We start from the raw sequence: 134,457 nt of genomic DNA on the forward strand, positions 1-134,457 counted from the left end.
CAGGGAACTGCTTTGCTCTTTTACTATTTGATAATCGGTTGCAGCAAAAATCAGAATGGGGAACGAGCAGCCACAGAAACGTGTGCCTCCTGAGTGCACAATGTGTGCAATAGATACACCTGAAAATCACTTTCAATTCCTATCCTTAGCTAACCCTGCTCTCCTACTAGTTGTACCTGATGATTTATTAATGTGTTCTCACTAATACCCCCCAATCATTTCATGTATCGTGTGGCCTGGAGGGAAGAAGATTCAGTCACACTCTGTCCACCTCTCATACTGTGCCACTGCTCCGGGTCACCGTCAGGTCAGTCCAACAAAACCTGTTCAATAATTCAAGCACTGGACTGGAGGGCTGGGAGCCACATGTCACACCAATGAGAGAGAGCACACGACACTAAACTCCAGCCAGGCAGTCACAGCTCATCATCAGCCGCCGACGGGTAATGAACCAAAATGACCAGACATGAGCAGAGAGAGATAAATGTGGTGGGACTGTGGGCACGCACAGAAGACATTTGGCTTTAAGATGGCACTTTTATCTTTATCTAATGTTTGTATGATGCTCCATCATTTAATGCAGCGGCTGCTTGCTGTTGTTGCATTTGCAGAGATAAGTTTAAGTTTGCAAGCATGATGCCAACCACCCTTAAATTATAAAAAACTGACATGAAGTCAGAATCTTTACTGCCACAGTTACTACGCGTGAGAACAAGAATGCACTAAAAGGTTTTGACAACTTCTGAACATTTTAAATCCCCACAGGAAGCTTAATAATCACTCCCTGAGCTTGAACCAAGAGAGGGGGGAAATGAATAAGCATCAAACTTCTCCATCAGCTGAATTAATCAGGAGCCTGGGAGTGCTCTTCAGAGTGCAGGCCAACATCAGGTCTAATGACTTCAAGTTGGAGCACAATGTGTCCCTAATTGAACTTTAAACACTTGAGAAAGACAAGAGGAGTGAGGAAAAAAATAACACTGTGTACCTATTACTCTTTACATGGCAGAGTGAAAGTTCAAGCTGAATTCTTGGTGGGATGCAAAGAGACGAGCCCCCGCCGGGGATTAACAGTGCAAACACAGATTTCCACTGGAATAAGAGTCACAATGAATGAAAATGGAAATTTATGTCTCTGTTTTTAGAGTAGATGCAAAGTTTTGAGTCTGTTCTTACTGAATGGGCATTTTCAGGGAACCAATACTCAACATGCAATAAGACCTTGCTTTGTTCAATAGGCACATATTCCCAAGTGTGTCATAATACATCATGGAGTTGCATAGCAGGCAAGTCAGTAGTTTCACATTTGCAATTCATAGTAGCTCCTCCCACACGTCTGCTCACTCTCTGGAGTAATAGACTCCTGTCATTGATGAGTCCCTGGGGTATACAGAGTGAATCCTTTCTCACGTCTGTATCGATTGGCCTGAGAGTCTTACCTGATTTACATTGACAACAGCATTGGGGTCCAAATGAAAGTAAGCATGTTTTCCAAATTGGAAACACAAGGGACAGGTCGCTCGGCAAACAAACAGCTGAGAAGGTAAACACTGACGTTTGGATTGAACGCTGTGGTAAAAGGCTGACTTAGCTACTTTTCTGTCTCACTCCTTCAGAGGCTATGTTCACTTTTGAAAGTCTGTTCCCATAGTTTAAAGATAATTCAAAGCTTTTTTCATTTACATTTTACATGGACAAACTCCTTAAATACATGCTATGACATCTATCTATCTATCTATCTATCTATCTATCTATCTATCTATCTATCTATCTATCTATCTATCTATCTATCTATCTATCTATCTATCTATCTATCTATCTATCTATCTATCTATCTATCTATCTATCTATCTATCTACCTATCTATCTATCTATCTATCTATCTATCTATCTATCTATCTATCTATCTATCTATCTATCTATCTATCTATCTATCTATCTATCTATCTATCTATCTATCTATCTATCTATCTATCTATCTATCTATCTATCTATCTATCTATTTTATCTACTTGCACTAACCATGTGCAGAGTATTACCAGGCACCACAGTTGTATAAATTTAGAATTTTACTTTTTTAGTTGTTTATGTTTATATGATTGTATTTTCTTATTTAGCTCTTAATATATTGTTTTGTTTAGCAATTTATGTACAATTTAGCTGTTGTAAAGTTGCAATTTTCCGCTGGGATTAATAATAATAATAATAATTGACTATGGCTATGTATGTATCTACAGTAATAAAGGAACCTCTGTACTATGGTTTAAATAAATCTCATTGTTTCTTCTTGGTCACAGGATTTTCTGTGCTTGTTTTTTCTTTAATTACAAATGTTTTAAGGTTTCTCTTGAAGAACCAGTGTGTCGGATTGAGTTGCATCTAGTAGTAACGTTGCAAATTGCAACCAACTGAATACCCTTCCACTCCCTTCCAAGCATGTAGGGGAACCTACAGTGGCCAGTGTTTGTTTCTCAGCTACCGTAAAAACATGACAGTGCAATATGGCAGACTACGTGGAGGAGGACTTGTGCCCTATGTAAATATAAAGGTTCAAGGGAATTAAAAAATATCCATCCAAAGTCTAATATATCGTATTCTTCTGTGCTTATGTTGTTGTCAAAAAATTAGCCTATTAAAAACATGTTGATGAGTCAAACCACTGCACTGGCTGACTTGTTTGCTTACTTTGGTCCCTAATAGTTTGGGCACATCAGTTTTTTTTTTTTTTTAGAAATGATTCCAAAGACTAATAACAGTGATCATGTTTTCAGTCTATGGAGAGTAGTTCAGTTTTTAGACAACAACTGAGGTCTATGGCATAGGAATACGATATATGAGGTTTTGGATACACACAAAATACGTAGGCTGAGTTCATTGTTACTTTGGCTCTTCACATGAGAGTTATTGACAATAAAAAAATATATAGAAAAAACAACAATATCCATTAAAACACTAAATTACTTGAGAATGATAATGTAAGCAGGATCACTTTTTCTGTGCATTTTGAAGTTTGAATTCCATTTTTTTCATAAAGCACCACTTCTGGATTTATGTTCAAACAGTATAATCATATCCTGAAGTGATTCACTGAATTCGCCAGGTTAATTCACAGTACGGTACTGAGGCCCACAACATATGGGTGGCCATATTGAGAAGCCAAATGAACAGATGGATTAAAACCCACATAGTCATTAAGTGTGAGGGCTCATTTAAGAGTCAGTATCATAGCTTGTGTGTCTGATTTTAAAAAGTCAGAATTGCTTTTTCATTTGAGATGTGGTCAGTGAGATTGGATAAAAAAATTATAAAAAAATAAATATTTGCCATCTAATATGCAGCACATATACTGTAAATTCTGAAATCTATAGAGCTTTGGAAAGTGATTTACAAAGTCATGAGTGGAACATAACCAGGATATCAGTTATTCCACCCACATGGACAGAGCAGGATCGTCAGATGTCCAGATTATGTCACTCAGAGACAGCTGGTGGAACATTTTGTTTTAAAGCAAAAAAAAACGTTAGCTTGGATCGATATTTGACAGGGACCAAATGAGGTAGTAAAGCTGATGTAATTATGTTGTTGATGCCGGTTTTGCATGGTATGAGAGCTGACAGAGCCAGCAGCTCAGGGAGATGTGAGCCTCAAGAATGTCAAGGCTTTTAGTTTCACAGAGGAACACGACAGATCTTGGGAAATGTCAGTGTGTAAACATATTAAAAGGTTACGCTTCATCAGTCACGTGCACGCAGGCAGGTGCACGGACAAACAAATGATCGGCACATGCACACACTGTCACTCTCAGTGTCTCACAGACATGTAAGCAAAAAAAAGAAGCCCAGAAACACACAAAAATACAGGCAGGCACACACACTTAGCGACTGCATCCGTAAATGACCTTTTGTCTAATCATTATTTTTGAGTAAGCTGCACAAATGGCGCTTTCATGAATCTCACAGACACCCAAATTACTTTTTTTTTGCATAGTAATTTCTGTGAGAAATTACATTGTATGTAAAGAAAGACCTGAGAAATGGAGTATGAGCAGAACAGAATAAAAAAGAGCCACAGAGGAAGAAAAAAACAGGCAGGAGAGGACAAGCACTCAAAATTCCCTCAGAGCTGTAATTTAGACACCATTAAAATGCAGTATTTTTTTCCCCAGAGGACCTTGAATAATACTGGCAGCATTTATACCAGGACAAAGCTTATTTAGTTTACATATACACCACTCAGCCACCGGCTTTCACTTCCCTTTCTACACATCCTAAATTGTATTTAATAGCTCCAATCAGTGCGAGGATAGTGAATCCCTGCTGCTAATGCACTATTCGTGTCTGAAAAGGGCATCAGTCCCTTTGCCATTAACGTTGCATTACATGTCCTGTTTCCCACTATAATTACAGCTTTTGCTCTGCCAGAGTGTGGACTTATGACTCGACCTGAGGCTGGGATGAGCTCCAGCCTATCAGGTGTTATGGAGAGGAGACTCAGACCCCCTTCTCCCCCTTCAACAACATATGATCGCCTCCCTTGCCTGGAAGCTGGAAGTGGAAGTGTCATCCAGAGTATCAACTAAGATGAGCTGCATGCCAGACACTGTTGGGCTATCCATGCAGAGCTTGGGATACCAGCCAGAGAATTACCATGTGTATTGGATTAAGGAAGGTGGATAGAGATGAATAGATACCACAATCCTTGGTTACACTGTGCTGGGATGGCATCTGCTCTGTGACTTGAGTGTGACATTGAGCTGAGACCAGTGATTTTATGGTTTTGCCTTTTAGATTTTTAGCGGACATGAAGCTCCACACCACTCTGATGTGTTGCTGTAGGAATAGCGGGCAACATTTTCTCATAACAGGGCTGACGGTGCTACCATGCAGTGTCAGCCCTATTTATTATTATTAACAGCTGAACTGGGTTATATGAAAAGTCCTTCCTAAGTTAGTAAGCAAAGTTTGCAAAACAGTTGCATTAAATAAGGTCAAAACCCAAAGCAGCTTTATCTTATATTTCCATAGTAACAATGGACCAAATGTGAAAGGGGTAACTTGTACTGACAAACCCCACATACAGTATACAGTAATTATTCTTGCAGTTCCCCTCAGCTCTACAAAGCATTTTGGCATCTTTTAACTCATTGCTTTGATTTTCTGGCCTGCAACTTCATCCACTTCTCTCTTAAAATGTTAAAGTATTCATTTTGTCCCTTTAAATGATATGTGTGTAAGCATGTTACTATTGTAGTTGCTGAAGGTGGATCTAGTTTCAATATATACTTACTTATATGTATATACTATACTTTATATACAGTTTAGTCTCATGGTTTCCAACCTACTGTATGGGTCGGGGTCCTGAGATGATTAATGGGAGAGGAAAGGAGAAAATAATAAGTTCTGATACACAAATCTGTTTTCAGCTTTTGGACTGATCTTTAAATTTTTGGCGAAATATTGGATCATTTGAACATTTATTGAAATGAAACCATGTGAGAAGTTTAGATAGAAAACTCAATATATGGCGGAACTGTTAATAATTCATAGACATCTGAAATGCGACCCCGACCACACACTGCTTTTTTTGGGTAAGATGTCAAAAGACAAAAAGTTTAGAATCCACTGGTTTAATACAATGTGTTGTATTTTAAAAGCTTGTTATATTATCCATTGTGTCAGATTTTCATCTTAAAAGTACCTGAAGCTGTCTAATAAATGTCGAACAGAAAGTACAATATTTCCCTCCGAAATGTAGTGGAGTGGAAGTATACAGTATCATAAAATGAAGTACCTCAAAACTGTCAGCAAATTTACTTGATTACTTTCCACCACTGAAGATTTACCAACTCTATGCCATATTAACATATATAGGAAGCTAATTTTAGCTTTGTCAATTGGTTCAGTTATACAACAGTAGCTAACTGAACACCTGCCATTTTGTAGCTGTAAACATTTTGCAACCAGTGTCTAAGAACCTATTTGTGAGTGGTGTAATCCCTCTGAATTCAGTATTGTGTAAATATGCATTTGGTAAACACATATGTTTATTCTAGGCTAATGTGAACAGCTGGCTGCTGGTGATTCAAGGAGTATGCTGTTTGTCTGTACACTGATAAATGACGAGATTTTTGAGCACATCATGAGATTTTATCACCATCCCAAATCACACCACATAAACTCATGGGAACACAAAAACATGTTTGATTAATGCCGCTCCTGTGATGTTTGCCAAAATCTATCAAGCAATTCATCCTTGTAAAAGAAAACAAAGAAGCCTTAGTAGGAAGTGTGCTGCCCTCGCATCTGTCTGTCTCTGCCTATCAGCCCCTTGAGAAGTCATTGATCCATACAGACCCTTTGCTCATATGCCCGGCAGACGCTGCAGCAACAACAAAGACTTCTGTTCGTCCCTGACAGCTTGACCGCTTGTGTTTCCATCAAGAATCGAAGGAACCCCGGAGCTTAACCTTACATAGCAGGATCAAATTAAACATGATGACAAGCCATGCTGGAGTCTAAGATTTCCACACCAAAATACATGGTACCTTTTATGTCCTGGAGTTACCCTAATGTTTTGGAAGATTCTCAATTAGTATTGCCTTTTACTTACTTGTGGGCTGTAGGCAAACTCAGTGCCCAGCATAAACTGTGCCTTAAACTCCTCATTGATTATCAATAGTCTCATAAGACTCAATAGAAACTTGGTTGATTCATCCTTTAAGTAGTTTTTAATGAGAGCACACCCAGAGTTGGAGGCTGTTATATTGATGATGTATGGAAACCTTTTTCAACAATTCAGTGGATAATACTGCCTTCAGCAATGATGATAATTGGCAAAGTGGGCCAAATCTATGTAAATAACATAATGAGCTACATGGAGCAATTTAATGAAGAATGCTGCTGAACTGTGTTGCAACAGGACATTTCAAGACATGTGGTGATGGGTTGCAGGACTTGGATCTAATTTTCTTTGTTTTGGCCATCATTACTCTTTATTGTAACAATGTCATCGCCAAGTTAATTGGGAAGAAAGGAGCATTACAAACAAATAAGTGACAGAGTATGAAACGTGAGCTGATCTTTAAATACACTCCCAACTTATCTGAAAGAGAAAACTGAAGGAAAAGGTAAAATATTTGTCAAACTGTCTCTCAAAACATCCAGCACAGTTTAGAGACCAACTTTCCGGTTCTGCTTTGACTTACTGTACTTACTTTAGTGGCACATTCACAGTTTTCCTACACATTGAAGGATTACTACCAAATTTTGCTTTTTTGATTTCAACTACTATGGTTTAAATGTGTTAATTGTCCCTAAATCTCCAAAAATCTCAGCTATTACTTAAATGAACACAGTGTTATCATAACCAACAGAAATGATGGCCAAAACAACTGGCAATAAATGAAGAAACACCCCCTTTGGAGAGCATAGGTGGATTAACCAGCTTGAGCACCCTGTGGGTAAAAATAAGTCACTGAGCTCCCATTGACCCCCATATTCCAGCCAGTGTGCATTAATATTACATAGCCCAGGCTTTGATGTGTGGTAATGTCACTAAACACTGATTCATTTAATCAAGCAACATGTACTGTCAGCCTGAGTTAACAGAAAATCCTAAAACTAGATTTTGAATCAGCTTCTCCCCGCAGGAGGGCTTAAAGATCAAGTAGTCAAGTCAATTTTATTTGTATAACCCAATATTACACATCAAAAAATTGCCACAGGGGGCTTTACAGTCTGTACAGAAATACAGTATGGTTTATACATAGACCCCTCAATTCAGATAAGTAAAAACTCACATAAAAAACTCTTGAACAGGGGAAAGGATGGAAGAAACCTCCGGAAGAGCAACACAATCATCTTCAAGGATGGACTGACATGTGATAGATGTGTGCACAGAATAGACCAAGATTGCAAAAATACAGCATGGAAAAACAGAATGATCAGATGAAAGATAACATGAAGAATAATTAAAGCAAGACCCGTCCCATTCTCATACTCCTAAACATACAGTTAATCACACTGACACAAAATAATTGCCACACAGTGAACCTGGTGCTTTTGGGGGCCCTCAGGACAGTTTCACACTTTGGTCAACTTGCCTGGATGACCCCCATCTGAGGAAATATCCAAAAACTACATGCCTAGGTGATTAATTGTAATTTAGGTGAACCCCTTTAATTAGAGCAAGATTGTTTTTTTCGTTTTCGTTTTTTTTTTTTTTAGATCAAGAGCCCCAAACAAGTGAAGCATCCCAAACAACGTATCTAAGCAGATGTTATGCCTTTAAACAGAGTTGTAAGGTTGTCTGTGTACCTGCATGACAACACTGTATCAGATTGAATGCATGCATGCACTAAATGCAAACAATAAACCTCACATTGCCACAGGGACCCTCGAGGAACCCCCCGGACCTTATTTTGAGAACCACTAAACTGGAACTGTGCTGAGCATAAAAATCAATAACATTACCAGAAAAGCTCAGATCCATTACAGCACCCAATACCTTCGTGTGCATGAGAGAAAAGCTCGGACTGATTCAAAAACTCTGGCCAATCCTGAGTCACGTGACACAACCACCGGCAGCGATAGAGAGCGCAAAAGGGACGCAGAGCCTCGGTATATACAATCCTGCACACCACCAACCCAGCACCGCTATACGCCCAATTTCTTTTTAATTGAAACCTTTTACTCCCGCTCGGTGAGTACATTTTCCACTGACATTTTCTTACGCATATTTTTATCCTCTTTTTCTTCCTTCCTTGTCTTGGGGTTTTGACATGGGAAAATGTTTTCTCGTTTTCTGCATGCAATGATTTAAATCTTGGTGCTCCGGCGACATCCACTGAGAAATATCCCTACGTGCTTGCGGACGCTCTTGACATTTTTTTCTCCCCCTCTCTTCCTCTCCTCCCGAAGCAGCTTCTTTACGACTTGTTATAATCCCCCACCTTTTGCTTATTTTCTGGCTTTTTCTTTATCATGGCTTGTTTTGGTGTGATTTTGGTTTTGGTGCTTTTCTCTGATCTTGCAGTGTTTCTCTGGTGTTGGAGGCTGTATGTCTCCCAGGGCGCAAAAATAACAGTTTTGATTTTCATCTTTGAGGATTTTGCTTCACTAATAGGTGAGAAATTGAACTTTGCTGGAGTTTGTCTCGACATTTTCTTTGTACTTCTTCATGCAGCACAAACGAGAAAATCGGAACTTTTTTGTTTTTTAAACGCAATGACTCGGACAGAGCTGGATTTGTATTGAATTATCAGATTGTTTGAGATCTTTTAATACAGTAGATCTGTCTTCAAAAGTCAGGAGAAGCTGATATAAAACAACATGCCACAATTAAAGACAATTTTATGTTAAATCCATATTACTGTGGCTTTGGAGGACTCGTGAAAAGTAATATCAACATCACAGAATGCAGGATTTTTTCCCCCTTCAAAGTTGCCTCCCAGTGACCACAATTTGGAACGTTTCAGTCTATGAATGCAAATCACAGCTGAGCAAAAACAAAACAGGAGCAACAACCGATTCCTGCCAATTGAACCAGACACAGCTGTGCTCCTCCGCCCAGTTTCTCCCGCTACACACACAAACCTCATTGCGTTTGGAATTGATAACTGGCGGACACAGTCAGACATCACACACACACAGAAGCTCGAAAGTTGAAACTTGGCTGAATGAGTCAATGGATGTGCGAAGGAGGGGTTGGATAAGAGGAGGAGGGGGCAGAGGGTCCTTTAGGGCCCAGGCAAATTCTGCAGTAGTTCATTATGCAAATCAGGCTGATAGATTTCATTAATAGTTTGACCTTGACATGTAGCCAGGACTCACCCACAAACCTGCAGGCAACAAATTCAGAAACACACACACAAAAAACTCCTGCAATTAACAGACAGACACACAAAAAAAGCTATATTTCAAATGACCGCTGGAATCACCCTTTTTTTCTTTTTTTAAAAAAACATTTAAAAAAAATCCTTCACCAAAGTTTGCTTTTTGTGCTCCATTTTAAAAGATTTGCTTTTTCAAAAACTTTCACAGCTCGAGATAAAAAACCTCCTTTCAATCATCCTAGAAAGATATGGGCGAAGGCATTTGACAGCTATTCCAGCCTTCAGACTTTGCAGGTCAGGGAACAGGTGGGGGAAGCCGAGCATGAAATGTGCTGCTACGCAAACAATACTTATCTCCCACTAGGGATGAGGTGGGAGGCTGGCTCTGGAATAGCCAGCCTATATACGCATGCACTGAATCACTATGAGCCAGAAGGAGAAGGAGGGAATAAAGTTTAGCCAGGCATTTCTGGACCGGTCAGTAATCTGTTTCTGTCCAATGGAGGCCTGTCTTAGGTTTCTGCACCTGTGGGCTGGAATGATCATTGACCCTTAGCATGTGTACGATGTGGGCTGTCTCGAAGCCACGCACCACAGAGTCCATCATCTTCTGTGAGATACGGATGAAAAACATTTTCGAGCTGTTCCAGTTTTTAGACTATAGGTCAAAGAACATATTAGGTGAGCTGCTTCTCTCTGTCTCTTTCCATATCCCTGATTGTGAAAGATAACCAAAGTGAAAAACAGATGAGGGAGTCAGACAAACAAAGAGTAAGATGACGACTTGCCAGAAAGAGTCTGCTGCTATGGTAAAAATGCATCGAACTGTACAACCACAGACATATATGATATCCACCTCACATAGAACAGTTCTGTGTTACATTATGCATGTGGCAATACCCTCTGCTCCCTATCAGATGTCTTATTCTTAGATGTAGTTTCTGTACACTATGTTCCATGCCTGCATTAGTCATTTTCAACACATTTTTCAACACAGGGTCGTCTTATAGCATCTCTTCAGCTTTTTGGAAAGCAGCAGTTTGAATGAACAGCAGCCACTGTATATGCATGCACCTGATGCTCAGTTCTGTTGTGAGATGTGCCATTAGCCCAGCAGCATCAGTATCTCAGCACCACGGCCAGCTCCTTTTATTCTCCATTCAAAGAGATAGCAGTTGATTTTAGCACCATGGACAGCTGCCAACACTTTATTACTCTGGCAGCTGGAGCGAGCTGATTCCTGCCTGGAAGTCTGGAGTGTCTTTACTCACTAACCCCTGCCCTCTCCACCGCACACGTCTTATTCTGAGCTATTTCAAGCTCTGTGCCCTCTATTCAAAAGGCTGCAGAAGAGGTTTCACCCAAGATAAGAAACAAAACGGTAATACTTTCTCAGAATGGGTTCTTATGTATGTCAGAATTACTGAAAAAATTTATTTTTTAAAGAGAAACTGGGATATATGTTTAGGTATTTTCAATGGTATATTGTTTTGTCAGTGAAATAACACAACATCCTATGTGATACAGATCCAACACAATCTCTATATGCATTAGAAATGTAGCGTTAATATTGCATTGCATTGTGTTTTATTGTCAGATATACCTGTTATGAAATTATCCCATTCAAAAAAAAAATATCAGCACAAAATTATGATACTTACTCATAATGGTTTCCTGTATATTTCAAACTTGTTAAAAAACTAGACTCTATCTTTAAAACCAAATCTGCAGTATTTCAGATATACAACAGGTAATTGTATTGTTCTGTCAACAAAATAACAGGAACACTAACAATGTAAATACAAACTGTGGTCCCAAATTCATCATGAGAGTCAAATCAACACCTATCTGAAATGGCCCAAGTGAAAATTAAACAAATGTAGCTGTTATTGCATTAATATTGTATTGCATTATATTGTATGGTATGGTATTGTATTGCATGTGTTGTGAAATGCTTGATCAAACTTGATCAAACTTACTGAAAAAAGTGACCAAACCTAAACATCAATGATTGTAAGATTGTTATATGTGGTATGAAGACATTACAGTAGCGGTAACCACTTTATATAATTAATAGTGTTAAAAAAAAAACCATCCAGTTTCAAATCTCTTCATAAAAACAGATTTGGTGGTGTTGATGAAGGCGTAGTGGAACATGGGGGTCTGTCAGAGGTAAAAGCTTTTGAACCACAGTGATGGAGCTCCACTATTGTCGAAGAATGATTAAAAACACATCAAATGCCACAAATTGGCAGCTGATAATAGTCCCCCACAAATCCACTATTTACACAAGTTTGAGTAACATTTGCTTAAAATTATAACACCCAGCTGTTTTAGGGAATTGTTTTGCCTTAATATAAAATAAGTTTTACGTCTTTAGCAGGAAACAACAGGCTCGGAGCTGAGAGCCATTTAGACAGGCTGTGGATGTCTGAAAGTATTAAAATATGTTGTAATTCATATTCACAATGTGGAAACTCCATGTCATACATATTTCTTATCATTTGATCAAACCTGCAGATTGCTTGAGTGTTCCTTCACATGTCTTGAGCATGTTGCCCACTTTGACCTTTGACCTTTGACCCTACCAGTTGATCCTGCCCTGAATCATTACCTCAGTATGACTTTCCACCTTAATCTGCAGCCTTCTGGTGCCATAAAGCAGAAACATATTTTGTTATTAGCTAATTACTCACAGCTCTAGTGACCCAGTTACTTTAGCGTAGTGGAGCGGAAGCTATATTTGGCATTCACACAAGAGGAGAATTAAGAAAATGGAGAAATATGTCCGTGCCAAGAGATATGGGAAAGCATGGCATGTGTTCATATGCCCTCGAGTGGAGCTGTGGACTCCTCTGCTACAACAGCAGGTGGAGTCTTTTTCTCCCTCCTTCTTTCAAATACACACAGTGATGTAGAGTGAGGAGTAATCCTTCCTGAAGTGTTTTCCACAGTGTGAAAATACAAAAGTCTAGCTATTCTGAAGGATGAACAAATGAAATAAAAGAATATACTTTTAAGAACACTCGGAAGGCAACAGCATGATACATGGTGATGCAGTAGAGCATTTGTGAAGCTAAATAGTTGGCAAAGGCTGCTGGTAAAAGGAAAAACAGGGTTAAAATCTTTCTTGGATACAAGGTGTCCCTGTGGAATCGGTGAAGCAACATCTTACTCACCCAAAAAGTTTCTCTGTGTCACTTCCAAAAGTGTTTACAAAGGCTAACAGTGCAAACAGCTAGAAGCTGTCCAAATGATACACGCTGACCTTACAGATCGGGTGTTTGATATGTAATAAAAGCGCACACAAATCCCAACAAAATACCGTGATTTTGGAGATAATCAGCTCTGCTATTATTGAGAGATACAAGATGAAATGTCTTCCAGATATATGGCTTCATTCCATCGCACTGTATAGGTCACATTGTGTTTTTATCTCCCTGCTGTCATCGCCGGTTGAGGCTATAGGTTGCTCAAATCAGATTATGGTACAACTCATTTTAGGCGCATGAGCATCTGCCCTCAGTCGCCATGCTTCACAGAACCCCCATAAATTCATATTGGGGGGAAAAGGAGAGATAAAGCTGATTGAAATTGGAATGTATTTCCTTTACAGAGGTTTTGTATAGCCATATAGCTGAGGGCCCTCACACAGTGAGGCATAACGTACAGCCTTACAGTTCAAAAAGTCAGTTCATTAAAGGTATGAAAAATATGTAAATGATAAAAGGCTGATAGAATTGGTAATATAAAAGGAAAGAGTCACAGTAATAATTTATAAGCTAGCTCTACCTACCGCATGATGTATGCCTGCATTTTCCGTCTTTGATATTCTGGTCCTAGGCCCAGTTCTAAGCGTCTTGAAGATGATTGGCATTGCAAATGCCTTTTCCCCTCTCTTTTTTAACTTTTCTCATTCCTTCCTTCCATCTAACCTCCTTTCATTTCCCTCTCACTCCCTCTCTCTGCTTCTATATCTATTTCTCCCGCCTTTTGTTGCCATTTTCCCCTTTCCTTCTTCAATTCAAACTCAAGACAGGTATTATGCAGAAGGTAATGGGGTGTAGCTACGGAGGAAAAAAATAAGAATAGTGCTTGACAGTCATCCTTCCTTGTTAAGATCCACAGCAAAACTGTCTCAAAGAATTTCCAGGTACATATAAACGGAGCTCAAAACTGCAAGGCTGCTCATTATGTGTAGGCAATAACAAGCAATTCTCTATCTGTTAGCCAGTATTTACTGTAAAGTCCTGCAGGAGAGATTAGAATCCGCTGGGTTCCTCTGGGCTGGGAGCAGAATGGCCCAGCAAGGACCTCTATTCATTAAGCCCTTAATTGCTAATTGAGGTCTTTGAATGATTCAGCAATAGCTGCTGCTGTTGAGGCATTAGCTGAGTAATGTATGGCTGCAAGGGAGCAGGAAAAAAAAATTAACGAGGGTGAGAAAGTGTTATTAAAAAGGACATCGGTGCCCACAAAGTGTTGTTATTACAAAACCATCTCATTTTAACTCTCAAAACTCTGTATAATGCTCTGTTAGCTGATTCTCTCAATGTGTCTGAGCTTGATTCATTATGTTCTGTGGTTAATTTTACTCTCTACTCCTCATGCAATTTCAATTTAATATTTTTTGATTAAGCACATTATTTTGTCTTTGTGGAAGTTATACATTTGTAATGGTGTTTCTTTCTTTGTCAACAATTGGGAAGATTGTAGTCTGGTCAGCTATAATCAGCTATAATCATTATCCTTGCTATAAAATTATAAGTGTCTCTGAATTTAGTACTTCAGCATTCAGTTTCAGGATTATATGATGCATAATATTCTCACATAAAAGCAGAAAGAGGAAAATAACCCATACAAGCTCTGCAGTGTAGTCTGTAAATTAGATCACAGTTCATATTTATTCCCTTGTAATGTGTTTGGCTGTCATTCAAAAGAATGAGGCAAATTGAAAAGAAAAAAAAGGTGTATTATCTGTTAAATATGACACTGCCGCTGGGGATAGTTAGCTTAGCTTATCTTTAAGCTAGAAAGCAGTGGGAAACAGCTAGCTGGACTGTTCATGTAAAACAAGTGTGTCATTTTGACATTATTATTATTATTGATTAAACAAACAGAATATACGGGATACAGGATAGACATGCTGGTAAGTGCATGTTGTACCTTTGGACTGATCAGGCTAGCTCTTTCCCCTTATGCTCTTGCTGGGGAAACTGATACTTCCGTCATATTTTTTCTGTTAAATATGAAGCCACAGCCAGCAGAAAAGTTTCGCTTAGCATAAAGAGCTGGGGAGAACAGCTAACTTGGCTTTGTCCAACACAGTCTTTCAACCAGTACCTCTAAAGCTCACTAATTAAAGTAAATCTTGCATCTTAATTGGTGAGGTTTAGAAGTGAGGATAGGTCAGTTTTAGCTATGGACAGAGCCAAGCTAGTTATTTCCCCCTGTTTCTAGTCTTTAAACTAAGCTAAGCCAAGCTAATGTTCTGTTTCATTACTTAACAGACAACAGGTGGCAAAAATGACCTGGATTAACACCTGAGTTACAGACGCCACCTATCGGCTGTAGTAATTATGACCAAGAGATGTAATGCAGTTTAGATGACACCAATATAAGGTGAAGCATTTCCATAATCACCCATTTTACTGCATGACACACCCAGTTGGTTAGGTTAAGGCGTGAGCAGTGAGATAGTTAGAGTAAGGGCGGGGTCAGTTGAATGGGCCGTGTAGCATACCGATACAGTGACAGCATTGGGGGGATGTCATGTAGTAAAGTGGGTGTCATGTAGGTCTGCAAGACTGCATAAGACTTCTCTAATTGGAGGTCAGAGAAGTCCTAACTAGAAGGATATATGGCAAAGAGTAGATTTAGCTGCAGGAGACTGCTGTTCGCTCCAACCACACATTTGGGTAATTAAAAAAAAAAAACAAAACCCTGTAACTGCAATTGTTGTGTTGTTTATTGTTGCTAAGGTGATGAAGGCTGCAGTAAGAACTTTAACCCATACCACGTTTCAAGTGATCATTTTAACCCAAACTATGATCCTAACCAAGTGGTGTTTGTGCCTAAACATAACCAGCGTTAACCACAGCATTGTCACACCATAACACATCATTGTTTTTTACTGGTGAAGGTTTGACAGTTTTGGAAATTACTGATAACGATGGCTTTTTAGAAAAATGCTCCTATGGGTCGTACTGCAGTGCATGGGACAATCAGCGTATGTGGTGTTTCAATTATGCACACAGAGTGGTATCAATCTACTTGTGTAAGAAAGCAAATTATAACACAACCTCCTCTTGTTAATTCCTTATGCAATTTAAATGTTTTCATATTTTTTGATTAAGTGGCAGTCAGGTCAGTTACAATCATTATACTCTAAAATCTCCCAGTAATAAAAGTCACTAGGTGATTTTAGGACTATTTTCAGCTTTTAGATTACTCACAGCAGCATTTTGATAAATCCTCACATTTCATGCTGGGTATGTTCTCACATGAAAGCAGATAGAGGAAAAATAACTGATACCTGCACTGCAGTGTAGTTCGTAAATTTAGACTGTATAAAAATGTAATTAGATTTCAGTCCACATTTACCCCCTTGTAATGTGTTTGGCTGTCATTCAAAAGAATAAGGAAAAAAAAAACCTGGCTTATTACAGAGCCATACTTGCTTATGCAGACATGTTTTTTCCAGGGAGGCACCAAAAGTCGACACTTAGTTCCAGAAATGTCTATCTCCGGATTCTGATAAGGAAGAAGTTGAGATGTGTCGATGTCTCACTGCAAACAGGCTATGAAGACATCTACAAATTAAACTCAGTCTTATTTTCCTCTGTTGACGACAGTTGAGGTTAGACACTCTCAGTGGTACACTGTCAACCCGCTAAAGATAAAATGCTGCAATGCAACATTCAAGCTGCGGAGAGTGAGTGTGGCCTGAATGCTTCCTTCACAACCACTGTGTATTTTGTCATATCGGTTGAGGAGTGTTCATCTTTCTCCTCAGACGGGAGAGAGACGTGAGAGTAAGTGAGGAGATCAGGGGGAGAGGAAGTGCTAAAATGATTACTTTCACCAGTTCCTCGCTTCTTTATCTCCAAGGAATTCAAACTCTGAAGGCCCTGACAGTCGGTGTGAAAGGACCAAAGAGGATCCATGAAATACTTACACTTGAAACCTCGGCTACATGGGAGGATGCTGTACAACTCCCCGAAGAAAAAACATCACTGTCAAGCACTTGCTTCTCTGTTAGAAAGACTCCTGCCAGTGAGGACTTTTAGGCAACAAAACAAAAAGTCTTTGCATGGAGAAATCATGCCAGTGATGAGTTGGGATGCGTTCACAGCTTCCCTGATGCGTGAAGATGTTATTTAGCATTAATTTCTGGAGCATTAAGCGTACCAGGATGAATCCAACCCATCCCTCTCCTCCTGTCGTGCCTATCAGCTTTGAATTCACTGTGAGAGTGTTTTCTGGCCTGGGACGTTTCCACCATCGTTTGCCAGCAGTTATGCCACACGCTTCTTCTTAAAAGGCTTTGAGGATCTTACAGACTCATGAATATTGTAAAAGATTTGCCTTTGAAGTCTCTTTTTTTCCATTTTGAATGAGCTAGAAGAATAATGTAAAACTTTTTTCCTGTGATCATTTTCATTAAAAACATGTAATTGAGGGCAATTGACAAAATAATTCTCAAGCATCTCTGGGGTGATAATCTAAGGTAATGCATGTGGAGAAAAAGAGGCTTAAAGCTTATAAATGCCTCTACTTATCAGATGACAGATTGCCAGTAGTTATATTTTCCTTCCAGATACAAGCTGCAGTTACTTTAGTCCAGTGACAATTTGATGCTGTCAGCTGCTGATAGAAGTTTGACAAGTTTACAGACTTTGTAGAAAACTTCTAACCATTAGCTGTGTTTAAGAAACTTGACATCAAGCTTGAAACTCAGAAACAGACATTTAGAAGCAGATTGCTGTTTCTTTTTGGTCCATGGCTGCTTTTGCTTGCTATGATATGTGCCCCCAGGGTTTGGAGTAGGTTGTTGTTTTTTTTGCTTGATCACTACTATGAATGTGTGCCAATATGTAAAACTGCCTAAAGGGATTTTTTTTTATTTAAAGGGGGAAAAAAAGTAACAAGGGTCTACACACATGCTAATGGTTCTGTGAGGATACACTCCTCTTAGCTAAAGCTTTTAATATGACGTTAGTTAGTTATGCGGTGAGAATAACACAAAATAAAAATAACTGGGTTATAGTTTTGCTCAGTTTGGGTCAATATAGCACCAACACAATATTGGGTAAGAGGGGTTAGGGTTAGTTATTTTTTTAACTTTACTGTTGAGTTATTTACCCAAACTGTAGCTTGTTAAAATCTACTCCACTCTTTTTAAACTGACAAATCACTAACCCTTTGTTAATGATTGTTAATGTGTTACGTTTTGTTTGAATGTCATGCACATTATTTTATACAAGAAAAAATACATTTGTGACAGTTTTTATCTTAAGATGATTATGTGTAACACTGGATCAACACAGTGGATTGGTTGATTTGACCTAATATTGTATATTTATCATGTTTTGGTTTAACCCAGTGATTAGAAGTGTGCATGCTGTTTAGCAGGTGTTTACCATGTTCACTTTCTTAATTTGGCATGTTAGCATGCTAACATTAGCTAATTAGCAATAAAGACAAAGTGCCGCTGAGGCTGATCTGAATTTCACTAGTTTTGCAGGCATTGACCAAAATATTAGATTCATTTTTGTTATGACCTGATGATGGCACTAGTGGAAAACTTAAAGAATCATCCTCAGGAGGACATGCATGTTTGCACCAAATGTCATGGTAATCCAATCCAATCCAATCCAATCCAATAATGTAGGAGACATTTCAGTCAGGGGATCACCAACAAATTTCATCCTGCAAGAACTGTGAACGTCTGTACAAAATTTCATAGCAATCCATCTAGTACTTATGAAAATATTTCAGTCAGGACTAAAGCGATGGACAGACTGAATGATCAACAGACAGCTATCAGATAACGGACAGCCATCCCTGGACCCTGCTAATGATTAAAGCCACATACGTTTTGAAAAAGAATAATGTACAGTATATGTACAACAATGGGGCTCATGTAAGGTAAACTGCTCTGTTTATTCATGTGATTAATCATGTTGCTGCTCTTAAAGGTTACACTTATTTTACACTTTTTCTTTAAGTGGGAGTGAGTCACTTTAAAAAAAAACTAAAACTTTTAGCTCTTTAGAGCAGTCTCAAGTGCAGTTCTTTAAAGTTTTATAAATACAGTCTGGGATTGGTAACCTGCTGAGTGGGGCTTTTGAGATGGTGTGCTTTCTTTGACGCCCGCAAAGACATGGACTTAAAAAACAGTTGACCCTACCTTTACATGTGTGCCACAAGTCTTGGCTTTCAACTCTATGCAGCAAATAGTGAATATACATATGAAAAACTCTTAACTTTTTTCTTTTATTCACTTTTTCCTGACTCTTTGTAACCACACACTGTTCATTCAAATATTTCAACCAGTATTTAATGAGGAAAGGCCAAAGCTTTCATTTGGCACTAAATTCCAGCTCAGCATGGCTTTAAATTAGGGAACTCACATTTTCGCCTATTAAATCTGCTTAAAAACCTTCTCTTGCTTGCTTAATCAACCATCTAATGGCCTCACCTCTGTACATTTGCCTTAAAGAGGCCATTCAATGCACCTCACATCCATCAGTCACTTAGTGGGTTGGGTTCGGTGCCGGAGCTGTGAGGCTGTTCAAAGGTAGAGACGGAGTGAATGGGATTAGATTTGATTGGATTGACTGGTGGGCTTTTTAGTCCGCTACTCTGTTGATAATTAAGTGAATCAAATCCAAGAAAACTCAATGACAGCATCGCCACATTACGGGACTCAAAGCTGTGTTAAATTATCTTCCATTCTGTGTCGTGCAAAAAGGAGATTTTTTTTTAAAAAAGAGTAGAGGAGATTTAGAATGGATTATGTGTGGGTAGAGTCAAAAGATGCAAGTAAAGAGGAGGTAGGATGGGGAAAAACTATGATGTGAAGTGTGTCTGAGAAGAGATCTACTGCAGAGAGTACTGGTGTATGTCTGTGTGTGTATGTCTGTGTGTGTGTGTGTGTGTGTGACTTGTGTGTGTGACTTGTGTGCGTGCGCATTGTGTGTGAGGTTTCCATTCGGCATGCCTGCTCCCCCATCTTTCACAGGGAAAATGTAAAGTATAGTATAGGAATGTGTTTTTGGAGAATATCTACAGATGTTATCACATCATTCCTACCTCTTCTATACACACTTATTCCTATTCAGTCCTATTCTGTTGTGTTGTTGTCATCCATTAATGAAGGCAGTAATGTAATGGATATGTGTCATTTACTGGTGCATAGCTCACATAGAAATACAATACAGTACATCAAAGAACATTTAGTGGACATAAAAGGACAACATAGTACATGTAGTAAAATCTAATGCAGTTAAATAGTCGACAAGTGGCAGTTAAAAATTAAATACTAACTATAAAGTGTTGTATGCCAGCTCAGCTCAGTAAGTGTAGATTATTCTCCCTGTAAGTGATTTTGCTGCCCAAAAATATGACATATATCTGTATTTATCAAACTGTAAAGAATTACACTTGAGAATTGTCTAAAGAGCAAAGACTCAGGAGCAAAATACTTAAAAAAAAAAAAAGAATAAGACTCATTTATCAAGCAGCTTAGTCAAACTCATACTGAAGTGTAAGAGTAACTTTTAAGAGTTTTAATCACCCAACATCTGCCCCACTGTTTATTCTTTTCATTAAAAGCATTATATTTTAATCAGTGGTATGTCACTCTGCAAAAACATGGTTCTAAAAACAGATCTCTTATATGTCTTATATGTAATAGCATTTCACACATGAAAATAATAACAACCTAATTTATTTTTGATATGCTATATAAATAGGGATAAAAGATTAGGTATTTGGCTGAAATGAAACCAACTATCTGGAGCCAAAGGGGAAATTGTGCTGCTGGTGGAGAAGGTATATCAGAGAAAACATATAATATATAGAGAAGGAGAATATAGTACCATGACAAAAGGCAGCTGCTGCAAAAAGAAGCCAAAATTAGTAGCCCTATTCTGAATTTAGCATCCTGCCTCATAAGATATTATTTATCACGACCAGTTATATTTTGTACATCAATGTCATCCTTAAACATGTTTCAGTTTGATGTGTGCTCACATCTGTCTCTGCGCTGCAGCTACCTCAGATCTGCAGTACCCTCGCCATAACCATATTAAATCTAAGAGCAATTTTAAGTAAAATTAAAAGTTGATAGATTTATTAATAAATCTTCACAGACATTCAGTTTACAGTCACGTAAGGCAGCACATCCTCATAATTGAGAAGCTCAAAAAGGTACATTTAATCAATCATCAAAATATTTTCTGATTAATTTTAATTTGATCAACTAATAGTTCAAGCTCAAGCAAACACAGCCTTCTTGCTGTGGAGATTACAGTACTACACACAAGACACTGCAGCCCAAAATTAATTTGGGGCAGAGTTCTGAAGTTGAGCTTGTACTGGCTGATTAGCATCAGCCGTTTCTAATATGCTTCACAATCATTGGCTCATTTTAAGCTGTGTGGCAAGTAACATCCAATCATACGCATGCAGGTGTACACTTCAGACATTATAACCTGTTGTGTCTGTTAATTCGCTCATCTCAACTCCATTAGCTGCTGCAGCTCCCTCCACCTCCCCAACCCCCTCTTTATGTGGGATTTCATTTTGTTGATTAATGTTCCTTTATATTAATTATTGGAATTAGCTCTCCCAAGAGAATCCTCTTTGCAGCTCGGGTTCTTTGAGAGCTAACTCAAAGAGCAGAGGCTTTTCTGCCAAATCTAATTGTGTAACCATTTGCTATAAATGCTCAATTCCTCGATGCAGATCTCTCTTATAGTTTTGCTCTGCTCTTACAGCCTCATAAGAGCTTCATCTGTGATAAAAATGAACTACAGTTTCTGGAATCTGTGTTAAAAAAAATTGTCTATTACAGTAGTGTACACAAAAAGAAACACACACACACACACACACACACACACACACAGACACACACACACACACACACACACACACACACACACACACACACACACACACACACACACACACACACACACACACACACACACACACACACACACACACACACACACACACACACACAAAAATCACCAACAGGGAATTGCTAGAAGCCACAACCTGAGAGATACTTCCTTCATCTTTGAGTGCAAGTGCCACGATCCACCCCGTGAATTGCTATGGAGACACTTCCACTTCCTGAGCCCCCCAGAGGACTGCAGCATAATGGGGACAAACAGTGCAGGCTGCAGGGGGGTGTAAAAACCTCATGAATGGATGGTAATGTTTAGAGTGTGATTGCTACAGGGCTCAGATGAGATGATTTGTCAGCCTCATGCCTGGGTGAAAATTCATTTAAAGTGTCCGATAAAATCATTATTTTGACCTGGTTTCTGTTTGAAAGTAATAAAGAGGTGTAATTATCATGTGTATGATCCGTGCTGTTAATACTTGGAATACCTGGAGGATGACTAACCAGCATGTAAAGGCATTGCACATGGAGAAGACTAAAAAAAAATAAGGAGCCAAAGCAACGTGTGAAGATGCTTGTGACTTCGGTGTGATGTGCTATTTTCAAACGTGGGAACACAGTTCTCGTATATAGTGAGATTTGTCAGATTCACACATTAGAATCCTATGTCAGGGTACCTCTCACCTCATGCAGTCAGCAGTCTGCCTCAGCCTGCATGGTCTTTAGACTTCAGTAGTTAACATACAGGCATGGAGAGAGGAGAGATTAGATAACTAAAAATGTGCAATACTCCAATGAGAGAGCTGAAAAAATTAGTAAATCAACTGTTTTGATCATTTATGTCATTTTTAAGCTTTTTGACTGACTATTTTCTGACTTACTTAGTCCTCTTTGCTAAACTGTTTTTTGGGGTGCTTTGGACTGATGGTTGAAAAAAGAGCAGTTGGAAGACATCATGCTGGACATTTTTCACTATTTTCTGACAGTTTATGGACAAGACAATCAATTAATCAAGAAAATCATTGGCACATTAATCAATGTTAAAAATAATATGATTTGTAGCCTTGAATGATTCACTGAAATTGCAGCTTTCCAGTATTTAGTTTTCAGTTATGAAATCTCATGAAGAAATAATGATGAAATAAATAAATCAACCTTTTTCAATGACCAGTGCATTGGCCCTGCCAGGGGAAGACAATCTTATATCTGCTTTAAGAAAGTGTTTTTCTTAATTTTGACCATCCGGTGGGGTTTAAAAAGGATTTATAAAAACAAAAAAGAAATTGCATTAATCTACAACATATGCTCTCAGCTCTGGCCAGTTTACATCCCACTGGTGCCTGTATCTGTTTGGATTTTTGTGTGTAACTTCTACAATCTAACCTTCCTGGCTTTCTGAGCAGTGTGCTCTGTGTCTCCCAGCAGGCCGTGCTGCAGGTCTAGGATGACTGGGAAGACCCAGACAAGCAACGTGACTAACAAGAATGACCCACGCTCCCTCAACTCCCGCGTCTTCATTGGCAACCTCAACACGGCCGTGGTAACAAAGGCTGACATCGAGGCCATCTTTGCCAAGTACGGCAAGATTGTGGGTTGCTCTGTGCATAAAGGCTACGCCTTCGTTCAGTATGCCAGCGAGAGGAACGCCAGGGCGGCCGTGGCCGGAGAGAACGCCAGGGTCATTGCTGGACAATCACTAGGTAATGCATTTTTTTCTGATTTATACAGTGCTAATGCTTTAGATTACAGTGTGAATATTTTGTATGTATTGGACACCAATATTAGCTGTGAAAGCAGTCAATAAGAATTCATCCTCTTCTGTTCCCAGTGGTTGCCCCCTCTTTAGGCTCACTCAATAAATCTGCTAGATGTGTAAAATGATAAATGGAACAGGAAAGAAATAGAAAACTGGTCTGCTTCACAAATGTATATTTGTCTTTTGTATTTGTATTAAATTGCTGAGAGTTTTGTCGAGTTTTCTGTGGAAAAAACTAACAATCACAAACTTGTGAAACGTGAAAAAGGGGCCCAAATAGACTCTTTTGCAAGAGCACACAAGTCAAAACATGTGGGAACCATTGCTTTCATCTATAACAATGCCTTATTATAGATCATTTTACACACTTTTGAAATTTGAAAAGAAACAAGTAAAAAAAAGTAAGCAAAAGCTTAAGTAAAAAAGTAGTATCAAATGTAACTATATTAATGAACACTCAAGTACAAGTACCTCAAAAAAGTACAGCTGTTGAGTAAATGTATTTAGTTATATTCCAAGTGCTCCACACAGTATTTAAAATTGTAATTTCCCGAACTCTATATTTTGTAACTATATCATGATTTTGAAAGAGATTTAATAACTCATTTCAATACACTATCAACACCGAGAAGCTCGGTGAGAAGCTCGGGAGAAGCTCGGTGAGAAAGTTACTTTTAATGAAGTTTTGGGACGCATTTTTGGGACACACTGAGCCAACAATAACAGGCTTCATGGGTCCGAAGAAGACCATAGCGGCTGAGGAAGTCGAGGACATAAGGAAGTCGCTCGATTTCCTCGCGGAGGAGATTTCTGCTGTCAGACTGCAGCAGAAAAGTATTCTGGACCTGGTCGAGGAGGTGAAGGCTTTACGCATCCAAAATGCGGAAAAGGACAAGCGGCTTGCCTACTTGGAGAGCAGAGTTGAGGACCTGGAGCAGTACACCCGGATGAATGATGTGATTATTACTGGGCTCCACGTGAAACCCCGGTCATACGCGAGGGCGGTGACCGCTGACAACGGGGGGGAGCCCGGGGAACTGGACATCAGTTCAACGGAGCAGCAAGTGGCTGCTTTCATGCAGTCCAAGGGGATAACAGTGGTCAGTGATGACATCGAGGCATGCCACCCTCTGCACAGAAGAAACGCTACCGACAAACCAGCCATCATCATCAAGTTTGTCAACAGGAAAAGCAAAACTGCACTTCTAAACAGGGAAGGAAGCTTAAGGGAACCAATGTAGGCTATTCTTGAATGAGCACCTGACCAAAAAAATGCCAACATAGCCAGGAAGGCACGCAACCTAAGAAAGCAGGGAAAAATCCAAAACACTTGGTCTACTAACTGTAAAATCTTCATTAAGCTGAACGGAACACCGGAGGAGGCCAAAGTTATAGTTGTCAGAAATATGGAGGAGCTGGAAAAATACCAATGATCAACAGGATCTGGATAATAAGGTAACAAGCAACTGGTTTACACACAACCATGACATACACTGAAAGAAATCGTCTTTCTGCATCTGGATCCCTTAACCACATGACACAGAGAATTAGTGAACAAGATCATCTGGAAATGAACACTTTTGAATACACTGATCATAATACATGGGATTTGGAATATGATATTGACCCGGATAACAATTTCTTCTCTTCCATCAACAATAACTGTGACTATTATACTGATGAACAGTTCAACAGGAGAATTAAGACAGATAGCAAACTTTCCATCATCCACTTCAATAGTAGAAGTCTTTATGCAAATTTCATTCAAATCAAGGAGTATCTGTATCAGTTCACAAAACCCTTCAGCATCATTGCCATATCTGAGACATGGATTACAGCAAATAAAGGCTTCGACTTTGAGCTTGAAGGCTATGAATTTAGATATATAAACAGACAAACTAAAGGGGGAGGAGGAGTTGCTATGTATGTGGACATAACTCTGAAATTCAAGGTGTTGGACAATATGTCTGCAGCAGTGGATAATATTTTGGAATGCATAACAGTTGAAATTTATAAGGAAAAAAATAAAAATGTAATCATTAGCTGTATATACAGAGCACCAGGCTCTAGTATTGATATGTTTAAAAACTGGGTGGAGGAAACCTTTGCTAAAATGAGTCACAAAACAATTTTCATTTGTGGAGATTTCTATATCGACCTGTTCAATCAAAAAAAACATACAATGACAGATGAATTTATCAACACTATGTTTAGTATGAGCTTATTCCCGAAAATTACCAGACCCAGCAGAATCACATCTCATTGTGCCACTCTCATAGACAATATATTTACCAATGACATAGAAAATAATACAGTTAGTGGGCTATTAATAAATGATATTAGTGATCACTTACCAGTTTTTACAGTATATGACAGAAACTATAGGATTAATAAGTTGGATGGGAAAAAAGAATACAGGAGACTGAGAACAGAGGAAACAATGAATGCTTTTAAAAATGACTTACTGGCGCAGAACTGGGATGATGTATATCGAAATAAAGATGTTGATAGTGCTTATGAGGAATTTCTTAGAATATTTACCATACTATATAATAAAAACTGTCCCATAATGCAATATAGCAGGAAACTAAAATATGCCGAGTGTCCATGGATAATAAAGGGTTTACAAAATGCCTGCAAAAAGAAAAATACGCTGTACAGAGACTTTTTACGACAGAAAACTAAAGAATCAGAGAATAAATATAAAAAATACAAAAATAAGCTAACTAATGTTATAAGGAATAGCAAGAAAGATTACTACAGGAAAATATTGGACAATAATAAAAATAATATTAAAGGAATGTGGAGCATACTGAACAATATTATAAAAAATGGATCTCAACAAATTAATTTCCCAGAGTATTTTATTGTGAAGGATCAAGAAGAATGTAATATGGATATTGTGGCAAATAGCTTTAATAAATTCTTTGTAAATGTTGGACCTGATCTGGCAGAAAAAATCCCTGATAATGGGACAGCTGAATTAGATCCAGATAAGTTAATAAATAAAAATCCTTACTCCATGTTCCTCCAAGCAGTAGATGAAAGGGAAATTACTAATATTGTCATGAACTGCAAGAACAAAAAGTCTGTGGATTGCAATGATATAGATATGAGTATAATAAAAAAGGTAATTGAGGGGATTTCTAAACCATTAACATACATCTGTAACTTATCATTCCAAACAGGCACATTCCCTAATAAAATGAAAACTGCAAAAGTCATACCACTATACAAAACTGGCAGCAAACACCACTTCACAAACTACAGACCCGTTTTTATTTACTTCCACAGTTCTCTAAAATTCTTGAAAAACTTTTCAACAATCAGCTGGAAAAATTCATAGAAAAAAACCAACTCCTCACTGACAGCCAATACGGATTCCGGGCAAACAGATCAACATCACTGGCATTAATAGACTTAATTGAAGATATCACAAACTCTATAGACCATAAAAAACATGCAGTTGGGTTATTCATTGATCTTAAGAAAGCATTTGACACAGTAAATCATGACATATTAATAAAAAAACTGGAACGTTATGGTATCAGGGGGGTAGTTCTTAATTGGGTCGAGAGTTACTTAAGTAACAGGCAACAGTTTGTGAAGTTGGGTGACAGTTGCTCCGCATGTCTGGATATTTCTTGTGGCGTCCCCCAGGGGTCAGTGCTGGGCCCCAAATTTTCATTATGTATATCAATGATATAAGCAATATATCTAAGATATTGAAGCTTATTTTGTTTGCAGATGACACAAATATCTTCTGTAGTGGTGATGACTCTCAGCTGTTATTGGACGAGATGTCTTCTGAATTATGCAAACTAAAGATGTGGTTTGACATAAACAAGTTATCACTGAACTTGAACAAAACTAAAATAATGATATTTGGCAATTGCAGAATGAATTCACAAGCTAAGATACAGATTGATGGGGTTATTATTGAAAGAGTTGCCGTAAATACATTTCTTGGGGTTATAATAGACGAAACACTCAGCTGGAAACCACATATAAAACATATACATTCTAAAGTTTCAAGAAGCATTGCAGTATTAAATAAAGCAAAGCAGTTCCTAGATAATAAATCACTCCGCATTCTCTACGGTTCATTAGTCTCTCCTTATTTAAGTTACTGTGCAGAGGTTTGGGGTAATAACTTCAAAAGTACATTACATCCATTATTTATTCTACAGAATAGAGCAATTAGAATAATTCACAACGCTGGTTTTCAGGATCATACAAACACACTATTCTTACAGTCGAATATACTAAAACTTGCAGACCAGGTAGAATTACAAACTGCACAAATTATGTTTCGGGCAAAAAATATTCAACTACCAGGAAATATTCAAAGATTGTTTACTGAAAGAGATGGTTGCTATAACTTAAGGGGATTGTTTAAATTCAATTGTGTTAGGGTGCGTACGACAAGGAGAAGTTTTTGTATTTCTGTCTGTGGGGTGAGATTATGGAACAGTCTGAATCTAAAGCTCAAGGAATGTCCAAACAAAATATAGTTTAAAAAGAGGTATAAAGAAATTATTTTTATGAGGTACAGGGATGGAGGGGTTTAACTGACTTAGGTGCATGTTGTTTGTATGTGTGGGTATGTAAGTATATCTATCTACGTATGGATGTGTACATATGTGGATGTGGATGTATATATGGGGATGTGTATATATGAATATATGTATGTATGTATATATGTATATGTGTATGTATGTATATAGCTATTTTTTTGGAAAAATGTAGCAATGATTTATATATTGATAAGAGTAAATATAGATGTATATATTGATATTACATATAATATATATTAGTAAGATATTGTATGATGTTTTGACTTCTTCCCACTCCCTTTCGGATGTGGTTGAAAGTGCATTGCATCATGTTTTCCGTTTTCTGTTAGGTGTAAGTTCACTGTTTTCAGTGAGACCATTGTGCTTTCTTTTTTTATATATGTTGTTTTGTTTTTGTTTTGTTTTTTTCTTGTTTTACACATTTGAAATAAAAATTATCTAATCTAATCTAATCTAAAACACTGTAACCATGTCTTCTCAGTTTTTCCTGTCTCAGTAACAATTCCCTCTCTAACAATAAGCTGTTACTCCCTTATTCCCTAAACTCTCATTTTCTTCCCTTGTACTTACAAATGTGTCCACGTGTGACTACCCAGTAAATATTTTATTTACACCCTGTATATAATAAATAGCCACACTGTAAGCTTTTTCTAAACTTTGTAACAAAAACACAAACCTGACTGCAAAAGCAATAAAAAATGATCAAGAAGTAGTGTAGAAGCGTTATAAAGGAGGTCAATACCAATACAAATAATATAATTCCATAAAAGCGAGTCCATAACAAAATAATTTTAAGATTAAACTTTTGGACATCAAATGGCTTAAAATGATCAACTCTTTTTTGTCAATATTGCCAATATTACTTCAAGTTACCATCTGGCTCCTACAATACCATTTATGGTCAAAGGTTATGTGATTTATCTGTTTGCAAGCTTAAATTTGACCAGTAAAACCTTAAAGATAGTTGTGAGATTGAGAGGTATAGCCAGTGTGACGATACTAAGATACAGAATCTATTTTTAGAAGTTAAATACACTGAGACATCAGTGAGGACATGAGGCAAGCTTGAATAAAAAGATAAGACTGAGAATATGAGGAGAAAGAGCAGCAGAGACGGACCAAAAGACAGCAACAAGGAGGAAACATTCAGAGCCCCAGTTCTCATGGGTGCTCAGTGGATCCCTGTAAATCTTCCTTATATTACTTATTGATTAGTTCTTGGCCTCCTCCATGGAAAATAAAAGTCCTCCCCAAGCTCTGCTCTCTCATTAAATATGAATAAGAGCACTATAGGGTCACATCTGTAATTCTAGCCTACGTTTGCCCAGTTTCATGCATTTCTGGCTGTAAAGTCACTCACACAGCGGTGCTAAAACTGTAAGGTTTAGCTGTGCTCACAGTGATTTGCAGTATGATTATGTGAATTCAGAACTTTTTTTGTTGTATTATTATTATTGTAGAACTTTATCGCTGATACTCTGGAGTTGGACTCTCAGTTTGTTACAGTTTTGGTTAGTTTTACCATTATGGTTACCATTACTACAATAACATGGTACTCACTCAGTTAATTGTGGAGATCTGAGAACATGACACTAAAAGTCACTAAATAAGTCAAGCAATCATGAATAAATAAATAAATAAATAGAATTAAAATAAACTCACATGTTTGTTTACTATGCGATGCAGCTGGATTTGCAAGATCATGCAAGAATCCATCTTGTCAGGTTACAAGTTATGCGCATATGTCTCAATCACCAGTGGTCCAGACCAGTCAGCGTCGCAAAATCCTCTACCTAGCAAGTTAAGACTCTGATAGACAGATGGTTCATCCAATCACCTGACAAGAATTTGAACATGTTCCACAAACGACTTCTCAGATGATTCTGTCTGGCGCATCAGGTTAGAGGTTTGTCCAACTGGATAAAGAAAACAAAGGAAAAGGGGATTAACAATAATTCAAATTGTTGTAAACATCCATCATAGTTTCCAGCACGACTTCCTGCTTAAACTTTGACCTGTCATACTTATTCTAGTAGTACTTTTGGCTTAATCACATGTTTTTTTTGCCCTGTTTAACAACACTATCTTCCCTGGTTTCATGATGAGTACAGCGATCATAGCTGATAGAAATAACAGCTCAAATTTAAAAAAAGAAAGAAAAAAAAGATCCAAGTTGGAATAAACAGGAAGGATACTTACACTCTGATAACAGTGGTGTCTTTGTCACAATCCTTTCTGTGAGGGGTACATTGGATTGCATACTTTTTATGAGGGTAACGTGAGGCCAGGTACGCCTGAGGCAGCCCGCTGTACATCAGTGAACAGATACACTGAATTTTATAATGCTATTGACAAAAAAAACTGTATTCAGTGTAGCTCGGTCTCTTTACCCAAACCTCTTGATAGTCAGTACCAGCGCTGGTACTAATCTGGCAGATTGGATCAGTGTGTCCGTACTTCATTCTGCTTCAGTCAGTGTTGGTCTTATATTTTCTTGGGAATTATTTTAAAGATGTATTTCAGGTCTTGTACCCAACATTAATCAAGTATGTTGCTATAAACTTGGGTAGGACTGCACTGAGCTGTATGTTATTAAGACATTAGGCTCATAGAACCTAAATAACGTGAAGAACAATGAATCACATTCATCACTACATTTTTGTTGGCACACCACAGAAATATTCACACTGCTCTCAACACAAATTCACATTTCCCTTCTGTCTTGTCCTATCTGTGTCACTGCATCCACTTAAAGGATGTATCATCACATGTCCAGATCTATAGTTATATTCTGGGGCATCTTTGCATTTACAGCTCAAATAACTCCTGATTTATCTTAGACTGGCTCTTTATGCAGCCCCTCAGTTCAGCCTTTATCTGAAACAGGCCGTTTTAGCTCCTGTCTCTTTGAGGCCTCCCAATGAGCCCATTCTGTTCTGACTGGCCATCCAGGCTACATTAACGAACAGTACTAGCAAGATTTCAATACTTTTCTCGTTCTTTACCCAAAATGAAAACTTCTCAAAAACATCTCAATATGTGAGTGTACAAAGTGTACAACCTGTGGAACAACCTTAGCAACAAAGACTACAGAACAGATGGTCGTTTGTGGGCATGCATGAATAATCTGATGTCAGCTTGATAGGAAAGTAGAAGTAACTAACTGTGCTTTTGACTGGCAGGTATTCAGCTGAAGTTTTTGACCATGTTTAACATGGGCATCCGACATCATAACAGTATAAGAATATCAGAAAAGCATGATATATCCCTTTAAAGCTGCTTCTCTCATTGTTATGTACACTGACAAACCACAACACTGTTATATTTCCTGAGAAATACAACTGTCACGCTGTGTTTCCCCAGAGAGCGGAAGTTACATTAAGGGCACAAAAGCATATCTAGCTGAGAAGCTCTCAGGTGAACGTGTCTTTTGAACAAAAGCGGTGAGAGCTAAAATCCCACAGAGCTTCATTCAGCAACCAAAGTAAACTATTCCTTCCATAGCACGTCGTATTGCGGCTCCACTGGCTGCACTTTATAGTTACCCTGTAAACACAGAGCATCTGTGGACACACACAGTTCCCCCATACACATATACACACACTCAATAAATTCAGGATATTAACAATGCAACCTAAGTGTCAGGGGTATACTGTAGGTACCTACAGTAACGGCATTTATTCTGCTGCCCCTGTGAAATTTAACCCTTACACACCTTGTCTTTTAAACATGAACTTTATATTTGATTAGGCTTTGGATCTATATTGCCAGAGGTCGGTGCACTCTGCACAAGATATGAATTCTTGATATTTTCTTGAAAACATTCCTTTTTTTTATGAAATTACAGACATTGAGGATTGACAGCAGAGGCAGCTGTGTAAAGGTATGAATTAAGTAAGTAAGTGACATTTAAATAGCACCTTTCACAAGATGTCACAATGTGCTTCACTGACGAGATAAAGCGTATACATACGGACATAAAACAGAATTAAAAAAACAAATAGAAAATAGACAAATTACACAGAGGCAAGTCTACACAAATGGGTCTTGAACTGCTTTTTAAAGGCGTCCACAGTCTCCACAGATCTTAAATCCAAAGGTGACATATAGTCTCCTGCAGGCTACAGTAGACATGTAACAGGAAGGTCACAAGGTAAAACCTGTAATGCTGTGAGTATGCTGTGGCCCACATACTGTCCCATGCTTGAGTAAATTTAATACCTGCGAGATACTGAAGCTCCAGCGATTGCTTTACTCAATTAAATTCCTGTGGACATGACCGAATAGCAGACACAATGACTGTAAGTAGTTCATGCAAGTAAAAGTGACATTCAATCACACTGCTGGTTGGCCTGAGACAGCAGCTACTTAGATCCAGATGAAGATGTCTGCTGGTGATGAACAGCACAGCACTGTTTCACCAACTCAGCATTTCTTCTTTTAGTGTCAGCTTCTGTGGATAAAATCTGGACAAAGATGTACTGATACTTACAGCTTCATTTTTTAAAAGCAGTGCTCGCTGTGATCATATCTGCTTTCCTATCATCTCTGGTTTATCATGTGTGAGAGCATTAATGCATGACTGCTGACGAGTAGTCTTTGAGCGCCTCGCTGTGGTTAAAATACTCACTGCAGAACACTGCAAATCCAAGGTGGTGTAGTTGCATAAAGCTGATCTTTTTTTACAGAGTATGATTTGGTAAAGCTCAAAAATTGTATTGCAACTTTATTTACAAGTTTCAGACAGTTGTCACTGGTAAAGGTATCCTTCTGAAATTCTGGGAAAAACCTCCCACCACATTCAAAAACAAGTAATGTCACCTCTTGCTACTTAATTTAATGGACAATATTAATTTAAATGTAATATATGAAACATTACAATTTAATTAAAAAGCTACCATGTTTGTAATCTGGATTTGTGCTCTCTCTATCAGGCAGTGGTTTTCCTGTTTCACTTCATGAATGTTCTATGTGCATGAACACTAGATGGCACTGAGAGACTAGCAGTGACAGTGATGCCACCAAAACTAGGACATCTTCTATTGTCCCACAGCATCCATGATTTATTTGAAACCTCGGTAGTAAAACTCCTGCACAGATTATTCATATTATGCCTTGAAAATTGACATTTTTCCATGACAAGCTCCATGTTTTTTGCAGCAGATTTACACAACCTGGAAACTGATTACACATTGATAGTTTTGCACTTAGAGATGATAATGGATGGTGGTGGTAAAGGTGAGAATAAAGACAAAAATATCATATAACTAAAAAGCAGTATCTTTTATTGAATCTATTTTGCCATTTTTCACTTGTCACATCAGATAATTGTCTTATTAATGTTTCTCCAAAAAGCTGGGAGACTATTAAGATGTCAGGCTGCGTGCGAGACAGCTGCAAACCCCATGTCAGTGTAATTAGATATTACAATTACAGGGCTTCATCTCTACAACAGAGCCAAATGCTTGAACAGCTGGGGAATCAGTAGGCTGCTTTCCACATGGGCGCTCTGCTTTTCAATCTGTCTCCTAAGTCCACAGCCCATACACTTTTTTTTAAAGAGTGAGAGTTGAATGGGAGACGGTCGCAACAGCAAACTGATTTACCACTCCAATACATGAAAGGGTGCCGTTTGACTACTAAGGTCAAACAGGATTTTACTGCAGGTTTAAAGTGTAGAAAAAGCAATATATACTTTCTAAGATAAACCTTGAGTATCAAATAAGGTTGCTCTTGATTGCATTTTTGTTGTTAATTTGCTACAAAAGAAGCTGAATTGTGTGTGTGTGTGTGTGTGTGTGTGTGTGTGTGTGTGTGTGTGTATATGTGTATGTGTATGTGAGTGTGTGTGTGTGTGTGTGTGTGTGTGTGTGTGTGTATATGTGTATGTGTATGTGTGTGTGTGTGTGTGTGTGTGTGTGTGTGTGTGTGTGTGTGTGTGTGACAGTGAGAGAGAGACAGAGAGACATAAAGGAAGGAATTTTTCGTGAGTTTTATATCATTTAAACACATAATTCCTTCTTTATTATTATTATTATTATTATTATTATTATTATTATTATTATTATTATTATTATTATTATTATTATTATTATTATTATTATTATATTTACTGTACATGCCTTGGCAACTGGATTAAGAGAAAGGAGCTAATTTGGGCTAATTTGCAGGTGCTGTTCCTCAAACAACTAAATGACAAATGGCAAATGACATTAGGATAGAAAACAACAAGATAATCATGGTCAGAAAACCCCGTGAGCATGTAAATGTACAGTGTTGTACAATAAGGATGCATGCATGATCGTGAGCAGTCCCTCGTAGTGATGAACCCACAAAAAGAGATCAGCTGACTCTGCAACTCCTCTCAGCTCCACGGCACATGTTAACGTCTTTCAGCTCATTGTTTTAGTTTTACTTTAATGTTTTGCTTCAGTCTCAGGTGCAACAAGCAGCTGTGAAAATTGACTGACCAACACATAAATTAGGGAGGGGAGGCATAATTTAAAAATGTACACATTGTTAAAGCTGAAATAATCCATTGGTTTCAGCTTTTTTTTTAAAGAATAGTTTCAGTCTTTTTAGTCATCTACAGTAAATCAATAACAAGACATTTGAAGACCTTTCTTTGGGCTCGAGTAACTAACAGCTTACATTTTTATAGACCAAACTATTAAACAAGAAAATAATTAGCAGATAAATCAATAGTGAAAATGATTGTTTATTACTTGCCCACATTTTACTGGTATTTTACAGGCTGTTTTTACAGGATTCATTATTTCTGCACCAAAACTTTGTAGCAGGCAGTCCTCCAAAAAAATAAATAAATAAATATATATATATATATGTGAATAACTGACAAATATTATGTTGGTAATTACAAAAAGAGCTTCTGTTTGATGTTTCTGGGGCGATTTGGGGGGGACTTTGACTCTAAAATCCTGGTTATTGCCCTGCCAACATGTACATTAGTTTCATGCCTCTCTATTCATTTAAAGTTTGCCTCTTGTCTTGCCTCATTTTAATTGCCATTGCTAGATTTTATTCTCTGTGACAGCAAAAAGAGAGAAAGAGAGAAGCCAGTTTCCCTGACTAATTTATAAAGGATTATAATTAAACTTCTTGTAATTTCTCACCACCTAATCTGTGCGACACAGAGGCAAAAAGGGGGATCTTTAGTTCAATTTGTGCTGCTGCGTTTGGAGCATGACTGGAGCATTTGAGGCGAGACTTCCCCCTGGGATAGTTTGACAAATGGTACAGTCTGAAGCGGCTCAGCTGGAGCTGGAAGTACACCGGCCGTCTGTCTATTTTTGGGAGAGAGAGAAAGAGAGAAAGACAGCGAAGCAAAGTCGGCTCAGCCACAGCACAGCTTCACCCATCTTTTCCCACTCGACATGACCATGTACAAAGGCAGGCGCCGCAACCAGAGATGTGAGTATAAGATGTCAATCACTGATAACGGAGTTTATTTACTGTTGCTGAAGTTAACGATGCAAGTTTTGACATACGGCTTAATATTGTGTGTAAGACAAAAGCTGTAAGGCATGTCTAACCCTCTCTCAGGGTTGAGTAATTAATTAAAAGTTTATAATTCAGGTGCTTTAGTTGTTGCCAGCAACCTTTTACTTAATGTTAATGAGATTGTTTTCATGAACTTGTTAATTTTTGTGTTGTATACATGTATTTGGGCTACTTTGCAGTAATAATGGCGATCTGTTTGTCATTTGGCTTCTTTTTCTGCTGCTTTGTTAGTCTCAGCATTTGCATGCAAATTAGAAATGTCTAAAAAGAAAACAAAAGTAATCCTCATTTTATCTTACATGCATTGTGAATCATTGCATTGCAGCTTTTATTATGTATGGAAATTAGATTGTGGACACTGATGCCAATCATACAGCATAATAATTTAGAGCTGCAGTGATTAATTGATTAATTGATAAGGTGTCAACTAATAAGTTAATCACAAAATGTTCTAATTGATTACATTTGAACATTTCTGATTCCACCTTCTAAAATGTGAATATTTTCTGTTTTTTACTTTTGACTATTTTTATTGTAGTCTTATGTGACATGTAATCTGTATATCTTTGGCTTGTGGACTTTGATATCTTGGGCTTTGGGAAACACTGATTGACATTTTTCACTCTTTTCAGACATTTTATAGACCATACAACTAATCAATTCATAAGAAATAAGAAAATAAACAGATTAATCGTTAATGAAGATCATTAGTTGCAGCCCTGTAATAATTTATATGCACAGGCTTATATGATAATAGGTTACCAGTTCACACAACATAAATCCATCACCCTGTTTCTGTAGATTTCAGAGGATGTATTGGAATTTTTTCTCAGTGACTTGATCACAGAGGTTTCAGTGTGCTGTGCTGACAGCAGTCTTAAAATACAGAACAGTGGTCTTGTGAGTGGAATGTTATGCGTTCAGCAAGTACTGCAGAGGTGTCTATTAGCAGTGTACTTCTCTCCTGATTGCTTTTAGAGGAGCTGTTCACTGGCTGGTTGCACATGGCGACTTGCAGGTGTGGCATGTGGTGTACCTGTGTGTGTGTGTGGAGCAAAGTGCTGCTGATTAAGATTTCCATTATGGTTGGCAAATCTTTAAGTAAATCAATAATTCACATTTAAATATATTATATTAACATCTATCTGTATTGATTTATCATTAAACTTAATTATTTATAAATCCAGTTTTGCATTTTATGCCTTTTTATTTACATTTATAAAACTGTGTGACTGTGACTTACAATGTAATTATCATTAAGGCTGCAACTGATGATTATTTTCATTTAATCTGTGACTATATTCTTGATTAGTGGTTTTTGTATATAAAATGTCAGATTTTTATGATTTCATAGAGTTAAAGGTGATGTGTTGTCACCTGTCAGATGTCTTTTTTTGTCCAATTAACAGACCAGAACCCAAAGATATTCTGTTTAGTATCATGCATGAAAAGCTTCAAATCCTCAAATATGATGAGATGAAACAGCAAATGTTTGATATTTATTTATTTTCCACAGCCACCTCATGAATGAGGAAGCCAAGTCTTGGAGCAGATGTACAAGTAGTTTCAGCAGGTGGCAGCTGCTGGTTTGTTTTCCAGCTGCTTGCACAGATTAACGAGCATGTGGTTAGATGGAAGAGACGGACCGGCTCTGGGAGTTAAACGTTTCAAAGAGTTGCACTTAAAGGTGCAGTGCGTAGAATTTAGTGGCATCTAGTGGAACAGACTTAGTAGGAATGTAATAGAATATTTGTGAGTAAGTTTTAATTAGTGTATAAACACCCGAAAATAAGAATTGCTGTCTTTTTATTATATATTCAGTTGGTTGCAATCTGAAACCTCACCACTAGATGCCACTAAATCCTGCACACTGCACCTTTAAGATCCAAACAAATACATCATAAGAAAGAATATGGCAAAATAGAGAGGAGGAAAGTGCATGAACAGCTCCGGAGAGATGAAAGCCTAAATTAACTTCACCTCAGGCTACGACAATTTGCTCATTATGAATTAATTCAAAAATCAAAATGTAGCAATGTTCAAATGTACCAAAGCTTCATCAAACCTTTTTGCAGTACTTTCTGCACTGCTGATTTGTGTCTTTGTGTTGCACATAAAGATTATCAACATTTTTCACATTTCCTTTTTTTTTCTTTTTTCATTCGATTATTTTTGGATGAATCGACTAGAACTACAACAAGTAGTGGATCAGTTGATGAACAGAAGATGAATCTGCAACTATTTTGATAATAGATTAATTGTCATTTTCAAGCAAAAGTTTGGCTACGTTTCCTTGTCTTACATTGTAGTAAGTTTTATGTGCTGGGATTTTGAACTGCTATAAAAAAAAAAAGACAAACATTGTTTTGCCATTTTTGTTTGATTAAACAACCTTGACAATGACGTGATTTTTAAAATTGTTGCTGATTAATGTTCTGTCAGTCAACTAACTGTTTGACCTTTAGTATGGCACTATGCTGATATAACAGCGTTTCTCTGCTACTTGTTGTTTTATCCCTAATGGGATCTATTGAGCACAACCAATCTGAAAATTTTGCAATTTCACATCACATTCTCCCTAATGGACCACAGTTTAGCAGGTCTAATGAATTTAATTTTATTAGTTGCTCAGGAGCGAGGGGAATGGCTGCCAAATTTATGTGCTGCCAAGTAACCATTTTCCTTAAGAGGGCGAAAGAGCAAAGTACAAGGAAGTCATTAAGGAAGGACAGGCTGTTGAGCAATTAATCCACGTGTCCCCTTCCAACCATAACAAAAACTATTACAGCCTTGAGGTTCTCGTCCTAATTGGAATCAGTCGGGATGTAATACGCTCTAGATGAGTGCATGTTGCTCAGACAGAGTTGACAGAGTAATTTCATGTATATTATGGGGTGAAAGTCTCCTCTCTTGTGTATATGGCAAAAAGAGTAACAGAATTCATGTTAAAGATATATACTATCCATTTATTACAAAACTTTGACTCTATAGTCAAGTTAAAATCTAATTAGATATATCTACAGTTCAGTTTTCATTATTAGATATATTCCACATATCTCCAATGAGAATGCAACAGGAACTATTTTCATTATTGATTGATCTGCAAAGTATTTTACTCAATTAATGAATTAATTGTTTGAACCCTAAAATGTCAGAAAATATTGAAACATGTTGATCACAGTTTTCCCTAACAAGGTGACATCTATCCTCAGATGGTTTCTGCAATTAATTTTCTGTCAATCAACAAATTGATTATTTAGCTATTCGTTTCAGCTTTAAATGAAAATGTTAAAGATCTTGATAACTGCGCTGATATCAAAGTTTTATTTTTCCAAGTGTAGATATTTTGAATTGTAATTACTAGTAACAGTTTCTTTTCATATGGCTTTCCTGAAAATGTTATTTAGGGAGGCCGTCAGCTTTCAGTATGTGTGTAGGTGCACAGCGAAGCAACAAACTAAACATATGTCCTATAAACACAGAGGACAGCAGTTGACCTGTTTTTACTAGAAGGAACTGTGAAAACAAAAGAACACACATATAGCCAAATAGTTAGATCCTGTTCATAACAGGAACACAAGTAGAGAAGAGTCATAAGCTATGACTTGCATGCTTATGCTATTTGCTAACTCAGTAATGACAATTATATAGCAATATCTATGTATATTTTATATGCGGTTGGTCAAACTAGACTAGGTTTTCAACTAACAATTATTTTCATTATTGATTAATCTGAATCTATTGTCTCAATTAATCAACTAGTTGCTTGTTCCATAAAATGACAGAAAATAGTTAAAAATGTCAAACCCTGTTCCCAGAGCCCAAAGATATTCAGTTTACTATTAGAGGACTAAAGAAACCAGAAAATATTCACATTTGAATAGCTGGAACCAGAGTTTTTTTAACATTTATTTATTCATTTATTTTTTATATTTTTTCATATAGATGACTCAAAAAGATGAATCTATAATGAAAATACATAGCGATTCATTTAATAGTTGGCAACTAATTAATTATTTGACTTATTATTGCAGCCCTAAACCAGACCATGTGAGGCTGTAGCTGCAAAACCCCTGAACTTTTCATTTGTAAGAGGAAGACGTGTTATTGCCTCCTTCAAAATGCATCTAAAATGCATTTAGATTAGTTATAATTACAACCGGACCATTCAAAAATTATAATTCAATCTGCGACTTGCAGTTTGTGAACCAGAGGTCATCATGTCCACATGCATCAATGGATAAATATACATATACCCAGACTCACGCACTCAGTGTCTGCTCTCTCAACCTGTCATTCACCCTGCCCTGCATGTGGAAAAACACTCTCAGGTGTAATAAAAAGTGGACGCTGTCTGTGCCCTTGAACCGAGATCAGAGATTATTCAAGTCTTCACTGACAGATTTACAGGGTGTGAGAATGCAGTGTAGATTGAATCTGCGACTGCTGTCATGCAGAGTGCCTCTTAGTCGCACATTTGTATTCACACAGATGCTTTGATGATCTCTTAATCAAATACTGCTCACCTGCTTTCGGGATGTGTGTAACACCAGAGATAAGAGTTTTATTCAGAGCCAGAAGCGACAAAAGATTAAATTCAGGCATTAGTTCAGGGAGGAAATGCATTCTCTAATTTCCTTTTTCAGGCTACATTAACGTAGTATTACATTACTGCATCACATACCTCTTCTGTCGTCATTGAAAAGAGAGCACTAGTTTAAACATGGACAACCATTTACTACCAACCTATTCCCATTACACATTCGCCACGAGCCATAGATCAAGAAAGACAGTGTTAAAAGGCCCAGTTGCTTTGTGAAGTCTCTTCAAATGTATTGTTATCTGGTAGAATAACTCAAGTGAAGAGGAAAATTGCTGGCACATAATACTGCTAGTGCTTAGCTAAATAGGAGCAGCACAAGGGCTACACGCCTATTTAGCGGCTTTTTCCTTTTTAAACGGAGCTCATCCCAGTAGACCAATTTAAATCTGTGTGTGTGTGCGTGCATGTGTGTGTGTGTGCGTGTGTGTGTGTGTGTGTGTGTGTGTCCGTAAGTATGTCTGTGTATGTGTGCTCTGAGTCTCATTGTCTATGCTCGGTTCAGCTATAATGACTTGTCCACACCTCCAGAGACAAAGAGCTCAAACGCGTGCTGAGCTTAGGGGTCTATATCTTGAAATAGACACACACACACACACACACACACACACACACACACACACACACACACACAATAAAACAGCAATGCACTCACAGGCAAATTTACCGTTGCTTCATTAATATGAATGAACCCAAACTGAGTCAGAGGGCCCAAAGGTGCTGATGATTGTATTCTTGAAGGATCCAACGTGGATGGATAAAACTGTCATTGAACTCAACCACATCCTTGCCATAGGAGACGCTTAATTAAAATGAGGTCCCGTAAAGCCCACGATTGATGGTTTGACTCTGAATGTATTCGGAAAATGTTTCATGTGCATGTGTGCCCTGTAGGAACGTTATAACAATCACAGTATTGATCATTTTTTCAGCATATATTACAACGTGGCAATTAGAATATTTATTTATGCTTAAAGCTGTTAAATCAATATATTTATATTAACAACAGATCAAATGACTTGTTGCAAATGACAAGGAATACACTTTTTATTCTGCATCCTATACACTATGAACAGTCACAGTCAATTGTGGCCATCTGTAATGCTCAGGGTAAACACATACATGTATATGACAACAAGCTCATAAAAGACACCTTTAAGGTATATTTTACAGCAGGTTTTATACACCTGAACAGTCAAGTCATTTCAGGGAAGATTTTTGTGACTATATCATCAGAGCAGCAATCCCATCTTAACAGCCCCATTTCAAGGGAGGAAGTATTGAATGCTAAAAGAACTTTACAGAATGGAAAAGCACCCAGACGTGATGGACTATAAAGAATTTTGTCACTATTTGACATGTTCAACCAGTCATTCTTGCATGATTTGTTAGGCCAGACCTTAAGAAAAGCAAATGTGTCTCTCATTGTCTTTTTCATTGCCTAGAGTCTAGACCAATAGCCCTTCTTAATACGGATCACAAAGTACTTCAGAAAATTCTATCTACTCGATTTTGCCTAAAATTATAAAAGAAGGTTTCATAAAATGGCGAAGCTCATGTAACATCGGGAGAAGCTCTCTCAGTGTCTTTCAGGCTTTCAAGCAAAGACAGGCTGATGGTCTAGTGCAGGGGTACTCAGTTAATATTTAAAGAGGTCCAGTTAGAGAAAATGTCCTCAAGCAAAGGTTGGAACATCATAGTGTCGTATTTGATTTATGATTCAGTGCCATATATATTGAAGTAGCCTAGGAGTTGTATCAACATCTATAGGTAATCAACAACTGATTGAATCACATCAAATAAGAAAATAAACTTCAATGATATTTCAACAATATTTTGCTGTCATTTTTCACATTGAACTGGAGGTATTATTAATAATAAGTAGCCTAATAATAATAATTGTTCTTTTTTCATTTCAAATAAAGTAAGTCTGCATTTAAAACTAAAACAATAACAGAGAGCTTTTGAAAAAGGGGTGCCCAATAAAGAAATGTAGCTTGAGTTTCTCTTTTTTTTGTAAACTCTATTTAACAGACCTCAACACACCTTAACAACTGAACAGCTTTAACACCTCCTTTTCTCATTCTCTCCTTGTTATATTTCACTCTCCACTTTCTCTTGTTCAGTGAGAGAAGTTAGTGATTTTAAATCTGAAATGTATTAGGATTCTGGTGGATAGATCATACTGAGCTCTTAAATCATTGATTTTCTGTGCCCTCAGTTCAGAATTGAGTAGGTACGTTTGTTCAAAAGATTTGTGCTCTTTCTCATACATTCGCCACAGCCACAGAACATGTGAGACATACTTGTTTTGAACTGTCTTTGGGAAGAGTGAACATGTGAGAGTCTGTCCACTTTTGATTAAAAACTCTGTTTTTGCTGTCCACTGTTCTCTTTTTAGAGCAATTCATGTGAAATTAGTTTTCTCTGACTCGTTTATTTCTCCAACTACTGCCTCATGTCTCCCCTTTGTGTGTGCATCTCACTTGAGTCATAATGCAGTGCAGATTTGATTGGCTGGGTGGCATCACGTGAGATGATTTACAAGAGTTTACAAGGTAAACCAATGCCATAAAAGCTACAAAAAAGAAACCCCTTATAAAAATGTAATAATTCTCTATAATTTATAACTCCAGGTCTGGATAGGACAGAGTGTGGAACTGGACCTGGACCATGTTCCGACTATTAGTGACCTCAGGTGTAGTACTTTCACTTAATGTTGAGGAAGCCTTTTACAGCCTTTAGAGAATGGGCCTATTCATGTTATGCTTTAAACAAATGTGATCCTTGGGAAAGTTTCATTTGATTGATCATGGTTCTGTGCGACAATCCCCAGTCAGCCATTTTGACTAATGGGCTTAGATTGAAGAGTTTCCTAACATATAGGGGAACAAGGCAAGGTTGCCCCTTGTTGTCCCTCTTATTGTCAAGTAGTGGCAGGTGGACCCAAATGCAGAGAATGCAACAGGGCAGAGCGAAACTTTATTATAATAGAACTAAACCACACAAAATCAGGCTAGACACTAAACAAGATAAGAATTAGCATGAAAACCAAAACCTATATAGACAAGGGGTGATTAAAAAATAGGACACAGGTGAGTGAAAAAGACACAGGTGAAACATATAAGGAAATCAACTAAGGTGGGAAAACACAGAAAGTAAAAATAACCACACACACATACAAGGAGAAAATCTTCCAAAATAAGACACAAACTAAAACACAACAGAAACGATAGACAGGATGTGACACTTATATGCCATCACCATTAATTATTAAAAGTCCATAAGGATGATACCCTCTATACAGGCTTTAAACTTGATGTTTTAATATTTATTTATAATCTACTGATGCCAGTACAAACTATAATTAATGTTATTGATCTATCTAACAAGTTTTCTAGTTAGAAAAGTAACCTTGACCAAATCTGAAGCCATGCTGCTAGGGAACCTTAACTTAATACCCGCTGTTTTGCCTTCCTTTGGTCTACGGTATGACGCATATCTCTGATCAAATTGAACATGTTATTTCGATTATTGTATTCAAATATTTCCTGTTGTATTCTAAAATAAGGTGATAACAGACCTAAATGGCTGGCTATGTTCCTTTTTATTGAGTAAGCTCAGAAAGTTGAGTAGATGACTACACTACAGCTACCAGGCTCTGTGGGGGATCTAGACTTATCAAACATCAGAACATATCAGCTGTGGGCTCATATGGGATGTGTTTGTGACTGGGTCTTATATTTCCTAATTCTATGTATCTATAGAAATGAAACATTATTAGATCGTGCTGTGACAACCCTATTACACTTAATACCCTTAAGGTGTGGCGATTAGTGTGCTGACTTGAGGGAAGGTAAAAACTGACTTCCATTTTTACCCCTATTGTGAATAACCCTGATTTCCAGCATGAGTTATCCGATGTTTGTTTTAGACAGTAAGGTAATAGACACATCAGTAGGCTGAAAGACTTATTTTCCAATAATACGGTAGTGACCTTTCAACAAACGAATGAGAAATATGGTATTCCAATGCAAGACTTTTGTTGCCTGCAGAAAAAGCACGATATAATGCATAGCATGACGTTAATGAAAAATCCTGAATGATCTCCTGTTGAGAAACTTTTATTTCTATCAGCTGCAAGGATGTCTGTCAATTTGTTTTATGAAGTGATGCATTTTAGGGCATGTCACTTTAAACAGGCTTGGGGGCACATGGGATAAAGAGCTATCTGTCACAACTGATGATGAAGAGTGGAAAGATATCTGAAGACACGCTAAATGAATTTCAGTTTGCAATCGTGTCAAAGCAATACAGTTTAAGATTATACACTGTCTATGTCCTCCATTCATAGACTTAATCTGAACACTACTCTCTCACCCATTTACCTTAAATGCAAGACAGTAATTGGTGCTCTGACTCACTGTCTCAAATAGAGAAAAAGGTTTGGAACTGGAGATGCAGCCACTGTCCTTCATCCTGAGCCTTTCAATCAGATATGTAATGTCAAAAAAATACTGTATTACATATGCTGCACAGAAAATCATTTTATTGCAGTGGATTAATGAAAAAGCAACAACTTTATAAAGGCTGCCAATGAGCACTGTTTGATTTATGCCATTAGATTACCTTACATGTACTATATACTGCTTTCAAAAACAGATTCTATAAAATGTGTAGACCCTGTATGAACTATGTAGAGCTTGGAGTCTCTGCCATCATAATGCAGGGCTTTTCTTGGTTGCCCTTTCTGCACATTATCACATTCTTTGTTTGTTTTTATTTTTATTATTACAGTATTTAGTATTTAGTGTTAATTAATTTTTTCCCCCTGTGGATTTCATAATGTAACTGTCTTTTACTAGTTATTAAAGTGAAAATCAATACATATTTTGTTAAAAACAATTGACTCTGTGAAATTCAAATGGGTTCCATTAACCCATTTAAGATTTGTTACCTGATTCTGCATTGTCACCCAGCTATGGTGAGTTTTTAGCCTCTTTTAGCTCATCGTTTTGCTTTTTTTTTTGCACTGCCCCCATGTAGCCAAATAAAAAAAGCATCTTTAAGATTTGCATCATGCTTTATCAAGCTCTATTTTTTATGTTATTTATGGTTTCAGCCATAGCCATTGAATATATTTGCATTCTTTGTGAATCTTTATTTATTCATTTATGGTCACACTGTTTTATATTGCCTTGCTTATGCACACGGCATTCACAAGAAACAAGGCTTGCACTGACTGGACGTGATGCGTAAGACAAAAAGCCTGTGCTTTGCGACACTGTTGACTTTTTGTCTTTAGTCCTCCTTATGAATACAATGTAATACAAAGCCCAGTTTGTTTGGCTGTGCTGAAAACAGATACACAAGCTGCTTTTTTTATTTTTAGTTACTTTAAAAACGAATCTTGTTGTTTTGTTGTTGTTTGATTGTTATAATCATATACAACAATCATAAATTCTGTGTGGATTTGCCCTAATAAGGACTTTTACCTTTTACTGATACCAAATAGTCAATTGTTAAGTGCCTTGCTTGAGGACACCTTGTCAACATTGACTGATAACACCACATTGATCTGCTGATCTCTTTAATCAACATTGAACAAGAATATCCACTCATGAGTAAAGGGGATTGCCAGTGGTTTTACAGTATCTGCCATTTTACATCTGGGTGCTATTCTGCTGCGTCCAACTTGCTCATAATGACTCTCAATGCGTTGCTGCATGCAGTTTACTGTATCAATCAAGTCCTAAGTGGCTATTGCTTAGCAACCCAGCCTCTATCTCCATCTTCAACTTTTTATGGGTACACGCACAAATAAGTCAGTCTGCGAATGCACACACATACACACACGCATTCCATTTTTGTATATGATTAGTATAATGACTGTTATTAATCAGAGGCTCAGTGTGTGTCTGTCGGGTGTGTTGTGAGGTGGCAGTGTTCGTTTTAGAGTGCTTTTCAGTGCTCCACTCTCTCTTTAATGATCCTAGCAGGGGACTAGAGAGCACGCTTTACAATGTGAAACATTCCTCACGTCTTTCTGGAGCCTAATAATAATGATACAGCTGTCCCTGTGCACCTGAGAGCTACCAATACATCCCCCCATCCATTAGGGAGAGTGAGCAGGTAAAGAAGGGAATAAGACCGAGGAAGAGAAAGTCTAAGGTCCAAACATATCACCACGGATAATGCTTAATCTGCAGACAATGTGTTGGAAGATCCAGACACAGGTGCAGCTTGTGGAGTGTGTGTGTGTGTGTGTGTGTGTGTGTGTGTGTGTTTGTGTGTGTGTGTGTGTGTGTGTGTGTGTGTGTGTGTGTGTGTGTGTGTTTGTGTGTGTGTGTGTATATGTAAGGAAGAGGAAAATAGATACAAAGAGGCAGAGATATTGTGTACCGCAGTCTGAGTTATCTTGCGTTCTTTAATTCATAAGCTCAGTGCATTAACATTGCAGCTCAGATTTCATTATCAACTCTCCAAGTGTGTAAAAAAAAAAAGAAAAAGTGTATCAGTCTTTGCTGTGAAGAAACTGCAATGCTTTTGGCTAAATGACATTTGCTACCACATGATCCCCAAGGCAGTTAATGTCTGTTATCTGTGCAACATTTTAAAGCTGTCAAGGGTGACTCATCCATCAGACAGAGAACACTCCTGCTTTGTCTGTGTGGGCATATGTGCACACGTGTGTGGAAAGCGGGTGTTTGATATATGTTTGTGTTTTTAATATGACCTTGAGCAGCACTCGCGGTTGTTTTAACAGAGTTTGAGCAGGAGCAGCGACAATGTGCCAACTAAACACATTGATACCAATGCAGTTACGGTGGTAGAGAACTCATGGCAGGTATGAATAGAGCCACAAGCTGTGTACAAATGAGTCACAGTAGCTTGCTAATGCACATGAGGGGGATTTTTTCAGTCGTCTCACTGAGTAAACAAAAAGAATGATGAACACTTTCCTAACATTGGCCCCGTAGTCCTATTTTGCACTATCAATGCCTCAGTTGTCTCAAGGCCCTTCTAACCTTTTCAGCTAATCTTCTCACTTTTATCAGCTACAGTGGATTGAAATTAAATCATTAAATGACTCAATGCTTGCTACCTAATAACAATGGCACTCGTCCTCTCGCTGAGAATAAGCAACCTTTTTACTGACAAACTCACAACTACCTTCATCACAGTATCTTTTTGGTTATATATCCATCATAAACACATATACAGATAATAGGCCCACCACTATGTAATGTAAATGGTAGTTTGACTAATGCCTCCCTATCTAATAATAGAATAATAGTAGAAAGCCATCTCCCCCTACCTCACTTCACATAATCGTGTTGATGCAGCAATACTAGTCATTATTACCCTTGGGTTATCATTTACAAAATGCAAAACAAAAGCTGCCAATGTTAGCATTTTAACTACAGTTCCTCTGCAGCCCTTTATCATAAATCAAACATCCGGTCCACATACCACCAGGCTACATTCAAGATGTGCCATTTTAATGTGAGATCACTTAACAACAAAACTTTAATCCTGAATATTTTCATCACTTCCAGAGTTTGTTCTTTTTGCTGAGTTATGTTTGAAGCTAAAATAATTACAGCCAGCTTGCTTAACTGTGAATGTGAACATTTTTGTGTGCTTAGAGTCAGTGGCCGTGGTGGTGGACTTAAATAAAAAGCTCGGTATATAAAAAGCTCTGTAAACGTATTGAGCTTTCAATCTTTCAATAATTTAAAAGCTTTGGGGTGCATTTATTCAATGTTTTTCAGCACAGATCCTGTCCTCTCTTATTATTTACCATCAACCCAAGGTCAATCTTTGTTTCTTGTCTGAATTCTTTGAATTTTCATCTTACATCATACTGAGCCATGACAGGATTGTTATTACTGGTAATTTTAATATACACGGTCGCCCATAAAGTTGGAATAATTTTGTTTTCAGACACATTCCTCTTTTTATTTTCTATTTATACACATCAGTAATCCCCTTTGACCAGGTATAATGAGATTGATCAATACAATTTTGAGAATATATACACTTTATCTACCAAGAATACATCACATTGTCACAATCATTTCATGGAAAGAGGTAAAAAATATTATATTCCAACTTTATTGGCGGCCGTGTAGATTTTTTAATGATCTCACACATGGTAACTCATTGACACTTGAGTTGAAAACCATACTTGAGAATCGAGTCTTCACCCAGCATGACACCGAGTCCACCCACTCTTTTGGGAATACACTTCTACTAATGTCAAAATGATTATGATTATGAATTAGTAATATTTCTGTGATCAACTTCTTGTTGCCTAATCATTCCTGTGTATTTTTTGATGCCATTTTAGCAGCACACAAACACAAAAGAAGTTACAGCTCACAAAAGGTCGCTAGATGCCAAAACCCAGTGTAAATTCTCTGAGTTGGATATATAAACAGCTCAGTAAATCAAAATCGATTAGCAACCTGACTTATTTTTTAAATACGGTTTCGCCAGTCAGATAATCAATAGATCATTTGATAAATTATCACCATGTTTTTTTTACGACAAATTGTGAAGGAATACAAAGTGGTCAACTCTCCCTCTGAAAGTATTTTCCTCACTCACTCAACACAAAAACATGAAAGCGTCCCTCCTCAACAGTATTCTAAATGATTTTTAAGGTCATTGCTCATTACTATGGAAACAAAGACAGTCCACTTTGCGTTATGCTACAAAACTTTGACTTACTATTATATCCGCTGTTTACTTTCAATCACTGAATTTATTCCTACCTGATTTTTCGTGTAGCTGGTTCATTTAGGTCAGAAATTCAAAGATAGAAAGACACACACACACACACACACACACACACACACACACACACACACACACACACACACACACACACACACACACACACACACACACACACACACACACACACACACAAGATGATTTCATTTTAAACTAAATATAAAATTAAACTGAGAAACTGACAGACTTCCATGTTCCTAGAGCTAGATGCTAATACATATTTTTTTTTAACTTATTCATAATTATAATAACTTATTGACTATATGACTAATTATTTCAGCTTTAGTGTGGAATATTACCCAGACACCCCAGATTTATTTGGGAAACTGTTAACACATAAAGATATTTAGTCATATTTACACAAAATGATACAGGTTGGTGTTTTCTTGCAAACTCAATTTTTGTTGCTGCAATGGTTTTAAAAAAAATTAATATCTATTCAAAAGATTGCTGTTTGTTATAAGCTAATACTGTATCACATCACATCATTACTTTCATTTTCATTTTCAGATATCAACATGGCAGGAGAGCCCAAACCATACAGACCAAAGATGGTTTCCAAGAGGCCTCTCTCATCCCTCTACAGGTTGGCCTTCTTTTACTGCTAGTCAGATATTGCTTTGCTGACTTATTTTTTTCTGCTATACTTTCTTCCTGCTGTCTGTTAAATATGTGCTTCAGATCCTCACCAGCTGGCTGGGTACTTATGGAGGACAGCCAATTCCCTACCTGTGCTATCAGTGCCACTTTCCGTCTTGTTGCTATTACACATTCACTCATTCTTGACATTTTTGACAGTCTTGTTAGAGATGACAAAAACCCAGTGGACAGAAAGACATAGCTGATACCTGAACAGGCTTAAAAAAATACTAAGTAGCTGTTTATTTAAAGGAACAGTTTGACATTTTAAAAAACATGCTTATTTGCTTTTTGGCTGAGAGTTTGATGAGAAGATCAATCGCAGTCATGTCTGTAAATATGAATATATGGAGGGAGGACATAATTAGCTTAGCCTAACACAAAGATTGGATATGGGGAAATATACAGCATGGCTCTGTCCGAAGCTAACAAAATCTGCCTTAATAGTTTTTGTCTTGGACTTTATGACTCAGCAACGACTTGCTAATACGTATGTTTTGTTAGGATTCATATATTATGATGTCGTTTTTGAGAAACTTCAATTTTTGTTTCATATCTCACTGCCCAATTTTATGCTATGTATACAGTACCTACCTAGTACCTATCTCACAAATATATTGTATCTTGTTTGTTAAATCTGTACAAAAAAAGAAGAATGTAAATGTATTTTAATTAAAATTTGTTTTATAAGTGATTATGTGCTGAACTATTTCTTGGCTGGGGGAAGTAACTTCCTGGAGTCTCTACTGTTGCCTGGCAGAGTGGTATCGAGTTTCTCATCAAATTCCTAGCAAGAAAGAGAAATAGTGTATTTCCCAAAATGTCATTTCATGTTTTAATTTCCAACTTATATCCTTGCATGATTTTGTTCTTCCCTTGCTACATCTGCCAAAAAAAACGCAACAAAAAAAGCATGCTATTATAGTAATATGAAAATAAAATTCTCTTCTGTCTTCACAGTGGCTACGAGTTCGACTATGACTACTACAGAGACGATTTCTACAGCAGGTATATAAAAATATCATGTGTCTCTTGTAGCTAAATAAAAGTCAGTGTACTTCCTAATGTTTTTCATTTTTCAAATCCCTTTTTCCTGATATTTGCCCTTCAGCAACACCCTCCCTTCTCCCCATTTCTCTGAATCAGCTACTTAGATAAAGATGAGTTTTTTGTTGAATAGCCCCATTTCCATCTGAGGCAAAGTAACTACATTATCACAGGCATAATGAATGTCATATTGGAGAGGTTTTTATTCCTTTCTTACTAATGATGCTTTTATCCGTATAGGCAAGTAGTGAATGTCAGACAGTCCCCCGGCTGGTCATTTGCACTGGCAAAGCAGAAAATGTATCTTACTTCTGACATTTTCATTGGCTTGTTTGCTTCCTCTACTTTGCAATTTCCCTGAGAGTTGAATCCTTTATCTTTGAGTCTTTATTGCTACTTTGGCAGTTTGATATGTATAGGCAATGGGGAACAGGTTTAGACTGAATGGCTGTGGCATTGTGCAGTATGTACCACAATCTTTCAGACATCTTTTTCAGCATGTCTATTAGGTGCAGTGTAAGCACTTGTTGTTGCTTGAACAACATCAAGTAGGAGTGAATAGCAGCAGTGACTTGATGACACACTTTGGTGTTCAGTGGCCTTTATAAATCCAGAGACACATTTCCCTCCCTATTTAAAAATGTGTTTGTCTGCACTGTAAAAACTTTAATGGTATCTCTGTTATTGAAAAGATTGCTGCAACATGATTTTTTTATGTGTCTTCAGACTCTTTGAGTACCACGGTCGTGTCATGCCCCCGACCCGGGCTGTGATCCCGATCAAACGTTCGCGGGTAGTTGTCCCGTCCACACGCAGAACCAAATCCTCCTTTCCAGTCAGGGCCTGTTCTTCCTCTTCCTCTTCTTCCTCCTCCCGAGCGCTCAATGTTGGCTCATCCATCACAGGCCCAAAACGTATGTTCCCTTTTCCAACTTTTTGCTCATCTCATTCATTAAAGTTGGTGACTACAGTGTTATTATTACTGAAAAGAATGAAAAAACAAAAATAAGATTCAGGTTGTATGAAACTGCCTCTGCATTGCTCGCACTCTCACAGATACTAATCAGTATTTTCCTCATAATGCAATACACTTAAATATCATGAACTGTAACTTATATCCCCGTCCTCTTGATGCAGGTTCACTGATTTGGCTTAAGCCTAAATTCTGGCAATGAATTAGCTGTGTGGAGACGTGTCAGAGCAGAGTAGTCGCTGTTGCGGTTTTTACTGTGTCTTCTCTTCAAACATCACATTAATTATGCTTTTCAACTTCATCAATCTATGCTCACAGTGAAGACAGACCAGCTTGTAACAATCAAAAAGGAGCTGTCACAGATCAAGACCAAGATCGACTCACTGCTGGGAAGGCTGGAGAAGATTGAGAGGCAACATCGCTCTGATGCCGGTAAGATTTGAAAGAGTGGGATGGGGTGACCTGTCTGCTGGAAGAGTATGCATATATACATGGGAAAGAAACAGACTTGCTGGTTTTTTAAATGAAAGACACACACAGTCCTTGAGGAGAGAGGGCATAGTGATACGGAGAGTATCAAAGGTTGATTGAGTGGCACTTCTGAAAGAAAGATTGTTCTATTAGGAAAAATAACATATCAGTTCAATACATCTATTATATTTTCTGGAATATTGAGGTCAGTATGGTCTGAAGTTAACCACAAGCCTCTCTTGCTGTCTCTTGCCAGATATGCAGAGGAAACACAAGGAGATATGTGAGTGTCTCCATGGTGATGCAGCAGACCGATCTGGTGGAGAGGAAGCCGAGGGGACAGCTGAGGTGGAGGCGGGGGAGATGACGGACGGCGGTGAAGACGACTTTGAGGATGAAGGCACCGGCGACATGGTGAGCGGTCCAAATAGCCATTTACAGTCTCAACAAGGCAGAGTGGGGTAACTGAGTTCTGCCGTCTCTCATGTAAATGCAAGCATAATGATTTCAGTCAGGTTACTGCATTTGTGTGAGTGTGTATATGAGTCTACAATACATTTTTTCCCTTACTGCATGTGCTGATTTTTCTACCTAATATACATTTTGTACAATCACTTGGCGATGTGTGTTTTTTGTGTGTGCATTAGCTATACATCTTACTGCATGTACTCATTTTAAGAGATTAAAGTCAGTCTCATGTGTTAATGGATAAATTGTGCAATGCTTCAGCACTTTTAGCAAACATCACTCAAACAGGAGGAAATTGTGCTTATGTTGGGACTATATTCATAACTGGATTAAGACACATTTGCTGCCTTAGTGATTATTTCCGGCAGTAGGATGGTATAAAAAAAATTGCAGTGTCCATGTTTATGGTAATACCGGAACCTGTCATCCAGTGCACCTGTGTGGCTTAACATTACTTATTAGTAGAATCTATTCATAGTTGTTTCTGACATTTTAATATAAACATTTAATAGGATTTGTCAACAATACAATATACATATATATATATATAGAGCAGATCAGCATTCAATACCAACCTTTGATACTTCACCATTCCGGATGCTTAATGCTATGAGCAACTTTTGGTCGATACTAAGTATTAAGGTTTGATACCTGGCCCTACTTGTTACAATTCATAGTAGTTGGACACACACTGGCATACATATGTTTGTGTGTGTGTGTCCATGTGTATGCGTGTGTGTTTGCACTGGTACCAGAAAAATCCATATATTTTGTAAATGCATGCAAATTTAAATAAATGTACATTTGACAGACACAAATTAATTGTTTATTTTATACAGAAACAGTATGTCTTGTATGTCTTTTTCTCTGATATCTGTCATTACTGTCCAGTGATGTGTAGCCATGTATATCCTGATTTGGGGATTTTGCGTTAGAGTTACACACAGCAGCTTCAAAAACCCATTGTATTATCTTTTTTTTTTAACTAGTTTTTCTCAGCTCATTATTGGTTGACATGTAGGAGATAAATGGTTTTCTCAGTACAGCAATACTATATTGATGTCATGGCTTTAAAAAAAACTTTTGTAATTGCAGATAGAGAACCACATATCGGATATTGACAACTGAGTAAGGTCAGTATTCAATCTCTGCTGGTGCTTTGTATGAAAACAAACCAATTACTGAACAATATGTCCTATTTGACATTTCATTTGGTATATAGAAATGTAATGGTGCACAGTACCCCTTTCAGTGCCCAACAGCTTATAGTCAGAAGTATCATCACCTCCAAATATCTGAGGCTTATTTTCCACTTTTAAGCAGTGTTAGAGTGAGAAACACCTTCCAGTTTAATCCCCCACTCTGTTCCTCTAAATGGCCTGTCATTCTCTCAGTCTCGGAGCGTAAGGAAAGGCAGCCTCTCTGCAGTTATCACTGATGTCTGTCTGAACAGCCACAGAGGTCGGACTCCATCTCATCCGCACTTTCCATCAAATGACATTTAAATCTTCCCTGATTTTCGTGGTATGAACAAACAGCGATGAGATTTAATTTGCCTCTTGGCTGACATTTCCTGCCTGCTGTCCTCGAGGGCCTGATAACGGAAATCTCTTTTAGCTGCTCTGAACATGATAGATCGTTAAAATGGTGGCATAATGAACTGTTTTGTCCTCAGGTGGATATCTCGATGGCTGCAGGTGATATTAGAGGCTTATAGCAGTTTAGTTTGTTTCAACGTTGGTCACAGCCCACACACCTCCTCTGTGTTTCTTGAATCTTGAAAATATAGCCACATTTTCTACATGGGGGTACTGTGACAGACACTCTGGCAATAATAATGAATTTTCACCGCAGCCTTTCTGTTTTTCATCTTTTTACAAGTTGGGGAAAAAGGAAGCCTACAGTGCACAAAGTTGGGAGAGCAGATACCAGCAAAACCTTCGTGATCAAGAAGGTGTATTTTAACTGAAGGAGAGCAATGAAGGGAGTGACTGAGAGCAGAGGAGGAGTTTTTCAAACTTGTTTGTTGCTTGTTTGCCTCATTAGAACATGACACTCCTGATGTGTACTTTATCAAAATGCTGGTTATGAATATTCTCCAGACTACTGCAAGATCAACTGCAAAGAGCAATTAATGATTTTCCTTCAAACTGATTGCCTCTCTGAAAAATAAGGACAATATATTGTGTGCTTAATATATTATGGTCTGTATTGTGCATAAAAATACAGTTACGTGATCAATCAGATGAACCATAAAATGCCCTCTTTTGTTTTAAAGAAAATGTATGTTTGTTCTGTTTCTGTGCATTGAAAACTGTGACGAGCCAGGCCGCTGGCAGAGAGATAAATATGAATGTATGAGGAACATGTTTTCTTTGACAATTGATAATTATGTGATTTGTGTTATTCGAACATTTTGCTGAAATGTACAGTATGTATTTTAGTCCCAGGCAGATCCACAATGACTCCACACAGTATTGTATGCATATCATGTTTGCCATTTGTTATACATGACAAGATGCATTTTGAATTCTGTTTGCATTCTGTTTATGGTAATCAAAAGATGACTATTTTTTACAATCAGCATGTTAAAAATGTGGCTACTATGGATCATTTGTATTCATTGCATCTGTTGTACAGCTATGGATGATAATAGTTTTTGAAATAAACCCGTTCCTCCCAAAAAAAATGCCTGCCTGTGTGTTGTTGCTTTCATTTTCACAAACATCTGCAGAAAAAAAGGAACATGCACACGGTGTTTCCGCAGGGTTCTTCTCCTCAGTACAAAGACTTTACTTTACCTGAGACTTGCAAACCAACTTCACCAATCTTTTTTTATTAACCTGGCATGGTACAATGAGTTGCTCTGCAAACTTATTGCCTGACTTAACTTAGAGCTATACTTCTGTGTAACTTGTTCCTCAACCTGCAAACCATTTTCATATCAAATGGAAGTAGTGAGGTGAAGATAAAGGCAGAGAATGCTGCCAAATGTACAAAGTTTAATTATAGCATTACTATACATCAGTCCTAGTCTCTAATTGGCTATGAGAATAATCATTCAATTTCTTAAAATACAGTGCCCTTGAAAATTACATCCTATGAGAGGTAAGTGGTGGTTAGGCAGCAACAGGTGGCATTTCTAATTCACTCACTTCATTAGCCCTGTTTCATCATTTCCACAGGTTAAGGAGGGCCACTGGCAGGGTTGCAGGTATAATTGGTTCTATCATTGCTGGCTACCTGCCAGTGAGTACTATAATCAGTCATGCAGCTCCTTTAATATGTACAATGTTCAATGTGTGATGAACTTAATCAATCACTGTAGCTGCTAGAGAAATTATAGGTATAATAGGGGTCAGGATCTTTATTATAAATCTCTGATTAGTTGCCATAGTTGAGCAGGGATACACAACTCGCATGAAGCATTGCTTCATAGGCCTATACATCAAAGACAGGGCCAATTGAAAAGGTTTTATAAATGATATCTTAAGGAAAGAAAGATCTACAGTGTGTCCAAACACAAGTGTGTCCAAACTTTTGACTGGTACTGTTTATTTGATATTTTAATTCCCACACTGAAAGACTGCCTTCAGCTGTATATTCTTCTCATTTTTTCCTTCATGGTTCAAGTTGATATTTTTCACTTTTTTACTGATTTGTCACAAAAAATTCTGTGGACACAATCTGTCACATATTTGCTAATTTGCATGTGTTTAAAAATATTTGTTATACAGTATATTAAATGTATCTCCTGCAGGTAATGTCCACATACAAAGGTGATGACAACTCTGTTGTAGAAGGAAAGCTGATTCTTTTTAAGGGCTATTCTTAAAATTCAATCTTTAATTCAGATTTAGCTATGCGCATTCCTATTGTGTGTATTTGGGCACTGGTTCCCAACCTTTTGATTTTGTGCCCCCTAATATGCAACAAGGTTTACTTTTAGCCTCTCATCATGAACAGTTCAACCAAAAAATTATCTCCCCAACCCCCTTACTTTATATAACTAATTTTCCTCCAGAGTCTTAAAGAAAGCAAACCTATCCAAGAAAAACAAAGATTAGAGGAAAGTCTGAAAAATACTTTGTGCAGCAGAGTGCTTTTTTATGTTGTCCTCTTCAGTTATTTGTTTTATAATCCCTTAAATTAATCTTGTGACCCTCGTGGGGGTACTGAACCCCAGATTGGAAACCATGGTGTACGAGATGTACTATACTCTTTATGAAGATAAACATAATTTCAAGGCATCAATAAGAAGATTACAGTCTATTGTGTGCATGTGAAAATATTTGTTGACTAAGAAAGATCAGAGTTAATTTTCTTTCTTGGTCTTGTATTTGCAGATGTAAAAAGCAAAAAATATTATAGTGAGATCTTGCATTCCCTCAAACAAAAATGGCAAAAGAAGAAAGAAATTAAATCAAAGACAGAGTTTGTGCTTGTTTTGTAATAAATAAATGTGTTTTCAATCATGTTTTGGTGGGCAACATGTTGTTTGTGTTCCTTTTTTTGTACTTTAGCCAACAACTCCTGCATTCACCACATTCTCCAACTGTGAAATTGATGCAAAAGGGCGCAGGTGGCACAAAATCTGAGCTGAGCAGCTGGGACTTAAAATAATCAAATATATAATGATGTGAACAACAGAAATACTGGATTTTAGCCAGAAGGCCTATGTGCTTTAGCTTGAAGATCAAGGAGCAAACAAACAGGATGAATCAACATCAATTAAATATATGGATTGACAGATGCAGGCATGTCAATTAACACCATGGGGCCAGTGAGGTAAACAAGAGTCGTAGATGTTGCAAAACGTGTCTTTTGTACATATCATAAATGAACGTAGAATGCTTTTGTCCTCTGTGTGGCATTAATTTAGCCTCCTTCAAAGCGGTTTGCTACAGCATGTATGTTTTTTATTGTATTGTCATTAGATGACTAGAGTGCCTCTGGGTAAAAATGAACTTTGGGCCCCAGGTGATGCCTTGTTTGTGGTCATTTGGTTGAATAGCCAATACAGACAACGTAAATCAGTGAAAACTAAACCACATTAACAGAGGAATAACAACAATGGCAATCAATTTAAATGTAAGCTACCAAAAACACTTAAGACTAATAGCAGTAATATCAAGCAGAATATGTAATAGCAAGCAGATTTTAGGACAGGACTTAACATGAATATGCAAAATAACATCAAGTGGAGGTTGTGCAAATAGCCATAAAACAAGACAAGTAATAATACAGTTAATTAAATTGCATTGAATATGGGGCTTCTGGGACCCCTGTGGATAGAGGAATAATTGCTTTGGCCATTTAGTAAAATTAGTTGCTAATATCTTCCTCTGAACAATATAACCCACAAAACAGGCTATGAATGCCTAGTCATTTATGAAAACGGTCATTATACCGTAACAGAAAAGAAATGTGTTCATATGCTATGTATAGTTAAACATACTATATACACTCAATACATTTTCAGTTTTTGTTTTTGTTGTCAGGAAGGTGAAAATTCTACTGTATGTTTAATATTGAGAGCGTCGTGGGTGATGGTGGTGCACCAGGATGCATTATATTGAATGGTGTTCTTAATATTTTGCCCCTTTAAAGTATGTTAATGGTGTCGACAAAATATTAGGAACACCATTCAGTATAACTCATTCCCGGGTCCATACGCCGCCACCACTTAGTACGACCTCAGTAATAAACATAAAGTAGAATTATCATATTTTTTGACAATGTCAACAAAAACTGAAAATGTATACACTTTTTTTTTTTAAGTAGCCTTTATGGCAGAGCTGTTGTATTGGATTGAATTAGATTAGAGGCTACCTACACCTGGGCTGGTGGCTATAAGTAGATATCTAACCTATTAACTGTCAGTGAATAAAATAAGCTTAGGTCTTCTGAGTGGTAGCTTCAGACTGGGAACATACGAGTGGCGGTTTTAGACCCTTTTTAAGGGTCCCCAAACCCCCCCTAAATTTGATCTCAGCACCCCTAAAATAAACAAATAATTATTGTATTCTTTTTCCTAAAAATTATTTTATACAGCTTTAATTATTTTGTGAGCCTGTCTGTTAGAGATGGGACAAACAATTATGCTACAGGTTCAAATGGTTTTATTTTAACAGCTTTAATGTACTTTGGATAGTTCTGTTATTGTCTTTCCCTCAGGGTTCACTGCGATTGTTTATTCTGAACCATTATTATTATACATTATAGTAGACCACTCTACTATGTGTTAATATTTCTTGTTGTAATTTACGTTATCCAGTGAAATGAGTAATTTAGCCCCCCTAAAGGTCTGATGCTAGAATCAGCCCTGGAACATACTGTGTTAAATAGGCTACCTTACAATTAGTGACTACATTGATCACATTGGCAATATCTCCATTTTACAGTTTATATTTATTTAACTCCTCTGTTGACCTAAAATATAAAATATAATATGAATTTACATAATATGAATGCAACTATAACTAAAAGGTCAGCATGGCTTTCGGTCCATGGGCGGGACTAACAGTTCCCGGATGTCACCGTTACTACGTCATGTAAACAGGAAGTGCGACGCCAGACGCGCCGAGTTCAACTCTCACAACATGATAAACAAACATCAAAATGTTGTTAAGAGCTCACGATGTGTAACTTTGGACTGTTTTATAAACCATAACAGGACTCTTGTTAGCCTCTCCAGCTGTTGTAACTGTAGCTTGTAGACGGTTCGTATGAGTTTTCTTCCTCTGAGCTCGATCGCTAGTAAAACTTCTTGCTAGGCAGCTCGGTAACTTATGTAAAGATTTGGATGATTGTTTGCTATTTTCCAGCCGATTTTACATTCATGTAGCCCGATAAGACAGCAGTGGTAGGGTTATTTTGTTCTGTTACTTTTGTTGACTTCTATAGTTGCACAGCTAACACCAAACAGAGAGTGTTAAACATCAGCAGCTGCATATTATCGTTATGGAGGACAAGGAGCTGAGTCTTATTAACAAGAACATAACAAGGTAACTAATCACACATCCTTTATTTTTTTCGATAGTTTACTTACAGCTTGTATTGCTTAAGTTAAAGGATTGGCTCACATTTGTCAAGTCTGTCTAAAAACAATATGCACAAGCCTCCTTCTTTACAAAATATATTTAAACGTGTATTAATAATAGGAAGCTTCAGCCGTCCAAATTAGTCAAATTAAGAAGATATCTTTCAACGTTACAGTCTTTTTTGTTACTATTCTTCCACTGCAATTCAACAGGGAGACTTAAAAAGGGAATTCCTTGCCAAAAAGATTAAATGTGGCAGATATCCACTTGATATGACTAACTCAGACTGCTGAATCCTCATATAAGCTTCAGATAAACTTACATACATCCATCTGTCAGACACAATTTTATATTTTAAGACGTAATCTTGAGCTCTTTTTAATTTATTGTTATTTTTTTTTCATTTTAAAGAGTTTTCATGGACTAAAAAAAATCAATCGCCTAATAAAAATTTTAAAAATCACCAGGTTTTTTGAGAGTAAAAAGGATTAGTAGTGACTGCCCTACAATGTTTAGACAAATTGTCCTGGATGTGATCAAAGTCTTATCCTCCAAAATGACTATGTTGTTTCACCTCATTACCTTCTGTCTAGTTTGTTGGATGTCCCTCTGCGTCCCACTGTAACATCACTCAATCTACACTGCAATCAAATCCCAAGGATCGAGGGTCTGACCTCAGCTTGGCACCTGAGGCACTTGGACCTTTCTTCCAATTGCATTTCTAAGATTGAGGGTCTAAGTTCCCTCACATCCCTGAGGACTTTAAATTTGTCTTGCAACACAATCACGGAGGTTGAAGGTGAGTCTTTAGTCACCATTTTACAGTAATTGTTTCAGCACAGTGGGTGTTCCCCAGATGATAATTCTTCATTACTGTGTCTTGTGTTTACTCTGATGGTACTGTCACTGCTCTATGATCTGTACAATCACTCAGTTTTTAATTTCCCCTCCCTGTACCCCAGGACTGAATGGCCTTGTGAACTTAACTAGATTAAACTTGTCCTACAATCAGATAAATAACCTTACTGGTGAGTTGCATACTAACTGAGCAGAATTATCTTTTTCTGCACTCAAATGAAAGGACTAACGAGTGATTCTCATGTGCTCATTAGGCTTGTTGTATCTCCATGGCCCCTACAAGCTGAAACACCTAAGTCTCCATAGCAACCACCTGCACCGTATTGATCATGTCCTGCAGTGCCTGTTGGGATTGCAAGGTTTAAGCGAGATCACTTTGAGCCAGAATGGCAGCGAAAATCCTGTCTGTAGGTCGCCAGGTAAGACACAAAATTGTGTATAAAAGTGTATAGAATCCTCTGTTTGTATACGTTACTTAAATGATGATACATTAAGTTTTGTGGAATTTACAAACCAAAGTTATATTTAAATTCAAAATGAATGTAACATAGTCCTCCCCAGTAATTTACAACATCGCCCACAAGGGTCTAATACACCCATAGATATTAAAGGTGGAGCTACCACATTTTTAACAGCAATCTCTAATGGTAGTCTCACAGTTTGTAACGTCATGCAGCCTGTGTTACCGGTAGATGTTGGCATATCACTGATATATCTGTATTCGTTACCAGATGTTCAAAAAATAATAATGATATAAGTGATAAGTGAAATGATGGCGTCATGAACATGAGGCGATAAAAACCATAGGAGATTCTGTTTATATTGTGGTAGATATCCCTTTAGTATTTCTGGGAGGACTGGACAATTATGGGTAATTTTGCAGGTCAATGAGTAGGATAATGTTATAAAATACTATGGCTTATCATTTATTTACTTTGCTTCCAGATTACTGACATTACTGATAGACTTTCTGGTTTATTCATTAAAAGTTTCTTAATTGATTTTCCAGAAAATGTACTACATTATGGCAAACATAATATTTGAAATGTATTAACAGATAAACTGTGTGTGCTGTAACTGAGAGATTTTTAATTCCCTCTTTATTTATTTATTTTGGATGAATCACTCACTAAATCTAGAGGATAATTATTGGATTTTGCAAAATAAGTGATTCATTAACCTCCCCAGTATTTTCCATAATGAAAGCACTATGAAAATCAATGGTAGTCAAACTGAGAGCCTCTGATAATGATCACTGTGGTCTATTTATCTTCCTGTTTCTGTTCATAATTGGATTGACAGCAGTTATATGAATGTACAAATCCTTTCAGTGTTTCCCTTTAGTTGATGCTCTGCACCCAATTCCTACATCTTCCTGTACATGATATATTTGCAGCAAGATGTGTTGAAAGCATGTGTTTAAAGCCACGAGGACACACATAAGCATTCTTACAACTCTTGCTGTCAATACAAGTTTATATTAGCGTTGCCCAGCTCTCATTAATTAAGCCACATCAATAGTGCATATTTGGATAGCATACACGGTAGATAGAGGTTATTCATTTATTTATAGATTATTTGATTTCGTGCATCAATAACCACCATAACACATTATGTTTTAGGTAGGTCGTATATACCAGTGATTTTACATACAGTACAGCACTTTGAATAATGTAATAACAATGTATTTGTGAACAGACACACAGTTCCAGCCAGGTCAGGTTTTCTTAATATGTGTGTGTTAATGTCCTGCTTCAGGTTACAGGGAGATTGTTATGCAGTCGTTGCCACAGATCACTGTTCTGGATGGTGTGGACCGACTGGGAAATCCATTGCATTCTGGCATAAATAGTCCCCTGGATATCCCTGGTCTTGAGGACTACGTGGACCTCCTGCTCTCCTCTGATGCTAGTCGTAATGAAGCGGTACAATTAATTTATTCAACTGTAATTCTTTTATTATATGTTGCCCTAAAATGGCCATATTCCAGTGAATAGTATTAGTAATAAGTATTACATCATGGGAAAATATTATAATTACACAGTAATTCAGTATCCACACTTGGATTATGGTTAATTATTTCTGTGCCATCAAATTCATGAATATGGCATTGATGGTGGCATAACTTGATTTCACCTCTTAATACTTTAAAAAAGTTCAGACACACTTGCACAGTAAGAAGAAAAAATCCTTTGTGTGAATACCCCCTGCAGTCCCTGACAACTCGCTTTTAAAATGCAAGAAAAGCCACTGAAGAGCGACCGTTATATATTCCTAAAGTATAAAGTTAGAAGGACTTGCTTACTCAGGACAATGTTGCTGTGTGGCAGCAGTGCTGATCACTGAGCCGCAGTACTTTCCTATATTCCGGTCTGTTGTTGTAAATGACCAAATTCCCACTAGTCACTGATTAACTGGAATACTGTGCAGTGAAGGAATATGTGGATTCATACCAGTGTAGTGACAGTGATGGATTGTGATCACGTCACCAATACTTGCAGTACTTTTCACATTCATTGCACCATATGGTAATTTCCATCTGTTTTCTCTTCCACCAACTACAGTGGAACCAACACTGTTTTCCCCTTCACAACTGTTTTAAACTGAGAAAAGAACATTTCCTGACTCCAGGAAAGTCATGTAATTCTATGTCTCAGTCGCAGTGGGAACCTTAAAATAAGACTGACTATATCCTCAGTCAAATGAAAAAAACAAACAAAAACAATTTAAGTTTCCCGGCAGGTTGTAGGCGATGTCTCCATCACCACACCCCGCATTGATGAGATTCTGACCCAGTTTCGTCAGCGGAGTGCCTCTGAAACAATCGCAGATCCAGTCGCACAACCAGATAGGCAGCGATGCCAGCGGGTTCACTCCACTGTGGCTGATCCAGCAGACCCCGTTAATGAAGAACGCATCAGGAAACTGGAGCACCAGGTGTCCCAGCTTGTCCAGCAGGTGCTTATTTATAACAGCTGAAAGCCAACAAGTTCTTTAAGTATTTGTGTGAGGTGTACATTAAATGAGATAATCGGTAACCCAGTTTAACTCATTGTTAGATTTTATTTTCAATAAAAAAAACTCTAATACTTAACCTGCATTACAATAACAGGTTATGGCCGTATTTTAGCATTTTCACATTTAAGAAATTATTCTTTTTCAAACATACATTTTGTGATTGCTTCATTTGTCACTTCTTGACTAAGTACTTGTAGTATACAGATAATAATCTTCACATCTTTTAAGTGAAGTCCTTGTACTTTAATTAGATAAACATGTTTTTTTTTAAAGAGTTCCAATACATGTTGCTGCTATTGCATATTCATTCACTGTATCGTCTTTTGAATCTATTGCTACGTTTTTATTTATCCTAACATCATTGTATTCCCTTACATATTATGAGCATTTTTGCCATATTTACACAGGCCCCTGTGGGTGACAAATCCAGTTACTCTACCAATTCTGTGGTGACGGCACGCAAAGCCAAGAAGGACACAGACCGCACGTCAGAGAGTGAGTGCGACAGTGGGAAAGAAAACCGGAGGCGCACCAGGATCCCAAAACATCGTAACACTGTAACCACGAGGACGACCACGAAGGAGACCAAGGGCAGGAGATCAGACAGGTGATTGCTGTGCCTGCATACCTTCAGTACTTAAGTTAACTGCTAGGTGTTGAAATAATATGTTTACAGGTGTCTCTCTGATTGCCTTACTGACTCACCTGTGTTACCATAAGGTCAAGGAATTTGAGTGCTATTCGGCACTTTCACAAAATTATAGAGTTTATCTTTGAGTGATGATATTCACATTCACATACTTGCCCATTTTTTGGCTGAGGCAAAAGTGTTTATGATGAAGTAATTGTCTGCAATGTCTGCATTCATTACAGCCAAACATAATATGCAGCAATGGATATTTCCATTTTCTTTAGCTTGCATCAACTTAATATCATCAGGTATCTTGATAATAGAGTAAATCCTTTTCCCTCTCAGTTGAAAGGAGATGATGAATTTTCTTCTCTGAGCAACGTTGTGAACTTTCCTCCCCTCTGTTAGAAATTACAACTGTCATCTCTCTCCCATGATTAACGACTGTGCCTCTATGGTCTACCCCCTCATTTTACTTCATCATCCACTGATGACATGTGCTTAAGATTCAGTAATTTAACTTACGTAACCTCCCAACTGTCCTCATAAAAAGCAAGGTGATTTTTAAATATTAGCGCAAACTTCAATTCAAAGTGTACTTACCTGTAAAAGTAGGTAAGTCATCTGCTTTGACCTTTTATAGAGACTGACATTAGCTTGAGGGCTGTTTATAGTCAATTTACTGCTGGTTCAATACCTGTGATTTGTTTTATGTGCAGCGATCAGGAGAATCATAAACAGAGGAGTTCAAAGTCTGCTGTTGGGCCCAGGGGGAAGTCTGGCGTCGCAAAGGGTGCAGACGCAGTGGGGCCAGCAAGGAGGGGACCACCGAGAGCTGCTATGGCCTCAGGCGACGTGAAAACCAAGTCCACTCAGGAGGAGGAAACTTACAGGGTACGGGATAGTTAGGTCCCCTGTGGACTGAATGGCAGCTTCTATTTTCATTGAATGAATGTGTTATGTAAGTGAAAAAAATGTTATTCCCCTATAAGAGGACATTAAAAATCCGCTGTGTTCCTCTGTAAAAATATATATTTGGTTGTTTTCCTTTCTGTTTTACTCAATGTATATGTGCATGCATGCAGACTATTGTGGAGGAGCGTGACCAGGAAAGGGAAAGGCGTTGGAAGGCCGAGCAGGCTGTGAGGAAACTAACAGAGGAGCTAAAGTGCCTGCAGACAAAGGTCAGCGAGGAAAAAGACCTGCAGAGCATGGCTCTGCACACCACAGACAGGTTAGAGGAAAAATGGTAGAATGCATTTATACACACACGCACACGCACGTATACAATACATGCTCACATGCACAGATGCACACAAACTTACACATGAATAGGTTCAGCAGCTCTAAAGCAGATATCATGATGAAAGGGATAATTGAACTTGTCTCTGTGGATTTCAGTTGTCAACTGCATAATGGATTCTCATCCATTTCTACCCTCTTCATTTTTCGTATTGGCTCTCTTGAGACCAGGGCTTGCTGCTTGTCTCATTCTTGAACAATGAGTATCCATCCCGCCATTAAAATTTCTCACTATCATTGTCCCATAGAAATCAAGCACACATTACCCCAAAACCTTAAATTATGCCTGCAGTTGTGTGTGATAACAAAGCTATTTAATATTAGGATCATTAACCTATACACCCATCATGCTTTTTACAAGTTATATTTAAATTCCAGAGGCTATAATTATCTATAATTAAATATTCATCTCTCTATCCTTACACGTGTGGCTGAGAGCGTCCGCGCTTCTGCACTGCACAGATAGTGCCAGATAGCCAGGAGCTATATGTAGCTTTGTTGTGTGCTGTCCTAACTTGCATCACACCCTGGTTAGATAAATCTGCATTATGGTTGTAATTAGAGGCACAGTGACAAGCATATGTCAGCAGTATTACATGAATCCATCTTAACTGTCACTTTCTAATGATACTGAACACAGCTGTTACTGTTGACTCCCTTGGTCATCAGGAGACAGAATTGGCTCATCATGGCAAATCTAAAGAGGGAGGGACTATATATGAAGCGGTCTATCAGTTTCTTAGTTGTGCTGTGTGCAAGCTTGTTTTTTCTCTTGTCTTTTTCTTTTCACCAAAGTTCCTTTTTGTATAATCATTCCCCAGTTTTTATTTTCACTATATTTACGTTTTCTCTCCCTTGAGATTAGACTTTATTATGTTACAATGTTTCTCCAATTTCACAGGCTATCACATTCGTAACTCAGATAAAACACAGACCACATACAAGGCCATCAGAAAACTGTTGATGGTTTCCTATTATATACATTTCTCCATCCAGACTGAAAGAAATCTTGCTAAAGGAGCGATCAGGGCGCTCTGGGCTGCAGACTTGTGTTGAGGAACTGGAGGGGAGGTGTCAGTCCCTAATCCAGCAGCTGGAGCAGGCCCGCAGCAGTGAAGAACAACATAAGACTGCACTGCGCAGACTGGAGGAAAGCATTTCCCATGGCGAGACGCTCAGGGCTCGCCAGCAGGCTGAAGAGGTGCAGTAGTATTAGTATACCTGGGAACACATGTATTACTGTTTTATTTCATTCATTTTAATTCTCAATTCTGTTTCTATTACACCCTGATACCTACTGTGCCACTGAACACCCTATGTCACTATCACTTCTGATTATACCAGTGCAGTAGTTCAGTCATCCAGCATGCAGAGTGAATGAACTGCAGACAGATAAAATGATTCTGCAAAGACGGTCATTCAGTGTGACCGGTTTGGATAAATCATGTGCTGACACTTCCTCAGATGAAGCGGCACCAGGAGCTGGAAAATAAGGCAGCAGCTCTGAAGAGGGAGTTGGATATCCAGAGAGTTTCAGTACGCCATCACAAAGACAAACTACAGCAGCTGCATGAACTGTTGGCAGCCAGGGAACAAGAGCACAGGTACATCTGAAGTATTTTATTCTGAATCACTGGAAGAAGGGCATACTCTATATCTACTTTATCCCCTTTTAAATACAATATTATTTTATATTAATATTTCAAAAACATAAAAAGACGGATGACAGTCTGTGGGTTATTTGTTTCTGTTGGCTGCACTGTCAAATCAAATCTGATCAAACCATATATGTACAGTCCTGATGAAGCAGACCAGATTTCAAGTTTTGAAACCAAGTTTTCTGTTGTTTTAATATTTAATGGTTGCAACATGAATTTTTAATAGTAGCAAAATTCCTTTATAAATGTTCTGTATCCAAATGAACGATTTCAGTGGAAACCCAAATCCACAACAGCCTTCTAACTATGTAATTTACACTCTTGTGCGAATAATAGTAAGCATCTAAAAAGTATTAGAAATTAGTTTTCATCCAGTTTTGAAATATCGTCCAGTGCATTTATCAATCAAAACATGATCTGCCACGCCTACACGGTCTTGAGAAATGACTATTTTTCAACTAGGTTTTCTAATAGTAATGAACATTTATTTTCACTCAGATTTCTGGATGATTAATGAGACATTCAACATATTGCATTTTCACTATTTCAAGCCAAATTTCCAGAGGTTTTAAACTTTTTGTTCACACTCCTGTTAAGTAACATACGGGTAGAGTTTCATATTATTTCACTTTTAAATTATTATAGCATAAAGACCATGAACCAGTAACCTGTTAAATAAGGCAACGTCCTATTCTTACTTGTTTGCATTCTTTCTACAGAAAACAGCTGGAGCTGCGTTTGCAGCCGGGAGGGGCGGATTTCCGTGAGGCAGTGGTGAAAGAAGTAGCATTAGCGGAGCAGAGACATGCCCACAGGGAGGCGGAGCTGGAGGAGAAACTGGCGGAGGGCAGGAAAGAATACGCTGCTCTGGAGGATGAGTTCCGCATGGCACTAACCATCGAGGCTGCTCGCTTCTATGAGGTCTGCAGAAAGATGGACACCAGCCATACAGATGGCCTTAATTTTTCTCCACATTCCCTGTAAAGTCCAGCTGAAACGATTTCTGTGGCCAGTAAGAAGGGAAATGATTGATTGGGAATTGACCTCAATATAGATAGACTTAGTGGAATTTTTTCACCCTGATGGCCAAAGCTGAGATTGAATTAGGCTCATTTTACTCCGGACAAGTAGTGTGTGATTGCTAGAGGAAGAGAGCTATATGAGAGCTGTACAAAGGGATTGAATTTGAATCAGTCTGTACTTACTTGATATGGTTAGAGATTTCATATAGCCTTTGCACAAAATGTAATCTTATTCTTGATTGCTACTGCTTGCACAATTTGCTAGTTTAAGTCTTCAACCTTTTGACCTTTTGAAAATTCTGAACGAGATATAGATTGCCAACCAAATCCTTACTTGTGGAAACTTTTGAAAGATTGCTTTCTGTTAATCCTTGACCCTTAAAACCTGTTCTGCCAGACCTCAAATGACATTGATTGATGGAATTGTCAATTTACTTTGTAATAGTTGGACCAAAGTCCCCTAAATGTCTAGATTCACATTCACGTCCATATCCTCACTCTACTTCTGCAGGTAAAAGAGGCTTGTGATCAAATGACTGCAGAGCTGTTGGAGCTCAAAGGGACCCTAAGCCAGTCACAACAGAGAGAGAAGAAATCTGGCGCTCTGGTGCAGGAGCTCACAGCCATGGTCAAGGAACAGAAGAAACGAATTTCTGACCTCATCAAAGCCAAGAAAGATGCTGTCACTGAACTAAAGGTACACCACCACATTCAAAGATCTGTCAGAATTTTCGATTCACACTTAAATTAAGAGAAAAAGTCACATTTTGTCTAAGATAGCGTAAAGATGGTCAGTTCTGGATATCTGTTAATATTGCTCAGCCTGAGCCTACAGGAGTATACGTTGAAACACGATGGAATACTAAATGGTCCAGCTGCCTTTCCATCTGTCTGCCATGACAGATGGCTGTTGATTATTAATACTGTCTCTCTGCCAGAGCCGTATGCATTCCTTGGAAACAGAGGCAGAGCAGGACCGGCGACTCAGCCTGCAACTTGAGTTGCTTAAGAAAGACAAGGGTCGACTGTTGTCTCAGCTCACAGCTCAGGAGTCGGTGATAGACGGCCTTAGGGCAGAGAGAAGGATCTGGGGCCAGGAGCTCGCTCAGCAAGGTGGGAGACATTCACGAGGGCACTTTCTGGTCACTGTTGCTGCTCTCAATGATTCTTAAAGTGTATGGCATACACTGACAGCTAGTTGTGTATTGAGACACCGTAGTGCGGGTCTTCTCTGAGTCTGTCCTACTCTATAATGTATTTGCCAGGTGGATACTCCATATTTGCCCTGGGTAAAGTGAGTCACTGTTAACATATTGGAGGTTTTACTACAAAAAAAGTATATGAAGTATGAAGATGGCAGCAACTGTTAGGTTTAATACTCTGTGTGCTGATGTTTTATTTCATCTGTTTCAAGTAAAGCCTGCCATCTAGTGGTTATTTGGGAGACACATGCTCTTATTTGTACACAGTTGCACCTTTCAAACACAGAGAAAATTCGAATGATTCCCATCCGGCAATAAAATCCATTAAAACAACATAATTGACATAACTGAAATATTTTAATATCGAATAAAGTGTATAAACCTAGATAAAAGAATAATAGGCAAAGGAATTAAGTTAAGTACAGTTTTTATATAATTGCTCCCATGAGAGATAAAATGTAATTTACATTTTTTTGTGTTTTTTTTTTTTTTTTTACCAGGAGTGTCTCTAGCTCAGGATCGTGGACGCCTGGAGGCGAGGATAGAGGTGCTGGACACTGAGCTGGAGACACAGAAGAAACAGAATGAAAGGGACAGCGATGCCCTCAAAATTAAAACCAGAATCATTGATGACCAGACAGAAACCATCCGCAAACTCAAAGAGGTAGCAGGATACTGTCACCTTTTATATTTGTGTATTTTACCACGGACATTGGTGTATGTGTATGTATTTATCCTATCCTATTTTTATCTCAAGATATGCTGAAGCAGTTTCTATGTTTCCTCTGGCTTCCTGCTGAATAGGCCTCGCAGGAGCGTGACGAACAGATACGTAGGCTGCGTGAGGAGGCGGTCCAGGTCCAGAAGAAGTTCCAGCAGCAGCTTGAAGAGGAAACGACTCGGCTGGCAGAGCTCAGGGAACGGCTGGAGCATCTCAGCCTGCGCAAGGAGGAGCTGAAACAGCAGTTGGAGGACAAGGAGGCAGAGCTCGAGGAGGTTAAAACTGTTTACAGGCAAGTTTCCCATCGCAATCATGCATACACATATTAAGCATGTAAAAATTCAGCTCTTAAAAGTTAAAACTGAAATTTTAATAAGTTGATTTAAATGTTTTTCCTTAGGGATTCCAGTAAGAAATGGCAGGAGAAGGCAGAACTGCTCACTCGACTAGAGAGCCAGGTGAAGCGCATGAAGGAGAACTTTGATTCTAAGGAACGCTTGCTGCTGGAAGAAAGAGATAAAGCAACAGAAGCTCACAAGTATGTAAAAATATCGAGACAATAAGAGCAAAACTGAATTCATGAATTCCTTTTCTTTCGTATTCTGGACCTGTATTTGTCAAGCATTTCAGGATCATTCCTAAGAATCTGCTGAAACTGTTCGATGTAAATGTCTGTGTATTTTTATGTATTGGCTTGTTTGTAATTAAGGACATGATTAACAGGCACAGTTTTATAGATGGAGCAATTATTCTGGACAGAATCCGGCACAAGATATTCAAATGCATTCAAAACCTTAAAGGATACTTGTCACTTTGAATTGAAAGTGTTTTTCCATATCTACCAGAATGTGCAAACATGTTTGCTATCATTGTTCAACTGCTGGGAGCTGGTAAGAGCAGCTGTGCAGCTCTTAAATCCTGAAGGACAGGGGAATTATTTTCTAGGTCAAGGAGGCTGATAAAATGATGTTACTCTTAAGCTTGAAAGTAAAAACCAAATATGCCTGATCCTGACAAGTTTTGTGTTTGTTTAATACATGCCCTGGCCAAAATTTACAAACACAAACATTTCTCTTCCAAAGCCAAAAAACTGAGAACTGAGACTTGTAATTCTAATCTCATATGACTGATGAAGTCTCAGCCAAAACGTGATTAGGTCGTTTTAGAGATGTTGCCCTTGAAACAGGAGCAGATGGGTGATATGATTTTATTTTAAATAAAGTTCATGTCTCCATCTGCCCTAAAAACTATCTTAATGTACCCAGAGCAGTTTGATTTACATCCACCAAGTGCCATACATTACCTCATGTAACATTATGTCTTATTTGTGGTTGTCTGTCCTACAGAGATGCAGTCGAGAAGTTGCACTGTGTGGACGATGCATTTCGTCGGCAGCTAGAGTCTATCCAGGCTGCCCATCAAGCTGAGCAGCTTCGATTGGCTAATGAAAAGCAGAAACAGATAGAGCAGGCCAATCAGAGGGTAAGATGGAAACACATTTTTGCTGTAGAAAAATGTACATTCTTGGTCTAGCAGATCATTGTCTCCATGCAGTCCAGCAAACAAAAGAAAACCGTTTTGAAAATCATCAATAGAGAAAAGTATGCAACACCTTTTATTCTGATATGCATTTACAGAATTCACCAGACTAACAATATCGTCAATAAAACTGGCCTTTATGGGTTTCAGCCTGTTTCTTATCTCTAATCATGCCTATTTTAATTATTTGCATTTCACCCAACAAGGTATTGTAAATCTCTTGAATCTCTCTTGAATGTGATGACTACGACCACATGTTTTCTGCAGCTGAGGTTGTCTGTATTTTAGGTATTTGATGTGGAGGAGGAGATGCGTCAACTCCTAGAGGAGATGGAAACTAACAAGAGAATCATGGAAGAAAAAATGAAACGTCTCACCAGTGTACTGAAAGACTTTTAACACATGAAGTATGACTCCAGCTATGGCAATGTATGAATATAAACACAATGCATTTTTTAAATATGTCAATTAACGTGTTATTTTTTTATGTTAAGTTATTGCTGTTTTTAGTATAATTTATTTTCCATTAAATTCTCTGAGAATATTTCGTTGTCTCTTTTCTTACCAATAACAACATTTTATTCAATCAAATTCCAGATGTGAAGTAAACTGGGTGAATGCATTTTCTGTTAAAGAACTTTATACAATTAATCTTCAAAGAGTAATCTTAATACTGGAAAATGAGCATAGGAAAGACAACAGTATTTTTACATTTTGGCTTGGAATTTGACCATTTTGCTTTGTGAGTGTTACATTTTCCAAGTAAAATGATCATCTAAATGATTGATAACATCCTATTATCTTTCATGCTTAAATTGGGCGGTTCATGGTTAGCACCATTTACCCAAAAACCTGAAAACAAAACCAACAGAAAATAGATTAAAAGATATACTTGATCAAACTAAAATACTTATGACAGGTCAAAATTTCTGGACGAGTCAAATGTATGAGATATTAAGTCATAATTGTAACACAGTACAGTAAGTACAAATAATGAGATGATGATTTACTAATATAAAATCCTTAGATAACAAGTCAAACGATATGTCAAAATTTGGAAATAAGACATCAAGAGTAGATGTTTTTGTCATTACACATTACACACAAATCTTCATAAGATTTTTACATAATTAAAAAAATCACGATTTATTGTTCACATGGCTTAATTTAGAATATGAAAGTTTCCCCTCCTCCCATGAAATGGTCTCACCCACTTCTCTACTTAAAAAAATGCATGTGTACAGCATATTGAGACAATATTGATTTAATGTTGGCTTTTCAATCATGACCATCATACAATGTTGATTCAATGACATTTTTTCAACATTTAAACTATCAAAAGGTTGAGCCGACATTGATTAACCTTATCAAAAAATCAACCCTAGTATTGACCATGATTAAACGTTGAAATAACAACTTTTATTATCTAGATAATAATGTTAAGTAACACATTTTCATTCAAAATGAAGTAAAGCATTTACCTCCGGGGCAAAATTATGACAGTAGACTTTCAGTAGTTACTCATAAATCTGGTGTTCATTCTTTCTTTAAAAAAAAAAAAAAAAAAATCATGCTTATTTAATTTTTCACTCGTTTCTTTCTTTTTTCTCATCTTTTCTTCTTTTTGCTGAAATGGGCTCCAATACTTATTATCGATTGATCAGTACGCTGATAGCGCTGGCCCTGATCATGTGGTCTCCATGGTGACAGAAGGGGGGGGGGGGCGGAGTCATATTTCGGGTGACAGAGAGAGGGCACGAGCTGGACAAGTGTTGCCGTGGCAACTGTAACCCAACGTAACGTCTGTTCATTTAAACAGGTACTGCCGACGTCCCGTTGAGGTAACAGAGACGACGCGTCTGAATGAAAAGAAATGTACGTAATTTGTAGTTTAATTCAGGTGCGGCTCACTAAAAACAAGTAAAAGTTTCTTTTTATAGAGAGAAGATGGAGTTTGAGACGACGGAGACGGCACGCTCGACACCGAGTCGTCACGAAAAAAGTTTGGGGCTCCTTACAAGGAAGTTTGTCAGTCTGCTGCAAGAGGCGAAGGATGGCGTCCTTGATTTGAAAGTGGTCAGTGAAACGGCGAGGGCAAGCTCACTGTTGTTGGTTTTTTTGGGGGGAGTTTAATCGTTGTTTTTTTCTGGTGGCACCATTCAGCAGCAGATGTGAACAAAGGACTGTCCGTCACAAATGGGGCCAGTCAGGTGCATTGATTTGTTTTCCCAGGTGGTCTTAGCTGGCCGCCATTAGCCAGGCCTCGTCGTTTGTTTGTTCAACAACACAAACTCACAAGCAGTAAAAAGCTGTATTTAATTTTGGATGAACTCAGAAGCAGTAAAAAGCTGCATTTAATTTTGGATTAAGTCACAAGCAGTAAAAAGCTGCATTTAATTTTGGATTAACTCACAAGCAGTACATTTTTTTATTTGTCTTTGGATTAAGTCACAAGCAGTAAAAAGCTGCATTTAATTTTGGATAAACTCACAAGCAGTAAAACGTTGTATTTGTCTTTGGATGAACTCACAAGCAGTAAAAAGCTGCATTTGTTTTTGGATGGTGTGGGTAGTTGCTAGTCTTCTGTAAAATAAGCTATAAATCAGCTTTTTCCTGTTCATTATAGGTCAACTGGAAATCCCAAAATGTTATTTTCTTGCTTCTTAACCTGCCCATTTTAATTAAGATTCCCATGAACCTCCTTTTAATTAACCTGTGGTGGTCTTCAAAGACCATCTTTGCTACATCACTGCTAGTAAGTAGTTGGACAGTCTGACACTCCTACTCCGTATTTTAATGTGCAAATGTAATGGCAGGCAAATATAATACAAAAAAAACAAATAGTTTTTGATATTATGGAAAAGAAAGTCATTAAATTAAGGCACAACCCCATAATGCCAAGAATGACACAATAGGTCTGAGACTTTTGGAGACGAGCTTATCCAAAGGCTCATAAAAGCGAGGCAAGACAATCAAGGGTTAGATGACAGTGAGTTTTCTCAGAAGTGGTCGTTTGCTATCTTTATATCAAGGATCACAATCTTGAAATCTATTTTGCCATCCTTGACATTTTTGTACTTGTGTGTACATTACGCATATTCCTTTTCAAAATGTCAAACAAATGTAAAAAAAAACTTGATGTGCTAACCAGCGCTTGTTCTTTTTGAAGGTTACTTCCTGCCATCTCTCAAATTATTATTATTTATGGCTGTCAGCTGTAACTACTACAAAGCTCCATAAATTGTGAGTTTACTATCTGCTCTTAGTGTTTTGACGTGTGGCCAGAAACTACTTCAGTTTATTTTTCTTCCTACAAATCCATCTTCTTCTTCTTTTTTTATCACAGTGATTGAGGAGTTTTCCCTCTCTACTTGCGCGCCAAAGCTAGCTAATGTTTACACTGCAGGCTCCTCAGACCCTTCCCCTCCTCCTTCCTCCTCTGCTATTGTATAACTGTCCTCTTATGCCAAGGGGTTTGATTTGCTGTTTGTGCAGCTTAATTTGCCAAATCCTCCACTTGTTGGCTTTGCTCTAGTGTCTCTTTTTTTTCCTTTTTTTTTTCTTCATGATGTACCTTGTCAAAGAAAGTCCTTCCACTCACCAAGACTTTTTTGGGAACGTGTTTCCAAATTAACAGGCTGCAGACAGCTTGGCAGTGAAACAGAAGAGGAGGATATATGACATCACCAATGTGCTGGAAGGTGTGGGGCTGATAGAGAAGAAAAACAAGAATATAATCCAGTGGAGGTTTGAAAAAAACAAGTTTTCACTGTTTTTCATATTTTAGAATCAGTTAAATGTTAATTTGTTACTGACATTTTTGATCACCTTCACTGTTTTGAAACCTTTTGAAAATCTCTACAGTATTGTATGTAAATTAGCATCTTCCTCACCTCCATTCATTTTTTTTCTAGTGAAATTTGTTCCTTTTATAATGTCAAAACAGTACCAGCATTTTGACTGTTGTTCTCATCTCTCATTAATCTTCGTGTCCAGGGGGGAAAACAAGGGAAGCCAAACCCAGGAGGTGCAGGAGCAGGTGAACGTTCTGAAGGCCCATCTCTCTGAGCTAGACGCTCAAGAGAAAGAGCTGGACAACCAGAAGGCATGGCTGGAGGAGAACATTAAACACCTCAACCATGACCCCGTCACTAACATATATCCTTTTGCGTGTTTGAGGTTCAATTCTTATTCAATTCAGGTCTCCGTTTTTGTGCGATGTCTCTTTTCTTCACTTCACAATCATGAGTGTACAAACTGTAATTTTGTGCCTTAACAATTCATGTTAAGTCAAGCTAAAACCAAAAACACCCCATCCTCACATTGTAGACTATTCAAAAGAAACTTCCTGTTTCACTGAACCCATTCAGTGTTTAAAACATCTACTACTGAGCCTCTTTCATTTGATGCCATTCCAGTGAAATGGTGCTTGGTGTTTTTTGTGCTCTTGATTCTTTGTATATCTCTCTCTCTCTCTCTCTGCAGTTTGTAATTCTGCAAACTCCCTCTACAATTTGTAATTCAAGGCCTTCAAAAATCCCCATTTGATCCTTTTACCTCTGTTTGCTTATTGGACAGAGAAAATACTACAAAGAGAGGATTATAAATATAATTGCTATTGTCAGTCTCTTGTGGAATCAGAGCCAGGCTAATCCCGACTTGCACAATGCTCACGGTCTTGTTTTTCCAGTTTATTGCCTCCATTTTCCTCATATGTAATCCTGTTCCCATTTCCTTGACACTTCCTCACTTATACGTTTGTGACACATGAAGACATCTGCAATGCCTTCAGTGGGGACACTCTTCTGGCTGTGGTGGCTCCTGCTGGGACTCAACTAGAGGTGCCAATACCTGAAATGGTTGGTCAAAAGCATGCTTTATTGAGTTTAATACATTAGGTTTTGTTCTGATTATTATAATAGTCAGCTAATATGGCAGACCATATGTATTCTGTAATAAGCTGGCTAATGCCATGTTAAGTGTAATTTGGGTGCTATACTTTAGCTCCTACTTTAAAACATGCAGGTCAAGAATTAATGACTGTAAGCTGATCTCCATGTTGCTGTGTTTCAGGGGCAGAGTGGTCAGAAGAAGTACCAGGTGAACCTACGCAGCCAGTCTGCCCCCATCCAGGTCATGCTCATCAACAGGGATTCAGACTCCACAATACCCGTGGTGTTCCCCGTGCCGCCCACCGACGACATCTGCCCAATGCCAACGCCACCTAGCACCCCCGCCAGCCTCCAGAGGTTCCCTCTCTCAACGTCTGCGTACTCCACTTCCAACACCACCACCTCCTACTGCAGCCAGGATTCTCTCTACTCAGACCAGCAGATGGTGCTGCCAGAACATGATGAAATGCTGACGCCCTCGTCCACCCCTCCCGACGTGCAGATGGGTAAGGACAGGGACTTTGAGATTTGAGAATGAGTGGGTGAAAAATTGGCTTGTTATGGGGAAAAATATATGTCATAAGTTCCTCATGAAAACCACAAGTCATGCACTCTTTTTGTGCAGAATCTCTTATTTGACACATGCAGTACGAAGGAAAGGATTAAATAAATATAGCCAGCCAAACTTTCGTTGGATTACACTATTAATAAAAAAATAGGGGAATAAAAAGCACAGAATAAACACTTCCCCATAATAAGAAGGTGGCGTAACTCTAACCTGAAACCCAAAAGTACTGTCACACTGGAGCAGTTTAATTTTTCTTTCTCAAATCTTCCACTACAAGTCAGAGGATGTTAAATTAAGTCTGTCCTTGTTGTAGCTGCTATAACATTTTGTCAATTTCAGTGTCCTGTGTAGCATCTTGACCAAATGTTGGATGTCCTCAGTGATATTGGCTGAATACAGCTGGAGTTTCAAAGTTCATCATCCATCCATCTGTCCATCATCAGGTCGAAGTGTGAAGCTGCAGTCAGACTATTCATTTCTGTGTGGAGACGCATTTTGATTCAGTTTGTGAACTGTGCTTCGTGCAGAGTTCATTTGATTGAACTTTGTGAAATCGCAGAGCTCTTGTGATGTCCTTCCAGACTTGGGGTGAGATGGATTGGGAAATAGAGAGAAACACTCTGCAGTTGTGGTTGCATCATGATGTATTAGACTTTCATCATGCTCATGTGGTAGATTTAAGTGAACTGTTATGGACCCACCTGTATGTGAAAACTTATCAGAACTATATATTAAAAACCTGAATAGCACAGATACCGTACAGTCGAGAATGGTAAAATAAATTCCAGGATTATCCTTCCAGTAACTACGATGTTAAATAAACACATCTCTAAAACAGTTTCAACACAAACTGAACTTTATAAACTTGACGCGCTGTTGTATAAGCCTGCATTACTTTTAGCCAGGTGTCCCTAATAAACTTGCAGTTTTTTCCTGCTGTTGTACATTTTTTTTAGTCCGGTAATACAGTTTCAAGCTGACAGTTTTCCATTCAGTGAAACTCCAAAAAATCGAAAGCAATTAACTGCTGACCTGAGTTGTCAGGAAATCAAATCCTGAAGAACAACAGAAAGGAAATACTGGCCTTGAGAAATAAATCATGAAAATCTGGGCGATTATTGTTCTTAAAAGGTTGCTCTTTAGCAACTGACTCATACTCAAATATCAAATGTCAGCATGTGTCAGCATGTAGGAACAGTATTTAAAAAAAAAGACTTGCTCTCATCACAATGTAATGTAACTTAAAGCATATTAATGTCATTCTTAGTGGCTTCCTTGTCTCAAGCAAGTTTCAAGTCTCAGCAAGTTGTGAAAGTGTTTGTGTTTCAGTGATTCGAAACCTGCATTGAGAATTCAACTTTTTTACTGTTTTAGGACGGTAACATTTCAACAGCTTGTAAGAAATTGGCTTAAACGTGCAAAACTTCTTCAAAAGTGATTTTGAATTTTGGTTTATATGACATATGCTAAAATATAAAACAGTGTGTAAACTTTCAATACCCAATATTTGTAATGCCTAAAATGTTCCTTGCCATGAAACCTGTATACTTACAATTTGACGGCAGGAAAAGTGTCTGCATTTGTTCTTCTGGGAAGAGACTAAATATAGAATGTTACAGGAAGACTTCATTAACTGAATGTAGTTTTATAAAAGATGAGTCAGTGTTCTCTTCTAGGAAACAGTCAGGGCCCCTGAACTGTCAAAGTGAAACCCAGTCAGGAACGTCTGTCATCAAAAATGAGGAATAACTGCAACAGCAACTCAACATTTACTGAACTGTCTTTACTCTTATACTCTGCTGTAGTCGCTCTCCCTGTGCTTCACCATACAACTCTTCCTCTTCTTATAATACCAGGTCCAGACAATTGAACTCCACAACACTGGATGTGTAATAATCCATGAAAGGCCCTGTGTTGCTAATTATTCTTGTCACACCTCCTCCCATCCCCCTCTGCAGTATGTCACGCTCAGCCTGCGCCAGTGTTGGAGCAGCAGCAGATGCACCTGGCGGGCCACGAGTTCCAGTCTGTACTGGACATGAGCACCCTGTTGAAGCTCAACGCTCCCGGAGACCACATGAAGGATGACAGAGAGGGTAAGGCGCAGCGATATGAATAAATACAGTTAACACCGAGCAGCTTGCATACAGCTGTGTGATGTGGGGAAAATGTAATGTTTGTTTACAGTAGAGGCTTTGAGGGGGTCATATGCTTTTTAGGTCCCTCTGTTATTTATATACAGTGCTGCTGTGGGATATCCAAGTAAACACAAAGTTCAAGAACATATTGGCCAAATGCCAGTGAATTTATTAGGTGACTGGTGAATTTGAAAAGGCACAGTAGGTTTCCTCCTGCCTGCATCTCGAGTCACGACCATTCAAAGCGGTTTGGGCCACCAACCGCAAATTTGATTGGATGTGAAATTCACATTCAAATCAGCGTGTCTGCCAATTTGCATCAGAAGAAGAAGAATTAAAAAAAGAAATCTGACAAACTATCCAAACAACAACTAGTGTGGCATTTTGTTCTGGGTGGCTGATTTTAAGTTCACATTACGTTAGACGAGGGGAGACAACAACTGATGAACCAAAAGTCCAAAAGCATTTATGCAAGCTAACTCCGTTGACGATAACCACTAAACACAGTGAAAGCATTACTTTCTTACAAAGCCGTTCATAATCACTGAACAGCCTCCCTATGACCATTTGTTGTTTGGATATTTGAAAACTGGTGAAATCTTTACTACTATGGTTTGTTGAGGTGGCCTCTGCAGGCAGCTATTGTCTGCTGAGAGGTGGCTTCCAAGAGCTGGCCAATCAGAACAGAGAGGGCTCATCGGGCTGGCGGCCTTAAAGAGATTGGAACTAAGTTGGCTGAACTGAGGAGCTTTTTAACTAATCATGCAAAGATATTCCAGTAGAGCACCAGATTAGAAAATACAGACCTGTAATGTGGATAAAATGTCCCCTTTGAGATCACTTTTTATTGATTGTATTGATTCCAATATGACTTGGACTCATGAGAGACATACCTGAGTGATACCTTGTTGCTTATAAATTGACATTAAACTGTCAAATACGCTCTGGAGTAGAAGCTGTAAAAAAAAAAAAAAACAGTGCTTTTCATGCTGTTGCAGGATCTGTTGACCTCATTGATGAGCTGATGTCTACTGATGGTAAGCATCTCACAGCCTGTTTTGACAGTTATAGATTACTTAGACTGCATATATAATTTTGATTATATGTCTCTCTCTGTCCTACTTGTGTTTTACAGTACTCTCGTTGATGCCATTCTCTCTACATGCAGGCATAGACTACAGCTTCAACCTGGACGACAATGAGGGAGTGTGTGACCTGTTTGACGTGCAGATCCTTAATTACTGATGGCTGACGGGGGGCTCTGCTATATGCTTATACAACCTCAGGAAGCACTTTTTGCATCCCTCTAAAGACGCTTCAAAGATACTTTCTCCTATTTTTGTTACAATTGCACAGCTGATAACTTTAACACGCCATTGTCATCTATCTTAAAAACCCTTTACACATGTAAGATTTCACCGCTTTGCACCAGACAGCTTCTTTTTACTAAGCTGGGCTTTTTTGCCCTCAGCCAACACAAAACATAGTGCCTGAGGATGAGGATAATAAGATATTTATGTAGCTACAAGTCATTATGTCTCCACTGGATTTTTAATGATTTACAGGGTAAATATTCACAACATTCCAGAGAAATGAAGTGCCTTAGTGGAAGTAAGTCAGGATGAATCCTTGAGCCTCCTACTGCACTTTTGCACGTATATATATATATATTTGTAGTTTTCCACATCTGGTGGAAAGCCTGAGACTTGAAGAAAACTGCTTTACTTTCTGTTGTTTTCTCAACATTTGGGACTGTGACAGTGTTTTGCTTTAGCTGATATTTACAGTAACTTGTACTGATTCAGTGTTGGCTTTTAAAAAAAAACCTTATTGATACAGGGTTGATAATCTGGTTCAGGGTACATAAGCAGACTGGGTAACACTGGTATAGTACCTTTCCATAGTTATATTTGTTGAAATGGCATATTGTATTTAATGAGTGAGTGTTTTTGTTACATTTTGTAACCTTGTTCTCATGTGAAAATGCCAAGAAGTTTTCTTTTCTAAATTATTGTGACACTGCCATTTTAAGGCCTCTGAGTTTTTGTTTTATACATTTTTCTCATTATCACAGTTATATATTTGAATAACTAATATTTTTTACTTAATTTAAGAGAAACAATCCTTGGTTGTAGTTTTGTTAAAACTGAAGCTGGTTGACTGCCTTAATTGTAATTTAATAATTGAATTAGCCATATTTCTGATCTGAAATATCAGAGCTTAAGAGCCTCGGTCGGCATTTTTCTATGTTACTTTCCTTTGATTGCAAGAAGTAATGTTTTTATTACATTTAGTTGTTTATTTGCACGTTTTTGAAATTTCTTTCAATAAAGGATTTAATCTCAATTTACAAAATTTTCTTTACTGAGAAATAATGATTATAGTCTTAGTTACAGATGTGAAAAGAGAGCAAAAGAAGAGCACGGATCATTACAATAGTAGCCTCTGAGTAACTGTTTGTCAGGGTTGTCTAAATTCTCACAGCAGGCTTTTCTTCATCAAACTGTATCTACATATTTTGTCTTCAGGCTGAAACATAAGACTTCTCTTTGTCTTTAATGGCTGAATGAAATGTTTTGCTGAATCTCCAGATGGCAAACCATGTTTTCCACATGAAACAATGTCAGCATGACATGCAGCATCACTTTAATAGACCATCACTTGATTTGTACCATCTGGGATAGAGAAAGAAAACAAACAAACAAACAGGATATATAATGTAAACGTTTAATCAGTGGAGTATTTCTGAGATTCTAACATGTAGTGAGCACTGAGTGTGTTTACATTTTAACTAGGAGATAAAGGTAACAAATCATCAAGAGGAAAACAGACTTGATGTAACAAAAACCCAAACATTTAAACTGTAGTGCTACATTTATGTATAGTTTACAATTGGAGAGAATGCAATTTCAAAAAGGGGCGCTTACAATAGTTTGCAAAGGGCAAGCAAAGGCGACATTTAACTTTATTTATTTCAATAGGTCCCGGGGTACGTTAGTGCTAGACTTATTTACACATTTTTCATCTTGCTGGGTTAAATCCATGTCACAGAAAAATATGTGTAATAATTAAATAAGAATTTTCCATTATCAAGGGAATGAAAGTCTTTCCAGCAGTTACACCTTGTGAGATCACTCAAAGTTGTTTTCAATCTGTTAAGCAGACTTGGCTGCCTGTTTGGAGAAAAGCTGTGAGGTGCGCCGAAAATGTGGGCTTCAGATGTCCCAAGGAATGCAGGGCACAGGCAAGCTGCGGTTTCCTCACATCAAAGCGAATCAAATCCCCACTGGACATAGACTTGGCTCAAGACTGTTTTTTGCAATCTACACCATCAGTCAAGAAACTCCCTGTTGGATGCTTTGACGTGCTATCATTTTAGTTTTCTGGAAATCAATGGTTCATTTGGTTTATTGCCTGCGCAGATGTGTAACATCATGTGGGTCGGTACTGTTAGTATTACTTAAATTGATTACAGTTAAAATAAACTGGGCACTGTTTAAAACTATTACTAGGTCAATTCCCAAAAGAGCAAAATTCCAGCTAATTCAGTGCTTGTTTTTTCTTCTTTTGTCCTGTTTAAAGTTTATTCATTTTATTGATAAATTCTTCTTAGTATTATTATCATTTTAAAGCAGAATATTAGGTTCAGGTTTTTGTACTTTTTATGGTGTAGATAGTTGGATACGTTTTCTAAAGTAGAAGCTAATGTTTCATGGATTAAAATAAACAAGCAGCCAAATTTAAGCTTATCAGAAATACAGAATTGAGCATTTTGAAGCTATTTTATTGTTTATTGTTAACTTTGAGTAAAAATTCAAAAAGTCTGTCATGCCACTATGAAAAAAACATTTAATATCGAATATAATTTATTGAGGATCAGGCTGTAAAAACTGACAGAACATTACAAAAAAAATAAAAGACTAAGTGAACAGCTGGAAACTAGTTGTTAGCTAAACTACATGAACAAAAGGGTAAATAGTGAATTTGTTGTGTAACACATTAGGTTCTCTAGCGAGTATATACAGTAATAGGACAATGTATGTGAGTCTAACTCAAAATAAACTATGTTGGAGCTCCCTGGAAACTCCACACATACTTATACATTCTTCTACTCTACTAATAAGTGATGTGGTTTTGATATATGTCTATATGTCCTACACCATGAAGTATTAGTGGTAACTCATACTGAGAATGTGTTAGTCTCTTGGGATGCACTGTGGGAGCTGAATGACATCTCCATCCCTTCTTGCTCTGCAGGAGTTCTTCTCTGCCCCCTCGTTCGTCTCTTCTCCCCGAACTTCTTGGCCACTTTCATCATGTGCTGCCGGAAGGAGGACCCTACAAAGGCGTAGAGGATCGGGTTGAGGCAACAGTGTGTGAGAGCCAGACTCTCTGTCACCTGAGCAGCCTGGTCCAACGCTTTGCTTGTCCCACAGTGCGTCACTAAAACGTAGACGAAGTCCATCGCCCTATAGACCTTCAAAACGTTATAGGGCAGCTGAGTGACCACAAACACCCCCACTACTATAAGGAGGACACGCAGGGCTTTCCACTTCTTGCCTCTGCTTTCGATAGGGAGGCTCTTAAGTGCCCGACCCACGTTCCAGTAACACATCAACATAACCAGGAGAGGAACCACAAATCCCAGCAGCACCTCTGCTATCTCCAGGGAAGCTTTAGCCTCTCCAGCTATAGACGAAGGATAGATAGCCATACAGATGTTCCTACTGGATGCCCTCCTCACTTCGGAGAGTATCAAATCAGGCAGGCCCAGGATGAACGCTGTCCCCCAAACAATCACACACATCTTCCAGCAGTGTCTCCTGTTGAATATCCTCTGCAGCCGCCCTCCTTGCTCTCTGCCCTGCGCCCTGGCCACCGCTAAGTACCGATCCAGGCTGATGCAGGCCAGCAGCAGCATACAGCAGGTGAAGTTGATCGTGTAGCAGGCTGACACGATCTTGCAGACGACCTCCCCAAGTTCCCAACCCCTTGCCGCATCAGCAGCCCAGAAAGGCAGCGTGAAGAGCAGGAGCAGGTCCGCCACAGCCAGGTGAGTGAGGAAAGTGTCCGTCATGGTTTTCAGGCGTTTGTGGTAGGCGTATACAGCGACTACTAAGGCGTTTCCAGCCAGCCCCACCACCACACACACCGTGTATGCGACAGGGAGGAAGATGGCTGCGAAAGAGCGGATGTCACCCTTCTCACAGATGAGGGAGTAGTCATCATAGCTGAAGTTGAAAGTGAAGTTTTCATGGTAATAGTAGTTGTCTTCCTCCAAAGAGACTTCCATTCTAATCAGATCAATCTGTGAATGAGGACATTTTGGATTTAACATTTACAATCCTGCTTGAGCAACAATGAAAACACCACAATTCAGTAAATATCTTAAATCAAAAAGGAAAAAAAATGTAAAAGCTGCCAACATAGATAGTTAATTATACATGCATAAAAGTCATGATAATTTAGTACAATGACATCCTTAAAGCCACAAGCACATGTACAATATCTGAAATAAATGTTCTCAGTACAGCAAAGCTTTCAGAAAATTGCTTCTTGTGAGAAAATATGTGGAAACAAAAACTCCCCTGGTTTGGGAAAATTAATTTAAAGAAGAAACTATGCAATCTGTTGTGTGGTAAAAGGCTAATTATTTTACTGTGATAACATCAGTATCAACATTCCCATGCTGACATGTTGGACTGGGGTATTGTGTCCTGACTTGAACTGTTCCTCCTGCTGTTTCTACAAGTGCAGATAGTATAAACTTATCTTATTCCCATGCAGATCCCCCCAACCAGATGTCTTCAGTGCATTAATTATATCCAGCAGGATAGAAATGTTGCATTAAAGGATAACAGTGATCACTCAGAACAACTTTGTATTGATTTGCAGTGACCCTTCCCTCTAAGATGACAAGTGGACCTAAACCATGCTGGAAAAAAGCCACCAGATTCCCTCACTGTAGGGGTCAAGCATTCAGGTCTGTACAGTTCTCTTGGTGTACCACACACATACACTCGCCCACTTGTTGTGAATATAGTGAAGGATTTATATCTTATCTTCACTTTTTTACACATATCTGTCCACCAGTGCCTATGGTTTTTGCACCATTAAACTCTCAAAGTGCATTCATCTTTGTAATGAGGGGCTTATGCACAGAAAACCTATAATAATTGTCAATGGACTGTTGTTGCCTACAGTCTGATCACGTCCTGAATTGACATTGTCACCTGAGGAAGAGTTGCTCTTGTTTTTTTAATGTATGAGCATCACGGTCATCAAATGTGTGCCGTCGATCACAATTTCCTAACCATTTACTGATTACTGATGCTCCTGCCATCCGTGCCCCAACAATCAACCCTCTTTCAAAGCCTCGAAGATCTTTTCCTCTTGCCATTTTGTTACAAAATCAGTATCAACTGCGAATGCTCAACACTTTTATACGGGTCTCCACTCATTTGCTTCAGTTTTTTCTTTAATTTATCTGCCATCTTTACTTGATTTGAGTGAAGTTTCATATTAGCCTCAGATTAGTCTTGCAATAGCAGGGTATTTCTAAATGCAAGGTAGTTGCTTTAATAGTGGCAAGAACGGCTGGTAACACACCTACCTTACATTTTGTCAGGGACACGATTTACCAGAAATGATGCTCTACCCCCATTCTCCTCCATACTGAACTATATGTCACTGCCCCCAAAAGCCCAACCATAAAGAGTTTTTTTTTTGTTTTTTTTTTAACTCTAATTGTTTCCACCCAGTTTTAACCATGAAACCTGGGAGATTGTTCTCAGCCTCTATGAGCGAAGTGTTTTTAGAAACTGTCCTGTGAGTCTAGCTTCAGATAAACATTTAAATATATTTTTGGACAGAAGGAAGACTGTGGATTTTGGCTCCCATCATTTAAATTGTAAACTCATTAATAATCTGATGTAATGAGGAATTATTACAGTAAGAACTTATTTCAGCATTCATTTGGTCACCAGACTGTTGTTTTAACAGACATGGACAATTGTGCACCCTTCCTTTAATATAATACTGCATTTAATAACATAATATTTTGAAAGGGACATTCTTCACTACTATTACTTAAGCCTAAGTACATTTTTGAATGCTGGTGTTTCTACTTGAGTAGCTTACATGATCACAAAATGTCTTTAAATCTGACAATTTACAGTTGTTGTTTTTTTAAAGACTGGGAGACTTGTGATTGTAGTGTTACAGTTGTGTTTGTAGTTGGGAAAGCGCATCAAAGCCACAAGAAATGTTACTCACGAAGTTCACAAAGCTACAAAGCTGATTTTAAAAAAAGAGTTACATTACAGTCAAGAAAAAATGTAGCTGCGCATAATATTTGATAGATACTTACGGTATTTTATACAAACATGCTCCGTGTGTTTAGATAGTCTGTCCCGTTAAAGAGCAAATTAAAGTGTTTTGTTTACTCCAACGACGCTGCAGAGCAAGGTCGTGTGGATTTCATACCCGGACAGCACGAGTGGGCGGGGCGCTACAAAGTGCTCTTTGCCGTAGTGCAGGACAAATCCCCAAATTTATAAGCAATATTAATCCTTTGTCATTGTGTATCAATTGTACGAGTGCACCATGGGATTCACATTAAACAGTATTAGAGATTATAAACCTCAATGAGAAACTACTGGTTAAATTATCTCCTCCTGATTGCAGCAGATGTGATGATGGCCATTCATTCAGTTTACTCTGATTCTGCAGATGTAATATGGTGTCCCTGATGATTTAATTTACTTTTTCTAATCTCAACAAAAACATGAATTGGAGCTGTCTTCTTGGTCTTCTATACCACATCATAGTTATTGAATTACTGCTACTGATACATAACACTGTTTACAACACAGCAGAATACTAAACAAAATATAGCTAGATATATTGAAAAATACTCAGACATATAAAGTAGGCTTGAATTTTCCCCTCATTATTTAAAATGGTAAATTTTGGAATAGCAGATTAGTGAGCTTCCTAAATGCACATAAATCAAATGCGATGCAATACAATATACAAAATTTAAAATTAAACATATTGAAGGTCTGAAATGTGGAAACACCCAATCAGAAATGTAGTCATCTTACCGTTAGTCACTGCTTTATTTTCTCGGGCCAAAGAAAAAGGGAATCCTTCTAGTTTCAAGTCCAGCAGAGTCTTGTAGCTCCACATACTAAAAACGCCCATCTGAGAGGGTGACTCAGAGAGAGAGAGAGGGAGAGGCAAGAAGTCAAGTGACAAGAGATAGAAACCAAGTCACAACCTTTTGTTCGGGGTGCTTACTAAGGAAACCAATTCGTTTTATGAGCATGAATGAACATGTTTACTCTCAAACAAATGCAAAACAACATTTCATGCAAGAGGTAAAACAAAAACTGTAATTAATTAAACCCAATATTAGAGGGGAAGTGAAAGAGACACATTTTCCCATCCCTCATTTCCAAGTGCTCTTGAGTGAGACACTTACTGTAAAGCCTGCCCCAGTGCAACTGCTTATTAGCCAGTAAATCAGACTGTGGCTGTATTGGAGCACACTGAGCATTCCTGCATATCTTGGGTCAAATATAATAAAATCACAAAATTAGAAATTAAATAATACCAATGTAGACTTGTGCAAAATGTGCAAAAGTAAATGATGCATCTTAAATATGCAATATTTCAGTGACTAATGTCCTTCTGCCTTCAAAAAAGCACCTGTATTGAGTTAACTGTATTCAATGTTACATGCACACCCACGGTTTTAATAACAACCCTGCAGCTAAAACCATGAAGAATGTGGTGTTTTACCTTTTGGTTTTAATCTGCCCACATTTGTTTCTTTTTATAGAGAAATGCTTTCCACTTTCGTTCAGTACCACCCAATTAAAAGCAAACACTGGCTTCATGTTCAAAATATAAAATGGTGTTGTTGGCTACAAATGTATAACTTTATTCGGAGAAAAAAAAATCACATCCACATGTGAAGGAAAAAAAAACATGGGATGTACATCACTTTGAACTACCTTTTATTGTCAGCATGCCTCAGTGATTGTACTCGCTGTTTGAATTCACAGGCCAGCTGGCAAAATATCAAGTTAAGATAAATTAGTTTACCATGAGTGAAAAGAAACAGTGAACAATACATAAATACAATATAAAAATACATTTGATAGACAAAATGTTTTATTACAATATTTCTTTGTCAAGGGAACCCTGACCAAGATAGCAGCAATATAGACAATGAAAAACACATAAAACAAAACATACAGTATCAACTCACAAAATCGTGCACCTAAAAAGACAGACAGGAGAAAATGGATCTAGCTAAGGAAGCAATTACAGATTCCAATTGAATTAGCCTCTAAACTGTTCACTGCGTTTTTGAATGCCCTCATCTGGATGAGCTTATCTAGCTGCAATTCTGTCTGCAAGTGGTTCCTGGTGTGCACAAGGCCAACGGAGGCCACTGAACTCTGGTGTACAGGGTGCAATGGTGAGTGAGAGCTTTGCAGTCTCTGAACCTGAATGTTCAGGATAGTACAGTCTCTCAGTGGCTAGTATTGTTCCAAGTACCAAGAAGCATTTCTGGGTGGAGTTAATTTAATCTAACACAGTTTCCCGACAATCCAAAGAGATGAAAGTTGAGTGAACTGGTATATTCGAGGTGTGGATATGAGTACATTTTTTTTTTTTAAATTTTATTTGTGTAAAAACTGCCATGGAGCACATTTGTAAGACAATATCAGTGTTTAGACAATATGAACAGAACTTCACCACCATACAGAATAAAACAAAAGTCTCACTGCTGGACACAAGATGTCGCCCATACTTCACTGAACAGTCCATTCTCAGTGTAGATGACTGTAGGGTTCAAGTTTCCATATCACACTTCTGTAAGCTTTATACTTCACCGTGATTGGCTCCAGACTAGAAAAATCTACTAGGACAATCATGCTCATACATTCATGTTTTAAACTCAGATTTAAGATGAGCACAGAGCAACTTCCCCTTTCTGTAGGTTCATGTAAAAACAGCCCTTGAGTGTCAAACTTCATCATCCTGTATGTTGCATGTACATCATCCTGCACAGCGAAGCTAAAACACTCGAGTAACGTTAAGCTAAACACATTTTTGAGTGGACTGGCACTTCAGCATATGTCTTTGACCCTTGAATCGTATGTATCTCTATCTTAAATGTATTTGTTAGAAGTCATATGCATATTTTGCATCACAGTGACAGTTTATGCAATGATTGATTATTATCACTAACATCCCAAATAGCAACACAGAGTGTCTTTGACAAGAAGTTGATTCATGTCTTGTTTCTTCCACTGTCTTCAGATCAGTGACTCGAATGAACACAGATGGAAACATATCAGTGTGTCATGGAGCATCAAACATGGTTTCTGTGAAGGTCAGTCTATCAATCAGTGGTTAAAAATTAACTGCTTGAGTACACAGGAGAACTTTCTTTTTGTTTAGTTCACAAAAGATGTAATCTCAATCTACTGTATAAAGGTTTAAAATCTGCTATGAAATATAAAGCAGATTTTCATTTTTTAATTATATGTTGAAAGGCGGCTGATGGAAGAGTTTGATACAGCTACTAAACAGACAGGTCTCTAAATACTCACGGACAAACAAACATTTCCATGTAGAGAAAGAGGGAGGAATCAAGTGGGTGTATGCAGCTAAAAAAATAATCCATCCACACAAACACAGGCTAGTTGTAATGGTTTATTTAACCACAAGTCCAATTTAATCAAAATAGCAACTCTTGATGTATTTGAGTGATATACCTCCTTTAACATTCCTGCTCTTGTTAAAAATAATAGCTATGAATATAATGCCGGCAGCTTGTTAGATAAGAAAATATATTGACCCCTTCCTCCTGTTTATGATTAAAACCAGGACAAGTCATAGCAGGGACACAAATGTGCATGTAAAGGTGCTAATTAGCAGACTGTGTTGATCATGACGTGACACAGCAAAAGCTGAATTAAACTAATATATCACTCAATTATGTGTCTATAAAACTATATCCTAGTGCACCAAGATGTACAGAAATGACCTTGTTTACAGGGAATGTAATGTTATTTAACTCATGTGCCTGGAGAACTTTACAGCATACAACAACTTTTTAGTCCAAGATTATTGTATTGAACTCTCCGACAAATCCCAGGCCCAGCAATGATAAAATTTACTAAATGCCAGTTAAAACAAGCACTCACTGATGACTGACCTTTTGTGTATTTTCACCCCAACCACTTTATGTTGTTTGCAGCAAAGTACACAAAGTGAAAAATTAAGGTAGATTGACTCCATCTTGTGGTCATATTTTGTAACATTTTGGATAAAAAGTATTACATTCATTTATATATCTTATTTATCTACATTAAACTACAGTATATAACATATGTGTCCACTTTCTTTGACTGATAACTGATTTACAAAACAAAAAATAGTGTCAGATGCTTATTAAATACATTTTCATAGTGGTTTCTGTCATATCGACGTGCTCCTCATTCTCTTGAAGAGGTGTGATCTGCTCCTGTGTTGATGATGAGAAACGGTGAGCAGAGCACTCAGTTCCTCCAGCAAGTGGTCACGTTCAGATCCTTTTGTGTAAGGTTAGTTCTTGATAAAAGCACAAAAGAGGTTATTCTTAATGATCATATGATAAATAGTGATATTATCATTATTTTCTTGTTCTTTACACAATTCAAGTATCAGCATTTTAAATGACAAGAGAAAATGCAATCTGTCACTGTTGTTTTCTCGAAATGGAGAAGACAGAAAAGTCTTATCATGAGGATGACACTATGACATCCTAATCTTTTACCGCAGCTGGATTTTCCTCTGCCTTTTTTCCCTTTTCATGTGGTCCACAGGCTTTCCCATCAACAAAATAAGAACACGTTAATACGTCTGCAAATAATAATTAGTTTCATTATTGATTAATCTGCAAATTATTCTGTCTGACATTTACAGTTATGTTAACATGCTGATTAATGCACAGCAACTGAGCAGCTATATAATTATCTATATATATAATTATCTAGCCTGCTAACTGACTTTGAATTTTTGTTTAGTTAACTGAGGAGCAGGACAAGATATATGTTCATGTTTGTGAATTATACAAGAACTATCACCAAAAATGCCTTCCTTTGTGTTTGGTTTTGTTTCACTCACATAATAAATGTGATCTCAATCTACTGTATGTTAATATTCTTGTTCAAAATATCAAGCTTTACTTTTTTTAATGGTGTGTCCGACAGGGTCTGTGCAATTGGAATTTGTAAATAGAGAGAGATAAAAAGAGCTACTAAATTCAGTAACTTCAAGTTTGCAGTACATATAGTGAGCCTTTGTAAATACATTTGTTCAAGTGTTCAACATACCGTTGTGGTTTCAAAGTGTGTTCCAGTCCTAACTTTGCGCTGTGATTGGACAAACAGTAATAATTCATTGGTATGCAGCAACTACTATGATTAACACAAAACAAATAACTGTATTAAACCTACTAGCATCTCTCTTTTCTCACTGATGAGTAAAATAAAATGTTGAAATGAGACAGTAATGATGTTAAGTAAATATTTTTTCGAGAAGGAGATGTTTGGTGGATAGATTTATTTTTTCTGTGAATTAAAACAACTCAAAATGTGTTCTTACCCACTGCAAGTATCGTCGTTTTCTTTGTCTTTTTTGTTCTCTGTACTGCACACTTATTTCATCAGCCTATAACAAAATCAGGTGAAATTATGCATTATTCTACACGGAAAACCATTTTGATCCACTGTTTTACTACACTTGTATTTAAACAAAATCTTTTTGCATCACAGTTTTCTCACAGCCACATGTTTGACATTTATACACACTCCTTTAGACCTTAGCAGGAAAGTTAATGTTGGTTGTTGTTCAGAGTGTGTGGCTTTTGTGATGTGTAGCAGGATGCAATCAGTCTGCCCTGCCGATGATAGAACCAACATTTACTAAAGATTTGTTGTATTGAAATATTGAGTCCAGCTATGATGGATGACGAGACCTTAAAATATAAGTATGTTCCTTTTGCTGTCAAGTTTTGGGCTCACAGGAGAACAAGTGATTTATAGAGCAGATATGTATTTTGATTCTGTAGTAGACAAAAAAAAGTACTTTAATTTAAGATGTACTTTAAAATACCGTGTCACCATGCATAATTTGTCATAATTTGATTAAGCTGTGAACAGCAACTCTAGAGCTGCAACAATAAGTTGATTAATAAATGAATGACCAACTATTAAATTAATCCGTATCTATTTTGATGATCGATTAATTGTTTTGAGTCATTTTGTAAAAAGACATTTCAAAGTCCAGTTTCTTAAATTTTGATATTTTCTAGTTTCTTTAGTCCTCTATGATAATAAAAATGAATATATTTCAATTGTAGACTATTGGTCAGGATAAAAGGAGGTTTTCTTGGGCTTTTGGAAACAGTTTTTTCACTATTTACATATTTTATGGATCAAACAACCAATCCATTAATTGAGAAAATAGTCATCTGATCAATCAATAATAAAAATAATCATTAGCTGCAGTCCTACATAACTCTCTTTCTGCAATATGTTTGATATTTTGACCTAAACAGTCTAATTAGAAAAACACTGTTCAGGTCAAGAACCTCCTCTTTGCAGTCTGTTGCCAGCACTGGATCTTCTTACCTGATCAGGAGATGGTTGATGATCATTTCTCACCAGAGCAACGGCATCTGTATCTGCAGAGGTGAAGGCTGTGGTGAGCAGGAAAGCCTGCAGACACAACAGGACCAGGAGCACACTTTTGTCCATGGTTGAAGAACTGAAGAGTCTGATACAGCTGTGAAACACACAGGTCTTAATATACTTACTGCCAAACAACCACTTCCAAGGAAGAGTGATTAAAAGCGTGTACACAGATGAAAAATAATCCACTCACACGCATCCACATGGACGACTTGAAATTGTTTGTTAAACACTAGTCACTGACTCCCTGATTTGACTGATATTTCCGCTCCTCTCCTTCATTGGCCATTTCCTGCTCATTAGTTAAAGTATACAGTATCAACCAAAACAGAGGTCAAAGCAGACCTCACACTTTTACTGCAACCAAACACGTCTGGATTTTTATTTCAAAGAAAACTGTAAAATATCAATACCATATTCACCAAATACCAGACGTACAGAACAGAAAACTCTGGTGTTAGACCATATGGAAATCTTATGTCCTGTTGGTGTGCTCTTGAGCAAAGCAGCAAACCCCAGCTCAAGCTTAAGTGAAGCTTCTCATCAACTGTGAATAACAGACTGTGGTCACCAGAGGTGGCAAAAGTAGCCTACTCACATTCTGTACTTAAGTAGAAGTACAGATACTTGTGTAGAAAAAGACTCTGGTAAAAGTAGAAGTACTGATTAAACTCCTTTATTCAAGTAAAAGTAAGAAAGTACAGGCTCTGAAATGTACTTTTTACTTACAAAAGTAAAAACGTAAAACTGAATTTTTACCATCAATGATTCACAATACCTCTTTTGAAAACTCGACCAAATGAAAAAAGTTCTCAGCACACAAAACAGGATAGTTTTCCTCTTTTGTTAACAATCTGCAAAGGGGGCTTCTTTGGCTAGGGCCCCCCAGACCCTAGGATTGCCACTTCCGAGCATAACGCATTAATGTTTTTTACTCACGTTAATCTCTCCTCACTGACTCACTCACTGTCACAGACTGCTGTTATAATCAACCTCATTAAACTGTCGCTTATTTGCACGTCATGTCTTCTTTTTATAATGTCATAGAGGTTGAAAGTAACAAGCCTGTTTTGACAATGTAAGGAGTAGAAAGTACAGATATTTGTGTTCAAATGTACGGAGTAAAAGTAAAAAGTTATCAGAAAAATAAATACTCAAGTAAAGTACAGATACCTGGAAAATCTACTTAAGTACAGTAACAAAGTACAGTACAAATACTTTGTTACTTCCCACCACTGGTGGTCATACAACAAAAGTTGAACTGCTGGGCAAAAGTTGCCTGGTACAATATCGTAAAGTGTCCTTCGGCAGATAAATGTGCAAACTCTGCACATGCGTCATTCTGTACAAGTGAGGTTCAAGTATCCAAGTGAAGGAACTAAAAGTACAACATATTTGAGTTGAGTTAATATCATTTACAAGAGAAAAGCTGTGTTTTAGTGTTTGGACATTCTTACATACAACTAACATCATGTAAAGAGCAACAATGGAAGCTTATGTATGTGGATTTTTGTTAAAGCCCTTTATTTTTTGCAACATAGTAGAACCAAAAAAAGAAAACATAAAGCTCACTGACTCCATCTTGTGGTCACATAATAGAATGTTTGTGGTAAATTTAATACATGTTATCATAGTTTCTCTTAAGACCAATTTGTTTTGTTTTAACTAATACATTCATTTAACAGATATTAGAAAGTTTTGTATTTGTCATTGAAAAACACATTGGAACTAGACAGCATATGCAACATGTCTGTGAAAAATTCTTTGTTTTGCAGATGGAAATATCTTTAATGTGGCAATCTCAACATTTTTGGGATCTGCTTCTTTCATTGATAACTGATTTAGAAACAAACAACTTGTAGCCTGTGCCACACACACACACACACACACACACACACACACACACACACACACACACACACACACACACACACACACACACACACACACACACACACACACACACACACACACACACACACACACACACACACACACTCATGAGCAGTACAATATAAGTTTATATTGAAAACTGAATATTTTTTGCAGATGAGATTTTTTCTTGGGTTGATGATTTATGAGAAACTGAGACGGACGGCTCATCTTTTAGCTGTTTAAAAAGACCAACGCCTCCAGTTCGATGGCAGCGTTGTTCATGGCCACCAAGAAACTACTGGACCTAGGCAAAGAGAGAAAAATATAAAAATATAAGAAAAAATACTGTAATTTACATGAGAAGAAACGTCTTACCAGGGAGCCACATCCTCCGGGCCTCATCCTACATCCTCTTTTTGTAATCTCCTGTTTAATAAAAGATAGAAATCGATGCAAATGAAAAAAACAAAAACCAACAACTTTTTGTTTTGTATTTCTCTGTGGCAATATGTTGGACAAACCTAAACAGACCAACCTAAAGGATCTTACAAGTATAGAAAAGCTCCTTGCAGTCATTGACCAACAATGAATCTTCTTACCACAATACTAGACTGTTGTTGTTGTCGATCATCTCTCAGTGGACCATCAGTGGATCTTCTCACCTGTCCAGGAAATGTAAGCTGTTGATCATCTGTCACCAGAGTGGCTGCATCTGTAGAAGTGAAGGCCGTGATGAGTAGGAAAGCCTGCAGACAGAACAGGACCAGCAGCACACTTTTGTCCATGGCTGATGGACGGCCGACCAAACGAAGCCCACATTTATATGCACGCTAAGACAAAGAGGAAACAAAACAGGATGTAATCGATAACTATCAGCAAAGTCATTATGAGCTAGACATTTGCACATTAACAGTTGGGCTTTATAAAAGTGAAGAGTAGATTGCCTTCACTACTATTCTCAATTTGAAACAAAACTATCAAAAATGCTTGTATCATAAAGCAAAGAAATTAACCTTTAGTTGATAGAAGAAAAACTCTCAATACACACACACACACACACACACACACACACACACACACACACACACACACACACACACACACACACACACACACACACACACACACACACACATAAATTTGTGCAGTTATTCTTGTTAGGACATTGCATTGACTTCCATTCATTGTGGACAGCCTTACCCAAAGCAACCCTAACTCTAATCTTAACCTAACAGGTGTGTTAGAATTTTTTTCTAACAGGTGTGTTAGAATTTTTTTTACACCTAGCCTTAACCAGGACCTCAGAAATAACGGTTTGCCTCATTAGGACCAGGCTTTTTTCCCCATGAGGAAGAGCGATCCCAACTAGGTCAGTGTTCATACCCAAAACGGTCCCCAAAAAATGCAGGCACACACACAAACAACTGCACCAAACAGAAATTGGGCTGACTCATTGGCTGATCAGGAAAACAAAAACATACAACTGCTCTGCAATTGAATTGATCGCTCTGACTAATTTAAATGTTGGAGGATTGGTTGTCACTGCACATTGAAGGGGGTCACAGCACCAGATTGAAGGGGGTTGAAGGGGGTCACAGCACCTGATTAATTAAACAATCAACTGGCTGCCTTGCAGTTTGAGTAGTTAGGGTTAGGGGTTAGGGGTTAGGGTTAGGTTAGGGTAGGGTTAGGTTTAGGGTTAGGTTTAGGGTTAGGTTTAGGGTTAGGTTTTTTGATAGCCCACATAGATGCTATCAAAAGAAGCTCTTTAAAACCACCCTGAGCTTGTTTTAATATTATTGGAGTAGTATGTAACATGTTGTGGCTGAAAGTGTAGTCTATACTGCTTCGATAGAAAACTGTACTTTGCTGTAGAACAGACAGATAATACTGTCTGTCTCTTCCAGCCATTTTATTGTTTGTAAGTAAACAGGGAGGATAAAAAGCACAATAACTTTTACATTTCTCAACTGATTTTTATATTCAGTGTTTTATGATATAAATGGGGTAGAAAAAATCTACAACATCTACTCGATGTGCATCATAAACCCTTCAATATAGAAACAACTCATTGAAATTGGTAGTTAGTGTTTCTGAGTTTTAGAGTTTAACATTTTGGACAGAGCCAAGTGTCATGGTGCCTGAATCACTTTATGTTGAATGTAACATTAGTGATGTTTTTCAATAGTTGTTTTGGAGAAGTTCAGGTCATGAACTAAAATTTGTAACATCATCTTATTTAACTGAACAATAATGAGGAAGCATCACTTATTGCCATCTCTCGCTCTCTCAAACACCACACACACACACACACACACACACACACACACACACACACACACACACACACACACACACACACACACACACACACACACACACACACACACACACACACACACACACACACACAGTTTTGCAATATATATTGCAAAACAATATAATTGCCTTCTTTTGATTATTTTGCAACTTCAGGACTGCTTTGAGCGTACCCAGTGGGAACTTTTTGCAAATCAGGATATAACAGACTACACTTCCACAGTCATGTTCTACATACAGAACTGTATTAATAATGTCACTGTTGACAGTGAGATCAGATGTTATCTAAACAACAAACCTTGGATGGCCAGTGATGTTAAACAGCTGCTCAGGGAACGCAATATAGCCTTTAGATCTGGCAATGAGAAGCTGTACAGCATTGCCAGATCCAATCTTGAGCGAGCCATGAAAGAGGCCAATGCAGACTATGGGAAAAAATATAGGGCCTTTTTATAGAGAGGGATTCACTAGCATTCACTGTGAGCACAGAGATTCTAAAGATGCTCGGGTGAAAGTATCCTCTCTTATAGCATCCTGGTGTGGTTTGCTAGCTGCACTGTAGCTAACAAGAAATCATTACAGAGAGTCGTAGAGATTTAAACTGTGCAGGCATCACAAGCGCAAAACTACCCTCCCTTAAAGACATTTACAGTACCTGATGGTAACGTCAGGTCAAAAATATAATACAGGACTCATCTCATCCTGCCATTCACCTCTTCACTCTGCTGCTGTCTGGGAGGCGTTACAGGTCTATGAAGACCCATACTTGAGACTAATATAATCATTTACTCGTGCAATTAAGGAACTAAACTCTATCAAATAACACTATGCAATAATTCATGCTTCATGTAATAACCAACAATCTCCTGCTTGAGTGTGCAATATATTATTGTGTATGTATTTTTTAATTTATTCTACATTGAGTAAAGGTTGATTGTGTTCTTTTTTAAAATCTTTTTATCCTACACTTTTATTTGTTTGTTTGTTCTTTTATATGCCACTGAAAATGAGAAGCACTGACACTTTGTTGTACAGTTGCTTTTCAATGACAATAAACCTATTCTATTCTATTGTGTAAATTCAGTTTTCTGTTCAGTCTTTGTTGAATAATCTAAGTCTGATTTATTCTTGTCTGCTCCACCTTGTTCCTGTGTTTCAGCTCTTTTTTGTTTTGCCTACACAATTAGTAAAGAGTGTGAAATATAATACAATATGAAACACATATGTCAACTAACACTCCCTTTCTCATCCTGACTATTGTAAGTCAGTGCAGCTGGATGAGCCTTCTGACACATGACCCCATTCCTGCCACAGTTTCTTCTGGATCTCATGGTATTATTTTCTCTATATATACATTCAAGTACAATAACACAAAGAAAAATAATGTTATTGACTATCTTCTGTTGCAGTTGACATACAGAGGTTGTTTTGTATTTTTTTGTCAGGACCACACCTTCATATAGGTGTGATTGTGGTTTTGTTTAAAAATTGATATTTACACAGTGTCTGGCAGGTGAATTTTGCAGTTTTTAAAAGTATGTTTTAAATATACTTAACAAACATAACAACGAATATAAAGTAAAACACAGCACAACCCAAACCACAGTATGTATTTCCCAACCATACCCATGGTGTTGTGTTTTGCACTTCAGGGCCACTGTACACACAGTCTGTTGATAATAAGTATTCATATTACGTCAAGATGACAGTTCATACAGGCAAGTGGTCAACTAACACAGCAACAAAAGCTAAAATAAGAAGAAAAAAGATGAATGAACAGAGAAACAAAATATATCAAATTGTGAGTTGATAAGGAATGCATTTATTTAAAATATGTTAAACAATTCAATGAAGATTACACTGAAACAAATGACATACAACGACAGAGATGCATCCTTACTCTAACAGTGTGTACATTTCCCTTAACAGAGACAAAAAGCTAAATGATGAATATAGCAAAAATACATTTTAAAGCAATCAGTATATTGTCAGTGTCTCAGTCAGTCAATCAATCAGTCATTTTGTGTCACATGTAACATCAACAATAAGCCACAGCTATGTTCAACATTGCATTCACACAAACAAACACTGTACCATGAACATTACATATGAATAAATATGGCAAATTCACAAGCGGCACAACAGGCATGTTCTTATTTCCTGTCCTCAATGTAGTGGGTGTATCTAAAAATGAATTGACAGTTTCTGTCCAAATGCTGTTTATTTCCTTCGAGAGATGAAGTGATGAGATGTTCAGTTTTACGAGTGGGTGAGGGCAAGGCTCACATCACCAAATTAAAGGCTCTTTTTAGAAAAAGAGAAAAGAGAAAGAGTTAAACCCAACCCTTTTAATGATGAACAAAATTGAGATGCAGACATTTCTATATTTTCATTTTTACCAAGGGATTTTAAGATGCAGCTTTTGGGAGTTCAGTTCAGTCTTACCTGCATGCGCCTGGCCGCCTTCTACAAAGAGCAGATCTCTTTATTTGTTCTTTGAATATCGTATTTTTTGCAGGAAAAGATTCTCCCTCCACCTATAAAAAAAGATAAAAGATCTAATTTCATTTTCAATACATTGGCATGACTACAAATCCAACATTTTGTTTTGTTGTTCTATTTAAGATTCACACTTAAACAGTCAAATGAGAAAACAGCATTTGAGTCAGAAAAGCTCCTTGCTGTCAGTGACCATCAGTGGATCTTCTTACCTGACCAGGAAATGTAAGCTGTTGATCATCTGTCACCAGAGCGGCTGCATCTGTAGAAGTGAAGGCCATGATGAGCAGAAAAGCCTGCAGACTCAACAGGACCAGCAGTATACTTTTGTCCATGGCTGATGAAGTGTTTGATACAGCTGTGAAACACAGTCTTTATATACTCACTGACAAACATTTCCATGTTAACAAAGAGGAAGCAGCTCACATCAGCAAACTCCCACAGTTTTACCAGAGAATTTAATGAGCCAACCTTCACAGAAATGTATTAATCAGGCATAAATCACTGGTGGGAAGCCAAATGTGGGAGACAAACAACAGTAGTCATTGAGTTGGGTGGAGGTGACGGTAATAGCAGAGTGTGGCTGGCATGAGCAGGCTGGATGGCAGACAGGCTGAACAGTAGAGTGGGTGGAGTGGCAGGTGTATGAGGTGTTGGCACAATACCCTCCATCTCATGACCATCAGACTACACTTACAGTCAACAGCTGTCAGTCACATTTCTCACATTTCAACAACGAAGAAACTTATGGTGGTAGATCACAATGCAGACAGAACTCTCTTTAATGTCTCTTACTATCTAAACTGGGCAATAAAGCTTGGGCAAATAACAAAATGATTTGGGAGCTGACCAGTATAACCATGGTCTGTTACTGACCATTGTTGACCACTGAGATGCTCCAATGCAGAAGCCCTGGGTTTGGTACCTTGCTAAAGGGAACATACACACAGGAGAACCTCAAAAGGCATATTGTTTTATAGATTTTCTCAAATGACTGTGCACATAAATCAACATTTTATGGTCTTGGCAAAACATATCTTCACTGTTTTCTGCATATTCAACTTTTACGTGTCATTTAAAGCAAAGCAAACAGCATTAGCACTGAGTGGGACATTTTAGTTGAAAAATAACCTAAAAGAAAATATGCCTGTAAATAAAATAATTGAAACAAAAAATATGTTTTTCTGTGTGACATATTGCATCATTGGTGGGTTTGATAAAGTACATTTTGCAATCATTTTCTGAGAATTATTCAGTGAAACTGCTATGGTGAGGCAGTTACTCTGATTATTTTTCTGTAAAATGAGCTCAGATGATTTAACTAGTAAGACTTATTCAGCAACTCCAGATACCTCAGTCCACTTCACGCTACACATACTAGCATGCAAATTCACTGTTACAACAGCATTATTTCTCTATCAGCCAACCAAGAATTATAGATCTTAATATGATCTTCAAAAACAACATTTTAATGTTCATTAAATCAATTATGTCAAATAACTGATGTAGAGCTACTTAACCCAAAATTAAGAACTTGTCAGGAGTTTTTCTGTAGAAGTTATGACATGTTATTGTCCCTAAAGTTTTCCAAGTAAACAGTTTCACACAGTCACATGAAGGATTCCCCAATGTTGTGTCATCCTCATCTCTGTGCAGTGTTCATTATTCAAAATCATAATGATTCATTCATTCATTTTTCCATTTCATCATCTGTCCTGTGTTTTCAGTGATTACAGATTGTGTAATCAGGTCAGGCTTTAACACACAAAAATAAAAAAACTAAATACAGTGAATAAGTCACTATATGGTTCTTAGACAATTAAGTGTCTTATTATTAATTTATGTTCTTGCCAAGACAATGTGCTGTAGCAGTGCATGGCTTGAGTGGCATAGTAGTAAATAAAATGTAAAAGGATTTAATATCCAACTGGCTCATATACTGTAGGTGATGAGGCTATGTGACAGAAGCAGATAACATATGATAAAACTAAATATGATAAGAATAGCATAATTTTTAGTCGTTTGGGGGACTACACTAAACTTTTTTATTTATATAACACTATGAAAACTTCATATTATCTCCCCCAAAGTTTGTAGGCTACAATCTCAACAACATGTTTAACATTTAATAGATTTAATACATGCTATGCTGGCAGAGACCCAAGTCATGCAACAGATATAACAGGCTTGCACGGTCGCTGATCAGAGCACACACACCCTCCAAAAACTAATAAATGGTCTATTCATTTTATGTTATTCAAAAAGCATCCAACAAGACTCGTGCTGTTCAAAATCCTTAACGATGTCCTTTAAATCCAACTCTCTAGCTCTGGTGTACTCAAACTGACAGACTATCTAGTGTTCGTACTAGTGACTGCGATAACTGGTCAATTTGTGCTGAATGCATAAACACGTAGATGTTATCTTAAAGGCCTAATATATATTCATTTGATTCTTTTTGTCTTACTAGCTTTGTAAATGAAAAGGTGTTGCTAGTAAGATGTATTCACCTTCGTTGGCCCAAATTTCTCAGAATCAAAAGTGAAATAATCAAAGCTAATGGCCATGCCCATCATTTACTTGAATTTTAAGAAGAATCTTAAGAAGTTTTGTGTTGAGAAATGGATACCATTAAAATCGACAGTGAATAAAAGTACTATACAATGTTATACGGCTTTTGGTGATGTGTTCACCATAGTAACAGACGCTGAGGAACATGGGTAGGCTAATGTAGCCACTTCCACTATTGTTCGAAACTGTCAAAAAAAGAAACTGTTATAAAAATTAGGATTATGATGTAATTCAGATGTCTTGAAACATGCAGTGTGTGTTCCTATTTATATATGACTGTTCTTGACATTTGATACTTCTTGTTTTACCTAAAAACTGAAATTACTGTAGCAAAAAGGAGAAGGTGCGAAGAGGTCAAGAGGCAGGGGGATTTTGGCCTAAACCCTTTCTGATCACGCTCCACGAGGAGCCTTTTCTTCTGTAACTCTTGTCTGTTGCACTGGTAAACGCTCCGCTTGTACAAGCTAAATAAATTCAACTTAAACTTTGTTATTTCGAATCCAGTCTCCTTTATTAAGGGTAATCAAATTAATTCTTATAACAGAAACGATTTCTCACAATCGAAGGTGAAAGAATTAAATCCAATGGCCATAACATTCAACCATTTCATTGAGTTATCAAGAACACTTTTGTGTGTTTGTGTTAAGAAATGTTGAGAATATAAATAAAATTCCCAAGGGACTGATAAAGGCACATTAGGGATAAAATCTCCTGGTTAAATGCTGAGTAATATAGTGGTTATATTTTCAAAATGAAGATGAAATGGAGTAAAAAAACAATATAGCTTCTGTGTTCGCGGTCATACAAAATGTGTGCTGTATGCACTAATTATACTTCCTATTGAAATACATTAGTTTGAAAATGGTGCTGTGTGTGGATGTGACTGTTTTACGAACTACGGTGAGGCTGGGTTGGGTATCAACATTGTTAATAATGCGCACTTTGCAATATCACATTTTTTTAAAAAGCAGCTTTTGTATACACAAAACAGACAGAAGATACACATCCTCCTGGCCTTCTCCTGCAGCTTCTACTGGTCGCATCATTAACTTTCCAATTTGCTTTTCTACAGAAAATGGAAAGAACAAATTATGACAGACAACCTTCTTCCACTGTTTCACCATACTACTTACATTATATATGCAATGACAACAAACCACTTTCATTTGAACTGGAAGCGGTTGTTGCTTCCTCTTTATCGTTGTCCAAACAGAGACAAAACATTAACTGAGACTTCACAGTATTGGAGTTTTACAAATGGGTCAAACTGTGTCTATTACATTATCTCTCAAAGTAAACATGGTCACATTACTCAAGAGCTGAAAGCTGTGATGTCAAAGAGCACCTTACATTCATCAGTGAAGAAAATTACACATTATTATCAAAGCTTTAAAGTGAAAGTCTGAAAAAATGTGGATTTTTATTTATCTTTATTATATTATTGCAATGAAAAAAAGATAGAGGTACAAATTACAAATGACAGTGGAATAATTAAATGATGATAAATTGAACAAAATGAATCATTATTAACTAAACCAATAAAAACTGCACAGATACGAGGATGACACGAAGATAGAAACTGGGCAGCTATTAGTATGAATATGTGAGGCTGTTTGATTGCAAACAAGTAAAATAACCTGAAAAGAAAGTAGCACTTTTACATTACTTCATGAGCAGATGTTTCAGTAAAAAATAGTTTCCTTTAGAGCTTAAAGGGAAAACATGACAACATCCTCTTTACAGATTCCAGTGACACCAAATGCATGAAATCTTCTGCATAAAGTAGATAGTCTGAACTCCCCCACTATCAGGTAAAAACTGGACGTGAAGAAAAGTTCAACTGCATTAGAGCAAAAATGTTAATGTGCTAAGCCCGTCCTTTTTAGTTAATGCTGCTACCTGTTCTGTTCTAACACCGCTAATAATGCAGTTTTTTTTTTTTTTAAATCAAGCATGTGGGGTATATTTGTGTTCACATGTCATATAATCTTAATGAGAAAAACAACCAAATCTCATCATATGGTTTCCTCTAATGTTAAAGATTATATTCATCATCCAGTCATACAAAACACATAATATCTGATTATAAGTCTTTATTTTTTAAATAAACAGTTTGCACAGAAAGTCCAATAAAAACATTCAGTATATTCATTTCCACTCCTCAACATAGCACGGCAGTTCCTGAAAAGCTTGTTTTGAACTTTTGTTGTTCAAGTGCACAAGTGAAATCAAGTTGTTTCCTTCATATTAAATCACTCTTTGGAGGTGTGACGGTCATCAGAGGAAACGGGGTGGCTATCAGTGGGAGAGAAACAGAAAGAGAGAGAGTACTGATGTTATTTAAGTAACAATAAACTTTAAACAAGCATCCACTTTTCAATGCTGCAACAAATTAGCTTTTGAATATATTGCCAGACAGAAGAGAAACACACTCAAAGAAGAGCAAGTTTATTCTTATACTTACACCTTTACATCCTCCTGGTCTTCTCCTACAGTCTCTCCTGGTCCGAATTAACTTTCCATTTCCCTTTTCAGGAGTTTCATCCTTTAACAAAATGAGAATCATACATTATTTCAGGCAACCTTCTTACACTGTTTTACCACACTTGTTACATTTGTAATCTCCTAATTAATCATAGAATTACTGCAAATTTAAACAAATACCTTTTCTTTTGCAGCAACATGTTTGACATTTGCAACTAAACAGTAAAATAAGAAAACACTGTGTGAATTAAGGATCGGTCCGTGACCACAGGTGGATCTTCTCACCAGATCAAGAGACTGTTGTCCATCATCCATCACCAGAGCTGCTTCATCTGTAGAAGTGAAGGCTGTGATGAGCAGGAAAGCCTGCAGACACAACAGGACCAGCAGCAACTTTTTGTCCATAGCTGATTGACTGAAGAGTTTGATACAGCTGTGAAATACAGATCTTTATATACTCACTGACAAATCTTATATTGTGAAAGATTGTGGTTCCTTCCTCTTTATCTTTGCCTAATATTGAAAGTTTTCACATGACTGGACTTTTACATATGAGGAAATCACTTAAGAGTTCAAAGCTGTGATGTCAAAGAGTACCTTACATTTTTTACTGAAGAAAATTACATGAATATATATATATATATATATATATAGTAGGTAACTAACAAGTATAATGTGGAAGGAAAGCAGAAACATTTTATAATTACTTACTACCTACAACATGAGATGTTTCAGTAAAAATAAGAATTTTGATTTTTTAGATTTTTATTATTATCAATAAATCTCAGGTGCAGAGTCAAGCCAATAATGAATTGATCCTACCTAAAAGCATTGTACATGTAACCAAAGACTCATATATCATACTAATCTGTGCTGAAGATCTTTGTTGTTGATGAGCCACACCTCTGCACTGGGGGAAATGTTCCTTTGCACTAAGACAATGGTTACATTAGTTCATTTAGAGACATTTCCAAACACTGATAACAGCAATTGTGTTTTCAGAATCGATAGAACAGTTCCTTGAGTGGTGCATGGTTCAGTTTATAGAGCTTTGCTAGCTTGTTGTGTTTCTTATCACAAACTCTTGACATTATACTGAATTTTTTTAGAAACTTACATTGTAATTCAAAGTCAAGAGGTTGTGATATGTTGCACAATAAACTAGCAAAGCTTTTTAAACTGAACTATACTCCCACATGGTGGCAGCTGCCTTAGACAGAATTACTCTCCAAAGACTGAAAACATGATCGCTGTTATTTATGTTTGGAGCCATTTCTAAATGAACTAAAATGACCATTGTCTTTGTGGTGAGGGAACATGTCACCTAGTGCAGTGGTATTTGTACAACAATAGAGATTTGTAGCACAGAGGAATACGATATACCAGACATTGGATACACGCACAGTACATGTAAATAGTTGGTTTTGCTTGGCACATGAGATTTGTTTACAATAAGAAAAATGTATAAAGAAAATTACCAGATATATTCATTAATATGTACAGTATCAATCATTAATCAATAAATCAACCGATACATCCATCTGATGTTCTTTCAAATCTTTATTTTGAGTTTCCCAGACAAACACTGATGCAGCCCCTGAGGACGTCCTGTTGAGAGGTGTGAATTAAGAATCGGTCAGTGACCAGCAGTGGATCTTCTTACGGGATTAAGAGGCAGTTGTCGTTGAGTGGCTGCCTCTGTAGAAGTGAAGGCTGTGATGAGCAGGAAAGCCTGCAGACACAACAGGACCAGCAGCAACTTTTTGTCCATGGCTGATGAAGTGAAGAGTTTGATACAGCTGTGAAACACACAGGTCTTTATATACACACTGACAACAAACCATTTCAATGTGAACAAAAAGGAAGCAACAACAATTTCCTTTTTTTTCTGAACAGAGAAATCTACCGTGCCAAACATTTACTGAGATTTCACATTATTGGAATTTTACAAAAGAGGAAACAGTATCTGTTACATTATCTCTGAAAGTAAAAAAAAGTCTATGTTTCTCTGACGCTTGTTGGTGGACACAGAATGTCTGAAGGTGCTGCCAGACGCTGTAATACTGCTGTAATACTGTTGTAATACTGCTGTAATAGTGAACTTATGATAGTATGTGTTGCATAAGGTGAACTGTGGTAACTGAAGTTACTTAATTTATCATCACGTGTTCATTGATCATAGCACCTTTTAGGGTGATGGAATCAAAGCTCAAAAACACCCACCAAGAATGAAATGAGACACAATGAGTCAAGGAGTTCCCCTACTTGTTCAATGATCAGTGACCATGGTGCATGGTTCAGTTTATAGAGCTTTGCTAGCTTGTTGTTCTTCATATGACAAACTCTTGACATTATACTGAATTTTTTTGTGTGAAATATACAGTGTAGTACAAAGTCAAAAGGTCGCACAATAAACTGGCAAAGCTTTATAAACTGAACTATACTCCTACATGGTGGCAGCTGCCTTAGACAAGAAATACGATATACCAGACTTTTGATACACACACACAGTGCTTGTAAATAGGATCAATTTATTGTTGGTTTTGCTCGGTACATGAGATTTGTTTACAATAGGAAAAATGTAAAAAGAAAAAATTACCAGTCATATTCATTAATATGTACAGTATCAATCATTAATCAATAAATCACCCGATCCATGCATCTGACATTCTTTGATTCTTTATTTTGTAACAAACAATTTTTACTGTGAGCCCAATAAATCATTGCACATTGCATAAGCAAAACAACATAAAGTAGATTCATTTCCACTCCTCAACATGGCACGGCAGCTCCTTAAAAGCTTGTTTCAAACTTCTGTCGTTCGAGTGCACAAGTGGAATCAACTTGTTTTCTTCATTAATAATTGGTATTTGTTTTCGGATTAGGAGGGGGGCGCTAATTAGTGGGAGAGAAACAGAGAGACAGAGAATACTGATGTTATTTAAGTAAAAACAAACACAAGCATCTATTTTTCAATGCTCAGCAATTGCCAAATTTTTTTGCTTTTGAATGTATTGCAAGACAGACAAAAGAGAAATACTCAAAGTAAAGCAAATATATTCATATACTTACAGGTCTACATGCATCTGGTCTTCTCCTGCAGTATCCCCATCTCCGAATCCTTAACTTTCCATTTCCTTTTTCTGCAGTTTTTTCCTGTAACAAAATGAGAAGACGCATTATTTCAGACAAACTTCTTTCACTGTTTCACTGTAATTGTTACACTAATTAAAGCTGCAATATGTAACTTTTCTGCATTTAAATGTCTAAAAAAGAACTAGACATATGTTATACATTTTGTCAAGTTGTGAACTGACCCAAATATATCCCAAATGTTTTCAACCATGTTCAATCCAAGAGTAATTCAAGGTAATGGTCCATTTTAAATTAGTGACATGTGATCATATCCCCATTACACATGAGTAAGCATTGTGGTTGTTGCCAGAAGCTGTCATAAATGGATGTTAAAGATCAGAATGTCTCTGACGCTGTTCGGCAGAAACAAGACGTTCGGAGGGGCTGCAAGTCGTGCAAGTCTGTTGCTAAAATTTGTTCAGTTTGCTTCTCAAGATAAGCAAACGTTTTAAAGAATTAAGAATCGGTCAGTGACCAGCAGTGGATCTTCTTACCGGATTAAGAGACAGTTGTCGTTGAGTGGCTGCCTCTGTAGAAGTGAAGGCTGTGATGAGCAGGAAAGCCTGCAGACACAACAGGACCAGCAGCAAATTTTTGTCCATGGCTGATGAAGTGAAGAGTTTGATACAGCTGTGAAACACACAGGTCTTTATATACACACTGACAACAAACCATTTCAATGTGAACAAAAAGGAAGCAACAACAGTTTCCTTTTTTCTGAACAGAGAAATCTACCGTGCCAAACATTCACTGAGATTTCACATTATTGGAATTTTACAAAAGAGGAAACAGTATTTGTTACATTATCTCTCAAAGTAAAAAAAAAAAGGCAGTATAATTCCACATTAATTTACAACTTAAAGCTGTGATTTTAAAGAGCACCTTAAATTCATAATTGAAGATTGAAGATCCAGAAAATTACACATTATTATCCACCATGTGTTTTCTTTAAAGATTAAAGGAAAATACAGGAAAACATTCTCTTTATAGCTTCCAGGGTAACCAAATGTATGAAATCTTATGTACGAAGTATATAGTCAATTACAACTCCCCTTATTGTCAGGTGAAAGTTGAATATGCAGAAAAGCCAAAAAAACAAAGAAAGAAAAAAAAAGAAGAACAGAATAAGGTTCACCTGAGATTTGAGAGTAAATACTTGTAAAAAATGAAGTACATACTGTTTATTCTCTGTAAATGTACACAACTATAATGGACTCTTTACTTGGAACTATCAAATTGAATTAATAAATGTTGACTGAAAATTACTATGTTGTTTTTAAAGGCACAATATGTAATTTATGCCACAAGGGGTCCCTCAATCAAAACAATGACAGAGTTCAATGATGTTGTGAAGTAGTGTGGGATCATGAGAGTAGTTGTTTTCAATGTCAAACAACCAGTTTCTCCCAGTTAGGATTCCTTCAGTAAATTTGTTCAGGAGGTTTTTACCAGGAGCTGAATCATCCTCGGATGTTTTCTTTTCCCCAAAACAAACATACAAATGCATTTATCTGGTAAAAATAATCAAGTTTGACGTTTAAAAAAAACGTCTGTGTTTCTCTGACGCTTGTTGGTGGACACAGAATGTCTGAAGATGCTGCCAGACGAGCAGCTGCTAATGTTAGCTCAGCTTGTTTTCCTGACAACTCAATTCATACGTTTAAGAGGTTTTTACCGGTAGCTGAATTATCCACAAAAGTCTCCTCCTCTCCAAAGCAAATGAACACAGGGATTAAAAATAGTAAAACCACTGAATAAAGCAGTTTTACATTAAAAATCAGTGTTTGCTGGACAGAGCTGAGCTGCTACCAACATTTGATCAGCTTGTCTCTCTGACACCTTAAGATCCAGACTTCCAATGACAAAAATCCTCCCTCAAGTTAAAAGATAAACTTAACAATGACCAAGACCTAAACAAGTTTATGACAGTTTCTAGCAGACAAATATCTGCTGTAATAGTGAACTTGCATGATAGTATGCGTTGCATAAGGTGAAGTGTGGTAACTGAAGTTACTTAATTCAACATCGCATGGTAAGTGATCTGAGCACACTTTAGGGTGATGGAATCAAAGCATCACAAAAAGCTCAAAAACACCCACCAATAACGAAATAAGACACAATGAGACAAGGAGTACAATGTAGTACAAAGTCAAGAGGTCGCACAATAAACTAGCAAAGCTTTATAAACTGAACTATACTCCTACATGGTGGCAGCTGCCTTAGACAGAATTACTTTCCAAAGACTGAAAACTCTAAACAAACTAAAATGACCATTGTCTTTGTGGTGAAGGAACATGTCACCTAGTGCAGCGGTGTGGATCATTGACGTGTTTTTTGTGATAGTTTTTGAACATTATAGGTTTGCAGCACAGAGGAATACAATATACCAGGCTTTTGATACACACACAGTACTTGTAAATAGGATCAATTTATTATTGGTTTTGCTCGGCACATGATATTTGTTTACAATAGGAAAAATGTAAAAAGAAAATTACCAGTCATATTCATTAATATGTGCAGTATCAATCATTAATCAATAAATCACTCGATCCATGCATCTGACATTCTTTGATTCTTTATTTTGTAAAAAACAATATTTACTGTGAGCCCAATAAATCATTGCACATTGCATAAGCAAAACAACATAAAGTAGATTCATTTCCACTCCTCAACATGGCAGACAGCTCCTGAAAAGCTTGTTTCAAACTTCTGTCGTTCGAGTGCACAAGTGGAATCAACTTGTTTTCTTCAATATTAAATTGATATTTGTTTTCGGATTTGGAGGGTGGCGCTAATTAGTGGGAGAGAAACAGAGAGACAGAGAATACTGATGTTATTTAAGTAAAAAAAAACACAAGCATCTATGTTTCAATGCTCAGCAATTGCCAAAAAATGTTGCTTTGGAATGTATTGCAAGACAGACAAAAGAGAAATACTCAAAGTAGAGCAAGTTTATTCTTATACTTACACCTCTACATCCTCCTGGTTTTCTCCTACAGTCTCTCCTGGTACGAATTAACTTTCCATTTCCTTTTTCTGCAGTTTCATCCTTTAACAAAATGAGAATCATTCATTATTTCAGGCAACCTTCTTACACTGTTTTACCACACTTGTTAGGGCCCGAGCACTGACCAGTGCGAGGCCCTATTGTAATTGTCTTCATCCTTACATCCATAAAGGATGTAAGGATGAAGACGTCTACATCTGCGCGCCCTCCGACGGCAACACAGCCCGACGTGCGTGGGGGGCGTGGGCCCGTTCATCGCTGCTTGCAGCTTTAATTACATTTGTAATCTCCTAATTAATCAATTACTGCAAATTTAAACAAATACCTTTTCTTTTGCAGCAACATGTTTGACATTTGCAACTAAACAGTAAAATAAGAAAACACTGTGTGAATTAAGGATCGGTCCGTGACCACAGGTGGATCTTCTCACCAGATCAAGAGACTGTTGTCCATCATCCATCACCAGAGCTGCTTCATCTGTGGAAGTGAAGGCTGTGATGAGCAGGAAAGCCTGCAGACACAACAGGACCAGCAGCAACTTTTTGTCCATAGCTGATTGACTGAAGACTTTGATACAGCTGTGAAATACAGATCTTTATATACTCGCTTACAAAAACATTTTTATGTTAACAGGAAGCAACAACAGGTGCAATATTTCTTCTGAAGTGTGCCTTAATAAATTTCTCTGTTAAAAATCTTGACGTCTCGCTGATGTGAACACATGTGGACCAAGAGGAAGCAACCGCAGCTTCCTCTATGACATCAAAGTGTGTTATCGGAGCAGAAACCATATATTACCTCAATAACATTAACTCTAAAGCCAAATGCAATATCTTACACAATAGGTACAGCATTTAATTGTATTTATACTTAATGTATTTTATAATTAAAATTAAAAATGGAAGGGAGAAAAAAGTTTTAAAAAAGACTCACATATCTTTCTAAAAAAAAGTTATAAACAACACATTTACATTGCGGTGTGAACTGAAATGTTGATTGATGTGTTCTGTCCTAGCCAAATAAATTTTAAATAAATCAATAAAACTTACCACATAACAGTAACACCTCCTCTCTTCTGCGTTGATTTTCAGATCAACAGTAACAAATGAACTACAGATTTTGGGGTTCATGGAAATGTAAGACAACAAACAGTAAAATGGAAATGTAAGAAACTCCTGTACAGGTTGCACAACCTGTAAATCTATAAAACTATATGTCTTTACTTAGTAGCTCCTTACCAGTTGCAAAGTAGTGATTTACTAAATTATGTTGTATCAATACTTTAGCTGGTGAAGACTTAAATCTGCAGATAAAAATCTGTCCACTTGGTGGGAGTGGAAACAAGCTGTGACAAAACATTGACACACCATCACATTTTAAGATGAAATGGAAAACTTAAATAGTTGCTTATTTAAACAACCAGCAGTTACAGACATTTATTGAGTCCATCATTCCCTCTCTTTTAGCCCTTTTTCTCTTTCTTCCTTGCTCTTTAGCTGTTAAATGTTCCACTATGTTCACCTGAAGGTCACTAGCTGTGTCTGTTTGCGGTGTGGTACTCAGTACAGTGGGTTTTTAGAGCTTTTTTCTTAGAAAACAGACACTATACGATCAGTGAGAATGAACCAAAACAGTAAAGTTACAGTCGGAAAGCTTAACAATGAGCTGAAACTCACAACAAAGTTCCATAAAGCTGCAGAGTTGGGGGATAATTCTCTGTAGATTCATAACTACAAGTGATGCCTTTAGCATTACACATTGTCACATTTGATACATTGTTATTATTAAAGTATAGATTATAGCTGCTTTAAATTATGTGTGGCTCAGGGACATCATTTGTAGTAGTTTCCAATCAAAAGCAATCAACTGTTTACACAGGAAGTCATCATATGTTTTTAACATAACCTAAACATAAAATAAAATACAGTTTTATGGTCAACGAGATATTAAACTGCCAGTTCATGATAGATTAAAGAATGACTGTTTTTATTTTTATATATGAATATATGGAGAATAAGTGTTTCAGTATTCATTTGTACTATTATTAGTTTGTAGTATTTATGCAATTTAGAATAAAACCAATCATGCTCATGTGCCCAATGTCATTTGGTCATTTGTTATAACATTGTTGGCATAATGTTTTATAATTTGAGTAATTGCGCTGTTACTTTTGTGACATGCTAATCAAAATCTTCACAGTTTCACCTATGAACTAGTGCTACTGGCTCTGCGGGCCTGGTCTTTGTCTGTGTTGTCTTTAATAATTAGAACACCAGTGCAGTGATGAAGAGTGAGTAAAAGCATATCTTGTTCAGTCTCGAGCAGAAAAAGTGATGACATCAACCAAATGTGTAAACAGTGGCAAAAAGCTCAAACACAGTGGTATAATATTACTAATATACTACATAATATTACTAGTGAAAGTGTAAATCCTATTAATCAAAATGTATCAATAGGTACATTGTTACTATAACAACCAAGTTATTACAACATTTCATCAAAACATCACATTTATTCTTTCTTCAAAAAACATAATGAGGACTTCCCAACTTGAAAATCTTCCTACCACATTTTATTTTTTACTTTTATTGAACTGCATACTGCAAATATAATGTCTTATACAATAGGTACAGCATTGAATCTTATTTATATTTAATGTATTTTGTAATGCAATGTGATTTGTCTTGTTTTTTTTGTGACCATCAGTGTTTTCTGGGGGTTTTTTTGGGTTGTGGCAGCCATGTGTGGATTTATGATGAATTTATAATTTATCATAAGTACATTTGTGATGATTTATATCTTTGGGTTATTTTTGTTCATTTTTTATTGCACAGTCAGAGTGATTCATAATCAGGTCAGGTCATTCTCCACCTGTCCACCAGTTGTCCTCAGTGAGTCACCTGCATGCTTCACACACCTGCTCCTCATTATCCCAGCTATGTTCCATGTTGATTCCACTCTCTTCTGGACTGCCAGTAGCTCTCCAGGCTACATCCTGTTTTACCTGCTTACTTTGGATTTCACAATCTCCTGCCAACCCGCCTTTGCCCCATTTGGATCTGTTTGCAGATCCATGCCTACCAGTCCGATTAGACCAAGTAAACACAGTTTTATCCTCAATTACGTGCCTGTGAGTCTTTCCATGGGTCTAGACGGAAATCAGAAACACTGCTATTGTTATTCAGGAATGAAATGAATCAAGATGAAGAACACAATGTGATCACACCTGACGCACGATTTCGTCCTGTTTCCATATTCTGTTTGTAAGGAAACTCCCCCCAAAAAGATACAATATCCGCACACTTGAGAACTACCGTGTTCATAATGTGCTTTGCAGTTCTAATCCCCTTTTCTTTTTCTCAAATATTCATCACTTCATTTCGCCTACATTGTTGTGGCAAGCTGAGAAACTTCCAGCTTTATCCTGATTTACTGTTGGATACACGGATCAGAGCCGCCGGGGCGGTCTTCAGACTACATCCACCTTTTTTTTAATAAGCAGGAAAATACTTTTATGGAAAGGTTTGAAGACTTTTGGCGACATCGCTTTGTTTCATACAGATTAGAGAAAATCAGTGGCCAATACACAGGAGGAATAAACGGATTGCGTTAAATGTTTTTTGGGCTCCTTTTTGCGGCTGTGAGGGTGCACCGGTGGTCATTGTTTCAACCAGCGGCTACAACAGACTCGGACAGCGGTAAGTCTTAGGAGCAATGTTTTCTTTTTTTTTTTTTATAGTCTATGAGTTTATTTATTATCAGCACAATAAATAGGCATATTCCTGTAATATCCTCTCAAATATGTGTTTATGGCCATTCATTATGAGGAAAGTGGCCTAACTATATTATATAGCTAGGCCTTCATTTACAGTAGGCTATCACTATATCAGTACATTATTGCTTAAATGTTTATATCGCCTCTCTATAAATTAGCTCTGCTGGATTAAAAACAGCAAAGTGATCCTTATCGCGAGTTGACAGTAAAATGAAACAGTTCTGTTGTTACTGTCTTGAGGAGACAGTTTGATAAATCCCGCTATATATTTAATATAATCTCATCAAACCAGGAGCTCGAAATCCACATGGATTTACTGCAGGCACCCTGGACTGCTGACATATTAGCTTCAATCAGAGAGAAGTTGAATTTTATGTCAGAGAGAGAGAGAGAGAGAGAGAGAGAGAGAGAGAGAGAGAGAGAGAGAGAGAGAGAGAGAGAGAGAGAGAGAGAGAGAGAGAGAGAGAGAGAGAGAGAGAGAGAGAGAGAGAGAGAAAGAGAGAGAGAGAGATTTCATCCTCAGGAATGCTAATACAGAAAAATGAAATCCAGCTCGGTGTTAATACCCCTGATTTACTTGCGTAAGTGGTTTGAAGTACGTCAAAATGAGTTTTAAGTGCTTACGGACACAGTTGTTTTCTGTATAGTGTCAACCAGGAGGTGTTTGAGCTGTCAGGTTAAAGGCGTGTAATTCAGTCAAAATGGGAGGAAATGCAGGAAAGCTTGGCTTACCATCAGTCAGCAGGACCCTGAAGGACACTTTACAGGGAATGTTTCTGACAATTATGGAATATAGTATGAACTCACAGACTTGCAAATTCAGTATCTTCCTTTAGGTTGCCTCTGAAAAGCCTTTATTGTAAGGATGTCTTTTAATCTTTATGTACCGACTTGATTTATTGGTTTCTTCTGTTTTTAATAGGAAATGTGTGTGTATTTGCTATTTTATTCTGTTCTTCTCTGCTTTTATGTCTACTTTGACTTTGTAACTGCTGATCTTGATAAGTGCTATAAATGTTATTATTATATTGCTATACACTGCTGGATACAGTCTTTTGTTAACAGAATAGCAGAAGTTTAGATTTTTATATATATTGTCTGTTGTGTTGCAAAAGCATACTGTGGTGAAATAGGTGTTTTTTAAAGGTCATGGGTCATGAATGTTCATAAAGTTTATTAATATAGTATTTGTCACAGTGCTTTCCAAACCTTTCACAACATATGATAAGCCCACAATGCATCATATACATATTGTCATATCCTGCATCATATACTTTTAGAATTTACTCTAAACACCTTCTGCCAATTATCCTTTTTTTGGACAGAAGTTTTGTTGTGAAGTTTTTGTCTTCTTCATTTCATGCACAGTTTCCTCTTACAGATGATGACAACAAGCTGATTGGTTGGGCATAGGGGCCGAGTGACAGCTAAAAGTGTGTCAACAATGGGCCGAAAGTTGGATCTGTCAGGTCTGTCGGACAGAGAGGCGGAGCATGTGCTGCAGGTGGTTCAGAGGGACATGAAGTTACGCAAAAAAGAGGATGAGCGCCTCAGGTGAGTTCAGAGCTCCCCTGTGAATTTGAGAGGTAACCATTGGACCAGGGATTAGGAGAGATGGATTTGTTATCAGATGGTCGCAGGTTTGAGCCCTGAAACAGCTAACAGCTGCGTTATGAGGTGTATGACCTGTCAAAGCATTTTTAAGAAAGTCACTGGATTCCAAAGTGAAGACAGAATGATAAATACCTCAAACACCTCGAATAATTTCACTGATTGTTTTACCCACTAACATTTAGCACATATAACACTTCACAAAAGGACAGAGTCACGATAGCTGTTACTTTAATGGCTGCATCAATTAAGCCGATAACGTCACAGACCTAAAGTGTTTTAACAACAACAACAACAACACAGAATAACACTCAATGCTCACAACACCATGTAAAAATTCCTGTTTGTTGGTTTAATCATAGAAAGTAAAACTTCATGTGTTCAAGATAATCTAACAAAAACATTTTTCAAAATAAGATTTTTGTTTACGGCTGCTCTAATTAGTATATTTATAGTAATGATGGATCAAATGACTTTGTCTAATGTGAAAAGAGCAAATATTGTGGCTTATGTGGCCAAAAATACAACTACAAATGAAAGCTAATGTTGCTCTGCAGCTGCTGGATACATTTGTAAATAGGCAACTTCTTCTGAATGTTTTCACCATATTACAGGGAACATATTATGCTTTTTGAGGTTTTCTGCTATTTTCATAAGTTTAACATGGTTGAATTTCCAAAACTTGAGGTTTTGTAGAACTTCTAGTCAGAAAATGAGTCTTCAAACTGCCCTGAATGCCTCATTTTTTTTACATTTTTTCGACGTTGTTGACAAGCTGACAGTATTGGTCACTAAGGTTGTTGCAAAGGTTTCTTTCATGTGTTCTTTTTATGTCCATTTTGGATTTTGGATTCAGGCTTGAAGATGTACAGATGTATCTGAGAAGTTGATGTTTTTGGCAAAGAACAAGGAAAGGCAGTAGAATCCTACTACTACTATAGTTTGCTTCATGGTTTGTTGGCGTAGACTTCATAGCCGGCATCTTTCAACCTCAGTGGAGATTTCCCATCGTGCCTCTCTCCTCTGCTTTGTGCTCCTCAAAACACCGGACAGGAAGCGACAGCCCTTTCCTGTTGCGCTCAGACAAGTTTCCTCAAAACTCCTGCAGCCTTCAGATTCATCAGATGCCACAGAAACACAAAGACAGAGTATGCTAATTGGGTGGGTTTGAACTGAGTCTCTGGTGTATATCAAAATGAGTTTGGGCTGAGAGTAATAGAAACACATAATAGTCGGAAACTACTTCTCTGCTTGTTGAGCACAAGTCAGTATTCAGAGGTTAAGAATAACATGGTTATGTCATTGCCCTGTGACTCTTTGCTTGGTTGGATTGCATCCTGCTCTTTCTCTCAGATGCCATTACTCTGCTTACTTTAACTGAAAATGCTTTCAGTGATTAGGGAAGCCTGTCAAAAGATAAGACATTGTTTTTTAAGAACGACACGCAAGATTAACGTAATGGCTGCAGTTTCTTTCAGATTTACAGGAGATGAATGCCTTAATGTGGAAACTTGGCTCAAGCCCCATATTTTCATTTTGCCCTGCGTGACAATTGCATTGCTGACTTTTGACAGAGCACATTCATACAGAGTCATTTGCTGTGGTGATAGATGATTAAAAAAATCCCGATATGAGCTGTTAACAGAAACAAACATTGTCGGAAAAAAGTATCAAAATTATACAGAAAGTGCTCAAGTTGGTCTCAATTAATTGGTCCAGTCTGCTTAAAACATAGTATATATAACTTATGATAAGATAAAATATATCCATCCTCTTACATTTCTTATCTTTGTGGTTATATACAGTACTTAAGGTGAAGAGAGAAAGGATTCAGGGGTTGTTTTCAGATCAGCTGCAGTGCTGGTTTCTTAGTTGTTGTTCTTCGTTGGTATTTACCTTGGATGTATTTTTTTCATGAAAGCCATGAATGATAACTAATAGTTGGTATTAGTTTGTTCTGTTTGTTTTTTCAGCAATCTATTTGGTTCTCCAGCCTATGAAGATATTATCATAAGCCTATTATATTCTTACAATATTCAATAGTTTTAATTTGTTGTCTGTGCCTGCCAAATAGCCTTGCAATCTGCCTCGATTAGTTAGTAATTCATTATTTTAGTTGTTAACAGCTGAACATAATGAATCCAAATATGCTTAGATGGACCATGGACACTTATAAAAACTATAAATAAGAGACATTTGGGTTAAGAAGTGTTTTGACTGTTCAAAATATAAAGCCAGTACAATGAAATATAAACCTAATCCTTGTAAGCAGAACAGTGAAGTCCTGTCACAAAGGATTGGTGATGTAATGATTTTCTAAGCAATTATATTACATTTTTTCTCTTTTTTTCTTTTTGTGTGTTACCTCTAGGCGTATTGACCTGTTGACGTGTTGTGTACGTGTTGTATATTTGTGTTGTTTGTATTTGGTCTGGTTTTTTTTCTTATATAATTAAAATGTAAATAAAAAAATAAGTCTTTAGAAGTGAAGTTACTAAATTAAAACTCTGTGATAGACTCATCCAGCAGCCTGTACTTCAACAGCCTCATCCACCACATGACACCACTGGGAACCTTCATGATAAATGTGAAAAGTCTATAAAAATCTAAGATCTGTGTGTAAAATCTGTAAAACAAAACTTACAAGCACTGAACATATGACTAAGCTGTTTCACTTGAATCATATTTGCAACTAAAAGATTTCTGGGTAAATCTCTCTGTGACGTTACCTTGTGACGTGATTAAGTGGGGAACTTTCTAGTTTTTCTAGAAAAGTGTGGCAAGCAAGGTGCTTACCAATAGCTAATCTGGTTGTTGTTGTATGTCTGGATTTGTGCTGACATTTGGCTGAGTTGTACAAAAGAGGACATTTTACACATTTGATTTCTATGTGGTATATGTAAAATGACCTTTTTTATATTTAAGTGAAGTGATGGCAAATACATTCACACCATATAATTGGTCAATACTTTTTGAGCAGAAGTTCATTTCATCACTTACCACTTTTAGATACCACACCTTTGAAACAAATGTCTTGCGTCATGCATATTGTGATTGTCATTAAGTGGGCACCATTTTCATGCATCCTGCACTGGTACCCTCCTGAGATGAAATCCAGGGGTCACACAGAATGTCAAATAGCAATGAGCGATATACAGGGGAGAATAGGAAAAACACTCACCATCTGGAGTTGAACTTAAGAAGGAATACAGATGAGAAAGTGTGCAGCTGTTTACTTCTCTTTTGTCCAGCAGCGCAGCATGAGGGTTCTCCTTTTTCTCATGCAGAGAGGAACGATACATTTCGACTGAATCTTGCATCACCGGCAATAGCGTTGCTGAAATATCTCACATATATAACATAACTGATATTAAGTTTGATCAAATCTGTGCTGCTTTGCTCTCTAGCCTGTTTCAACAGCAGAAGTACTTTGGATAATGACACAGTCTACAAAGAAAAGAGAAGATAAAGCTCAGGTTAAGTGATTAGTCAGATTTCAATGCATTTTTCTTTTTTACATCTGTTAACCAGCAGGGACAGCGATGAACAGAAAACAGGCTTTGAAACACTTCAACACTGCAGCAGATCTAATGATTTTATGTGGCTTATGTTAACGACTGGTTTTAACTAAGAGTGATATTATCACACCTACCTACACTGTACAGTACATATATATTGTAATCTGTATTTACATTCTCAGGTAATCCCATGTAATCCTGTTTTAAATTGTGAGATTACTTGAAGTAATTAGTTCATTTGTCTCTTAACTAAGGCCATGCTCAGTAGTTACACATATAGGAATACATACAGTATGCATGTGTTTACACACTGTAGACACACAACACACATCTTGTATCCTGTATCTAATTTGATTAACCCCTTGTGAAATATAAGATTTATGTTATTCCTGTGTTGAATTTGTTTTAAAATGTTGTGATATTGATAGTGGACAACTGTCAGAATGTGTTTATTTTGTAAACTGCAGAATAACAAGTTCTTTGGAAAAAGCCACAGGAGCCAGCTCACTGCCACCGCACCTGACAACTTGGGGATTGCTGGCTTGCGATTCTCTGTAGTGTCACCTGCCCACACACAGAACACAGAACACAGAGTCAACACACACACACACACACACACACACACACACACACACACACACACACACACACACACACACACACACACACACACACACACACACACACACACACACACACACACACACACACACACACAGTCACACAGCCATATATACATGCAGAGTCTTACTGTCAATGCTAATCCTGGCAGATTGAGACAGCGAGTCTGTGGAAGTGAAGTTGTGTTCAGTGTTACAGGAAGGTGACTGCATCACTGTAACAGGGAAGAAATGATAACACATTCCTTGCTAAATCGTCGGCAGTTATTTATGTAGATGATTTCTCAGCTATTATTATGCTAAGTACTTTATGGAAGCCCAAATGGCCAGCATTAAATAACTTCAGTGTGCACAACGTAAATTATGCACTTTAATATTTATATACAATGCGCATTTGAATTAAAATAGAATATAAACTAATTCATTGAACAAACCTCTTTTCTTATTATCATTTCTATTTTTACAGTAACAATTATATAGATTCTTTATTTCAGTTTTCCTTGTTTATGTCTTTGTCATAGTGGTATCACCAACCCATTCAAACCAATGACTTACGCCAAGCATATCATAGCAGAACATAATGTCACATTATGTCTCATTTCTATGTAATTTAATTTAATTTAATTAATTAATTTTTTTTCTCATGTAGAGACATTTTTTATTTTTATTTATTTTTTTACAAAATATATACACAAATCATGTCAATCACTGAGTTCATTATTGAATGCCACTTAATCCAGGCTTCAAAACTATTTTGGACAATGACTGAATAACACACAAACATATCCTGTTAATACTTTAACAGCAATCAGACCATGAGGTAATTTTAATTGGAATCAACTCAACACTAAGACAAAACAAAGATGGAGAACATGTTTTAGCCTCTAATCAAATCAAACAGTCTGTAGTCATCATACACCTAACTCATCCTCAGAAGGTGACACTTTTCTTACTGCTCTTGACTTGTCTTAATTAACTCTTTTAGTTCAATTCAAATATGATGAATGCCCTCTACTGTTCAAAAGCGGCACAGCAGGTATCTTTTCCTGGCAAGAGAACCACATTGTGCATAATAACTAATACGACTATCATCTTCCTAAAGCAACAGAAAACAGATCCCTGTTAAAATCTTTCAAACACAAGGGGGAAAAAAACTAAAATACATTTGCACAAATTACATTAGCGGGCATCACTCACCATCATCATCTTATCACCAGGAAACAGACTTTTAGTGAATATTATTGTAACTCAATTTTCTCCACGCTTGTTCTCTTTTCTTGCTTAAAGCTACAAATTTCCTGTAGACAAGGCTGTGCTGAGTTTATCTACAGGTTTTACGAATTATTGTGCAGTCAAACATTCAATATATATTTCATGTCATTATAATCATTTAAATGAGAGATATATTTAATGTTTGCTGTTGTTGCTTACAGTTGAATTTTCTGCTTTTTCGGAGGTGTGTTTGCACATCTCCATGTGTTTCTGCATGTTACTTCACTATCTTGCCTCTTGCTGTGAATATCTTACTGTGACTGTGTGTATTTGTGTGTGGTCTATCTAAGAGTTATTTATGTCGCCCACTGAGGTTCAGTAATGGAGTGTGCTGCTGCAGTGAGAAAGAGCAGCCGTCTCTCTGTCAGACAAGCATCTCAGAGACACTATTACATTTTTATGATTTGAGAGTTACAGAAACTGTGATCTAGATGTGCTGACTGTGCTGACAGATTTGCCCTGTGTTTATTTTCAAGATGTGGCTTTGATTAGGGACTCCTAAGTCATATAGTGCACTATTTAGTTGTATATTCATTGTTCAACAATTTCAGGTATTAGTTACCTATTCTCTTTTGCTGTCTGTTTCATTAAGATTACAATTTGTCTTCCTGTTTATGTCCTCATGCTGTCAGACTCACTCACTATGCAGCAGTAATTACCTATCAGTGATTCAGTCATGGCTGATGCTTCTGGAGTCCTGATGTGAAAATAATGGATTTTTTCACACCTTCCTTCTAGTGCCACTTACACAAGTGTTTTTTCGACTTTCTCTTTGCCTCCATCCATCTTGTTTCCCTGCTGTAATTTCTTCTTTCGTCACCTTTTAGCCCCTGTCTGACATGTCTGCTTCTGTTTGAGACGTATGTGACTAATAATGAGGCGAGTCAGTGCTTTTCTGTTGTATTTCAGTGCAAGGGTGCAGGAAATTATTTGAACATGCAAATAAGTGTTAAATATTTGATGGAGTATTCACATTTTTTAATAATTTTTACACTAAAGTTTTGCAAACCCAAGACACTTGAATCCAAGGTTCAAAGTTTAAACCTTAGAAACACCAGAGAGATGACTCGCAGCACAGAGCACTCACTAGCATTTGTGGAACTTTTGATTAGAGCTGCAATGATTAGTCGATTAATTGATTGGTGATTATTATAGAAAATGAATTGTTTGATAATAGAATAATAATTTTGGTCATTTTTTTAAGCAAAATGCAAAAGTAGTCAGAGGTTGAAGCTTCTCAAATGTGAGAATTTGAACTGCGTTGGTGTCATACATAATGGTAATCTGAATAGCTTTGTATTTGGGACTGTTGATCTAAACCCTAACCCTAACCCAAGCTTTAAGACATTATAACATTTTTCTCCACTTTGTGACATTTTAGACAAAAACGATTTATCGATTAATCTGAAAGCACCACAAACTAACCGTCAAGTGCAGAGCAAAACTAGACAAAATAACTCACACCAGCTAGCATGAACACAGTGTGACAGACTGAATGAATGAAGTGAAACCAACCAAAGCTGCTGACAATTCAGTTCGACTGTCAGGTGAGGACTTCATAAGATATGGTCAAAAGCTCCAGAACAACTACTAAATGGAGACTTTGGTGAGACTGTTTTCCCAACTACTTTCTCCAAGTTGAAACATAACTATGAACCTCAGCTTTCAGTTCTCACTCAAAAATGGCAAAACAGAGTGTCTAAATGTGAAAAAGTCTATTGCAGATCATGTGATTTGATCAAAACTCCTACAATTGCCTCTTACTGGACCTTCTTAAATAGTAATAAATGTTCATGATGTCGTATTGTTAGCAGTCCTGTAAGCAGAAGAGCTGCTGCTGCTGTCGAGGAAAACACACCATGTATTATTCACCACTGCTGGTTCCTTTAACCTTTACATGAGCACAGCAGGCAGCATTTAAATAAACATGGAATGTTAATTGCTCTACTTAAATAATCAATTATTTATGACATTTATGAATGAGAACTTCTCTTTGATAATGTCCTGAAGACATTTCGCCACCTTGAAATGAATGATGTGCGTCAAGGGAGATATGTCTGCTTTTTTCTGTTAATGATGTTTAGATTATGATGAAATGAAATGACCGACTTTGTGAAACCACTTTAATTTCTGTTCCATTTTCATTAAAAGGAGGCAGAGGATCAGTGTTATATGCGTGTTTATGTCCTCTTTGTGATCCCATTTGACACAGTAAGCCCACAACTGTTGCTTTATCCACAGAGATAAGCTATATCTTCCACTTTGCATCCTACTCCCAGTCACTCATAGAATCAGATATTTTCATTCTTTTATAAATATATATATTTTTCTACCACAGACACATAAATTCCCAGTTTCTCTCTAACCATCCCTTCTCTCACGCTCTCTTCATCCCCTCTTTCCCTCTCATCCCTCCCCCTCCTCCACACAGTGAACTGAAGCAGGAGCTCGATGAGGAGGGCAGTCGCTGCCTCCTGCTGTCAAGGCAGAGTTGCTTCAACCGGCGCTGCTGCATCCGCTGCTGTGCACCCTTCACCTTCCTGCTCAACCCCAAGCGCCAGTGCCGGGACTGCCTCTACAATGTCTGCAAGGCCTGCCGGGTCTACAACAAGCAGGACAAAGCCTGGCTCTGCTCCGTCTGCCAGAAGAGTCGGTAAGGTTGGCGGCAGTGGATGGTCGTGTGGTGATTCAGATGGTGTGTGTGTGTGTGTGTGTGTGTGTGTGTGTGTGTGTGTGTGTGTGTGTGTGTGTGTGTGTGTGTGTGTGTGTGTGTGTGTGTGTGTGTGTGTGTGTGTGTGTGTGTGTGTGTGTGTGTGTGTGTGTGTGTGTGTGTGTTTATTAAGTAAAAAGAGGCTAAGTTGAGGTTGAGAGGCTGACAGTCATGCCAAAAGATTATTAAGGTCTTACTTTGCTGAGGGAAAGATGGATTTAGCACTTATTACACAGAACATAGTCACTAAGATACAGCACAGGATAAAGTCTGGGTCACTGGCTGGAATATTTGTACTCAGCCAAACACAACATGGCAGAGAAAAGGAGAGAGATGACTAAAGTCAGCAGGGTAAAATGTTAAAAGACGTGAAACAACAACAAATGTGTGCTTTTCATTGTCTGCATGACGTGTTGAGTGTAGCACCTCAATTTCATATAACTGAAAGCCTGTGACATGCAATTGCAAATTGATTTATTGCTTTCCTATATTTCTGTCAGGTCATGTTTTAACTACACCCCAGAATCTGTTTAATGAGGTAAATCACAATTTTTCTAAATTCTTGTACATTTTAAAACACATCACTTGGAATATGTGTTGTTTATGTTCTACATGAAAAGATGACATTTTGAAGAGTTACCATTTTCTCTTAAAGGATAAAGCTGGTATTATTTTATGTTCCTCAAGGCGGGGTCATGTTCACTAGTTACTGTAGTATGATATGTTGTCATGGCATAAAAGAGAGAGAGAGAGGGATACACCGTAACCATTCCGACAACACACACTACCAGACTTCTCTGAAGGTATCGGTCTCATTTGTACATATGACAAGTGGCAGGTGTAATTCTTTGAAGAATCAAACGTTGCTTGCTTTCACACCTCCACACATCTGGCCAATTGCTGTGTGAAATGGTGCGTGACTGTCGAAATTCTCAGATGCAACAGATGCAGCCCTCAATCTCTGACATCAGAAAGGTTGAATCGGGTTTCTTACATTCCACCATTAAACAAGCACTTACTGACTGGCTAACAATGTGCTTACCACCAAAAAAACAAACAATGCATCAATTGTCTCTCAGCATTTCACTGCCCTGTCTGGTGCAATAAACGTTCATAGACAATATAACAAGTCCAGATCGAAAAGGAGTAAACTGTGTATTTTTAGGGGAATATTTCCATTCCAGCAGCAGACTGACTATAAGGTCCATGTCCATAACCTGTCGCCCAGTGTAGCTCATTAATGTGTTTTTAATAGTAACAATTAACCATTAACAATCAAGCTTTGTGTCACAGAGGAATAAGATATATTAGGCTTTGGGTACACAGACAATATTTGTTAGTAGGAACAGTTCATTGCTGGTTTTGGTCTCTCCATGGAATTTGTTATTGTTAATATTTCCAGACTTACCCTTTAAAAACTACAATATATGCATGATATACAATACTATATATTCAACATACTGCATACTGCATTTTAAAAGTCTTTCAAATTTCAAAAGTCTATTTTCTAAACCCACTTAGCCTGTTCTGGATCAGGGCAGCTGGAGTAAATGCCAGCAGCAGGCACTGGGCAAGGAGGAGGGTACACCCTGGACAGACAGTTGTCAACAAACACCTTTTTTAATTTGCAAATTCACCTGAAAATCTGGAGGAAACTCATGCAGATGCAAGAAAAAATACTTGAAATCTTCACAGGAAATCAAAAGAGCTTCTTGCTGTAAGGTGCTTAAACTGACCACTGCTGAGCCTGGTGGTGGTGCTGCTCTGCTGGTGACCTGGGCTTTTGCTTAATAAGGAGTTGGACTCCCTACCCTCTACTGACAATGTTAAGAAATGTCTGCAGATTGATCCACAATACGTCAAGTATCATAACATATTACTAACATATTTCTTCTAAGAAGGCTATAGGACCTGACAGAAATTCACCTTTTCTTTCAAATACCTGAGCTGAATTCCAGCTTGGTGCACTTTCTTAGCAACAGTCTTTAGATACTCAATAGGTTTCTGCTCTTCAGAAAAGCTCCATAATTATTCCTGTTCCTAAGAAAGCACATCCAACTGAAAATAATGATTGTTGCAGTTACATCAATTGCCTTGAGAAATGCCTTGAGAAGTTTGTGGGGTCAAGTGACACAGTACATGATGCCATTACTGCTATTATACACTTGTTTGTAAAACATCTAGTTTACAGTAAAGCTTATGCTCGGCTGCTTTTTATTGATTTTAGTTCAGACTTTATAATTCAGAAACTTAGTCAACTGGATGCTAACTAAGATAAGATAAGATAAGACGCCTTTATTGTCACTGTACTTAAAATAAAGTGAAATTGCTAGTTCCCATCACAGTGGTATTTTGACATACTACTGCATGCATACCTATACATACATACAACAACTACGTACATTCAGCATCACACACAATCAATCACAACCCATCATAAAACTTTACAACAGAACAAAACAAGGCAGGTAAAATTAAGATGAGGCAGGTAAGTAAAAAAAAAGTACTCTGAGTGGAAGAGTCTGTAAAATATTGCAGTAGTATATATTGCACAGATATATAAATTGAGTTTTTTTAAAGTGGGTTGCAGAAACACTGTGTGTGTTTATTGAGAGTCTGGATGGCTTTGGGAAAGAAACTGTTCAAGAGTCTGCGTGTTTTTATTGACCTGTACCGCCTCCCTGAAGGCAGAAGGTCAAAGTAGTGTTGACCGGGGTGAGAGGAGTCCTTTATAACTCTGAAGTTATTAAGTGGTATCACTCTTTCTTAACCAACAGCACTCTGCAGGTTAAGATTAAGAATAGTCAGGACTGGAGCTCTGTACACAAATGAATGTTCATCCAGGCACTCACTGATGATTTTCAAATACTCAGACGTAAATAATTTTGATTTTGATTGGTGTGACACAAATCATCTAATTTTAAATGTAAAGACAAAAGAAAACCAAACTGTAGAGATCACCTTTGATCCCAGGGAAGTTGGTGATTACAACCTGGTCGGTCATACATAACCAGCCAATTACACAAATCTAGTCCTTTTATCAGTTGGAATATTAAATAATAGCCTAAAATAGTATGGCAAGGAAGGGTGAGAGTTCAAGGTTGTTTGCTTCCTTTCAGGCATAATGTTTTTGTTTTGTGACACACATTTCTGTTGTCTGTTGTCTAAATTGATGAGGACAGACAGGTTTTATCTGACAACCCTCATGGAATGAGGGGGACAAATCCTGTTTGGGCATTTTCGTTTTGCCTGTACTGTAGGTTTTTGTACAAATACTAACTGACTGATGCCTTGGGGTGTATATTTTTCTGCATTGTACCCTGCAGTATTTTTAGCATATTGTTTTGTATTGTATCTCAGTGTCTTATGTGTGCTGGTATTGCTGGCCGTTACTGTGGCAGATGGACAAGTATTTACATAATCCCAGACAGCACCCCAAAAAACAATGCTTTTTTACTAGGAGTTACGTCTCATAAAGATTTTTACTTCCATCTTGTCTGTCATCTGTTATAAATGACGCAGGTATCTACGCCTCTGAAGAAAGATTTTTTATTTTTTTATTTTATACACACAAGATAATAATTTATGTGCAAAATACTAGTAAAAATAATCATTTAAAAAATCAATCTCTTGGGATTTTGGAGGCTCTTTAGGCTTCTGTTTTTTAATTAGTGGATATCTGACACTGTAGGAGAGGAGACACTACGAGTCTACTTGTGTCACCTCCACCTCCTGTCAGCACACTTACACTCAGCACTCAGCTCCCCGTCACGCTGCAACTCGACTGCACACTGAACAGATGGTAACTCATTAAACATGCTGACATGAATATCTCTGAAATATCCTACACGTGTCATTCCTCAACATTCAACTTAATTCTACTTCATTTAATTCTTAATAGGAAAGGTGAAGATGAGACATTCATCTTTTTTATGGTAATTACATCATGCATAAATTAGGTCCACATCAAAACTCATTTTGATAAGGCACCTGTTAAATTAGTAATTTAAAGAACTTGCTGTTAGATGATGGAAACTAATTGTAACTTACATCATGATGGTTTATCCCTAAAATAAATTAAAGTTTGAAATATTGGATTCTTTCTGATGTACAAACCTGATTAAAAGCCACTTTGTGTAGAAAATGTTTTATTAGTTTTATGCATCTTTCAAATTATTCTGATGTCATAGTTTGTAGAAACTTTTCAATAAAACTTGATGCGTGGTTTTGATTTCCATTATCCATTATCAATTGGCAGCAAGCACTGCTGTATGCCATTGTGTCTTTAATATTAACTTTGTGCAGCAAACAAATTTTTCAATTTCAGCTTTAAATTTCCTACATCTTTTCACATCTACATTCAGTAGAGATCAGGTAATTTCTTATACCTCTTAAGACTTTGCTGACATTTTAAACTGATATATCACATAACTGGCTCATTTTACTTAAGGGAGAATCTTAACGCCAAATCCTGAATTCAAGTGTCTCCCTCCAAAAGATGGTGGCTTCACTTAACTGGACCTTTTTCTAAAGACTCTTTCTTTCTGCCTGTGTCTAGAAGGTTTAAGATTGACTACATTTTAAACAGCTGTCTGTCTGCCTCTCTTTCTCTCTCTCTATGTGTCAGGTTATTGAAGACACAGTCACTGGAATGGTTCTACACTAATGTGAAGACACGCTTCAAGAGGTTTGGCAGTGCCAAAGTATTGAAGACTCTCTACAGGAAGCACTTGGTGGAGCACAGTGCACTTGCAGAGCTGACTGGTAAATTACTCTGATTATTAGTGTTGCTGCTAAAACCTGTTTTCATTCGTTTGGTATTATGACATTTAGAGTAAACCTGTGCAGAACAGAAAAAGAAATGAAACAACAAAGAATAAACCTTCAGTGTGCTTAACTTGTCTTATGTAACACATTTTGAGAGTATTTATGGCAAAACATGACATCTAAAAGGGTACTGAAATCCTGTATATGACCAGGTCAGATCTGCAAACTTAATCCCACACTGAATGCTGCAAACGGCTTACTTAGTGAGAATTTACTGTCATTAGAAATGATGCTGTGTATATGAGAAAGTGTCTACTTCAACCACAGTATGAGCATGATTCTGTTCAATGTTTCAGTGTATCTGCATGATTTTTGCTGTTTCATATCTCAAAGCAGCAGAGAACAGGAAGTTATGAAGAGAGGGGACCAGGATTGAGGTCTTGCTCGGCTTCCATCTCACATAACTTCAGCAGATTAGTCTGACTGCTGCCAGACTCCAGACTTTTTTGTTATTTGTTTGCTTCCTCTCCATCATCACTCAGCAGGAAGTCAGTGCTGCTGTATTTGGGTTTTTTATATGATATACAGGTGTTTCTGTGTGTACAAATGGTAGGTGCAGACTGTATGTAAACTTCACCCGTGCTGTGACAAAAACACCTTTTATTTCAACTTCAACAATTAGAAGTTAAAACTTCAATTACCTTAAATGTTCTCCTTTTTAAAAAGTGAGCCTGTCAAAATTCAGTATAAAGTATAATCCAATAGAGCTGCAACAAATGGGCAATTAATTGATTAGTCAATAGAAAATTTATCTTTTTCAACTACTTTGATAATCAAATAATTATATTAGTGATTTTTTTTAAAGCAAAAATGTCAATTATGCTGTGGTTGCAGCTTTTGAAATGTAAGAAACTGAAGATTTTCTGTCATACATGATAGTAAACTGAATATCTTTGAGACGAAGTGTTGTGAAGTGTTGCACTTGTAGTGTAGACCTGATAATGACACTAGATGAAAAGTTAAAGAATCATCAGTGTGATAATCATTCATCCTGAAGGGGATGTAAAAATGTTTAGCAACTATAATAATGGTGGTGGTACAGGAAAAGTCAGGGATCAGTTAGAGGCCTTCATCAGTTAGAGGCCTTCATCATGAATCATCATGAATGTATGTACATTTAATGGCAATTCATCTGATAGTTGTTGAGTTCAATCCGGACTTAAATGCTTGAACGACAGATGGACATTCCATTACATTACATCCATTCCACTTGCATTTGTTTTTTGGCATTATTTTTGTTTTGTTATTATCTTATTATCAGACATCATCAGGCACAGTCCCAATGTTTCTTTTACAGTCTTATTTAATTCACTGTGTCTAGCAGTGGTGTGTTTCTTTAAGCAGTCCTGCACAGCTTAATGTGAAGCATAAGGCAAAAATACACATACATGTGGACAAGAAGCTTTACGAGAGCCAACCATGCTGAAAATGTATTCATCATACTATACGGCACTTTGAATGAAAGTCTTCACCGGCAGTATATGCTACACAGGGGACTAGTGGAGTTCAGGCAGAGGCGTGTATCTCCAGGCCATTATTTCAGAGTCTCTGATCTGATAGAACAGAGAAGGGATTTCAGAGCATTGTATCTGTTTTGTGGAGGAGAGGTCGCTGGCTGCAGATGATGCAGAGCTGTGACCCTCGTGGGAGGGGGACTCAGGCGGGCTGGCGTCAGGCCACCGTTCATCTTCTCTTTCTGATTTAGGTAGCTCTGTTTCCATTTTCCAGTCACACACACACACTCTAGGCACACACTGTATCATACATTATAATTGGTTTATGACTGACCCGCACTGGAAATTCAGCTGTATTTATCCTTCTGCCAAATCCGATCTGCATAGCCTGACTCATGGAAAGCCCTGTTACTGTTACTTTGCATAAGAACAATGTGAGCTGCATGAATAGCATCAGAATTAATAGAGCTGACATTCAGGAGCTAAAAGCTGTGGGTATAGGCATCATCTTGTGTGAGATTTGTGTAGCAGTGAAAAATTTCCCCTCAAGACTCCAACATAGCCCAGTGACTCAATAGTGCTCAGAGACACCCCCCTCTAAAGAGTGAAGCAAAAGAACAAAATGACCCTCAGGAACAGTGGAAATGGGCAAGAGTACACGTATAGCCTAGTAAAAGTCACAACTACGTGACGCTTATTTTACATTCATATTCAAGTATTTTGAATTTAATATGCCAATATAGAAAACAATGTTAATAGTCCAAATTAACAATTATAGAACCGTAATACACACTCCACCATGCACTTTAGTTTATCTTTTATTTTTAACATAAAAAATAAATAAAAAAATACAAATGGAGCTAAAACATTTTAAATTTTTTGATGATATTGTCAGGAAGGTGATCATTCTGCTTTGTTATCCAGGTCGTAGTAGGTTGTGATGGTGGTTACTGGAGTGTGTTGTAATAAAACATGTTCCTAATATTTTACCCCCTTCACGTATGGAGTGGACAAAATATTAGGGACACTTTTCAAGGAACTTACAGCTACGTACAGAAGTTAATGAATCGTAATTATAATTTGACATCACCCAGAATCCGTCTTTTTTTCAAGTAAATCCTGCATATTTATTATTCTGTAAGTCAGTTCTTTTTGAATTGTACTTTTTCAGCCTTTTATGTCTGGTTGTGTCATATTTTTTCACCTTCTTGTAAGAGTTTGTAAACCTGCCATCATATACATTGAGAAGAAATATTAAATCAGGATTATATTTGTGTGTAGATACAGTTTGTGCACCACGGTCAGTTAATCTTCCTGAAAGTCTCATGCTGCCTTGAGGGTTACAATGACCTTTAGCTGCTGTGGTTGAGACAACCATGTTGGTCATGAGTTTTTTCATGTCCATGTGCTGGAGCTAAATGTGCCCTGACACACACATATCTACCATAGGGCACATAATTAATACTCCAGCGACTGAAATACAAATAAAGATGCTCATTTTGTCTCATGTTGTGTGAACTCTGGCATGTTTACATGGTTTTAGCAGTTAAAGGGCTCTCAGAATCAAAGAGTGCTATCTTCATTTTCAAAATAATCTGGTTCATATAATTTAAGTCCTCTTTTTGCCCCTTAAAATGATTGGAAGTGACCTTGTGTACTCCACTGTACTTCTGAACCAACGCCTGCTGCACACAGATCAGGTCGCCTGGTAATACCACACACGAGGCTGCTCTAATGCACTTATATAACCACAAATGGCTGCATTGTTGCATGAATATTTGCACAACGTAAAAACAGCTCAAGGCTCAGAGTTGGGAGAGGAAACTGTTCACAGTAGAACTGAGCTCTCTCACACCCCCAAAGGCTGCTGCTCAGTCATCATCTCTGAAGTCTAGTCATGAATTTAAAATCTCATTTATCATATGTAAAGCCAGAGATACATTTTCCAGTTATTCTTCTTTTATTGTTGTTTTTGGTTAAAATAATCAAATTAGTTATAAATTGTTGACCCTCTTAAAAAAAAAGAGGCAAAAATCCATCACGTATGTAATGCAAGAAAAAACATATCCATAGATATTTTAAATTTCAAATTTCTGCATGAATGGAGTATTGGTGATAAGATTGTACTTGATACATACTATAATAATGTAATGTGTGTAAAAGTAATTATCATCATTGCTGTGTCATTTACAGAGAATACATATTGTGGTAAATTGATGCATGTACTTTTGTAAGAAGAGAGACAAGAGGCACATTTTCCCTTTTGTTGACTGTACCTGTACTGTATCAGCTTTTTCACATCCATGTCAACATATGTCTTTGTGTGTGTGTGTGTGTGTCTGTGTGTGTGTGCGCACGCAGAGGGCAGCGCCTACGAAGAGAGCATCGGCAATGAGGGCAGCGTCTGTGGGAGCGATTCAACCTTATACAGACAATCTCAAGGTGCAAATGTGTTTTATAATTATTTCACCGTTTCTTGGATGTTGTTAAATCACCATTGGACATAATGCAGTTTAATACAGTGAGGTTTTTATTGTTGAGTCATGCCAAACACTGACCCATCCAGTGTATATAAGACACTGCTACACTTATACTCTAATATAAATTATTTTGCACTGAACAGCAGAGGAAAGAAATGAAATGCTACAAGCTGAAAGTTTATTCGGATGAAGGCTTTTTCCTCATTCCCCAGTTTTCCTCAGCTCTGTTTTTTGAGCATCATATATGTACATCAAATACTTTAGTAGTGACATAGGTTAGAATGGCAGCAATGCTTCAGACCTAAATCTTTTTCTGAGGATAAAATGATCCTCTGTAATGGCAACAGTGAGATTAAAAAAAAAGTATCTTAACATGCTCTACTTTTAGTTGTGGTGGTGGTAAATAATTAATACTAGTCACAATAAAAAGTTAGTATAGTCATAGTTGTACTGGTATCAGGACTTGGCATGCAGGAGCAGCACCGTAGAAGCAATTCTATGTACAGCACTGTACCTGTAAAAGTGGACGTGTATTGTGATCTAGTACCAGAGTCAGTTTAACCCCTAAATTCCACAGTTTAGTATGGTTAAAAGTTTATAAAATGTTAATTTATTTAAAGGGAACATATGCTTTTTGTGATTTTCTGTCATTTATATACTGTTATGATGCTGGATGTGTCTGTTAAATATGGTCATGTTAAAAAAAAAAAGTAAGGTTGAACTACATAAAAAATGAAGCCATGACTTCAGCCTGCTTTGAATGCTCCATTTGTTACCTCTACTTCCTCATGATGACATCAGTTTTTTTTTGTTTTTTAACTGTAAATCATGCAAAGACTGACCAGTAAAGCCCCACAATAAAAACAATGACTTGGAAATGTGCATGATATGTCCCCTTTAATAATATGTCATGTAATTATAATATCAACTGATATATTAAAGTTAAAACTAAAACTAGATTTTGTCCTGCCTCCTCCACAAAACTCATACATGAGGGTTTTGGGTAAAAATGCAGGAGTTGCCTTAAGGCTACTTCCCTGTCAGTGTCTATTAAATCAGTTGATCAAATGATTTGCCCCACAGTGAATTTGAGGCCTTTGGGGTTCCGGTCTGGTGGCCCACTTTG

General features: G+C 37.5%; 5 protein-coding genes and 1 long non-coding RNA gene across 6 annotated transcripts in view; 4 read left to right on the top strand and 2 right to left on the bottom strand.

Annotated features, from left to right (window-relative positions):
- Positions 1 to 23,415: 23,415 nt before the first annotated feature.
- Positions 23,416 to 53,953, top strand: LOC133990573 (RNA-binding Raly-like protein). Its single transcript, XM_062428926.1, has 7 exons — positions 23,416 to 23,671; positions 49,738 to 49,813; positions 50,827 to 50,874; positions 51,640 to 51,827; positions 52,205 to 52,318; positions 52,614 to 52,771; positions 53,921 to 53,953. The coding sequence occupies exons 1-7, from the start codon at positions 23,416 to 23,418 to the stop codon at positions 53,951 to 53,953; spliced, it is 873 nt and encodes a 290-aa protein (XP_062284910.1).
- A 5,826-nt stretch (positions 53,954 to 59,779) lies between these two features.
- Positions 59,780 to 72,316, top strand: lrrcc1 (leucine rich repeat and coiled-coil centrosomal protein 1). Its single transcript, XM_062428789.1, has 19 exons — positions 59,780 to 59,832; positions 60,462 to 60,667; positions 60,831 to 60,896; positions 60,981 to 61,145; positions 62,485 to 62,651; positions 63,469 to 63,684; positions 64,152 to 64,351; positions 65,095 to 65,269; positions 65,461 to 65,609; positions 66,674 to 66,878; positions 67,142 to 67,281; positions 68,055 to 68,256; positions 68,869 to 69,054; positions 69,296 to 69,470; positions 70,060 to 70,223; positions 70,364 to 70,572; positions 70,681 to 70,818; positions 71,627 to 71,762; positions 72,108 to 72,316. Exons 1-19 carry the CDS (start codon positions 59,789 to 59,791, stop codon positions 72,216 to 72,218), a joined length of 3,054 nt encoding a protein of 1,017 aa, XP_062284773.1. The 5' UTR covers positions 59,780 to 59,788; the 3' UTR covers positions 72,219 to 72,316.
- Positions 72,317 to 73,766: 1,450 nt separating this feature from the next.
- e2f5 (E2F transcription factor 5) lies at positions 73,767 to 80,662 on the top strand. Its single transcript, XM_062428787.1, has 8 exons — positions 73,767 to 73,895; positions 75,457 to 75,566; positions 75,816 to 75,977; positions 76,570 to 76,678; positions 76,893 to 77,217; positions 79,238 to 79,375; positions 80,416 to 80,454; positions 80,586 to 80,662. Exons 1-8 carry the CDS (start codon positions 73,767 to 73,769, stop codon positions 80,660 to 80,662), a joined length of 1,089 nt encoding a protein of 362 aa, XP_062284771.1.
- A 1,245-nt stretch (positions 80,663 to 81,907) lies between these two features.
- Positions 81,908 to 86,900, bottom strand: ackr4a (atypical chemokine receptor 4a). The gene is made up of 2 exons (XM_062429424.1): positions 86,787 to 86,900; positions 81,908 to 84,725 (listed from the first exon to the last, which is right to left on the bottom strand). The coding sequence occupies exon 2, from the start codon at positions 84,708 to 84,710 to the stop codon at positions 83,598 to 83,600; it is 1,113 nt and encodes a 370-aa protein (XP_062285408.1). The 5' UTR covers positions 84,711 to 84,725; positions 86,787 to 86,900; the 3' UTR covers positions 81,908 to 83,597.
- Positions 86,901 to 104,516: 17,616 nt separating this feature from the next.
- On the bottom strand, positions 104,517 to 105,361 carry LOC133990919 (uncharacterized). The gene is made up of 3 exons (XR_009926971.1): positions 105,208 to 105,361; positions 104,903 to 104,983; positions 104,517 to 104,733 (listed from the first exon to the last, which is right to left on the bottom strand). It is a non-coding gene; the product is annotated as an uncharacterized LOC133990919 (long non-coding RNA).
- Positions 105,362 to 115,376: 10,015 nt separating this feature from the next.
- Positions 115,377 to 134,457, top strand: part of myripa (myosin VIIA and Rab interacting protein a) — a 29,831-nt gene continuing 10,750 nt past the window's right edge. The window contains 5 exon segments of the mRNA XM_062428221.1: positions 115,377 to 115,420; positions 116,208 to 116,393; positions 124,292 to 124,513; positions 129,198 to 129,334; positions 133,213 to 133,295. Of these exon segments, the coding sequence (XP_062284205.1) occupies positions 116,284 to 116,393; positions 124,292 to 124,513; positions 129,198 to 129,334; positions 133,213 to 133,295 (552 nt within the window). The 5' untranslated portion in view covers positions 115,377 to 115,420; positions 116,208 to 116,283.

This window comes from Scomber scombrus, chromosome 11, assembly GCF_963691925.1.
Source record: "Scomber scombrus chromosome 11, fScoSco1.1, whole genome shotgun sequence".
Lineage (NCBI taxonomy): Eukaryota > Metazoa > Chordata > Actinopteri > Scombriformes > Scombridae > Scomber > Scomber scombrus.

What these genes read in the sequence shown, in the direction of transcription:
- LOC133990573 (XM_062428926.1), top strand. Translation starts at nt 23,416, where the DNA reads ATGACTGGGAAGACCCAGACAAGCAACGTGACTAACAAGAATGACCCA. An exon ending in CCTCTCTCATCCCTCTACAG is followed by an intron (nt 49,814 to 50,826) that starts GTTGGCCTTCTT and finishes CTGTCTTCACAG; the next exon opens with TGGCTACGAGTTCGACTATG. An exon ending in AGAGACGATTTCTACAGCAG is followed by an intron (nt 50,875 to 51,639) that starts GTATATAAAAAT and finishes ATGTGTCTTCAG; the next exon opens with ACTCTTTGAGTACCACGGTC.
- lrrcc1 (XM_062428789.1), top strand. Translation starts at nt 59,789, where the DNA reads ATGGAGGACAAGGAGCTGAGTCTTATTAACAAGAACATAACAAG. An exon ending in TCAGATAAATAACCTTACTG is followed by an intron (nt 60,897 to 60,980) that starts GTGAGTTGCATA and finishes TGTGCTCATTAG; the next exon opens with GCTTGTTGTATCTCCATGGC. An exon ending in TAGAGCAGGCCAATCAGAGG is followed by an intron (nt 71,763 to 72,107) that starts GTAAGATGGAAA and finishes TCTGTATTTTAG; the next exon opens with GTATTTGATGTGGAGGAGGA.
- e2f5 (XM_062428787.1), top strand. Translation starts at nt 73,767, where the DNA reads ATGGAGTTTGAGACGACGGAGACGGCACGCTCGACACCGAGTCGTCAC. An exon ending in AAGAATATAATCCAGTGGAG is followed by an intron (nt 75,567 to 75,815) that starts GTTTGAAAAAAA and finishes CTTCGTGTCCAG; the next exon opens with GGGGGAAAACAAGGGAAGCC. An exon ending in TGAGCTGATGTCTACTGATG is followed by an intron (nt 80,455 to 80,585) that starts GTAAGCATCTCA and finishes CTCTACATGCAG; the next exon opens with GCATAGACTACAGCTTCAAC.
- ackr4a (XM_062429424.1), bottom strand. Translation starts at nt 84,710, where the DNA reads ATGGAAGTCTCTTTGGAGGAAGACAACTACTATTACCATGAAAACTTC.